This window comes from Chenopodium album, chromosome 12, assembly GCF_948465745.1.
Source record: "Chenopodium album chromosome 12, dcCheAlbu1.1, whole genome shotgun sequence".
Taxonomy (NCBI): Eukaryota; Viridiplantae; Streptophyta; class Magnoliopsida; order Caryophyllales; family Amaranthaceae; genus Chenopodium; species Chenopodium album.
The window spans coordinates 28,116,356-28,260,534 of NC_137845.1; the positions used below are offsets into that span (position 1 = coordinate 28,116,356).

Below are 144,179 nucleotides of genomic sequence, written 5' to 3' on the forward strand. Positions count from 1 at the left end.
AGCATAATTTTGAAAGTCCTATGTTTAAATTTATATTTGTAAATATAACTTACATTATGTTTATTTGGGATACTTAACGATTATATTTTTATGTTTTGTTTACTGAATTTTTTTTCCATGCAGATCTAATTTAATCAGAGAATTAAATTCGAGGAGATGATTGGAATATCAAAGTATGTGTAACACCTCCAAATCTTCCTCTACAGAAATACCACTATAATACGTACAATTATACCATAAAGATAGACTTAGGTGTATTACCACCTTGTGATTACGCAAGGCTACTAATACTACTAACCAAAACCAATACTTTGCAGCAGAAACTTAAATACTTTCTTAATTAATAATACTATAAATAGACCCATTGTCATGAGTACTCAAGATAAAACAAAAACCGACATTCCTAATTCTAGGTGAAGAACATCATGGGACTCCCATATGCGCAATTATTAACTCCACCTGAAAATAGTTAACACTGCTTACCATTACGGTAAACAGGGCGAACCAAACAAATAAGAAATACGAATTAACAAAATATGCTAAGTACGATAAGTGTAAGATAAGTAAACTCAATTTATTTGCAAAAATGCTTAAAAATCAATTCCAATAATTAATCCAATAATTTTAAACTCTATATTCAAAAACTAATTCCCATGATCCAATATTTCAATAAAATAATTAATTAAACCAATTCCTCTTTTTAAATCCAATTCTCACCCCAAGTATGCACACCCCCCCAAGCTAGTCTCCTTCTGTATAAGGCTATTCTTGAGGAAAGACTTGTAATCCCCCATATTTTTAGCTTTATTATAATATATTTCATTATTATTTATACAAATATTTTATTTCAATTTCATAGTATAAGTTATTTTATGTAAATTTAATTGAATTCTATTAAACTAATAAGCATTTGTTTAATTTAAAATTCTCTTTTTAGTCACCAACATACTTTGTCAATAGCTTAGTAGCCCAATTCTAAGTAAAGAGAGCTTAAACTCTTACTCAAGTCCAAACTACAACTCTTATTTCTACTTGAATAAGGGAAACCAAGCCCATATCTTCATATAAAAAACTCAAAAACCCTCAAATTTTTCCCCTCGCTCGCGTAAGATTCATATTTGCCTTTTCCCTCACTTCTTTCTCCGATTTTACGAACCAAAAAAAATTCAAATTATTGTACATGTTGCCGCTGCTCAGCCACCGCCACCACCACCAGTGTCCCTGCTGCCGCGCCGCCCTCCACCACGGTACAGCACCAGTCTGCCATCTCTCTCTCCTCCTTCTTCTTTTTTCTCTTTTGTTATTTAATTCAAGTTTCAATCTTTATCAAATTCTGTTATTAAATTGTTATTATTATGGAATGATTATGTATATGAATTACAAAAGATTATAAATTTATGAGTTTTGTTATGTTTAAATTATGAAACAAAATTTCAGATTTAGTTAGTTAAGAAAATTAGGGCTTAAACCTTGATTTTTCATGATTTTAGGGCTTAAAACATATTAATCAAGTTACCTAATCATACTATGTTTAAAATTATGTTAAAATTTAATTATTTTGATGGTAAATAAAATTAATTTCAGATTTTTAAAGATTTTGATTTTAGGTTTTGATTTGTACTAGTTTCATATTTTCATGTTTCTAATTCCGTTAAATGATTATTATAAGTATGTTGTAACTATAAAATGTTGAACTTTGAAGTTTAGTTTCATAACTTAATTTTCAGATTTTTGTCTATTATTTTTGGAGTCTTTAATCACTTCAAACTAATGGATTTTCGCGTTTAAAGTCTACTAATATACTATATAGTAAATAAGAATTTCAATAACTTCAAAATACTTGTTTAAAATTAAATTTCAGATTTTTATAATATTTTTAACTTGCTGAAATTTCATAGATAAAGATGTATTTTAAGGATTTTTCTATGGAAATTCATACTAATACTTCTAAACTACTAACCTAGACTTTAAGGAGGCTTAAAGATGTTGTTTCAATGATTTTTGAACCTTTTAAAGTTAGTTAGTATTGCTGTAAATTTTATTGCTTGGGTATTGATTGAGTTTTTGTCACTTGGTTTAGGAGAGAACTTCATAGAAGGCGAGTTTTATTGGTAAAGTGGCCAACCAACTTGTTTACTCAAGGTACATACAAGGATACGAAAACCTTGACTTTAGGAGCATGTTTAAGGACTTGGAAAACTTAGAATCATATTAGGAACTTATGGATTGGTTGAAATTGTATGGTAGTATTGTGATTAATGCTTAGTGTGTTGGTTGGTTTTGATTCAAGTATGAGGATAGTGTATTAATTTACCTTGTAAGTATTATTTATGCGTTAATTTGCAAGACGAGCTTAGAGGCAAAGGTACGTGAATATGTGGAATGAATTATTTTATTATTCGTTCATGATTATTGAATAGGAATGAGTAAATGGGGAATTAAAGTCTTACAACACGAGGTTAAGGATTTGAGGTGCCTTATGCACTTAAGGTGTTATACACCGAGGTAGTTAAAGGATCCAATAATAAATATTGCTTGTCAATAATAAATCAAGAATTGAATTGGAAACTTGAATTGCTTGAATGGTTGATATTTGATTGATTGTATTGTGTTGCATATGTGTCACCACCAAGTCTAAACTTGTAAATCACGTAAAGTGCAAGACGGATGAGCAATAAAACTCTGGATTTGTGCACATCTAGAGTAATGACAATCAGGGTTGGGGTACACGGGGTATTAGCCGTGCACTTTTCTAGAGGTCGTCTGATCTACGAGTCTCTTGTTCAAATACTTTTTAAAAACTATAAGGAGTTAGATGAGATCTCATACTAGCTATGGCCACGGAGTCGCGCCCGTTGCCATTGGATGTTTATTGATGTTTCCGAAAGGAGGCATGGGGTTTTTTTTTATTGATGTTCCAAATTGGAGCATGGGAGGACAACTTTGTCTATTGCTTAATCCAATGAATAAAATGAAATGATAATCTATTATTAATTAGTGAAGTCTTATTAATGTAAACAGCTGAGCCATGTGTTTGAGTCTATAAATGAAATGATTATCTAATATTTTGTAGCTTCTATGTACTCAGCGTTGCTGATTGCGTGCTTTTGTGTGCATTTCTTTGGTCATAGCCTCCGCCTTTCAATGACCCTATAATGATCCAATATTTACAATTGTAATATTGGGGAGCAGATTAACCACAGGTTTTTACATATTCAGAACTTGCATCAAGGTGGTGGGATTTTGAGTGGAGTGTTGGCCACCATTCACAATTTACTTTATTTCTTACTTTTGAATTTATTTAAACTCTGTTTAATTTATCTACCACTTTTATTATATTAGGTTTTGAATAAGGGCCTTAATGGTTCCAAGTTGTAAGATTTAATTTGGTTTTATTTGTTGATTTTGAAACTTATTTATAACTGAATTAGTTTTTCCGCTGCTAAATTCTGAAATAGCCTTAACGTTTGAACACGTGGCAGTAGCACGTCAGTAATTCTCTTGGATTTTGTTCAGGGTGCTTACAGGTTTAAAGAGAGAATTATTGGAGTGTTACAAGACTAGGTCATACAAAATCCATAGTTTTATCAAACCAAATCTGCATAGTGGGATTACTATTAACATCCTTGTAAAGCTTTAATAATAACAATGCTATAAATCCTTTTTAATTCAATAATTCCAATACAATTCAACTCCTTTTATTAAAATTCAACATGCTTTCAAAATTAAACCTATAAAACTTGATAAATAATTTTAATCATTCAAAACATAAATAAAATCAATACTCCAATTTATTTATCAAAATAAATAATTAAAACATGCTTTTACTTCATAAAATATAATTCAAATCAATTTAATTTAATCATCATAAAATCATATAAAAACATGTTATTCAAACAAATAACTTTCAAAGGTATCTAGCCACCTAAACGCACCTTTGATCCTTGCTTAATACACACAAAAGAACTTCAAGAACTTTGATCAAACACTCCCTACAAATAAATATAACCTTAATCAATATAAGGTTAACAAATAATCACAACAATTAAATTAAAACCTCCAACTATATGTACATGAACCTCATAATTTATTTTTTATAAACATGAATAAAAATATGATTTTATTTAATTAAAAATACTCATAATAATTTTTATAAATCCCCCGTAATAATAATAATTAATTAAGAGAAGAGAAGAAGAAGAAGAAGAGGTAGCGGCAAGTAGGGGTGTCCAAACCGAAATTCAATCCAATCCAAATCGAATTATTAATTCGGATTGAATCCAAACTTTAGTTAGGATCGGATTGGATTGAACTTTTTTGAAAATTCGGATTTTCGAATCAGATCGGATTGACCTTGTTTTGATCCAAAAAAAACCGAATTAACCGAAATATGAAACCATTCTCTTACAAATAATGATTGTTTATATTAATCATGTAAAATTAGATTGCTAATTACGTTAATATAATTTATGAAAAACTATTTTTTTATATTCTTGTATCAATAATGTACAACTTTATAATGCATTTTTATTTTTATAATAACTTTAGGCCCTAAAAATTTGCAATGTATTTTAATTTGGATTTTCGGATTGGATTCAAATAACTGAATTGTAATTTGGATTGGATCGGATTGGATTGATGAGAAATTCGATCAGATTGGATTTGAAAATTAAAAACCGAAGTTTATTTCTAATTGGATTGGATTTGACCAAAATCCAAATCGAAAACTGAATAGACATCCCTAGGGGAAAGAGCGACTGCCGGTGGCTGTGGTCAGCAGTGGTCGAGGTGGTGATTTGTGGTGGTGGTGGCACAAGAACAAGAGAGATGAGAGAATTAGAGAGAGATTAAGAGAGAATTAGAGAATTTTGGTGTGAGTGTTTAGCCATGAATCAAGGGGTATTTATAGGCTAGCTCATGCAAGAATTATGGTAGGAGAATGTAGAAAGAATTATGGTAAAAAGAATTAAGGAAATTACTTGGAGAAGAGGGCTAAAGAATTATGGAAAGTTTAAGATTAAGATGACTTAGAATAATTAAATTAAGGAAACTATGTTGTCATGAAAAATAATATGGCAAAAGGGGTTTTCTTGGGGAATAATCAAGGATGAAATAAGGTAGCAAAATAAGATGATCAAATATTTAGGAGATGGGAAATAAGAATTAAGGAAAAATAATAGATTTAACGGAGGTAATTAAAAATACAATTTATCAAAATAAATCACCCAAAATCCTACCATGGTGGCTGAAATTTTTGAGCTCCATAGCTCAAAATCTCGGACACCCTATGTAGTATTTAGGGAATTATCTTAGATTTACGGGAGTAAAAATAATTGTGTAAATAATAAATATTGTATAAAATAATTAATTAATAGAATACCAATTATTCACTAAATAAATTAACTAAGAAAATCAAATTTTCCGAACCAGGAAAATCTGAAAAATCATAGCCAACCATTGTGAATTTTCGGACCGCCTAATTAAATAATAAAATATAATTTTTTTTTGCTTAATTAAAATATCCGGAATATATATTAATAATCCGGTTTTTAAAATAAATGGATAATAAATCTTATTCAAAATAAAAATAATAATTAAGTTTTAAAATACTTTTGGCACCAAAATTCAAATATTATTTTGGCTCCAAAATTCAAACAGTAAAAAAATTTACTAAAATACCCTTTTTAGAAGATAATTAATTAATTAATTAATTAATTAGAAAATACGATTCAAAAATACGCGGTATTATAGTATGAGTTTCTCGCTGCTTGTCTGACGTACTATACTTCCGCAAACAAGATAGTTTAACAAGTTTAGATGTGATCTTGTTGGAGGAGGAAATATTTTTATAACTTTTTTGCATTTATTATATTTTTTATAAATCTCTTTAGTTTTTTATTAATTAATTTTATGAAATAAAATAAAATTTGTAATTTAGGTGGCTTAATCAAGTTATTAAATTAACTTTATTTTTTATTTTTTTAAATATAGGGTGATTATATTACGTTCATGCCTCAATTAAAGCAGCTTTGTTCAACACTTGGTCCAATATTGATTGTAAAAAAATATTTTACTCCAATGGATACTTTTCAGTCGTTCTGAATAAGAAGCAATATCATCGTGTTGTTAGTGATAACAAAATAATGATTCAATTTTTTCAGAATATTGTTGTTCGGGCGATTAGGGACGATGAAAAATTTTCAATGCATAAATTTGACTTTATACATTTACAAATTTTAGATCAATTTCGCAACACTTTTTCACTTGGTAAATATATTGATTTATTTTATTATTATTTTTGTTTTTGCTAACATGTCACTATTCTATTACATGTATATCTTTTTTTTTATAAATTTTTTATTTTCTTTTTGTTGTAGTGAAAAATCAAGAAATAAGATTATTGGAAAACTTGAGATACAATGTACTTGTGTGGATTCATAAGAAATTATTATCTCTTAGAAAATTGATATCTCAACTCTTAACGAATGCAAAAAAAAACTAAAAAAATAAAAAATAAAATAAAAAAAATCGATGAATACTGGTTATTAGCTCCACATAAGCAAAATTATCGAATAAGATTTGCGAATTTGATTTTAAAGGTAAAAAACGATGAATATTAATTTAGAATTTAAATTATTTAAAACCAAAACAAATCTTTTCACATAAATGATAATTCTACGAATGACATAAAATATTTAAAATTAATTTATTTTTAATAAAAATCAATACGTACTTAACCCTAACGAATAAAGTCGCATCATAAATTACATTAAAATAAAATTAAAACTTAGAATTTTTTAGTAGTCAATTGCAATTTAATTATTATTTTTTTTCTAAAATTGTTAAATAATAAAATGAATCTAATAATTATAAAAAAAAATTTAGAGTCTAACAAGAAAATTTATGGATTTTTTTGTAAGTTTATGTATTAAAAATTTGTGCATTACACGGGCTTTTATTTACCAATCTAATACTTGTACTACATTATCACATACCTGTGCTTTTTTTATTCAAAACCTTTGGAACTACTATTTTCTTTAACCCAAATAAATGTGGTTGAACCCAGTTAAAATTTGGGATGAAATCCACAAACCCAAAACCATTTAAACCTCTTTCATATATTCCTAAATTAGTTCTGAAAGAAAATTTGCTTGTAAAGTAATTATCGAGTATTTTGCTCTCATTCATCAATAGTTTTATTAAAAAAAATAAAAAATTTAAGTAGAAATTTACAGTATTGATGTTTTTCAATTTATTTAGGATATATCAAGTGACTTATCTAATTTAAACAAGTTCAAGACAATGGAAAAACTATCTATATGTGTCAACTATCTTACTATCAATGTGTCAGTTATTTAACAACATATTTTCGACTATTGAAATATCTATATGTGTCAATTATTTAACAACAACTTTTAATTTAATATAATTTGTTAATTTATGAATAATTTCTATATACTACATCCATTTTATATTATTTGCAACGATTAGACATTTTTCCTCTCGTTGCAAATAATATGAAACGAAGGTAGTAATTTGTTAATGTTAGTTGAACCTACTTATGAAAAAATGCTATGAGTACAACATGACTTACTACCTAGCTAATGGTATTTATCCGAATTGGGGTATTTTTGTGCAAGGATTTACCAATGCATATGCTTTTTGCTAAACGGCAAGCTGCTGCACGTAAAGATGTTGAACATACTTTCAATGTCCTCCAAGCGATATTTGCAATTGTACGACAACTAGCTGACATTATGAATGCTTGTATAATTATTATTATCATGATAATAGAAGATGAACGAGATACTTATAAGAATGCTAAAGTAATAAGAAGATATTACGAGACAAATCACCTAATTTCGTGTCTGCGTTGTAAAGGTAAAGAGAATACAAGTGATACCATAAATAAGGACGAGACTTTTTCTATTTCAAACAGGACATCCTATTGACATTAACAAATATTTGAAGAGAAGGGACGCTATGCGTAATAGACGAACTCACCGATTCTTGAAAGATGACTTGATTTAGCACATTTAACAAAAGTTTGGTGACAATAATCCTTAAAATCTATTGGCATTTCTACATGATTGGAAATGAAATTAAATTTATTTACAGTTGTTTTACTTTCATTATTTTTTAAATGAAACTTTTATCTTCATGTACAGTAATCTTATTAATAAAATCTATACACTATATATTGGAAGGAGTTTCTAAAGAAGTTTAGGTGCCACGTGGCACCTTCCTTGATCAATCGAGTATTTCATTCACGTGTTTAAAATATAACTTGGTACAAGATTTGAACAACACCCTTAAGTTTTACAAACATAGTATTAGCTAGTAAGCTATTGCCATAATATATATCATTCTATTAAACTTAAATATAAATAAAGATTTCAATAATGGAATTAATGTAGTAACTCGAGGCATCGTCCGAACCTAAAGTTAGTGAAAATCGAAAATAGGTAAGAGAGACAATATAGTAGGTTATGGTAAAAAGTAAAAAAGAGAGTGGTGAGAGAATTTTTGGGTTTGTTGTTAGTGGGATGAAAAATATTCTTTGTTTAAAAATCTGATGTGGAGGAGAGGGAAATGTAGAGAGCAAGTGAATTTTTTTTTCTTCTTTGGTGAGAGTGTTCAGAGTATAATGAGGAGGTGTCAAATATTTATTATAATGGTAATTTATTACAACAAGTTAGGTGTACCGTTATAATCAATTATTGTTAGACACGTTATAATGGTAATTGATTATAACGTGCCATATATAATGGTAATTGATTATAACGAGTTAGGGTATAACGAGGAGGTGACAAATATTATATCGATTTAGGCTCCATTAATATGCTTATTGATTTATAACACTTTTAGTAACATATCGCAAGAATGAAAATTTTTAGTAGATAAAAAAGAAATATCTTCAGTTAATATCAATCAAGCAACAAGATATTTTCACAATATTTAAGCATAAGAAAAAAAAAAGAAAATTTTAATTTTATGTTCCTCCACAAATTGATAGGCTCCATAGCAAGAAATGATCTATTTTGTTAGGTAGTTTTCCTCTTCACAACTTTGCATACTACATCCAGTGCATTGCTGTGGATACATTCTAGACTAATCTAGTTTAGATCCCGAGCCATGCACGGTTATTGTGAAAGTTATTACTCCATTAATTAGATAGTGTGACAACATTAAACAAAACATCTTATATCACTAATTACGATTTTATGAAAATTATTATTTACACACACCATGGAGCAAAGTACACCCAAAAGTGTTTGCTCAATTGATAATTAAATGAACAATGTTATCAAAATGAGTAAAAAGTAATCTCGGTACACATTGTAAATTTGTACCCAAGTAAATGTAAGAATTTTTGTCTTTGCACAATTTACATACACCGCATTGACCAATAATGTTTGTGATTTTTATATGAACTTTTTTTAGGGAAATTTATACATGAACTTAAATATAGTCATATACTCATATGGATACTTGTTAGAAGCGTCTCACTGTATGTGTAGTTTTCATTCGATTACAAAAAAAAAGGGAATAATCTTTCATACTTCAAATCTTATTTTACACAATAAATAAAAAAAATTTAGAATATGTAGGGAAAAAGAATTGGTACAATTGTGTCTCCCCAAAAAACCAAACCCAGTGATGAATATCTTTCACGTCATTAATTATCGAATGAGGTGAAATGTGAAAGAGTCTTGTGATGCACTTGTTTTTAATAAAAATACTTATTTCTGTTTTCGAAAATATTTCTTTTCGTACCCTGTTTATGAAAAACGTCCAATCCAATTTAATTTGGTCCATGATATAGGTCTAATAATTGTGTAATTGGATGGGGTTTGAAAAGAGTTTTCTAATGATATATTATAAGCCCAATTCCGATGAATAATGAGGAAGTTATGACCAAAATACTAAACTGGGCCTAAAATGATTTTATATACGGCCTAATTATCAAGTGGAGGGTCCATTAATTATTATTCCTAAAGTTATTAGGATTGACTTTAATCTTCTAGAATAATCTAAAATGTCATTTTAAGTTCTAATGGAATTTAGGATTAATAATTATACTTTTATTTTATTTAGAAAAGATAATGAATTTAATTTGGAATATAACAAATATTTTAATAATAAACTGATCTTAAATTACTGATAACACGAAGTCTAATTGTCTAATTATATTAGGGAAAGGACTTCGTACAGCTTTTTTATCATAGCGCCATCGAGCTGCGAAGAGTCTGTCGCGTCGCGATAGGCTTATCGCATCGTAATAGGAGCAGTTTTACTCCGAGTCGAATTCTGACTCTTTCTATCGTTCCGGATATTTTTTTCCTATAAATAGGGGCGTTATTTCCCCGTTTTCAATCATCAACAATCATCTATTTTCTCTCTCTTTAAGCTAGAATCTTATTCTTTCTCTCTCTTGACTTTCTAAGTCTAGCCTTTTCTAAACACAATATCGCATTCACGAGACTTAGACACACCTAGCCAAGCTCGAAGTTACCTTCGCTCTCGACGTGCAAGGTTGATAATTTCTGAGAGTTTGGTCCCAAATCTCTATTTCAATTATTTAAATTAATTGTTTGATTTATTATTTTATTGAAGTTACTAACGTGTATATTCTTTTAATAGAAAGAGATACGAGGCATCAAAGTAAGTAATTAGATTATTTCTTAACTATTCTTTTGATATAGAAAGCATGCTTAGATTTAATTAATATTCCCAGTATCATGTTAGGATGTTTTTATTGCTTTCTAGTATCATGTTTAGGTTGCTTCCTATTTCTTCTATCATGGTAGTATCATGTTAGCGATAAAGCTTTGATCTTTAATGTTTAGTGACATGCTAGGAGTTGTTATTAATCATGTTAGTATCATGCCTAGGATCTTGCTAATATTATTATGCTTTACTGAGATGATGATGATGATTTGTTGTGTCATTATTATGTTGCTTGATATATTATTGTTATTGCTTGATCACGCCTAATCTGCAGGTTTAAAGGGAATTTGTACTTGAAATTATGCTTAATAAGATAATTAATAATTTTATTTAGGCTAATATGATTTTAATTCAAGTGATCGCCAATAATAGTTTTGTTTGTGCATTAATAATCAACCAACATAGATTAAACATGTTTAGGATTAATATATTGATTGTATGTTAGTTAGAAAGCGCATATGAATATGAGAAGAATAAAGTAGAGGCGTATTTAGGTTAGGTTCAATCTCTTTTAGGTTGGATTTGTACTTTTATCCCCGAATATCTAGTCATGGTTCAGGACCACTATGGAGTTAGCGATCTTATGGATTGTGAAGGGGTGTAACCTTCACCCCGTGAACGGTTTACAAGTTCCTAAAACTTGTTGGCGACTCTTTTGTTCTAGCTTCCTTCCCTTTAGATGCCACCACGTTTAAGTGCATGATCACAGTGGGGTTCAAGTTTGGGATGCTTGAAATATTCCCTACAGTATGCTAAATGGAAATCGCACTATAAAGTCACACTTGAGTTAACCAATTTAAATATTGGTTCTTGTCAGATTTGTCAAAATTAACAATTTATTAGAGTTTCCATAATTATAACAAGAAATAAATGAGAAGGGAAAAAAAATTGAAATAAACAGCGCGTTTCTGGTGTAGCCAGCCGCACGGTGCGGCAGGGTGTCACATTAGTAACCCCTCTAGTAACTCCACTTAAGTAACCTTTCAAGTAACCCCGTAACCCCTCATGTAACTCATCTAGTAATCCTTTAAGTAACCCCCGACCTAGTAACCCTTGATCAGATCTAGTAACCCCTGACCCACGACCAACGGAAAACTACCACTCACCCAGAACCACCACTAACGAACCACTACCAACCTAGACCTAGTAACCCCTAACCGGACCTAGTAACCCCATACTTAACCACCAATTCCACCGCTAAAGTAGCCACCAAACACAACACCACCAGCCACCAACGAAAGAACAACCAAACCACCACTACCCATCCACGAAACCACTACTACCCACCGACGAAACCACCAAGAAACCCCTGATCGACCTAGTAACCACCAAACCACCACTACCAACCCACGAAATTACCACTACCCACCCACAAAACCACCACTACCCACCGAACCACTTCTACCCAGAAACAAAACCACCACCAAACCCACCCCACGAACCTAGATCTAGAACCCAAAACCACCAAACCATCACTACCAACCCACGAAACCACCAAAAACCACCACCGACGAACCACTTATGGTTAGAGAGAAGACGACGAACACGACGACGACGAAAACGAGGAGATCTGGGTTGGAGCTTTGAGAAGATCTGACGAAGTGTTGCCATTGATGGTTAGAGAGAGAAAGTTAGAAAGAGAAAATGGAGGAGAGGAGAAGAGAGGAGAGAGAAATTTTTTTTTTAAAAATACAAAATTGCGACTGGCCTTACAGTGCGGCCAGCCGTATATAAAACTTAGTGTATTTCTTGTAGTACAACCTATCACAAAATATGTTAAATCTGATTGCGGCTACCTTTTTTCTAATTTTTTATTTATAATTGTCAATCTTGTAGACTATAAATCGTTAAATCATCTCTCTAAAAAGACTATATATATTCCAGCAATGTGTGCGGAAATTGTACCACACTACAAGCCCAGTTTCGAGCCCACTGTGACATCATATGCTTCGCATCTCTCTCTTCATTAACAAAACCAAAGCGCGTCGTTTAAACCATAACTCAATAGTTGAACCCTAGTCATAGTCTCTTCTCCCGCTCTTCGAGTTCGACTCCATTTTCACCTTAAACCCTAATTCTTCCTCTCCTCTCTCTCACCAACACCATGAAGCTCGTCAGGTAATTTCTTCTTCTTTCTTTTTGTTGATTTTTCAATGTATTTGAATAATTTTTTAGGTATTGATGGTTGGAATTTGTTGTTGTGTAATTTGAAAATGGAACAGGTTTTTGATGAAATTGAACAATGAAACGGTTTCCATTGAGCTCAAGAATGGCACTGTAGTTCATGGAACTATCACAGGTTTTTCTCCCTTTTTTCCTCTCTTTCTCTTAAATCGATGAATTAGGGTTTTCGTTTATTGTTTCAAGTGATTTTTTGCTTGCATTGGTTATAATTTACTTCTAGAAAATGATGCTTCTGTGCTCAATTTGATAGATTAAGTGAATTCATCTTGCTTAGCAAAAAATAATGATCTCTATTTTTTCGTGTTGTTTGTGTGGCATTGATGCTCAGTTGCTCACGACTATTCGAGTCGGTTGTTTGATAGCATTGGATGATGTTATCTTTAGGTTGCTCAATTTCAATGCGAATGGTTTATGTTCTTTGTGATTTTCAATTGAGAATGATTTGCCTTTTGATCTTGATTGAGTTGGTATTATGCTTCCAAGTTGATTTAGGTATTGAAATTAGAGCCTTGTAAATCAAGCTTCAAGGGCTGTGTTGTTGTGTAGTAATTTGAAATGCGGGGTAAATTGATGGTTTGTAGCAGTATAGTATTACATGTTTCTTAAGAATAAGTGCGCTATCAATGTGTGGTGTAGTTTGAAATAAAATGCATGGGGGTGTAAATTGATGGTTAGTAGCAAGTGTGGTTGAATTTCTCTAGAATAAGTAAGCTATTATTTATTTATTTGTCAATATATCAATGGGATGGATCTGTTTGTACATTGCTGAATTAATATGATATGGAAAACATATTTTCAGTGTTTGAAAAAACATTTACTAGCTTGATTTGTGAAATCATTTGATTTTTGTCAATTTAGGTGTCCAAGTGCAAGTAATGGTTTTCCCATTTGTAGTTGGATGAACCAAAGCACTCGCTTTGTTTACTAGTTTGAGTGAGTGTTTGTTTAGTGACTTTAACAAGTGTAGCATTCTGTGATTGGAATTTGGAAGGCAATTATTTGTTTTGTAAGAAAGGGTATAAACAAAGGATTTCCACAAGGATGGAAGTGAAAGGAAGTAGGGTAATAGTCTCTTTGAATAGTTTGAATATTAATGGGCAGTTGATTAGTACTTTATATACTAATCTATGATCAATGATTACTACATGAAAAGCAAGAGAGAGTTAATAAATGAGTTCTAGTCACCAATTGCTTTCCCATTCTTACTCCCCAAGCTCCAAAGTTTTAAGTAGCCTGATTAAGTATTGGAATCGGTTCTCTTTTCTAATCCAGAGTGGAAAGGCAAACTTGTTGCTTCAAATTAAGTTTTTACCTGTTCTTTAAGTGTTCATATTTATGGCTACTTTCAGGCTGTGGATAGTCTGCCTCCAACTGTTTCCTGTTATTGTATCATATTTTAGTAAATCTGGAAATTTTTTAAGTTAATTTAGGAGTTTGAGCTGTGGTTAAAGCTCTGTTTTCACCTTTGTGTTGTCTTTTTTTTTTTTTTAAAAAAATTATTTGGGGAGGGGGTGTGTGGTTAGGGGAGATATACTATTGTTGCCAGAGTGATATCCCTTCCTGTTCCTCCAAATGAAAGGTGTGCAACATATTAGCTTTTTCCAAAGTCACTCTAGTACACTAGAAACTAAAACGAGTTGATAACTCTTCATCCATAAAAAATGAACCATCTTGTAATACACGGAAGTATTGAAATCTGTTGACTCCAACTTCGATTTCATATTCAGAACTAGCTACTTAACAAAGAATTGTATATGTGGCTTGCAAATTATTTTCCATAGTTTAAACAGTTAATTTAACGCTTCATCCCACTTTACTTGTAAGGTAGTGTTCTAATTAGATTTTGGTATGCTTTTCTGCTAGGCAGACTTTCACTGGGGTGTACTATCTGTTCCAGTTTGTTTCTTGTACATATACAGAACTATAGTCACCTAGTAAGAATTTGTTCTACAATAATCTTATTTAGAAGAAAAGCTATTTACAGAAACACAAGAGGTTAAAATAAAGTATCAAAATTAGGAATACTTCAACGCTCAAGCCTTTTTTGGTGGGAGCGGGGGTGGTTTATGAAGTAGGTGTCTGGAAAACCACAGGATGCTTAATTTGAACTTAGAGAGAGGTAAGGGTAGCTGTTGGAAATGATAATGGTTTGGATTTAGCATGTGACACAGTTGCTGGCATGAGCTCAAGCATTATATGAGCAGATGAAAGTGGGTAACTGAAAAATGAGGGACATGTGTGCGGAATAATGTATGAATGCTATTGTATGATTAAAAAGGTATTTGTGTATCCTTTTTGGTGTAAAGTTGTGCTATTAAAATTAATCTATCTAATATTTAATCTTAATGTAGTCCATTATACTACTATAGTTATCAATATTGGCCATTGACATAGGGCTTTGATATTCCTGACAGTTCTACAATTGGTATATGAAGAAAAGGAGAGAAAGACTAGTTTGAATTTTTCCGTATGAGTGTCACAGTATGTCTCTTATATTATTGTTTGATTTTTACACTTATTAGCAACCAAAAGTTCATAAAGATTGGTGCCTGGTTGCCTTATGCCCACGTTTTTGAATATCATGCCGAAAACTGTGTCAAACTATTTTATTGATTATTGAATATCACAATCCTTTTTGAGTGAAATAATTAATCAATTAAAAACCCACCCATGTGCCTGTGTTCAAATTTCTTTGCTTTTGAATATTATTATATAAGATCCTTGGCTTTTTGGGTCAGTTATGAGGGACTGGGTAGTTTCCTTAGAGAGCCCTAGAGCCTGATATTGAATCATTATCTTCAAAAGTTCCTTGCTCTACCCTTGTATATTTTTCACGTATTCTCATTAGAGCTTCTCTTTGCCTCTAAATTCATGCATACTCTGCTTTCCCTTCAGTGCGCGGTTTAATAATTTTACCTTGATCCTTCTACTGAGGGTGCTTATTCATGAAGTATTATATTCTCATTTTACTTAGACAATACTTTATCTTATGCCTTACAGTATCTGTTTGTTGCTCAATCCTTGGGGCATAATTTTCTTTAGCCTTTGTAAAGACAATGTAAAATGCAAGCCCTCATAGCTTTATTAAATGATCAACTATGGGGTATATGAAATATTCAATCAGTATATCACATGCTCTGATCATTATCTCAAAGGTAAGGTCTCCTAATTACTAATAAGTGTCCTTTTACTGTCTTACCTGAACCATACATGAACTTTCCCAACGATACACGGAACGCGGGACGGCAGCGCGTTCCGCGCTCCGGATCGTGTGTCCCGAAACACGGAATGGACTCGTTCCGGTTCGTGGTGGTTTGCGATCTGGAACATCATTGATGGAGTACCCATTTATGGGTGTAACAACCTTCTATTTTCTTGAGTAGCAACTGTATTTTGTTTGAAATTTCAAGTTTATTGGAAGTTTTTAATAGTTACATTAATGGAGGGAGATGAAGAATTGATAAAGGGAAGAAGATGACGGCTGACAAGTCACATGCAAACCTAACCTAATGAAAGAAAGAAGTTGTGGACCCTTCCTTTTTATTTTAAAATTTTTTTATAATGTTTAGTACGGAGTATAATACTGTACAGTGTACAGTAATAGGCATTTATTAGTGTGTACAGCTGTAATGTTACTTTTTTAAAATTTGGCTGTCTCATTGAGTCATTGGGAAGGATGACATGGATAATTGTGTAGTCATAATACATATTAATACTTTTTTTTAGGAAATTACAAATTAATACTGGTTTTAGTAAACGTTACTCTTATAAAATTTACTAATTTATAATATTAAAAGTCAACCCAAAAAATAACCTAACGTTCCGGGAACTTTAGACCCTACGTACCGCGTTCCCTTTCCAGTACCACGTTCCGTGTAACGTTGAACTTTCCAATGCTTAGGAATCCTGTAAAGTTTTATTTGGCACCTTTATTGATGTGTCAGAACTTAGAAGTGCAGATAACACACCTGCATGTAGAAGTATTGATGGTTTTTTTGTCCAATGCCTCAAATCTATGTTTACCAATTCATCTTTACCTCTTTCTTGAGAATGTTGTTTGAGGCTGCTTGTTCGGGATCTTACCTCTGAACCAAGTTACATATATTCATTATCTAGTACTCTTATAGGGGGAAATTGGCAAGTGACTAGACTGATTGAAGAGAGACATGCAGTGATTTATAAGAAGCAAGTTATGTTGCCTGGATTCTGACCATCACCTTTATATAACTTGATCATGTCCTAGAAGAATATGGTATTACCTTTGCAATTAGATATTACGTTGGAAGTAAGCACAGTGGTTGTGGCAATGGCTAACCTCTCTTCTACCTGGTTGCTATCCATATCTTGTGTATATTTTTCATTTTAAGGAAGTAGGGATGGATTTGAGGCTGGGTCTCTCTCTAATCTTTATTGTTTGACAGTTGAGTAAATAGGGTCATTTTCAAAACAATTCATATGTTTAGTCAAATCAAATTATTCTTATGTGCTCTTTATGATATGAAGTGAATAATATAGTGGGCACACAGGCTTTATTTTTGTTGGCTATTGTTTATATAATGTGCTAAAGTGGCTAAGTGAGTAATGATAGATACTTTCCTTTCTATTTTCAGTTAGTCAATTTTTTTCTTTCTTTTGAAAAAATGTGCAAGAATATAATTAGTTTCATGTATTTACAGAGTAAAAGAGAGAACTAGTGATATGTAATTACGCATACAGAATTCATGTGAAGCAAATTGCGTATGATATTTTATTTGCAATCTGAACGTATTCCAATGCTACATACATTCCCCTATATGGTCAATGAAGACCATGGAAACCCAAGTCCGTTACCTACTTTTTTTTTTTACGAGAATACTTCTTTTACCTGTTGCATGTTTGAGCTTCTTTTACTATAAATATATACCTCGAGGATCATCGTTGATGTGTATATGAGATAAAATCTCGGTTCATGTAGCTGACCCCATCTTTGGGATTAAGGCTTTGATTATTGTTGCTTTTTGGGTATGCCTAGAGCTTATCCAGAATAGCAAGTGAAAGGGGGCGTTCTCTTTTATTAGCCTAGAGCTTTTGTTCTTGTCACCGTAGACAGTAGCTCTGTATCAACTGTGTGCAGCATCATTTATTTTCAACAAATATGTGAATTGAGATATCAAGGCTGAAATCATAATTTTCTTTTGTATACTGAGCTGAGCTGAGAGAAAATGGTTGGTAGCCAAGTTATTGGTGGTTTTTATTTTTTTTCAATTGTAGATAGCTATAGAAAATATGGAAACTTTTGTCTAACAGCTTCGCTGATCACTGGTCCATGTTTGCACATTTTTCTCTGTAATTGCTTGGTAATCTACTTTAATTATTGAGTCTGTCTCGTCTTTCTCCCTGCACCATGTGCTGACCTTTTTTGCCACTGCTGATTTGTAGGTGTTGATATTAGCATGAACACACATTTAAAGACTGTCAAACTCACACCCAAGGGGAAAAACCCAGTAACTATGGATCACTTGAGTGTTCGTGGGAACAACATTCGATATTACATTCTTCCTGACAGTTTGAACCTTGAAACCCTACTTGTGGAGGAGGCTCCAAGAGTCAAGCCTAAGAAGGCAGCTGCTGGTATGTCTTTTTTTCGCTTTTATATGGTGGGAAGGGGGGTGGGGGGTGTTGTCATATATTAGTAGTATTGACTGAACCTGTGAAAATTCTGTTCTGTTGTATTAATTTTCCTTTTGACAAAATTTAGGGAGACCTGTGGGGCGCGGAAGAGGCAGAGGCCGTGGTCGTGGAAGGGGCCGTGGTCGTTAGGGTTGTGGCAGGCTGGTCAGACCTTTGTTCTTTTGGTCCTTGTAAACAGATCTTATGTGACCGAGAAAGTTCATCAGTCACAAAGTGCAACCGCAGATTATGTTTTGACTTTGTTGGCTGAGCTATGAATTTCATCTCAACTTAAGCACCTTAGTATCAATAGATGTTGCAAAGAGTGTACTTGTTAAGAAGTAAACGGCAGTAGCTAATTCTGTAGAAATTAAACAATTGTTCTATTGGTATGATATTATTACTAGACCTGTTATTTCGTTTTTCCTAAGTTTCTCCGCGACGTATACAATTACGTATTTACATTATCAATTAAGTGAGCTAGCACATTGTTAATGGCGTAAATTTTGGGATTATCCAGTTAATCAGCACGTGCACATCATTAGAGCACTCTTAAATCTGCATTAAATATCAAAAGTCAACACTATTAATATAGTCTTAAAAACTTGTAATTTTACTGGTTTTTAAACGGTGCTACATTTATTAGTCTAGTACTACAACTATTTAAGGAGCATATTGTAACACCTATTTATATTCCCACCATTTGGGTCGTCTTCAAGATCATTTCTTCTTGAATATGCCTCAAATACTTCACCTAGTCGGTCTTTTGTTTGCTCTTACAGTTCGTGTTCATGGAGCTCAATCCTTTAAAGCATTAGTCGCTCCCATAACCCAAGTAAACTCTTCCACTTTTCTCTACACTATTACTCTCAACCAAAAAGAGAAACTTGTGATAGATCTTGAGTCGCCATTCTCATGGCGCCATTGTCTGAAAGCATCCCCCCGGGTTCCATGCCATGCAAAGCAATGCACTAGTGCACGGCCAATCCAACCACCGTGTCCTTTGTACACGTCTACAACTTCATGTTTGACCTCACCTTCAAACCCAATTAGCAATTCAAATGCCTCATCTCACCTAACCTACACTAATGTTTCAAATCGCGCTCACTGATGGCCACAATCCCTTGCTAAAGCAAACTACACGAAGTTCTTCTTGTCTTGCGCCCCCCAAGTCTCTCATTAGGTCTATTCCTAAAGGCTCTTCTGGCTTTGCTAGCCTTTCTAATGGATTTCTCTCTCTTGCATCACAGTTTTCTAATTCGAAAGTGCCCAAAAAGTTCGGGATGTGTCTTGGGGATCAAGGAGTTATCTTCTTTGGAGAAGGTCCCTTTTACTTGCTACCCCCTCCTGGAAGGGATGTCACCCAACTATTGAGTTATACTCCACTTTTAAAGCACCCAAGAGACGCTTTGGGTCACTACATTGGGTTCAAGGGTATTTCGATCAATGGACAAGCAGTCAAATTCATCGAGAGAATGCTTCCATCTGACAAACTTGTGAAGCTTAGTACGATCACACCTTACACTACGCTCAAAAGCTATATTTATAAGGCTTTACTGAGACAATTCGCAAAGGCTACTCGTGGGATTCCTCGTGTTCCAAAGGTTGCTCCTTTTGATCTGTGCTTGAATACTAGTAATTTGGGGTCTACGCGAGTTGGATTGCCTGTCCCTCAGGTGGATCTGCAACTAACCAAAGGAGGTAACTGGACCATATTTGGAGCGAACTCGATGGCACAAATATCCAACGATGTGGCCTGCCTAGCATTTGTAAATGGTGGGAAGAAGGCTCAAAATGCGATTGTGATAGGGTCTTATCAAATGCAACATAATTTCTTACTCTTTGATTTGGTTCAATCTAGGCTCGGGTTTAGTTCTTTGTTGTTTTTCTTTCAAACTACATGTATCAATTTTAATTTCACATCTGTAGTTTAAGTTAGGCCATTGAGGTTACACCAAACATTCTCAACAATGATTTAATAGATGTTTATTTACGAATGGAAGCCGTTTGATTTACTAACTCTCATTTCCATTATTTTTAATGTGGTGTGACAGTTTTCATATGCACTATTTGGGTAAACTGATGGGTGGATAAACCTTTTTTTTTGAGAGCAAATTTCAAATATAATTCCTGAACAGTTGACTTGAAATGATCAAAGTGGATATTAGGTAGCTTAGTTTAGGGATAATATCCAGAATTTAGAATCAAATCTTGTCTACATCAATATACTTTTGGTTGTCCACCACTCACTACACCAAAAAAATAAGCAAATCATGAAACCATCAGAGCCATAGGATAGAGCAAGACCCAAAGTTTGCGCAATTCAACTTTATTTTAATAATAATCAAAGAAAATAAAACATTTCCAATACAAATGCCATCAAATAGCTCATTCATTCAAAATCCAGTTCAACTAACAGACACCTTCAAGTTTACACTACAATAGAGCCTTCCATCACAGTAACAACTTTTCCCCCGAGTTTAACTCTATTCTTCTGCTCATCTATCTGCAGCTTCAATACTCCACTCCGAGATGATGCCTGTTACAGATACTAAGTCAGAGAAAGATGCAGAATATGGCGATTACTGTTAAGGCAAGCGAAAAGAGGGGGGGGGGGGGGGGGGGGGGGGGAGTTGTGGGCTGTAGGAGGTATACCCGTATGCAGTATAATCAGACTTCCCTGTCTTCTTGGACCAATAGTATGCTAAAGCACAATGCGCACTACCAGTAACTGGATCCTGGATTACAAGCGAATTCTGTTAGCTGCAGAAATTATTCTTAGATTACCTTATACTTTATGAACTACGAGTCTACGACTACCACTTATTCAGATATTGGAAAACTCAAACACCTATCACAGCGGAGACAGGAAATACCAATTAACTGATATTCGAAAACTGAAACACATAAGCTAACACAACGCATTAAAAAATTCAGAAGCATGAACTCTTTCTGAAAGAAAACACACTAACTTGAAAGCATAATACCTCATTGATGCCATTCTTTGGGTAGAAGCATCGACTAACAAAATCGAACCCAGATTCAGATGGTGCAACTGCACATATGACCAAACCCCGACCAGGCCATTTTTTAAGTTCCTTAAAGTCTTGTGTATCTGTAACAGCTTTTGCAGATGGCAAGACAACCTAAACAATAGTTAGAAGTTAATCATTTTTCTTTCTAATATTCGAAATCCAAACACTGCAAAAAATTCTTTCTAATAAGAGAAATACAAACACTGCAAAAAATTAACAGAATTGGACATACAAAGAGATCTTCTAAAGCAGTCTTCTTCATGTCGATCACAGAAGCAAAACTTAATACTTTTGATATAGACAAAGTCTCATCTAAACTGCATTCAGATGTTGCAATAGCTGGAAAATCTAATTCAATCAAGAAAGGTTGTTCTGCTTCACCTTTATCAGACACAAATGAGGCAGACTCCTTTGGTTCAATTACTTTCTGGGCTGTCAAGATGCCAGACAGTGTTGAAAATTCTACTGTGTTCTCCTTTACCAAACCGGATGTGAAACAAAAGTGCGCGGCTGGTAAGGTTGCATGGCCACAGAGTTCTACCTTCAAAGTTCAGCAAATAACTATTGTAGATCAGTTCTGTTAGCAGACATTGGACCAGCCCACCACAATTTTGTTTACAAGTGCTTCCAGCTCTTAAATCACCTTTTTTTTCAATGTAGAACATCATAGTGAAAAACATTCATGAACCAGGTTATCCTTTACAATGACACTATTTCTTCAGAATCTTCACAATAGTTTTTGTGTTGGAGTTAGATATTAAATAATCTTCATATTCGAATTACTTTTGTCCTGCCTGTCTCACTAGAATACACACTTGTAGGGAATATTTCAAGCATCCCACACTTGAGCCCCACTGTGATCATACACTTAAGTATGGCAGCGTCCAAAGGGAAGAAAGTTAGAGCAAAAGAGTCGCCAACAAGTTTAGGAACTTGTAAACCGTTCACAGGATGAAGGTTACACCCCTTCACGATCCATGAGATCGCTAACTCCATAGTGGTCTGGCACCATGACTGGGGGGATGAAGGTACAAATCCAACCTAAAAGAGATTGAACCTGCCCTAAAAATAGGCCTCTACTTCATTCTTCTCATATTCATGTGCACTTTCTGACTAACATACAATCAATATATTAATCGTAAACCTGTTTAATCTATGTTGGTTGAATATTAATGTACAAATAAAACTATTATTGACGATCACTTGAATTAAAATCACATTAGCCTAAATAAAATTATTAATTATCTTATTAAGCGTGATTACAAGTACAAATTCCCTTTAAACTTGCAAGAGAGGGCGTGATCAAGCAATAACAATAATATATCAAGCAACATAATAATATTGACACAACAAATCACCATCATCATAATCTCAATCTCAACAAAGCATAATAATATTATTAGTATGATCTAGGCATGATACTAACAAGATTAATAACAAATCTTAGTATGTCACTAAACAATAAAGATCAAATCTTTAATCCTAACATGATACTAACATGATAGAAGAAATAGAAAGCAACCTAAGCATGATACTAGAAAACAATAAATAACATCCTAGCATGATACAAGGAATTAAAATAATAATCTAAGCATGCTTTCTACAAAATAGAGCAATAAAATAACTTACTTTGTTGCCTCGTATCTCTTTCTATCAAAACAATACACACGTTAGGAACTTCAGGGAAAATATTAAATCAAACAATTAACTTAAATAATTGAAATAGGGATTTAGGACCAAATGCTTAGAAATTATCAACCTTTAACGTCTAGGGCGAAGGCAACTTCGAACTTGGCTAGATGTGTCTAGAACTCGTGAATGCGGTATTGGGTTTGTAAAAAGGCTAGGCTTAGAAAGGGGGGAGAAAGAACAAGCTATTAGCTTAAGAGAGAGAAGAGAATTAGAAAGATGATTGTTGATGATTAAAACAGGGAATAAGGACCCTATTTATAAAGAAAATAGTCCCGAAACGATCAGAAAAAGATCGAATTCGATTCGGAGTAAAACTACTTCTATCGCGGCACGACAGTGTCCATCGCGGTGCGATGGAGCTGTCGTTTCGCGATGGTGAACGCGTTAACTTAAAACCGTACGGAGTCTTTAATCTAATTAAATTAGACTTATTAACGTCCGTACTTATCTTTTAAAATACTTGTTTTATTCCAAATATAATTCTTTATTTTCTCTAAAAGATATAATTATTAATCCTAATCCCACTAGAATTTAAAAGAACCTTCTAGATTATTCTAGAAGATTAAAATCAATCCTAATGACTTAAGGAATAATAATTAATGGGCCTTCCACTTGATCATTGGGCCGTATATAAAACTCATTTCAGGCCCAATTTAGTATTTTGGCCATAACTTCCTCATCATTCATCGGAATTGGGCTTATAATATATCGTTGGAAAGCTCTTTTCGAGCCCAATCCAACTACACTATTATTGGACCCTTATCACGGATCAAACTAAATCGGACTGGACATCTTCCATAAAATAGAGTAAGAAAAGAAATTTTTTCAAAAACAGGAAGAAGTATTTTATTAAAAACGACCGCACCACAAGACTTTTCACATTTCACCTTGTTCGATAATCAAATGACGTTAAAGGTATTCATCACTGGGTTTGGTTTTGGGGAGACACAATCAGGTGTCTACAGAATCCCCCACTTTGACTGAGTTTGGAGAAATGTAAGTTTCGAAAACAAAAGTCAAAGTAGCGATAGGGACGGAAAATGATTCAGAACGTTCTGCGATTCTAAATCATCGTTGTAACGCCGATACCTGCAAACTAGCGTTAGTTAAACAGATAAAAGAGTTAGAAATGCGTATCTTACACCGTCGAGCACACGTCTCTAGAGTAACCGAATTTGTTGTTGCATGCTGTTGTGACGAGCTCCACAGTGCCTCGTGAACGCCATCTGAAGGTAACAGTGCCTCGCTATCTTCATTTGTTTGTGACAATCCTCCACAGTGCCTCGGGAACATCGTCGAAGGTGACTGTACCTCGTCATCTCCAGTGTTGTGGCAGTTCTCTCCACGGCAGTACCTTGCCGCTATAGACAACCTCCCCTATACTTCGGGACATCGCCGAAGACCTGCTGCTTGTAGCCATCTTCAGTTTTATTGTGACAATCTTCCTAGGGAAGATTATCGAAGACCATCGCTTGTTGATCCTCAGTTTGCTAGTGCTTCGCTTGAACACTTGCTGATATTATGCTGTGATTGCTTGTTGTGCCAGTACCTTGGCGCATTCTGTAATGAGCTGGTGCTTTGGCGCTTGTGCTTTCTTGGAGAACCAATACCTCGGTGTTTGTAATGAGCCAATACTTAGGCACTTAAGCTAAGTGAGATGATCGTTGTCTGGCCGATCACTTATTGCAATTGTAATCGAGTCGACTACTAATCATGTCAATTTGCTTATAGGGGCTAACTGGCGTACCAAGGAACCCAATTTGCTAAATAAGGTCCAGATAACTATTTATGGGGCCCAGGAATCGCATCGCTGAAGAAAGGAGAGCCAGCGCATGCTGCCACGTGTCATCGCGGCGTGCCATGCTTGCCACGATGTGACAGCTCTGTCACGGCATGATGGAGTCGCGTTTTCCGGAATAAAACCCCTTCTTCTTCCTCATTTCGGCTGTTGCTCATTTCTTGTTCGGTTTTCGCCCGAAACTTCAAATCGTTCATTCTTGCTCGTTTTTAACCAAATTCGCTCAAATTTGTTACAAATCAAAGCTCTCGATCTCTAGTTTGCCGATCTATGTAAGTTTTGCTCAAAATCCTCTCAATTTGGAAGAATTTCGTGCATGTTTATTTGTGGATTTTTGAAAAAATCCGAAAATGTTCTTGCTTATTTTGCTTTGTTTATCAAATTTCTTGCCATGAAATTGCTTGTTTATGCTTGTATATCACCTTAGGAGTATTTTGAGACTTGTTTGACTCAATTTGGTGAAGAAACAAACGTTTTGCTATTGTTGGGCACCTTGAGTTTGTGAGAACAATGTGACTCGTTCTTCACGTTTCTACTAGCTATTCATGCTTAATTTGTCATAATATTTCAAGAAATTGTTTGTTCACTTGAGAATACTATTTTTGCTTGAATAAAAAACATGCTCTGTTTTAATACTACGTACTCTGTTTTTGACAAACATAGTATCATGCGGCTAGGCGAACCTTAGATACTATAGAGCCTTTTATTTACTGTTTGCTTGCATAATTAGCATGTCTCGACGACGTGGCTCTGGCTCACGCTCTCGTGGGGCTCACCGAGAGGACGAGCCCGTCGACGCTGGCGAGAGGACTTCCTTTAACCTCGGGGTGTTCCCTGAGTGGGATGGGCATACCTTGTACTTCGAGCCCCAGTTTCATATATCAGAGTGTGTTCCGCTCGGGATGATTGACGAGCGAATTTTTTGCCACGGTTCGGGCAACGATACTATTGGGCAGCTATACGATTCTTACTTTTGCAACAACGAGGGGTTGCTTGCGCTGTGGGTGTTGTAATACCTCGTATTTTTATACATATTTTATTTAAAATAAGTATTTTAAGAAAGTATTTAATTGAATTGAAATGTTTTATTTAAAGTATTTTAATTATTTATTTTAATAAGTTTGGAAATATTTTATAAAAGGAAAGTTTATTTAATTAATTATTTTAATTAAGTTGGGGTTTAATTTAGGAATGTTTTATTTTAAGTAAAGTTTTATTAGGGAAGGGATTAGGAAAATTAAAAGAGGAAAGTTTTGGGAGAAGGGTTTCTAGAGAAGGGGTATAAATATCCCACATATGAGGCAAATCAACTTTGCCCAGAGTGGAGAAAACCCAAGGTAAACTTCTCTCCCTTTTCTCTTTATTTTTCTTTTCTTTTTCTTTCTCTTTTTCCCCTTTCCCTTTTTCGGCTCCCCCTTACCGCTGGCCACCACCACCACCGGTGGGCCGCCGGCGCCAGCCACCAGCAGCACCAGCCGGTGGCTGGCGGCAACCGGCAGTGGTGGCCGGCCAGCCACCTTTTCCTAAAAAAAAAATTAAAACTTTATTTTTTTAAAAAAACCTATTTAATCCTAGATCTAAATATTAATTATGGGTTTTGTGATTTAATTTTTGATGTTTGATTATGAGTATTATGTTAATTAATTTTCAGATTATGTTTTTAATTAAAAGCCCCAATTTTTGAAACCCTAGGTTCTTGATTTGTAAATTATTGAAGGATTATGATATATAATGGTGTAAAAAAAACTTTGATTAAAGTGTTTTAAGGCTAAATTACAACAAGTTTTCATTAAAATATAGTGCTGGAATTTTGGTTGTGTATGAAAAATCAAGTTTCTTTAAGGAATTTTAATTACCCATTAATTGGGATTAAAGTATGATGTTTTAAATATAATTTCAGCTTATTTTAAATAAATTATGAGGGGTTTTATAATAGTATATATTGCTGGAAATTTGTGTAGAGTGGATTTTAATATCTTTTATGATTTTAAATTGTAGGAAACTTTGAAGTGAGCGATTTTTATTAATTGTGGCGATATTAAGATCGTATACAAGGTACGTTCGCGTACTTAGCATAATTATATTGATGTAGTAGCATGCTAAATGTGTTTGATTGATTATAAGTAGTATCATGCTAGGTTTGGAATGGAATTTATGATATGGATGTTATTGGTGAATGGATTATGAGGCAAGATTTATTTGTGATGGATTATTGATTGGAAAATAATAGTTTGGAGTATTATTTATGAACCTCATATTTATTTGTGGCATGTTGGAGAGCATGTTTAATTAAACTAAATGTTTAATTTGGTTTGGAATATTGAAAAGGAATTTTATTATGGTTCATATAATTTTTATTGATGCTATAAACATGAGAAAGGAGCTATTTAAGTGTCTTTGTACATGAGGAATAAATTGTATGTTGGTGCCTTAGTGCACCTAAGGTGTTTTTAACACCGAGGGATAGGATTTGTGGCGCTTTATGCGTTAAAGGTGTCATTGGCACCAAGGTAGAATTAAAAAGGGTTCAACATTATATATTTTGTGGTCACTAGTTATTCAAGAATTAAATTGGTATATTGAATTGTTTGATTAATTATTGTTGATTGAATGATTATGGTTTGAGAGTCATCACCGAGTTTAATAATCTGTAAATAACGTAAAGTGAAAGAGATTACGCACCAAAACTCTTGGAACGTATATACCTTGAGTATGAACTTATGGGGGGAGTTATGGGGTTTTATATTTAACCATAACTTCTACTGGAGTACAAGACGCTGTACATTCCTTTTATTTTTATTATGCGCAGGAATACTGCCACTTATGAGTGGTTTTGATGCTGGCACGGTTAGCTCCCATGTCAGTAACCTCAATTTATTGGGGGAGGTTAGTGGGAAACCCCTTCGATGCATAATCAACGCTAAATAAATTATTTAGTGTCTAGTGAGAACTTTTATTGATTGTTGTAAGTTTGAAAAACAGGTGCAACGAGGTAAGTTGTGTATTGATAGGGAATTGTATGCTAGTGTGCTAATTACGCTTATGTACTCAGCTTTGTTGATTGTGTGTTTGTTGGACTTGTCTTTATCTTGGCCCTATGATGACCCATTTTTAATGGAGAGTAGTGGGAATAGGTAGAGATAAGCTTTTCAGGTGATGAAGCATTTTCATGAATGGGCATGAGTGAAGAGCGAATCATGCTAGTTTCTATAAGTATATGATGTGTTTATTGCTTTATTTATTTATGACTTGATTATTATGCGTGACTAATGAAAAGAGTTTTGAGTTCAGTTTTGGTTTTAATAAGGGCCTATAATGGTTCCAAATTGTAGGTTGATTTTATTTTACTTCGTTTGACTTTGGTTTGACTTTACTTTCGTTGATTGACTTTTCAAGTTGACTTGTTTTGAATGGTTTTGAAATTAGTCTTCCGCTGTGTGTCTGTAATAGTTTCCTTAGCCATTTTCACGGTGGCGGTAATGTCTTAGATATTCCTATTTAAAGTTTTAAACAGGGCAAAACAGATATTTTAAAAGAAAGGAATTTCTGGGGTGTTACAAAGTCTTGTGATTTGACTTCTTTGCTGAAGACTATTCGGGCTCTCTATTCTTTGAAGTCGAGCCATTTCTTGGTTCGTTCTTTGGTGGAATTCTTTTGGGATACCACCAACACGTTCCACTTTCCTTGGGGCGAGATGACTGTCACTCCCCTCGACTTCTTTATCATCACCGGATTAGAGTTCTGGTCAGCTGCAGTCCCCTTCGGTAGCGATATTACCCTTTTCTCTCCTGAGGTAGAGGAGCTACTAGGTCCCATTGTTATTCGGGCCCGCGGCGAGTCTTGGCCGTTACAGATGAGTAGCCGATCCATTCGCCGGACTTTGCTAGTAGAGGCTTTTCGAGATGATGCGACCACCTCAGAGCAGTGGGTGCGCATCTTCGTTTTAATTCTTCTGTCAGGGTCCTTCTCTCCTGACAAGGGTAGCCGAGTGCTACTCTATTATTTGCCTGCTCTTCGAGCGGTCAGGACTTTTGATTGGCCAGCTTGGCCTATGCTGACTTCCTGCTGGGATTGCGACTCGCCTGTCGTCATCGCAGCTTTGATGAGGAGGTCACACTTTCGAGGTTTTGGAGGATCGTAGAGGTATACTCTATTCCCCTCGACAAAAGTTTTCTTTTGACGTTTAGCTTTTGCCGACGTTTTTGTGTTGTTAGAGGTGTGGTTCTACGAGTATATGCCATCTTTGGTGCCAGCCAGGCCTTCGCCTCGAGGGCTCCCTATCGCTGCTAGTTGGGGCGGCTGTTATGCCGACCAGACTGCTATTGCCCTTGTTTGAGAGTTGCTTATCTCGGTATGCATTGCTTGTCATCTTTGTTCACTCTTTTGAGTAGGATTCCGACTCATGCGTTTTCGTTTTGCAGGGACCTGAGGTCAAGTTCCGTCCGTGGGCTGATTTTGACGTGCCCGCGCGGGCCGTCCAATTCACATCTCAGCAGCGCTACTTTCAGGGGACCTATGATGCTGTTGTGTGATTGGGCGAGAGAGTTGCGATTCAGCACTCTTCGGAGTCTTTTGTTGTTCTTACTAGTTTTCCGCGGCATATGATGGACCAGGCAGACCTGAGAGTTTATATGGGTAGGTCGCCAGCTGGTACGGAGTGGCAGCGTCATAGCCATCTGAACCGGAGTTATGGTGAGAGACTTTTGCCACGGTTGGGTCCACCACCTTGCCCGTTAGAGGATGCGGTGGTATATTTTACATCTTTTGATCGGTTCTTTTGGTAGCCCCCAGCAAATTCTAATCGTTTAGGCTTTATTCTTGCAGGCTACGGCGGCGGCTACGGAGTTTGTACCTCCACCAGTGTCCATTACTTAATAGGGGTCTTTTGGCCCGGTTGAGGAGATGATTCCTCTAAGGAGTGGCGCTTTGTAGAGAGGTCGATACCTCGTCACCAGACCTGGGTGAGCCATCTATCATTATTTTGTTTGCATGCATGTTCTTTGATTGTTTCTGACTCTTTTTGTTTGGCAGTTTTCCCGTGAGGTGATGACGAGGATGGCGAGAGGCATGGACGCCTTTCGTTATCAGCTCGTGAGGTTAAGTCACCGATCTACCTGTCGTCGTGGGAGTGATGGCATGGAGGTATTTTTCTTTGACCTTTATTTTATTTGCTTCACTTATTTTTCTTGTATTTTATTCGGCTTGTTTTTCTATTTCAGCCTGTTCCTCCGTCACGTACTCGTATGAGACCCGAGGATAGGAGAGAGAGATTCGGGTCTGACTCGAGACGTCGTCGTACTTCGGCCGGGAACCAGGGTGGTCGAGCGGAGTCGAATCGGACTGCGGCACTAGAGGGTTCCGGGTCTTCTTCCGAGGGTGCGTCAAGGAGGCCAACTGGCCAAGGATACGTGACATCGGCTCCTCTTATGGGTGGTGGGACGTACGAGGTCGGCTCGTCATCCTAGCAGCCATAGCATCCCCAGCAGCCGGAACCTCAGCAGGGTGAACCAGGATGGGCTGGCCCTACTCTTTCGCTCCCATCTACTAATGATCTTGAGGCTGGTGAGGGATTGACTCCATGGACTGTGCAGTTCTTGGATACATTTGGGGTTCCTCCGCAGTTGCGTCCTCCAGCGCAGTAGTTGTGTCTGTGCTTTTTTATTTGACTTTGTAGGACTTTGCTTTATATTATTTGACACTTATGTTAGACATGTTGTATATACATCCTATGATTACTATGCATATTTTATTTTGAGCATTTTTATTTTTCATTTTATGTGCATGTGAGTGTGTGAAAAAGTAATGACTAATTTTTGCGCAAAAAATTTCCGTCATTTTTATTACTAATGGAGGGTATCCGACTTTCTCCCCCAAAAAGAAAAAATGAAAAATAAAATTGAGTTTGACTAAAATAAGCTTAAAAATTAAACTTAAAATAATCAATAGGGGGTAGGTCTTTGAAAGAAAATTGCCAAAAATAAGGTTAGATAAGGCTTTGAAAAGAATTTAAACCATAAAGTCAAAGTACAAATTCGAGTCAAAGTTGGATAAAACACGGTAGGCTTAGCACGTTGCTCTAACACGGTAAAAACCGAGCCATCGCGGTGCGATGGCTTTATTTTTCCGGATCCTACTAGGATACGACTTGTGTCGATTTTTTGTTATAAATAGCCCCCAAATCTGTTGATTACAACATAATTCGAGTAGATTAAAAATATTTAGCTTATTAATTTTCCCTCAAATAGCCATGTCTAAAACTTTTAGCGATTTTACTCGTGAGTGGTGCCGGTCTTTGACTGGCAAAGAGAGAAAAGAGCTTGACTTTTTTCACTTGGGGGGTTTATATGGTATTAAGGGGGTAGATCTTGACATAGATTTTATTCATACCGCCTTAGAATATTGGGATCCAAATACCCATTGCTTTAAATTTGGTTATGATGAAATTTGCCCTTTACCGGAAGAATTTGGTGCCATTCTTGGCTTTCCCTCTTTAGATCTTGCGGTAATTCCTAAGGTGAGCGAATATTATTATAAGGATTTTGAGCGTTTCCTTAACCTTAGGGATAGGGACTTAAAAGACATAGTGCATGGGAATGTAGTAAATTTGAAGGAATTTGCATGTTTTCATTTTGATAGACTATGCTCTGAGTCTTTTCATGTTTATTGGTAGAGGGCTTTCTTCTTTTGTATGTTTAGTCAATATCTTCTCACTAGTGAAAACATTCATGAGGGTCAAGCAATTTTAGCATCTGTCATGGAGCAAATTGAATCAGGGAGAAATCCAATGCCATTAATTGTTGGAAAAACTATGCTTAGTTTAGATGAACTAAAAAGAGATCCAAAAGCATCTCTTAAAGGTTCTCCAATTTTATTACAGGTAAAAAATTAATACTTTCAATTACAGAAATCGAAAATTTTTAATTTTGTATAGTAATACTAATTATTTGCATTGAATTTTTTTTTTTTTTTTTTTTTTGCAGATTTGGCTAATGGAAAGGCTTAAATTAATTAGCCCTTCTGACAATGTTGAAAAGTATACACCAAATTGCCTTGTGAGAAGGAAGAAGCGTTTCTCCATAAGGATGGGCCGCCGGGAGTGGAGTAGAATCTTTGAAACTTGCAACTTTGCCATCAAATGGGTTGTTCCTTGGTGGAAGATTGAGAAGATGGTTGGTGTCAATAAACAACCTTTTTGCCGTATTCCAAGTTTGTCCAAGTTAACCTTTTACTACCCTCCTAGAGTCAAGAGACAATATGGCCTTGTTCAAACCATTCCTTCCGAGGATCTGCGTTGCCCTTATGAATTTGCCGTTTCACAAGATGTAGAAAGATTTGATGACTATTGGTGTGCTAGAACTTTGTGAGAAATTGTTACCCAAAAAGTTCCTCCTTCTTTGTCTAGAGATGTGAAGCAATGGTTACTTGGTAGATCTCAAAAACAAAGTCCAAAACATGTACAAGACCAATGTTAAGGATCGCCTTGGAGATAAGAAAATTCCTCCCAAAGATCGTGTAGGTGCCAGAGTTGAATTCAAGACTCCTCTTATGCCTAAGAAGAAAATTACTACTAAGGGCAAAGAGAAGAGAAAAGCTGACTCCACAGAAAAGAAAGTATGGGTTGAAAAGAAACATGGCGTGAGGCTAAAGGAGAAACAATTGATACTATGACTGTGTGCAGATCTTCTAAAGGATCCTTATTGGTGAAAGAGATGGATGATGAAGAAGAGGCAGATAAGAATTGGAAAAGAGCTAGAAAAGAGAAAACAGATTAGAGCATTGCTTTTACTTTCAATTTATTAGTCATTTTATATTTTCAAGTCAATTTAATTTTTAAGCCTTTATTTTAATTCCATTAATAATGTAATTTTACTTTTATTAATGCAATTTTCAGCATTTAAATGAAATCAACTTTTTACATTGAATATTGTATTAAAGCAATGAAAACGACTTGAATTAATTTCGAAAATTGTTCGAGTACGGAAGTCAAAAATTTCCCGAAATACACCGAAATTTGCCCAGATTGACGAAAACGAACTGGCGCTGGTAATTTGAATTCATCGCGGCGCGATACCCTTGTCGCTATGCGACAAATCATGTCGCGGCGCGCTGGACTTGAATTATGCGGGACGTACGCTCTGTGTTGGCGTGCTGATGCAGAAGTGCGAGATTTGTAAAAATTAAAGTGGCCGCGCCCCGTAAAGGGTTGCCTACGTATCCTTTCCTTAGGAATCAGGCCAAATGTAACTCTTTTGAGTATAGTACTCAAGTTATCTTGGGTAAAATTTCTTAAGTTGGTCAAGATTCGTCATGTTTGCGAATTCATTACCATCCATATCAGTTAGTTTTGCGGCACCTCCTGATAAGATAGTTTTGACGATGTATGGTCCGGACCAATTAGGCCTAAATTTACCTCTTGGGTCTAGAATATTTTTCATTAATGCTTTTAACACCAAGTCTCCTACTTTGATGTTTCTTGTCTTGACCTTCTTATTAAAGTATCTAGCTATGCGAGTTTGGTAGCATTGAGTATGATGTAGAGCTTCTAGTCGCTTCTCATCGAGCAGACTTAGCTCATCTTGCTCTAATCCATTCGACCTCATCGAGTTTACTTTCCAACGCGATGCGTAGAGAAGGTATTTCCAATTCCACAGGTTGTACGGCATCCATTCCATACACTAAAGAAAATTGTGTATTCCCAATAGATGAGCAAATTGGCGTGCAATAACCCCAAATAACGAAATGGAGTTTGTCAAGCCAATCCTTGTAGTTTTCTATCATTTTTTCGATGATATTCTTTAAATTCTTATTGGCCGCCTCTACCGCACCATTTGCTTGAGGTCTGTATGGGGAAGAGTGATGATGTTGAATACCATACTTTTGAAGCAATTCTTCACATTCTGCTTGGAAGTGAGTTCCATTGTCACTTATCATTTCATGTGGGACTCCATATCGACATATAATGTTCCTTTCGATAAATAGTGCTACATGTTTTGTGGTGAGTTTTGCATATGATGCTGCTTCAACCCATTTTGTGAAGTAGTCAATTGCTATTAAGATGTATTCATGGCCTCCTGTCCCAGGAGGAGTGATTTTTCAAATAATGTCTATTCCCCATGTTGAGAATGGCCATGGTGATGTATAGGTGTAAAGGAGAGAGGGAGGGACATGTTGCAAGTTAGCATATATCTGGCATTTAGGGCATCTTTTTACATATTGATGGAAATCCCTATTCATGGTAGTCCAATAATATCTTTGGCGCATTACTTTTTGGGCTAGCATTTTGCCATTCATGTGAATTCCACATACTCCTTCGTGGATTATTCTCATTGCTCTTTGAGCTTCCTTTTTGCCTATACATAGGAGAGTGAACGCGGGGAAATTAGGTCGTTGACTAACCTCCTCACAGCCAAATAAAATTTATTATAATCCTAAACTAACCCCTAAACAAGTCTAGTGGTAAGTTCGGAGTCGAACCACAAGGAATGGTAATGTTAAATTGTTCTTGATCTAATGCTTAAGCTACGCCGAAGTCAGTTTATGGATAGTGGACACTACAAATACACTAACACACATATAAAGAACAAAATATTATAAAGTCTACTAGGGCTAAAGATCCACTTTGAACAATTAACAAGTTAATGAGAATCCATTTGATAATCAATCATGCAAAGAAAGAATTAAAATGGGAATTAATTACACTCAAGAGCAATCTCTCAAATTCCTAGCTTAGATCCCTCATTGACTAGGTGCATAGAAGAAATTTACCCAAAATGCAATCAAATATAACAATTCTAATTCACAATCCCTTGTCAAACTAGAAATAATATGCAATTAAGTTTGCTATCATGGAAGATCAATCCAATCTAAAACAAACAACATGCCATCATCAACTTAATCAATTTAATCACACAATTATCAGCAAAATTAACTCAAATAACTCAATTAACCATTACAAAGCTTCACTCAACACCTAGTAGAAGGAAATATAATCAAACATGATTAACAAAGCAATGAAAGAAAGCATAAAGAGAAAAGAGAGTAAGAATGCTCATTGATATAAGATGGAGATCTTCAAATCATCAAATTCCTCCTTTGATTATCCAAAATCCATGAAAACCATTGTGTTTCTCACTTTCTCTCTACAAAATTTGAGAGTTTCTCTCTCTAAAAACCTAAAACTTATCTAAAAGTTACCGAAGAAATGAATTCCTCTCTCTAAAATGAGTAAAAAATCTATTTATACTCCTTACTAAATTGCTTAGGAAGCTCCGCAAAAAGTCGAGCATCACGTATAGGTGGGCGCTCCAAAGGTTGTGCACAGGCGCTCCTAGCTGCAGCAAAAAGAGGCAGAATCGTCCCAGAAAGTTTGGAGCGGGCGCTCCTCTTAGACTGCACTCTTGCTCCTACGCGCTAGACAAAACTACTCAGCTTCAAACAAACATAACTCCCTCGTTTTACATCAGAATTGAGCATATGACCTGTCATTAGAAATATCTCGAGATAAGCTTTCATCTCCAATTAGAATCACTCCAAAATGTTTTGTAGATCAAAAGATATAATTATTTGAAGTTCAACCTTTGCAAATCAAGTGCACATTTCTTCATTACTTGTTCTTTTATGTATTATATTTCTTCAATCTTGAACAATGAACTTATCCAAGTGTTCCTAAACATAAGAAAAAATTAATAAAGTTTAATCTAATGAAATAAGCAACCAAAATATGCAAGAAAATCCAAAGTTGAGCAATAACGACATTTCACATGCAAACAGGACAAATGTAATAAAACGTTATTAAATCCAAGTAATAAGACATCAAAACTATGAAAAACTGACTAGAAACTCCTAAAAAATAGTGACATATTTGGCACTTATCAAATTCCCCCAAGCTTACCTATTGTTCATCCTCGAGCAAAACATAATGAATACAAGGGAAAATGGTGCATTTTATTCAAACAAAGAAAACTAGAAGAGAAAGAATGTACACTAAATCACTTTCGTAGGAATCACGAATACATTTAGCGTATGCATCAAGCAATTTAAACCCTTTAGATCGCTTTACAGGACGAGTATGCTCTTGTAAGGGTATCCTAAGAGTTTAACCCATGACTCTTGATAAAAATCAAGGCAAAGCAATAAATAAATAAAATAAAATAAATCGAAGTAAAAAAGAGGTTACAAGCATTCTAGAGTGGACTTTTATGATGGAACAAGCACTAATGAATGTCAATCTTTCTAAAATAATAAAGGTATGCACGTTTTAAGATGTCCAAGGTTGATTGAAACATAACATATGCTAAGCATAGAGAAACTAACGGAAACACATTCCACCTTTTGTTCCAACCAATCAAACCACGTCCTCTCTACAAGTTTCAAATCCACTTTCAAGTTATCTTCTCTAATTCCACGAAGGAATCAGAAAATAAGTAAGAAATTCAAAACATGAGAAGGTTACCCGACATCTTGGCTATGCAAACTCGCTCTATAGACTTGATTCATATTTCCCGCCACCATTAAATGACTCAACCCTTTAGAGTCAAAAGGACTTTCAAGGTTGTAGCATATAGGCTAGGAGAGTAAAGGTGTGGAAGACTTTTGAACTTGGTGATAAACCTACATGTGAAGCTCAGGTGGAACTTTCCCACAAGATCCAATCCAATCTAAAACAAAAGCACCAACTATGCTCATAAAATAAATTTCCCCCAAGCTTATTTAACAAAAAATAACAAAAATACGGAAAAACAACTATAACAAAATCTTTTTGTGCTTTTCGTTCTTCTTTTACTTTTTTTTTTCGAATTTTTTTTTTCAAGCTTTTGTTTTATTTTTCATTTAATGTCCTTGTCTCTTTTAACTTTGGACGACTTTTTCTCAAAATACATTTGCTTTTATGCACAAACTTATATACAACACATACTTTCTTTGCAAATGAACTCATAATTCTAAACTTGCACCATAAACAATAAAAACAAGCCCCAAAACAAAATTGCTTCATAAAACTAAAGGTAGAAAGTGAAACCAAGACTTGAAGGCTTGTATTATGGCTAGAGAAAAGAAGGTATATGGCTCAAAAGGACTAGCAAGAGGGGCAAATGAAAACCAAAACCAAAAATAGAAAATCTATATCCTATATAAAGAAATATAAGAAACCCGAAGAAATGCCTTTGTCATCTCCTAAAGTGGCTTGGTCATGATCTTGGGAGCTAAAAGTCAAGTTCTAGATATGAGAATGCAATAGCAAAGGATCCAAATATGCCGCTCAACAAAGTATGGTGAAGGCTTGAACAATTATACCTCACTAGGGATAACAATACATAACTCTTGATTTCATATCCACTATAGAGAGCAACTCCATCTTACCACAAGCAAGTGAACTAGGGATTCATGGTCTGAAAGTTCTTAATAAACTACCTTAACATACCATATCCTAGAGTCAACCTAACACATTCTCAAATCGTGCAAACCTCTAAAATTTAGGGAGAAAGACATTTAAAAATACAAGTCCAAAAGTATTATGTCCATACCAAGAACGAAAGAAAACACTTTACAAATTTGCCTTGATAGAAACAAAAATCTTTTTGATATTTTCAAAATATAGAAAATGGAAATGCATATACAAATGTGCATGGAATATATATGAATCAAAATTCCACCAAACGTGATTAAATACCCTCCCTCAAGCTTAAATGAGACAACATGTTCAAACTTAAACCAAAGAATCCATGGGAAGAGAAAAGAAAGAAAATCATCCAACCAACCAACATATGTCCAACAAGTCACAAATCATTAGAGGAAGAGCAAGGAAGGATATTATCGGATATTAGATAGGTGTAAATAGCCGCAAACGACCCAATTAAACCTTCTTGAAGTCGACTACCTCTAATATTGAATCTTGTTTTCCATGTGTTAGTAAAAGTGGAGTCAAATTTCCTTGATTCTTGATCCAAACCAATGCATACGAGTATATCAAGTTATGTACCTAGCACAAAGCACATAAACATTTCCATAAGTCAAAAACTATTCTAAAAATAAAAGAGAATGAAAGCAATAAAACACGGGTTACTTCTCGAAAAAGGCTTGTTTAAAGTCCAAGCTTGACCGCTCTAGTAAACAATATTACAACGATCGCAAGATCTTGTCAAATGCACTACTACACATTTCATAAGAAAGAAGGTAGGCAAATGACGGGAAAAGAATGTGCAACAAGGATAAGGCACGCAATTGAGGAGAGAGGTGCCAAGAAAAAGAAGAAGAATCAAAAGAAAATTCAACAAAATAAAAAAAAAGAAGAAGAAAAAGAAGGCAAACTCTCCTCAAAATGTTTTTGGGTGGTAAAATCACCCTTTTCCTCAATAATAAATGAGTGGGGAGCTTGAATATCACAAATAGAAGGAGGGTCCCCAATAGGCTTGTTGACGAAAAAAGGGAGGGACATAGGATAGTAGGGGACATTGTTAATTTTTCTTGAAAAAAGGACATGAGAAGAGGGAATAGAAGCAACAGTCTCACAAATGAACTCTTCTTCACCACCATTCCTCACATCACCAATAAGAGCATGGAAATCAATCATTGAATCTTCAAAAGATAGACACTCATGAACTTCATATCCCTCAAAAATTCAATCCCCAAGAGAAACTATATCATCCTCCCCATCACAACAATGAACAACATTCCCCTTAGAAATCCCAAAGCCCAAACTCCCAAAACCATGCATGAATGGATACAAATACATTTCAAACTTATCTCTTTCCCATAAAGCATTCTCAATGAACTCACTCAAAAGGCTATGGTTTTTCATTTGAACCTCACAAAATATGTAGGACATAACCTCAAATAAGTTCAAATACTCATGGATAGAAGAATCATAAACATGCACTTGAGATTCATCAAAATAAGAAGGGTGGTTGTGATTCACAAAATCATCATTTAATTCATTCTCAACTCTTTTTCCTTCACTCAAAAGCTCACTAATGTCTTTCTCACACTCTTTTGATTGCACAAAAACATCATCATCATCATCATCCTCAACACACACATGAAATTTGAAAGATTCAAGATCGTGCAACAGAGATGACAAATGGCTTTCTAGCTCTTCCTTTCTCCTTATTATCTCCTCAATACGCTCCTCACTCCTTTTCATCATCTCCAATTGACTTCTCATAGATTTTAAAAACAACTCCTTACTTGGCCCAAAATTAGAATCAAGCTCAACACGTCTAATAAGGGATTATAAATAATCAATAGGAGACTCACAAGATGAAGAAAATTGAGGGTAAACAAAGGGAGAAGGATCACAACCAAGATTGTAAGCATAAACATTAGAAGGATGAGTATAATCATCACCATGGTGAGAGGGGGCACAATCAAGCATATAAGATTCATTATTAGGAGAAAAAGGTACATCACAAGAAGGCATGCTAAATAATGAAGAATATTGAAACACATCATGCTCATCAACGTTGGAATGCACCTCATCATCATGAATAATAGGGGAAATAGAGTTGAAATCATTTGTTCTAGGTTCACTAATGGGATCATATGACAATTCATGGGAATTCATGCTAAAATTAGAAAAATAGATACATTGCACATCAATATTAGAAACATGATTACCCTTATTATAAACATCCCTAGCAAACCAAACATAAAAATCCCAAGCATTATTAATTGATAATGCTCTAAATTAACCATTATATATACTTTCAACAATATCCATAGTTTTCTCATTTAAACCAAAATAACAAATCTCATAACCCTCCCAAAGACTACAACAATTATGATCTACAAATCCCTCAAGTCTGTTGAAATAGTCACAAAAAGGCTCATTATCATATTGAGGAAATCAAAAACATGCCAATCAAGCAAAAGTATACGCAAATACCTAGACTCAAGCAATCAAAAACAATCAAGCGTTGACACCGTTCCCCGGCAACGGCGCCATTTTGAACGCGGGGAAATTAGGTCGTTGAATAACCTCCTAATGGCCAAACAAAATTTATTATAATCCTAAACTAACCCCTAAACAAGTCTAGTGGTAAGTTCGGAGTCAAACCACAAGGAACAGTAATGTTAGATTGTTCTCGATCTAATGCTTAAGCTACGCCGAAATCGGTTTATGGATAGTGGACACTACAAATACACTAACACACATATAAAGAACAAAATATTATAAAGTCTACTAGGGCTAAAGATCCACTTTGAACAATTAACAAGTTAATGAGAATCCATTTGATAATCAATCATGTAAAGAAAGAATTAAAATGGGAATTAATTACACTCAAGAGCAATCTCTCAAATTCCTAGCCTAGATCCCTCATTGACTAGGTGCATAGAAGAAATTTACCCAAAATGCAATCAAATATAACAATTCTAATTCACAATCCCTTGTCAAACTAGAACTAATATGCAATTAAGTTTGCTATCATGGGAGATCAATCCAATCTAAAACAAACAACATGCCATCATCAATTCAATCAATTTAATCACACAATTATCATCAAATTTATCTCAAATAACTCAATTAACCATTACAAAGCTTCACTCAACACCTAGTAGAAGGAAATCTACTCAAACATGATTAAAAAAGCAATTAAAAGAAAGCATAAAGAGAAAAGAGAGTAAGAATGCTCATTGATATAAGATGGAGATCTTTCAAATCATCAAATTCCTCTTTTGGTTATCCAAAATCCATGAAATCCATTGTGTTTCTCACTTTTTGTCTCTAAAATTTGAGAGTTTCTCTCTCTAAATACCTAAAACTAATCTAAAAACTACTAAAGAAATGAATTCCTCTCTCTAAAATGAGCAAAAAATCTATTTATACTCCTTACTAAATTACCTAGGAAGCTCCGCAAAAAGTCAAGCAGCACGTATAGGAGCGGGCGCTCTAAAGGTTGTGCACGGGCGCTCCTAGCTGAAGCAAAAAGAGGCAGAATCGTTCCAGAAAGTTTGGAGTGGGCGCTCCTCTTAGACTGCACGCCCGCTCCTACGCGGTAGACAAAACTGTTCAGCTTCAAACAGACATAACTCCCTCGTTTTACATCGGAATTGAGCATATGACCTGTCGTTGGAAAGCTCTCGAGATAAGATTTTATCTCCAATTAGAATCACTCCAAAATGTTTTATAGATCAAAAGATATAGGAATTTGAAGTTCAACCTTTGCAAATCAAGTGCACATTTCTTCATTACGTGTTCTTTTATGTATTATATTTCTTTAATCTTGAACAATGAACTTATCCAAGTGTTCCAAAACATAAGAACAAATTAATAAAGTTTAATCTAATGCAATAAGCAACCAAAATATGCAAGAAAAGCCAAAATTGAGCAATAACGACATTTCATATGTAAACATGACAAATGTAATAAAACGTTATTAAATCCAAGTAATAAGACATCAAAACTATGAAAAACTGACTAGAAACTCCTAAAAAATAGTGACATATTTGGCACTTATCAGAGAGCTCTACCTTTAGGTACACTTTAATGTAGCCCGTCGTTTATGAGCACATAATGGGAAGCCAAAAGTCTCAAAGCTCGCTTCGCTCTCTTGTCAGCGTGAAGTAGATATTCTCCTTTGGTGACATAGTTGAGAATGTCGGTGTACCAAGGTTCCTCTTCTTCTTCTTCTTCTCCTTGAATTACCTTATCATCTTTTATAGCTTGGATATAAGCTGGTTTATGCCTTTTCTCTATTGTTAGAGGCATTTGCTCAATTTCCTTAGGAATTCTAACCATCGAGGCTAGTCTTGTCAAGGCATCAGCAAATTGATTTTCTTCTCTTGCTAGGTATGTATATTCTACCTTTTCTAATTGATTAGTAAGAGTTTATGGAGATTGGGACGTGCCACATCCTTTTTGGTTTGAGGCTCCGTCGAAGTATAGCGTTCAAGTATCATCTTCCGTAACCATTAAGTCTTCGTCTGGAAAATCATTCTCATGAATGGGTGTCGAATCTTTTATTGCGAAATCTGCTAAGAAGTCCGAGACCACTGATCCTTTAATAGCTTTTTGAGGCATGAATCTTACATCAAATTGGGTAAAGTTGACTATCCATCTTGATATTCGCCTGTTATGTGTAGATTTCTTAAATAGGTATTTAAGTGGGTCTATTTGAGATACTACATAGACTGTATGAACGAGCATGTAATGTCTTAGCTTGGTTGTGGCCCACACTAGTGCGAGGCACAATTTCTCAAGTGGTGTGTAGCGTACTTCATACTCGAGCATCTTTTTACTTAAATAGTAGATGGCGTTCTCTTTTCCTTCATTTCCTCTTTAGTGACTGTTAGGTACAATCGAAGAGGGATTCCTAGAAGCGCTGGTGCTAATACAGGAGGGTTAGCGAGATAGGCTTTGATCTTTTCAAAGGATTTTTGACACTTATCGTCCCATATTGCTAGCACATTCTTTTTAAGTTTCTTGAATATTTGTTCATATATTGTGGTTAGCTTGGATATGAACCTACTTATGTATTGCAACCGGCCAATGAACCCTCGAATCTACTTCTCGATCTTGGGCGGCGGCATTGACATGATTGCTTTGATCTAGGTTGGATCCATCTCTATTCCTCTAGATTTAATGACATAGCCTAAGAGTTTTCCTAAGGTGACTCCAAAAGCGCACTTGGTTGGATTTAGCCTCATGTTGTATTTTCTTATCCTTTCGAAGAATTTTCTCAAGGCTATTTGGTGTCCTGGATGGTATTTTGATTTCACAATCATATCGTCCACATAGACTTCAACCTCTTTATGCATCATATCATGGAGTAAGGCAGTCGCTGCTCTTTGGTAAGTGGTACCCGCGTTTTTCAACCTGAATGGCATTACCATGTAATAGTTAGTGCCCCAAGGTGTTATGAATGTGGTTTTCTCCATGTCTTCTTCAGCATGAGAATTTGGTTGTACCCTGCGTACCCATCCATAAACGAGAGAAGTGCGTGATTTGCGGTGTTATCTACTAAAATGTCGATGTGTGGTAAAGGGAAGTCGTCCTTTGGACTTACCTTATTTAGATCTCTATAGTCGACACACATTTTTACCTTCCATCTTTCTTAGGAACTGGCACCACATTTGCGACCCATTCGGGGTATTTGGATACCCTGATAAAACATGCAGTTATTTGTTTTTGAACTTCTTCTTTTATTTTAAGACCTACGTCGGGTTTCATTCGACGCAACTTTTGTTTTACAGGTTTCATTCTTGGAATTAGTGGTATTGTGTGTTGAGCTATTTCCCTATTTATTCCTGGCATATCTTCATATGACCAAGCAAAAACATCAATAAATTCTTTTAGTAGATCAATTAAATCGGTTCTTTCTTCTTTACTAAGAGTTAGACCAATTTTAACTTCTCTTTTAATGGTTGGATCTTTTGAGATATCAACCGTTTCGGTGTCTTCAATTACTGGTGTTTTGTTTTCATGTGTTTCCATTGCCTTAATTATTTCGTTGTCACTTTCATTGTTAGTTAAGCAATGCTCGTCATCTTGAGTAAGGGAATGACACGAGGAGTAAGCGAATGAAGACATGTTATTGAATTTAGAAACCATTACATCAAATAAAGAGATGTCCGTTGGGACTTGACTACTAACTATCCTAGGAGTAGATTTTGAAGTGGAGGGGAGAGAAGGAGATGCTACTATAGAGGGTTTAGAGGACTCGACTACAGAAGCCTTGAATTCAGACTCGGACTCAGACCCAGACTTAGACGATTCAGACTTATCGAACATTGGTCCTTGTCCTGTTGTTATAGAGATCTTTCTTCCACTTGGCGTAGTCACCTAAACAGTCTTTCGCAATCCTTGAACTAATCCCTCTGCTGGAGAAATGAGATTTGTGGGATCAAAGTCTTCGCTTTGCAAGGCCGTTTGGATAAGCGCAGAATTATCGTCGATGCGTTTAGGCTCATTTTTCTCGTAACCAAAGAGTAGTCCTATGACATTAAAGTCAAAGCATGGGGGTGCTATCTCTTTGTGAATAGGGGTTGGAATCTCGTCTAGGAAATTGCAATCCAGAAAGATTTCAAATCCTTGTTATCTTACCCCATCTTTGACAAAGGGCTTAGGAAATTCGTAACATGGATAATCCTCACCCTCTTTTATGAATTGACCATTTAGAGTGAGAGGATATTGGTCCATTGGGATTGATTTATTTTGGGTACGAGCATTCCTCCGTGCATTAATTTTCTCCCAGGCTTGCTTATAGTCTATCGGAGTCAGTTCGAAATCAAGTCTAAAAGTATCTAATTTAGGAAGGCCAGGAGATCCCATTTGTGTTGCTATTCCTTTATTCTTTCCTAAAGTCATTCTAAGAAAGTGTCCTTGCTTTCGAAGAATGCAATAGACTATCATGCTTGAATGGAGGTCGTAGTGAAGAGTGGTCTTCTCATCTTCCTTGATGAAAGAGACCTCTTCAGCATTGAAGCCCCATAAATCTTCATCATTCTCGTCATGCTCCACATTTATGGGGGGTTTGTCTATTGCCTTGATCCTTATTGGGGAAGCATCGATTATGACGGGAATTCCTCCAACTATAGCCTTTACTTGTTGATGAAGGGATGAAGGGACGGCCTTAAGGTTGTGAAGCTAAGGGCATCCCAACAATAGGTTGAAGGAGGCTTTGATATCTAGCACTTGAAAAGTAGTAGCATGCTCAATAACCCCTGTTGTAACATTCATGGTAATAGTTCCAAGAGCTTGGCAACGAGTGTTGTCATAAGCTCTTATGCCTTGCGTAGATGGAGACAAGTCTTCATCCCTTATTCCTAGCATCCTCGCAGTCCTAAGTGAACAAACATTGATTACCAACCCATTATCTACAAGGGTCATTGGGACATTCATTCTCTTGCAGATTACTGTGAGGTTTAAGGCTTTATTGTGCTTATCACCTTCTACAAGTAAATCCTTGTCAGCAAAGGTGATTAGATTATTGGGGCTAGGGAGATCACTCGTGAGGAAGTTAGCTAACCCCTCAGGAGTGGTTTTTGAATTTATTCCTACTTTAGCCAAGGAATCCATTACCGCGACTCTATGCTCACGGAATGTGGCTAGTAGTTTCCATACATTCATCTCGACCTTAGTATTCTTAAGTTGTTTAAAATCCTCATCATCACTGTCCTACACTCCATCAACCAATTCTGAAAATACCTCTTTGTTTGGTCAAATTTAAACCAATTGCTTACTGTCAATTAATCCTTGGACTAGGTCCTTGAATTTAAAAAAAGTGCTCTATGGTATGTCCTCCTGATTGATGATAGGGACAATAGAACCTATCTGTTCTTTTCAACGATTCAAATGGTCTTGGCTCGAGAGGTTTGACTTCCCATTCTCGAAGAGCATTTGAAATATGTTCGCATAAGAGGTCCCAATAGGTGTATATGTCTTATTACTCCTTTTTGGTGTTTCGACTACTTTGAGAGATAAGGGTTTTCTTTCGGTAGTCTTAATGGGTGTCATCTTTTCAGCCATGCGCCTTTTTTCCATCTCCTTTGCTTCTTGGAGGGCATAGTGAAGTTGGGTCATCGCCGCCCTCATTATGTTTATGAGCACTCATGTATCCTCCTTAGAAGTTGGTTCTTTATTTGGAGGAAAATCACTCATGGCATCGAAGAAAATGTCCTCCTCTTCTTCACTGACATGAGTTTCTTTAATTGGTTTGATGAGGAGTGATGGGTCAACGTGACCTTCCTCATCAGAAATGGCCAAGGAATCCGAAAGTGGAGCATTATTGATACTTGGCTTCTTGATTGTAGGAGGTAATGGAAGTTTATTGCTATCAATTAGATCCTGAATTGCTTCCTTTAACTTCCAGCAGTTTTCAGTAGGATGACCCCTGCCTTGATGGTATTTGCAATGTGCATTAGGATTCAATTAGCCATCCTCCTTTCGACTGGTGGATCTCCAAATGGTCCAATAGGAGTTATGAGACCTTTTGCATGAAGACGATCAAATGCTGTGCCATAACTCATGTCAATAGGTGTGAAGTTTCTCCTAAATGGCTCCTTTTGTCCTTGATTATTCATAGCTAGGACCTCATTCAGATTAAAGGTGCTAACGTTGTTTGAGTGGGTAGTTTTGGAAGAAGAAGGGTTATCATTCTTCTTTCCTTTCCAGCCACTGTTGGAAGTGTTAGCAACTTTTTGTTTTGCAAGGTCGTCTTCAATATTGATTCCTATGTCATAGACGGCCTTGAAAGTACTCAAATTGCTTTAGTATTTGAGATGCTTAGAGTACTTTTCTTAGAGGTTCTTGATGAACATCCTTACAGATTCCTTTTCAGTAGGAACCTCAACCATTTTGGCAGAAGTTTCCCTCCACTTGTTAAAAAAGGAAGTGAATCCTTCATTCTCTTTTTGTTTCAACATGTCAAGTTCCCTATGGTCGGTTTCAACTTGAATGTTGCATTTGTATCTATCTATGAAAGCGTTTGTTATTGAATCCACAGAAGAGATCTTCTCTTTATCAAGGGAAAAGAACCATTGTTGACAAACAGTTTCTAAAGATAGTGAAAACAACGAATGGAAAGTCTTTCTATAAATCCCCTTAATGTTCATTATTGTTTCAAAAGCTCTTAAGTGGAAGTAGAGATTATCAGTTGGCTTGAATCTTGGGATGTCATTGGCATTGAATTTCTGTGGAAGAAATTCCTTGTCCACCGAGACCCCTTGTGAGCTAATTACCTGGAACTTATAGTCATTGGAGAGCTTGCTCAAGCTTTACTCCATTAGCTCCATCTGTTGTTGTTTCGAAGGGTCATTGACTTGAACAACAATAGTCTTCATCATCTCAGTTAAACTAGCAAGGTTTTGCCTAAGCTCATTGACTTCTTCCTAAGTTGCCATTTTCTTCTTAGATTTTCTCTTTTATCGAATCGGTTTATCAAAGAGAAAAATTTGGACGAAAGTGTTGTCCTTGATTAGTGCCCTTCCTTTCTTGCCCAAGAGCTGTAAATTAAACCATATTTAACTTAATGACTTGACTCAAGTTGACTTTGACTTTATTGGTTTTATAGGCAAAAAAGCAAAAATAGGGTGTATATTTTTGGGAATCAAGTGTATAGGGTTCAAACAACATGGTTATATTGGAGGATTAATATCCGACTTACCCCCCTAAAAAAATGACGGAAAACACGCGCACACAAGACTCTCTAGACATGGTCATGGCGTATATATTTACAAAGTGTGTGCTTAATAAAATGAGTGACAGTGGCATGCTTTGACACTTGTGTAAGACCATGAGATTATGTTCCTAGACTCAAACAAGGACTAAATACAGCTTATGCCGTTAATAAATTGGTTAAGTAGACTCAGCGTAAAGACTCAAGGAAAAAACTGGACCGTCGCCGAAGCAAAGGAACTATCGCGAAACGCCAGGGACCATCGCAGTGCGATAGGGTTATCGCGTCGTGATGGACACTTTCGTGTCGTGCCACAGGTCAAACCTTTGCGTCATTACTGATGCGTCGGTCTGGGCCTATTTCCAGTGTTCTACTTTAAAAGGACAAACCTAAAGTCGTTCTAAGTCAGTTTAGTCAATTTATTAGACTTTAATTAATCGTATTAATTAAGCAAAGTCCTATATAGTCATTAATTGGTTTATTTAAACTCTTACACAAGTCAAACAAATGATTAATGTAAATACATATAGATTATGCACAAGCAAGAATGCACAAATAGTCAAGTAAGCACAATATGATGCAATGAGTTTGCAACCTAACCATGGCTCTAGTTTTCTAAGGTTCAAGGATAAAGGTTAGTCAAAGAGGGTCCATGGTTATGAGTTAAGATGCAGGCCTTACCTTTAGAAGAGTTGGCGCCTATGGATGGGACCCCGCAAGTTAAACTTGCTTCCATGGTTTGGTGAATCCACAAACCCGGATGTGCCCTTCGTTGTAATGAGCGTTCAATTGGGTAGATGGAGCGTGAATTCCCAGAGGGTTATGGCCATGTGTAGAACACATATGAGTTCAGAAAAGTGAGAAAAAACTCAATTAGGAAGTAGAACCGAGCAAACAGTACTAGAACCGGTCAAAGCAAGAAGGCAGATTTCTGGCTCGGTATTGGAAGAACGTAGCGCGAGACAATAGGGACCATCGCGAGGTGATAGCCCTGTCGCGCCACGACAAAGCCATCGCACTATGATGGGCAATGTTTTCTCAATGCCAGTTCCTACATGCCTCATCAGCTCTCTGTGTTCTTAGAATTTTCCAGTTTTCGCAGCGTTTTTTCGATTCTAGTTGTGAAAAATATTTCCCAAATTTCCCACATGTAAAAAAAATCCTATGTTTTTGACGCATTACGGATGGTTTACCCAATGCGGACCTTTTTATGCTTATGCCAATAATATCAATCAAAATTACGCACATTAATACTTAGAACTTTTCGAGTCTCATCCACTCATTCTAAATTATTGCCAAAATAAATTTTATGAATCAAAATAGAAATCCTCCCCAGTGGAGTCGCCAAAAACTGTAGGGAGTATTTCAAGCATCCCACACTTGAGCTCCACTGTGATCATACACTTAAGTATGGTGGCGTCCAAAGGGAAGAAAGCTAGAGCGAAAGAGTCGCCAATAAGTTTTAGGAACTTGTAAACCGTTCACAGGGTGAAGGTTACACCCCTTCACGATCCATGAGATCGCTAACTCCATAGTGGTCTGGAACCATGACTGGATATTCGGGGATGAAGGTACAAATCCAACCTAAAAGAGATTGAACCTGCCCTAAAAAAAGGCCTCTACTTTATTCTTCTCATATTCATGTGCGCTTTCTAACTAACATACAATCAACGTATTAATTCTAAACCTGTTTAGTCTATGTTGGTTGAATATTAATGTACAAACAAAACTATTATTGGCGATCACTTGAATTAAAATCACATTAGCCTAAATAAAATTATTAATTATCTTATTAAGCGTGATTACAAGTACAAATTCCCTTTACACTTGCAAGAAAGGGTGTTATTGACACAACAAATCACCATCATCATAGTCTCAATCTCAACAAAGCATAATAATATTATTAGCAAGATCCTAGACATGATACTAACAAGATTAATAACAAATCCTAGTATGTCACTAAACAATAAAGATCAAATCTTTAACCCTAACATGATACTAACATGATAGAAGAAATAGGAAGCAACCAAAGCATGATACTAGAAAACAATAAAAAAATCATCCTAGCATGATACTAGGAATTAAAATAATAATCTAAGCATGCTTTCTACAAAATAGAGCAATAAAATAACTTACTTTGCTACCTCGTATCTCTTTCTATCAAAACAATACACATGTTAGTAATTTCAAGGAAAATATTAAATCAAACAATTAACTTAAATAATTGAAATAAGGATTTGGGACCAAACCCTCGGAAATTATCAACCTTTCACGTCTAGGGCGAAGGCAACTTCGAACTTGGCTAGGTGTGTCTAGAACTCGCGAATGCGGTATTGTTGACAGGCTAAATTCGTATCACCTAATCAAAAGTAATTCCTAAAACCACTAACTAATAATAGATAGGGAAGTAGGGTCGAATCCACAGGGAAACAAGTCTTTCTATTCCTAATTTATTATAATAGTCTAAATTATTAAGTAATTAATTTATAGATATGACAAATTAAACTAAGGGAGATAAAAGTAGGAAGAAATCCATAAATAAAAGCCTAGGGTATAGGTTCACCAATAAATAATATTCCAGGGTAAAACACGATAATCAATCATCAATGCATCAATCAATCAGATCATAAAGGGCTTTCGCTACGTATTATAATCACAATATTAATTTATCGGTATTAAATCGTATCTCTCGAATCTTGACTTAACCATTTATAAATTAACATTAATTCTCATCTCTCGAATCTCGAATCAATATTGCATAACTCATACAAATTAAACCGGCCCAATCTAATTGTATAACATTGAATCAATCAATAGGAAATTAATCAAGTATTGACAATCAACATTAATAAATTACCCCCTTCATATTATTTATGGATCCCCACAACCCTAGAAATAAAACTACTCACACATAATTAAATCTAAAATAATCAAAGCAATTAAATAAAGCATAGTAAAAAGCAAGAATTAAGATAAAGAGAATAATAGTATTAAAGTAGTAGGAAAACAAAATAATAAATCTTGAATGAAAGATAGAAAAGAAAAGCAAACTAAACTAAAAGAAAAGAAAACTAAAAACTACCTAATGAAAGCTTCCATACGTAACTACTACTACCTCCTTTTATAAGAAAAAAAGGAAGTTTATTTAATGTCAACTTCTATTCCCACATAAACTCCTCAAACAAAACAAAACTCCATTAAATAAAAACTAAGTCCACCGACTTACTTTCTAACCCAAAACAAAATCTCAAACAAAAATATCAGCAGCCCAAAAACATCAATCTCTCGCCCGATCAGGCTTTGATCCATTCGATCGGGCCCGCCAGCTTCACGCCCCACAATCTCATGTAAGCTTGTATTTGTATGCTTGGGCTGATTAATTCTTTTGCCCAATCTCCTTCTTCTTGATATACAATTATTGGACTTGTGATAAAATTAGTATTCCGAACGAACCGAACCCGTATTCACCAAACTAAATTTAATTAGCTTGACCTGTGGCTTCAAATATACGGTCATAAAATACGATTAAACTCCAATATCTTTGTAGTGGCTCAATAAGCTCTGGAAGTATCATAAATCTGCAAATTCCTACAAAATAATACCAACTCTACAAAAACACTAGAAAACGTATTTTAGTAATAAAAATATCTCCGTAGAGCTCAAATAAACACATATATGACCGTGGGACGGAGAATAAAAATATATATAAAATAGACTCATCAAACTCCCCCAATATAACCCTTTGCTTGTTCCTAAGCAAAGCAATGAATAAATAAACCAAAACTTCACCCCAAAAATAATTTAAATCAATAAATATAATTCAAGGTAAACCCGATAAATATGTATCAAAGTCAATTAATCGAATTCATTCAATTACCATCTTTCCTGATAATTGTCAAATAGAGCAAACCACAAGAGCATGTAGAATTCAATACTAGTGCTCACACACTCAACTCTCATTTATGTGGCGAGTAAAGATACACTCGATCGCTCTCCTACCACCCCTTTAAATGTGAACAATGCCCTCCCAATTCACGACTCTCGTGTGTTTAAAAGACATATACTCAACCTAATAGTCGACTCGGAATATATCAAATCATTCTTCGCATTGATAAACAACTAATTTCACATTCACACAACTCTATGCACAAAGGTCGGAAGGTCTTCAAAGCTTGTAATGTAAGGCTTAGGTAAAGGATAGGAAATATTTGGGAAAATATGAGAGCAAAGCTATGCTTAAGGGAGCCAAATCCTAATAAAAACCAAGGTCAAAAATAAATAATGACCAAATCATCTCCATCATAACTCAACTCTACAAAAATTCACCGAACAAACAATCCAATATTTTATAAATTTTTCAACATTTACAACCTCACTCATACAAATATGATATTATAGAACTTGAGTGAAACAACCAAACTTTGAATTTTTTTTTTTTTTTTTTTTGAACTTGAATATTTTTTTCTTTTGATTTTTTTTTTTTTATCTATTTTGAAACTCTTTTTTTAATTTTTTTTTTCCTCTTGAGCAACCTTTAATTAGAACACTTGAACATTGAAACGATTTTTTTCTTTTGCTCTTTTTTTTTTCTTTTTATCTCACATTGGAATTTTTTCAACTTTTGAACACCTAATTTAATTTTTTTTCCAATCATAACATAAGAACAAATAAATAACTTCTCAAATTCACCCAAACTGTGCAAATTATATGCACACTACAAACTCCCTCACCTCACTAACTATTAGCTCCCCCATGTCAAGCTTGGGACTAGTAACCAATTGGGCTTAAAAAGGCTTGTAATGTGGCTAAATAAACAAAAAAAAGTCAAGGTAACAACATGGGTAGCAAGAAGGGAACAACCGTATCTAAGTTCATCTGAAGGCTACCTAAAAGAACAAATGCCTTTGTCCTCCTCAATGTGCATAATAATAAGTAATACAAACATTACTCAAAGTTGCAAACCAATACTCAAATTCATTGACATACCAGGAACTAACACACATTCCTTACCAAATCAACTAGTCAAGCACTATATTCACAAGTAGTTAGACAAAATTGACGCATGTTAGGGCATCCAAGTAATCAAATATCAAATCATGGCTAACCTATCCACAATGTTCATCATCATATACCATAATCAAACAATTTTTAAGTATGGGGCACAGGGAAACATGATTTATAATTCATTTAAATGTATTTTTGCTTTTATTTATTTATTTATTTTTTTCAATTTTTTTATATTTTTATTATTTTTTCAAAGCAATAAAACTACACTAGAAAGCAATAAATCTATACTAAAACACACCTAAAATAAGAGAAAGAGAAGAAGAAAGATATCAACATCCAAAAATCTCCCCAAGCCAAGATTAGACAATGTCCTCATTGGTTCGGAAACTAGCCCAGCATGGCTAATCCTCAGCATCATCATCCATAAAGCCAGATCCTCCACCGCTAACACCTGCACCCCTAGATGAACTACCATCAAAATAGTTAGGGTTATAAGTCCCCCCCCCCCCCCCGGAGGCCCCCCAAAAGGAATGTCTTGGCCATATCCATGAAAGGCCGAGTAGTTTGTGTAAATACCATGGGAGGTGGGATCACGTATCCCTGAGGTGGTGCCTGAAACCAGTCAGGGTAGAGAGCATCGTCGGGAATAGCACCCCGGCGAGCATAGTCATCAAACATGGGGTATAAAGCCCTACCCTGGTTCCTCTCAATGTAGCCCAATTGTTGGTCTAGAACAAAGGTTTGTCTAATATCTCCATAAGACCCCTCAATACGGCCTAAGGCCTGTCCTATACTCCATAGATCCCAAACGGTCTCTGAGTCTTGCCTAAGAGGAGGTGGATGCATGTGAGGTGGTGATGGCACCACCATGGGCTCAAGCTGGGGTGGTGGTGCTCGCCCCTAGGCATGGGAAATTAAAGCATCATAGATATAAGATTCTTGCCCAAGGGGAAAGGCAGTTAAATCGGGGTTAGGCAGGGGAAAGACAGGCAATGGTTACTCTGTCCCTACCCTAACACACCAATGGGGGATTTTTTTGCTATCCAACCTTAACCAACCTAAGTCCTCAAGATACCTAGTGGTCATGTAGGTATCCCCCCCACAGTTAGTGAAACCTTGGGCCCCACTCTCACTAAATTCGGCTTTCTTAACCGCTATCCTAATAATTAGGCATCCTAATCGGATAGGGGTACTAGCCGTGGTGCTAGCCGTGGCATGTCTACTCAAATGGTGGATAATGTATCTACCTATATTTAATTTACCATACCCAAACACATAATGTCCAATGACTGCTAGTTCATTAGTTTGTGCATTATGTGGTTCATTCCTACCTAAAAAACAAACACCCAAAAATCTTTGCCAGATTTTAGGGACAGGATGATGAATAGGTCGAGCACTAGCATGTTGGGCGTTTGGGACCGACAAACCAGTTAAAACACGATAGATATCTTCCATTTTACATTGTTCATGCCAATGGTGGGAGTGTTCATATTCCAAATCAAACAATTTACAAAATTCGATATAAGTTAAACTAATATTTCTGTTATTCAACCTAAAATACAAATTTAGCCCATTTTTACTATTAATAACATTCAAAGAGGAAAGAAATTCACAAGTTAATTCACGAAATGTAGGATAATGCATATCAACAAATTTTCTCATTCCTATATCATTCATGAATTTCCTAACATAGTCATATAATCCCAAAGATTCAAGGGTAGGGCGATGTAACCACCGAGAAGGTATTACCTCACGCTCGTAGAGCTTGATAAGCCGTTCCCGTTGTGTTTCTGTGGTAATTTGAATGCTTGGCCATTGAGGAAGCTGCAAATCCGGATCATATCCTTGGCTTGAACTTGAACCACGCCCCCCTGTGATCTTGGCCTCTTTGATGCCATTTTTTGTAAATAGGTTTGTAAAAAGTTTGTTTGAAATTGAGTAAAATTGGTGTAGAAATGTAGAGGATGAAGAAAGGAGAAAGATTATGTAAAAAATTTTGGATTTGGGTGAGAATTGGAGAGGAGATCTTAAAGAGAAGGTAGAGGTTTTAAGGTTTTAAAGAGAGAAACAATTGAGGAAAGGAAATAAGGAGGAAAGAAAGAAAAAGGAAGAAGAAAGAGGAAGGTAAAAGAAGAGGGGAGGCCCGGCTGATTATGTCGCGCCCGATTTTTTTCTCTTTTCTTTTCTTCAAATTTGACTAACTTTTTTCCTCCAAACCTGTACAAAACCTCATAAAACTCATTAAATTCCCTCCTCTCTCCTCACACTAAGAAAAAAAAAAAGAAAACTAAACTAATATGCAAGAAAATACGGGTTGCCTCCTGCAAAGCGCTGGTTTATCTAGGTCCTGCACGACTTTCTCACCACATGTCACTCAAAATGAACTGGAATCGATTAGGTGAAATAATTCAACCACACCAATCGTAGCCCCTTGATGGTATATTTTAAGTCTCTGGCCATTTACCTTGAACTCACAACCATGTTCATCGATTAGATCTATAGAACCAAACTTATTCGCCCTTTTAACGATAAAAGAACCCGACCACCTTGACTTTAACTTTCCTGGAAAAAGTTTAAGTCTGGTGTTGAACAATAACACCTTGTCACCTGCTTTGAATTCTCTTGGAAGGATCATCTTGTCGTGCCATCTCTTGGTTTTCTCCTTGTAGACACGTGCACTATCATAGGTTGTCAACCTAAACTCATCTAGTTGATTAAGTTGAAGTAGCCTCTTTTCTCCCGCTAGCTTAGTATCCAAGTTGAGCTCTTTAATATCCCAATATGCCTTGTATTCCAATTTCACCGGGAGGTGACATGCTTTACCATACACAAGTCTATAGGGAGTAGTACCAATCGGGGTCTTAAATGCAGTTCTGTACGCCCAAAGGGTGTCATCCAACTTATCACTCCAATCTTTCCTTGATTTTGCTACCACCTTCTCTAGAATGGCCTTAATCTCATGGTTCGAAACTTTAAGTTGGCCACTTGTTTGGGGATGATAGGCTAAAACATTCTTTTGGTATACACCATACTTTTTGAGGAGGGTATCTAACTTCCTCTCATGAAAGTGAGATCCTCCATCACTGATTATAGCTCTAGGCACTCCAAATCTTGAAAAGATTGTTTTCTTAAAAAGCCTATGGACCACTTTGGCATCATTAGTAGGAGTGGAATTGGCTTCAACCCACTTAGATACATAATCATCGGCGACACATATATAGCGATTCCCTCTTGAAGAAGAGAACGATCCCATGTAATCAACACCCCAAACATAAAAAATTTCAACTTCTAATATTCTAGTTTAAGGCATCTCATGCCGCCGAGAAATATTGCCAGTCCTCTGGCAAGAGTCACAAGCCTACACAAAAGTGTTAGCATCCTTAAACATAGAAGGCCAATAAAAACCCGACTCATTAATCTTGGCCACTGTTTTGGTGGGGCCATGATGTCCTCCATATGGTGAGTTGTGGCAACTAGTGAGAACGCCGTGAACTTCCCATTCGGGAACACACCTGCGAAATAATTCATCTGCACACTAACGAAACAAAAAAGGATCATCCCAAAAATAATGTTTAACATCGTAAAGGAACTTCTTTTTTTGTTGGTAGGACAAGTTAGGAGGTAGAGTACCACCCACCAAATAATTAGCATAATCTGCATACCAAGGGTGTTGCTCTACAACTGCATACAAGTGGTCATCAGGGAAAGAATCATCTATAGGAAGAGAATCCTTACCCTCATCATACCTGATACGTGACAAGTGATCTGCCACAACGTTTTTTGCACCTTTCTAATCCTTAATCTCCACATCAAAATCTTGGAGCAAGAGAACCCGACGGAGGAGCCTAGGCTTTGATTCTTCCTTGGTTATTAAGTAGTTCAAAGCTGCATGGTCATGAAAACAATAACTTTATAACCAACTAGATATGATCTAAATTTTTCTAAAGCATAAATAACAGCAAGAAACTCCTTCTCCGTAGTGGCATAATTGACTTGGGTTTCATCCAAAGTTTTACTTGCATAATAAATAGCATGCAAAACTTTGTTCTTTCTTTGTCCTAGCACGGCTCCTAATGCAAAATCACTTGCATCACACATAATCTCGAAAGGAAGATTCCAATCGGGTGCATATATGATGGGTGCCGATATCAATGCCTGTGAAAAGCATGTGAAAAGCCTCAAGACACTCGTCAGTAAAATCAAATGGGCATCCTTGAGTAAAAGCTGAGTTAGCGGTTTAGCAATTTTAGAAAAATCTTTGATAAAGCGACGATAAAACCCCGCATGACCTAAGAAACTTCTAACCCCCTTAACATTGACTGGAGGAGGCAATTGCTCAATCACAGAAATCTTAGCCTTATCTACCCGCATACCCTTATCAGATACAATATGACCAAGGACTACTCCCTCTGTCACCATAAAGTGACACTTCTCCCAATTTAAAACCAAGTTGCACTCTTCACATCTTTTCAAAATTTTAGCGAGATTTACAAGGCATGCATCAAATGAAGACCCATACACACTAAAATCATCCATAAATACTTCCATGATAGACTCTATGAAGTCAGAAAAAAAAATACTCAACATGCAACGTTGAAAAGTAGTAGGGGCATCACATAAACCAAAAGGCATTCTACGATATGAAAAAGTACCATAAGGGCATGTAAATGTAGTCTTTTCTTGATCTTCAGGGTGAATTGGAATTTGGAAAAATCCCGAATACCCATCCAAATAACAAAAGAACTTATGATTAGCTAACCTCTCAAGCATTTGATCAATAAAAGGGAGAGGGAAGTGGTCCTTTTAGTGGCGATATTTAATCTACGATAATCAATGCACATACGCCACCCTATAACAGTTCTAGTGGGAATCAATTCATTTTTATCATTTTTAATCACAGTCATCCCACTCTTTTTGGGAACCACCTGAACAGGACTTACCCACTTTGAGTCAGAATTAGGATAGATAATGCCTGGATCAAGTAATTTCATCACCTCTTTCTTAACTACTTCTTGCATATTAGGATTCAACCTTCTCTGGGGTTGAATACATGGCTTGTAATTTTCCTCTAAATGTATCCTGTGCATACAAAAATCAAGGCTAATACCCTTGAGATCATCAATACTGTACCCCATTTCCCTTTTGTGGGTTCGAAGAACCTCTAGAAGTTGGGAAGTTTGTGGGTCATCGAGTGCAGTACTAATGATCACAGGGTATAGTTCCTGCTCATCAAGAAAAACATATTTTAAATGAGAAGGGAGAGGTTTTAGTTCAGGTTTCTTAACCTCTGTGGGTTTTGATTCCTGAACTAATTTTACTACCTTCATAGTCTTTTTAGGTTCAAACTCTTCTATGGCAAGAGCTTTTTCTAAAGCATCCACCTCATTGCTCCAAATGCTTGCATCACCTGCAGTTAAATTTCCACAAAGAAGTTCCTCTTAGGGATCCCTTGCAAGAACCTGTGGTAAGCTTTCTTCACAAATATCATCCATTATATCTATGACATCAATTAAACAACAATTTCTTTTAACATAGGTCCTTTTAAAACCTTCCCTAAATTAAAAGTGATATTATCATCTCCAACAGAAAGGGTTAGTTTTCCATTTTTAACATCAATAATGGAACCTGCAGTATGGAGAAAAGGCCTACCTAATATAATGGGAATTTGTGTATCCTCAGCCATGTCTAAAACAACAAAATCTACAAGGATAAAAAATTTACCAACTCTGACAGGAACATCCTTTAGAATACCTAAGGGGTATTTAACAAAACGGCCTGCCATCTGTAAAGTAATGTTAGTAACTTTCAAATCACCCATATTAAGTTTAGAATACACAGACGATGGCATAACACTGACACTAGCATCCAAATCACATAATGCTTTATCTATGAAGACATTACCAATATGACAGGGGATAGAAAAACTACCATGATCTTTTAATTTAGGAGGGGATTTATTTTGCAATAAAGCACTACATTCCTCTGTAAAAGCTACAGTTTCTACTTCATCAAAGGCTCTTATCCTAGTCAAGATATCTTTCATAAATTTAGCATATGCAGGAACCTGAGTGATTAAATTAGTGAAAGGAACTGTTACTTGTAAATTTTTCACAACCTTCAAAAACTTACCAAATTGCTTATCAAACTTACCCTTTAAATGTCTATTTGGGAATGGAAGTTTGATAACCGGGCTCTGCACATCTCCAACCTTGTCCTGAGATTTATCCTGCAAAGAAACATTAGAAGGGTTAGTTTCCTCTTGTAGCCCTGCAGGGTTAGTAAGATTAGCAATTGGTACAAGGGAATCAAGATTAGCAATAGGTTCATCATCCTTGGGCATAGGAGGTCCATCATAGTGTGAACCACTCCGTAGAGTAATTGCATTAGCATGATCCGTAGAGTGGATCGGTTGCGATGGTAGAGCTCCCTGCTGACGGGTTTGTAGGGTAGATGAAATCTGCGCAATTTGATTGTCCATAATTTTATTATGAGCTATAATCGAATCAATTTGTGCATCCCTACTCTTCATGTGCTTTTGCATGCTTGATAGCATTGCTCTAATTTCTAACATAGCAGGGTCAGACGATGAGGAGGGTTGTGATTGGGTTTTCTGGCCAGAATTAGGATGGTAATATTTTTGTTGTGGTGGTGGTTGATGTTGTGTTTGTTGTGGACGTGGAGGATTTTGTACATTGGTACTCCGGTAGGAAAGATATGGATGGTTCCGGAGGCCAAGATTATAAGTGTTGGAGTATGGGTTATTTTGCCTATAGGTTTGGAAGGCATTAGCTTGCTCCATGGAACTCCTACAATCTTGCTCCCAATGTCCTACAATTCCACAATTTTCACAAAAGGCCTCATTAGTATTATTAACAGCAGAAACATTAGCTACAGAGTTAGGAATAGCAATAAGATTATCTAGTTTTTGGCAAATAGATGTTAACTGAGCCTGCAAAAAGGATACAGAATCAACATTATGTTTTCCTTTGTTAGCAAACCCTCTCGGATTCCCATATTGGGAATTATGAATTGCCATATCTTCGATAACTTGACCTGCATTTTCAACATTAAGATTCATGAACCTCCCACTAGCTGCAGAATCTAGAATGGTTCTAGATGTGTTTCCAAGCCCGTTGTAAAAAGCTTGAATCAACTGCCATTGTGCTAACTTATGATAGGGGCATTCTCTCTGTAGATCCTTTTCCCAAGCCTCATATAGAGTTTCATCTGGCTCTTGGGCAAAGTTTTGAATTGCACTCCTTGGTAAAGCTGTTCTCTCTACAGGGTAATATTTATTATAAAAATTTAAAGCAAGAGTTTCCCAGTCAGTAATACCAAGTGCAGTTTTATTCAAACCATTAAACCACAGTTTAGCTTTTCCACGTAAAGAAATGGAAAAAGATTCTCTTTGATTTGGTCTTGCGTGACCCCAGCTTGCCTAATTGTATTGCAATATTGACAGAAATCTGCAATGTGAAGATTAGGATCTTCACCGTTAGCTCCATTGAATTGCTTTCTTTCTATCATCATGATAAACTGGGGCTTAATCTCGAATTGCACTCCATCAAGAGTCGGAGTAGGAGTGATATGTGAAAAAACTGTCAGTGACGACTACGAATAATCGCTGAGCTTGCGAGGTGGCTGTGGAGGAGGATTCTCCGTCATCTCTGATTCAGAGTCTGAATAAACTTCCGAATCGCTAGAATCAAATGGAGGTTCCAAAGGTGGATTACCTTCAGAAGTGTCTCGTATCTGCCTATAAAAGTTCTTCTGTCTATAAAAAGATCGTTCGATTTCAGGATCGAATGGAATGTAACCTGATCTAGAACACCTAGGCATAAACACAGAACTAAACAAACAAATATGAGAAAATTGTCTCAAAGAACTTGCGTTCTCTGAGACGGGAGAAAATAATTTAGACTACAAAAAACAATCAGAAATAAAAATAAAACCGTCTCCCCGGCAACAGCACCAATTTTGACAGGCTAAAGTTGTATCACCTAATCAAAAGTAATTCCTAAAACCACTAACTAATAATAGATAGGAAAGTAGGGTCGAATCCACAGGGAAACAAGTCTTTCTATTCCTAATTTATTATAATAGTCTAAATTATTAAGTAATTAATTTATAGATATGACAAATTAAACTAAGGGAGATAAAAGTAGGAAGAAATCAATAAATAAAAGCTTAGGGTATAGAATCACCAATAAATAATATTCCAGGGTAAAACATGATAATCAATCATCAATGCATCAATTAATCAGATCATAAAGGGCTTTCGCTACGTATTATAATCATAGTATTAATTTATCAGTATTAAATCGTATCTCTCGAATCTTGACTTAACCATTTATAACTTAACCTGCCTATTGAAACTAAGCCTAAACATCAATTCTCATCTCTCGAATCTCGAATCAATATTGCATAACTCATACAAATTAAACCAGGCCTAATCTAATTGCATAGCATTAAATCAATCAATAGGAAATTAATCAAGCATTGACAATCAGCATTAATAAATTATCCCTTCATATTATTTATGGATCCCCATAACCCTAGAAATAAAACTACTCACACATAATAAAATCTAAACTAATCAAATCAATTAAATAAAGCATAGTAAAAAGCAAGAATTAAGATAAAGAGAATAATAGTATTAAAGTAGTAGGAAAACAAAATAATAAATCTTGAATGAAAGGTAGAAAAGAAAAGAAAACTAAACTAAAAGAAATGAAAACTAAAAACTACCTAATGAAAGCTTCCCTACGTAACTACTACTACCTCCTTTTATAAAGAAAGATGATTGTTGATGATTAAAACAGGGAATAACGACCCTATTTATAAAGAAAATAGTCCCGAAACGATCAGAAAAAGATCGAATTTGATTCGGAGTAAAACTACTTCCATTGCGGCGCGACAGTGTCCATCGCGATGGTGAACGCGTTAACTTAAAACCGTACGGAGTCCTTAATCTAATTAAATTAGACTAATTAACGTCCGTACTTATCTTTTAAAATTAGATTTAATTTTTTAAAACACTTGTTTTATTCCAAATATAATTCTTTATTTTTTCTAAAAGATATAATTATTAATCCTAATCCCACTAAGATTTAAAAGAACCTTCTAGATTATTCTAGAAGATTAAAATCAATCCTATTGACTTTAGGAATAATAATAATTAATGGGCGCTCCACTTGATCATTGGGCCGTATATAAAACTCATTTCGGGCCCAATTTAGTATTTTGGCCATAACTTCCTCATCATTCATCGGAATTGGGCTTATAATATATCGTTGGAAAACTCTTTTCGAGCCCAATCCAACTACACTATTATTGGACCCTTATCACGGACCAAACTAAATCGGACTGGACATCTTCCATAAAATAGAGTAAGAAAAGAAATATTTTCAAAAACAAGAAGAAATATTTTATCAAAAACGACCGCACCACAAGACTTTTCACATTTCACCTTGTTCGATAATCAAATGACATGAAAGGTATTCATCACTGGATTTGATTTTTGGAGAGACACAATCAGGTGTCTACAACACTACAAAAACATAATAAATTCAGATCTAAAGAGCAAAAAATGCATTTGCCCCCTAATATTAAAAGAAGCTAATTATAACAAGTTCATAGTTTCAAGGACACAAAATATATGCACCATCACAAAATTTTGACTAAGCCACTAGGAAAAAAAAAAATCAAAAAGCAGTTTCCACAATCTCATCTTATAGAGACAAATATCCTACCATTTTTCCTTAACTATTACTCCCTCCATTTCAATTGATAGTCCCAATTTTACTTTGTACGGTCTATAATATATATTCCTTTGACCATCAATATATTTAATTATATATTAACAAAAATTATAAAAATTTGATATTTCGTATATAAAAGCATATGTTGAGACAAATCTAACAATATATATTACTTGTATGTATTTATGAGTTTTTGGTCAAATTTGATATTTGTATACTAGTATGTATACTAGTCAAGGTGTTGCAACAAATAAAACGGAGAAACTATCAATTTGTATACAGAAAATGATGCGAGAAAGACAAAAAGTCAAACCTCAGTATTTGGAGTAAATCAACGGAGATGAAATCTGGGATGTGGGGAATCAGTAACAGGAAGACGAATAAGATAACTAGTTTCAGAAATGTTGAACTCGGCAGCAATTGATTGAAGCCACTCACTTTCTCTTTCCTCTTCTAGTAAACAAACAGCAGCAGGATTACCCTTGAACTCTGATTCAGTAAATGCATCAATCTGAAAAACCCAATTCAACATCAAAATTCAGTTGATAATCACATCAAAAAAGCAAGAATGTACAACAGTCTGCTTCATTTTGCTTACCACAGCATATTTGACTGGCTTTTTGGTTCTCCCCATTTTGGAAGTGAGATCAGGAATTTAAAGATTGAAGAAAAATTCAGTGTATATAAACAAATATGCTCACTAAAGAGTAAAGACTGATGAAAAGTCTACAATAACAATCGAATGAATTTTGGCTTCTTTTTATCTCGTTCAACACCTGAATAGTTAGTTGAGAAAACAATACAAAATCAAATTTATTACTCTTGAGAAACTGTTTTTAAAAACAAAAGTCTTGAGAAACTGTTTTAATCTTACCAACAATTTCAAATAGTAGAAGAGAAAAGAGAAAACAATCGATTAAAATGGAGAAATTGTTGGGTTAGTCATGTTTGATATTGAGTCAATTTTAGCTTGAATCAGACTTCGTATTATCATATTGGTTAAATTCAAAGGTCTAATCTTGTTTAGTAATGGATCTTATTCCCATGAATCATTACGGTTTAAGTTACATTTAAAATCCGATCATTTTCACTATCGAGTTAAATTCAAATTGAGTCACTTTAACTTTCGTATATACTTTCATTTATGTTTAAGGATGAGGTAGTCTAGATCATTTTGAATTCTAGTCATTATCAGGTTATTCTTTATATTATCGATTACTTTGAGAAGTATGACTAACGAAAAGTGGGTAACTGAACAATGAGGGGCTGAGGGCATGTGTGCAAGAATAATGTATGTATGTATGCTGTTGTATGATTAAAAAGGTATGTGTATCCTTTTGGTGTAAAGTTGTGCAATCAAAATTAGTCCATTGTAGTTATCAATAGTGGCCCTTGAATCTTATTGCTTTAAAAAATAAAACATTTCCAAATGCCATCAAATAGCTTATTCATTCATAATCCGGTTCAACTGACAGACACCTTCAAGTTTACACTACAACAGAGCCTTCCATCACAGTAACAGCGTTTCCCCTGAGTTTAACTCTATTCTTCTGCTCATCTATGTGCAGCTTCACAACCCTGCTCCGAGATGATGCCTGTTATAGATAGTAAGACAGATGCAGATAGTAAGATGAAGAATATGGCGATCACAGTTAAGGGGTGGGGATAAAAAAAATTAAAAAAAAAAAAAAAAAAAAAAAAAAGGTGGGGATAGTGGTGTGGTAGAGCTAGGATTGTAGGATGTATACCGCGTATGCAGTAAAATCAGACTTCCCCGTCTTCTTGGACCAATAGTATGCTAAAGCACAATGTGCATTACCACAAACTGGATCCTGGATTACAAGTGAATTCTGTTAGTTTCAGTAATTATTCTTAGATTACATTTTTCTTGATGAACTACGGATACCACTTATTCTGTACAATTCTACAGAAAATTATATCATGAAGGACTCCAGCCCCAAAATTACAGAAGATACAGGATATACAAAGCAACTGATATTGAAAAAATCGAACACATAAGCTAACACAACACATTAAAAAATTCAGAAACATGAACTCTTTCTGAAAGAAAATACACAAACTTGAAAGCATAATACCTCATCGATGCCATACTTTGGGCAGAAGAATCGACTAACAAAATCAAACCCAGATTCAGATGGCGCAGCTGCACATATGATCAAACCCCGACCAGGGAATTTTTTGATTTCCTCAAAGTCAACTTGTGTATCTGTAACAGCTTTTGCAGATGGCAAGACGACCTAAGAAACACTAAGAAATTAATCATTTTCCTTTCCAATAAGAAAAATCCAAACATTGCAAAAGTATCACTGCAGCCACCTTAACGAGCAGGGTATGCAATGTTTTGACGTACTGATAAAAATAAGACTACCCAGCCCCTTTATTATAATTATATTGGAATATGAACAGAATTTGAAATTTTGACATACAAAGAGATCATCTGAAGCAGTCTTCTTCATGTCAATCACAGAAGCAGGGCTTAATACTTTTGATATAGACGAGGTCTCATTCAAATTGCATTCAGATGTTGCAATAGCGGGGAAATTTAATTCAATCAAGAATGGTTGTTCCACTTCACCTTTATCAGACATAAGTGAGGCAGACTCTTTTGGTTCAATAACTTTCTGGGCTGTCAAGATTCCAGCAGACAGTGTTGAAAATTCTACTGTATTCTCCTTTACCAAACCGGATGTCAAACAAAAGTGCGCGGCTGCTAAGGTTGCGTGGCCACAGAGTTCCACCTGCAAAGTTCAGCAAACAGTTACTATATGATCAGTTCCGTTAGCCCACGTTGGACCAGCAGACCACAATTTTGTTTACAAGTGCTTCCAGCTCTCAAATGATCCTTCTCTTTTTTTCAATTCTGTAGAACATCATAGTGAAAAACCATTCAAAAAGCAAGTTATCCCCATAATACTTTTTCTTCAGAGTCTTGACATTAGTTATTTTATTTAGACATTAAAGAATCTTTATATTATACGGAGTAATTATTTTTGTCCTACCTTTATCTCACTAAATACACACAACAAAGATTTAAGGAACCAAAAATGCATTTGCCCACTAATTTCAAAAGAAGCTAACAAGTTCATAGTTTCTAGGACCCAAAACATATTCCACCATCACAAACTTTTGACTGAGCCACTAAGAAAAAAAAATCAACAAGCATTTTCCATAATCTCATCTTATAGAGAAATTCAGATCAAAGTCAACCTCCTTCTTCTTCTTCCGCTTGAATACCTCAATTCCATAAGTGGAGTCGGCTACTTGAACTAACAAGAGTACTTCTTAGGAGGTCACTCATGCTAGTACTACTCTCAATCATTGTGACTCATGTTAAGCGATGTGACAAAGTTTTACACTGGCTGGCCTACCGTAACCCTCATCCTTTATCCTAGTTTGGGACTGGGGCGGAGTTATAAAAGTCAATTAATCAACCAAGCAAAGTCTTAATCTCATAAATGGGGTTAGCTACATGGGCCAAAAGTGATTATTCTGTATAGTCATTCAAATTTTCTAATATCCTACCAAATTTTTCTTTTTTTTAATCTCTCTTATTTTCAAATTAAGTTGCAAATGACTGAAACTCTTACTAAGAAATTAACAAAACATTATGGTTCATAACAATTATGAACATTCCCACGGGCAAACGACAATAGAATTTCTACTGTACAAACAGTTATACCATATACATGGTGGTTTGGGTGTTTTTAGTCCCTCGGGAGAGTTACAGCTCGAAGGCTGGTCCGGTGCGGCCTGTACCTACAAAACAACGGAGACTCCGGGTGGTTGGAACTCCGCCTCCGACAATCAAGTTAGAAAGGGTTCGGAGAATGTAAGAGTGCGGAAAAGTAAAGTGAGATCTTCTCGAATTCCGAGATCATGTGTTTTCTCTGATAAGAGAGAATGTAGGGTAATGTAATAAATGAACGTGTCCCCAAAATGGGAGAAATCTCCCTATTTATAGGATCATGGGAATACGTGCTTATTAAGTCATTCTGACCTAATGGGTTGCGCCGTTTTGCGGCTTTCTCAGGAATTGGGCCTTGAAGGCCGTAATTCTAGCTGATATCTGAGGCTGACACGTGTCAACTGGTGAGTGGTCCATGTTGGATCTGTCCAGGCTTGACAGGTGTCCCTCTCTGATTAAACCACGTGTCTAGGGTATTTTTACCCTAAACATTTGCCCTTCACAGGGGTGACGAGGCAGGCCACGGGGCGCTTGTAACACGCGTCTCCCTGCGGGTGGTGAACAGTAAAAAGACTGTTCACCTTCTGAGGTGTGACGGGGATACCCCCGTTTTCACCCTTCTATAAATAGGGTTTTTACCCCCCTCCTTCACCCCCATCTTTGACCCTTTTTTTAAGTCTAGAGAGAGGAAGAGAGAACTTTTCTATAGAGAGAGGCTCTGATTCCACCTGCAGTGATTTTTCAAGCTTCCGCCTGCTTTTTCAGTGCATACAATCGGTCACCGTCTGAGGCTGTTTTCAGAGTTTCAGAGCTTAAGTAAAAGGTAACCACCTCTCCTCTCTTCTAGCTTTTTACGTTTTTCCGTTTGTATGCATACATTTTCAAATAAAATGGACTCTCCATCGACACACACGGCACTGCCTAGGTCATTCAGCCCGTCTCCTGGTACGGCTGAGTCTAGAACCGAGGGTGCCTTTTCTGGACATTTGGACCGACTTTGCTCATCCCCGAATCCCTCCGTCTCTGTGTCTATGCAGGACACAATGGCTAGAACAAAGCAAACGGCTACCAAGCTAAGGAGACGGCGTGCTCTGGAAGTGCCCGCCGACGAAGTTACCCTGGATGGGGAGTATGAGGGGTCAGATGAGCAAGTAGGTTCTTCCCCGGGTGGCACCCCGAACACTCCTAATGATGGGATCTTGAGGGAGTCAGGCGGCAAAGAGTCCGCCTGCGTCCATAATTCAAACGAAGAGTCAGGCGGCGAAGAGGTCGCCGATAGATCCGGCTCAGAGGCTTCCAGCTCTGACCAAGAAGATGTTGCTGTTGATTATCAGCAGCCGGTCAGCGGTCAGGGGGCCATCTGTGACAAACCCTACACAGGCGGGCATGTCCCTTAAGGACATTGCTACCTTGGAGGGTAACTTCAAAGTTTTAAAGATAAACACCCAATAGGGGACGGCTTGGACATAGTGGTACCGCCTGCGGAGGCAACGGTGGACTGGGAAGATGATATTGCGAACGCCGATAACTATTTCGGCTGCTACGAGGCTGTGATTAGAGCCGGCCTCCGCTTCCCTCTTCACAGGGGAATAAAAAGAATTTTGAAGGGGTATGAGTTAGGCGTCTGGCAATTCACCCCTAATTCGTGGATTAATATCTTAAGTTATATAGCCACCTATGAGTTCCAAAACCTTGAGCCTAGCTTTGAGGCCTTTGCTAACATGCATTACATGAGCTGGGCTCCAGGCGGATTTAGGGCATGGTACACTTTGACAACACATCCGCAATATATGATGACATTGGACAAGCCTTCGAAGTGGACCGGCTGGAAGGAGAAGTTCTACTTGATCTCCTCGCCCACTTTGGGCCACAACCGGTTACTTCGCCGGTACAATAAGGACCCGGCTTTGCTGGGTAAAAAGTGTGCCCTTCCTCGCATTCCTTCCAGGGCTTGGGAGCAAATAATAGAGTCGGGGTTTTTTAAGAATACCACCGAACCTTTGGATGATGGGACTCACATAATTGTACTCAAAAATTGGGTATCTCATCCGGATTTTTTGAAAGATGAGGCGTTTCTCCCCGCCTGTGGTCTTAGCACCATATTTAAGAGACGTATGTAATTTGTTCCGACTGCTATTTTTCTTAATGTTTGTTTTTAACTAACTTGTTGTAAAGTAACTAACCAGCCGGTTTTTGTCTGCAGAAGAAGCTTTGGAAATGGTGGATGCTAAAAAGACACCTGCCAAGCCGGCTGCTCAACTGAGGAAGGAGCAGTTGGAAAGGAGAAACGTGACTTTGGACGCCAAGCAAGACGGGGTAAGGCCCGCCTGCCATGCTTTCTTGTAATTGTCATATATTATTTTCATATGCCGTCTGTAACCCCTTTGCTTGGTTTTACAGAGTGGCAGCAAGCCCATCCCCCGATCCATCAACAAGATGTTCAAGCGGCCTGGGGACGAGTTAAAGAACACCCCGGCTAAGGTGAGACAAAACCCACCCCGACCAACTTCTTCTGCTCAGCCGAACCTTACACACCCCACAACCGGTGGAAAGGGCCCGGCTGTACTTAAGGCCTAGAGCAAAAGCTCAGGCTGTCTGCGAAATTGTCGGACGCCTCTACGGCGTCGAAGAGTGGCGAGTCACTCGAAGCTGCAACCGGTAATGCAGCGGACAAGGAGAACCTCCAGCTAAAGGAAGAGAACAGTCGGCTCAAAGTGGAGATGGTTGAAATGAGGAACAATCATCAAGAGGAGCTGTCAAAAGAGAAAAACCGGCTGTTCGTTGAGAATGAGAAAGACACTGAGACCCGCCTGAGGCTGGCTTGGGATCTTGCTCACCCAGGGTCTGACTTTGAATATCTCCGGCTGAGGTATGAATACGCCATAGCGGTGTATGATGTTGAGGTTTTGAAGGAGCAAGCACCGCCTCCGTTCAAAGAATGTTCCTAAGTCAATCAATCACAGTAGTGATTGCCCCAAACCAAATACACAGCCGTCCACAGAATCAATAATTAACCGTTTTACCGAACCATGAAGTAGGCTGGATCAAAGCCTTATTTTCCCCTTTTGTTGCATTCGCATCATTTATTTGTGAGCCAGATGGGAACTTTTCGCCTGGCAGTTAATAGAATAGGGAACATATTGTTCGCCTGCTTGATGGTCCTCAGACGGCTTAAAGGCCGTCAGGGGTGCCTGTAATCCATTGCACCTGGTTCGTCTGCCCCATTGGGGTGACGTGTACAACTTCGTTGAATAGTCTAACAGAGAAATTCAGTAATTAACCGGCTGATGTCACTTGACATCCGGTTTTAAGCTTAATCATTCTTTTAGACTATTTTGGTCAGACAACTATGAGTTAACCAATTAGGTCGTTCAATCTTTGCCGTCTGCATATGCTGGTAGAGCAAACGATAGAATGCCCTCTGCGACGATAACACCCAGAGGGGCGTCGCCGGACGCCATACTCATATTGGAGCAGACGAACTTATAAAATAAATTTGCATCCGGCCATTGGCCTCAGTTTCAGGTTAGCCACTAGGTATTTATCCTAGCTTATTTATTCAATAGACCATCTGTGATTTCCACAATCGGTAGTAGATTGTTGCGGATGTATATATAAAGCAATTGGAAACAAAAAGCAACTTTTTCATTGATAGGTTTTTCATTTACAAAAATTTACAAGTTTCAGAAGTAGTACTTTTTTAAGTTGTCTACATTCCAAGTTCTAGGCAGCCGCCTGCCGTCTGGAGTTTCCAGGCAGTAGGTGCCGTCTCTTACTTCTTCATAGATCCAGTAGGGGCCTTCCCAATTAGGAGTTAGCTTTCCATACTCATTGGCCCTACCGGTTGCCTCCATTTTCCGTAACACAAAGTCCCCAACTTTCAAGGGTCGTTTGTATATTCTTTTGTTATAGGCACGAATCATTCTCAGACGGTAAATCTCATGACGCAAGGCGGGATTGCTCCTGCGTTCCAGGAGTGAGTCTAATGTTAGCCGCATGGCCTTCCAGTTTGCCTCTTTATCATACAGCATGACTCGTAGAGTGGGCTCATAATGTTCGATGGGCAAGACGGCTTCAGCACCATATACCATGAGAAATGGGGTTCCACCGATTGCCCCTTTTTCAGTTGTCTGCATGGCCCATAGGATGTGAATTAATTCTTCATCCCATAAACCACCGGCTCTTTCAATTTTCTTTTTGATGCCATCTGAGATGAGTTTGTCGAAGGCTTCATCCCTTAAACCGAGGGCCATTATCAAACACCATGGGCATAGGTACCCCAAATCGGGTAATGATGTTCTTCCAAATGAAAGAGATGGCATCCTTTGTCTTGATGCTCTTAACCGCCTCTGCCTCCACCCACTTGGTGAAGTAATCCACAGCCACCAGGATATATCGCTTTTCACCTGGTGCAGGCGTATAAGGACCCAGAATGTCTATGCCCCATTTAGCAAACGGGACTGGGTTGTGGATTGATGTCAAATCAGTTGCCGGCCAATGGATGAGCTTGCCAAATCTTTGGCACTTGTCACATTTTTTTTACCATCTCCATGGCATCTGACTCAAGAGTGGGCCAAAAATAACCCTGTCGTCTGGTCCTGACAGCCAAGGGATTTGCCGCCTATGTGAGAGGCACAGTATCCCACATGCAGTTCTTCGAGAACTTCTTACCCCTTTTCTGGGGTAACACACTTCAACAACGGCTTTAAGAAACCCGCCTTAAAGAGTTCTCCGTTCCTTATCTCGAAGTTTGCAGCTCGCTTCTTCAGGACAACCGCTTCTTGTGGTGAGTCAGGCAGCGTGCCGTCTTGAAGATATGCCCGGATGCCATCCATCCAGGTAGAGCTTTGGTCTAGAACTTTAATGGGCTCTTCTTCAGTTATACTTCGTTTTTTCATAACTTCCCAGAAGACTGACAGAGGCGTATCACATGAGGCGGAGGATGCCAACTTTGACAGTGCATCCACCTGATTATTTTTAGACCTGGGCACTTGACTCAGATGGAATTCTTCAAGTGTCCCAGCTTCAGCTTTGACCGCCTGAAGGTATTTGATCATTGCCGGATGGGTGGCTTCATAGTCACCATGGTATTGGCTTACGACCAACTGTGTATCAGAGCAGGTGTCAATTTTTGTTACCCCTGCCACCTTACACATGCGGATACCGGCTAGCAGGGCTTCATATTCTGTCTCGTTGTTTGAGGCCTGAAACTTGAACCGTAGTGCGTACTCATACTTGTCCCCCTCAGAAGACTGACAGATTACGCCTGCACCACAACCGTTCATGGTAGAGCTCTCGTCTACATACACTTTCTAAAGCTGGTCAGGATTGTCCGGAGCAACCGGCCTTGTCATTTCGACAATGAAATCGGCAAACGCCTGACCCTTCACTGCCTTTCTTGGTTCGAAAGTGATTTCAAGGCTTTGCATTTCAATAGCCCATTTGAGCATCCTACCGGATGACTCCAAGGTTGTAATTGGCCGCTTAAGAGGTTGGTCTGTGTAGATCACAACCAGATGTGCCAGGAAGTAAGGTTTTAACTTCTTGACAGCCATGTAAAGAGAAAGGCCAAAATTTTCAACCATGAGGTACCGTAGTTCAGCATTTCTAAATACATGGCTAATGAAATAGACAGGGAGCTAAATGTCGTCTCTCTCAGCAAAGAGAACGGCACTAAGGGCATGATTTGAGACAGCTAAGTACATGTAAAGCGTCTCTTTGGGCAGGGGGCTAACAAGCCTTGGCAAAGAGTGTAAATGTTCTTTCAATTTTTGAAAGACCGCCTCAACATTGTCCCCCATTCAAACCTTGTCTTCTTCCTGATCGCCTGGAAAAAATAGAGGCACTTGTCACCTGACCAACTAAGAAATCTTCCCAACACCGCCAGTCAACCGGTGAGCTTCTGAACTTCCTTGACAGTACGGGGTGACTTCATGTCAATCACCGCCTGTATCTTTTCGGGGTTAGCCTCTATCCCCCTTTGATCAATCACGAATCCAAGAAAGTTCCTACACTCAACACCAAAGACACACTTCTTGGGATTGAGCATGACCTTGTGCCGCCTAAGCGTGGTAAAGGTTTCTCGGAGGTCAGCAAGATGATTCGTCTGTTACTTGGATTTGACTATCATGCCATCAATGTACGCCTCTACATTCCTCCCAATCTGATTAATGAAGACAGTATTAATCATTCGTTGGAAAGTAGCAGGCGCATTCTTCAAGCAAAACGGCATCACAGTAAAGCAGAATAACCCCTGATCAGTGACGAAAACCGTCTTCTCTTGATCTTTTTTCCACAGGGATCTGGTGAAAGCCTGAGTAGGCTCCATAAAACTCATCAAGGCATGCCCGGCTGTAGAGTCGACCAAGCTGTCGATCTTTGGAAGGGGGTAACTGTCCTTTTGACATGCCTTATTCAAGTCAATGTAATCTACACATATGCGCCAGGTACCATTCGGCTTCTTCACAAGTACGACATTTACAACCCGGTCAGGGAGGTTACATGGCCGAATGAACCCAGCGTCTAATAGCTTTTTGACCTCGGCAGCTGCAGCCTGACTTCTCTCCTCGCCGTGATTTCTTTTCTTTTGCCGGATGGGCTTCTTTTTAGGATCCATGGCGAGTTTGTGGATAGTGAGATACGGGCTGATGCCTGGCATCTCTTCTACTTCAAAGGCAAAGATTTCTTTGAATATCTTCAACAGAAGGTGCAAGTCTGCACCCAACCTTTCAAAGACAATCGTCCCCACATTAACAGTTCGCTCTGGACGGCTTTCATCTAGAGGAATATCAGTGTGATCGCCAGCCGGCTGGGGACGGAGTTCATCTGACCATTCCCCGGTCAGTGATTGATATTTCTTCTCATTCTTCACCTCCACCAGTTGAATCAACTTTTCTTTTCTTTCTGGCTGCTGGTGGGGCTGAGTCAGAGTCCTTGACATCGTCAAGGTCTATTGGCTCCTTCACATGACCAACGGCAGCAGCTGTTGGTTTGACGTCTGAGAGGTAACACTCCCTTGCTGTCTTCTGATCCCCGTTCAGGGACCCAACATAGCCATCATCCTTTTCATATTTTAACAACATGAAAGCTAGGATGATGACGGCCTTGCACTCATTCAGAGTGGGTCGGCCCAGAATAATGTTATAGGCGGTGAGCTCTTCAACCACCAATTTGTCCTAGCTCCCCCAGTCGCATGGGTAGATCAATTTGTCCGACTGGGTGCATGACCCTTCCCCCGAAACCTATAAGAGGATGGGAGACGTCACGCATGTTGTCCAGCTTATACTTCAGCTTGGACAGACACTTGTAGCTAATGAGGTCACAGGAGCTACCCGTTTCTATAAGGATCCGACCAACCAGTTGGTTGGCGACCTTACATTCAATGACAACCGGGTCGTCATGCGGCCGACGCACTTTGCCAAGATCCTTCTCAGTGATGAGGATGTTTGGGAAAGTACCACTAGCAGACGCCTGGCCATCATCGATAGAGTGGATCATCTTCTTCAGATGATCCTTGGTGCCCCGAATGGTCGGGCCACCACTGGCGAATCCGCCTGCTATGGTGTAGATCGGGTCCTTGTCGGTGTCCGAACTACTAGTAGGTTGGGCAATCTTGGACGACTGTTCCGGATTCGTTTTGACAGTCGCTTTGGACTTCAAGACATAAGATTTCAACACCCCCTTCTCAGCCAAACGGTCCAACGTCCGCTTGAGACTATAGCAATCGTTGGTGTAATGGCTGACTTCCTCATGAAAGTGACAATATTTATTCTTGTTCCGTGACTGGACAAAACTCTTCATTGGATTCGGCTTCTCAATGGTCAGCCGGTCCTTTATCTCCATGAAGATGGAGTGGCAGTCTTTATTGAATTCGTACCGAGAGACGTACGGCTTGAATTCTTTCTTTTTTTTTGGAAGGCTGATCAGATTCATCAACCGTTCAGACTTCTTCTCTTTTTGCTCTCTTCAGCTTCCTGAGCCGACTGAGCATACCGACTCTCTTTTTGTTTGTTAGACTTTTTGGAGTTTGACTAATGGCTGGACGAGCAGAGGTCGGTTGCTTAGATAAAGCTCTCCGCCTCTATCAACGCCTCTTGGAGGGTGAAGACCCTCTTCCGAACGAGGTCAAACTTAAAGGTTGACCCATCCTTCAGACTCTTGAAAAGTCTGTATAAGCTACCTCGTCAAACAGCCCTTGTATCTGGATTCTCACCAGATTGAACCGTCTGACGTAGGAGCGAAGTCCTTCTCTCTATCCCTGCCGTATGGTGCTCAAGTTGAGACTAGTTTTCTTGGAAGGGGTGTTCATCGAGAAGTTGGAGGCAAATAGGAAGGCAAGCCTCCTGAAGCTATCAATGCATCTGGCTGGTAGGTTACCAAACCATTGTTGGACTATGCCCTTTACGGTAGCCGGGAAGCATCGGCACCACATAACATCCTCCAACCCCTGCATGTGCATAAGGTTGGTGTACACCATGAGGTGATCCCTATGGTACCATCGTAGGCACCAACCAAAACATTCTTAACCTTGGCCGGTTGTGCCGCATCAGTTATTTCCTTGGTGAACGCAGAGGTTTGTTCACCAAGTATGAACAGACGGAGCTTCCAGTCTAGGGGCTGGACATTGTGTGTCGTCTGTCCTCCGAAGAGGACCGCTGCATGAATGGTGGGACATATTGCCCGTATGGCGTCTGTTTTGGGTGTTTTTGTCCCTCGAGAGAGTTACAGCTCGAAGAGTGGTCCGACTACACCTGTACTTGCAAAACAACGGAGACTCCGGTTGGTTAGAGCTCCGCCTCCGACGATCAAGTTAGAACGTATTTGGAGAAGGCAAAAGGTGCGGAAAGTAAAGTGGGATCCTCTCGGATTCCAAGATTAGATGTTTTCTCTAATGTGAGAGAATGTAGGGTAGGTGTAATAAATGATTGAATGTCCCCCAAAAAATGGGGAGATATCTCCTTATTTATAGGGTCATTGGGAAAGGTGCCCTCTCTTAGGTCATTCTGACCTAGATTTGGTGGGATGCGCCGTTTTACGGCGTTCTAGGGAATTGGGCCTTGAAGGCCGCAGTTCCAGAAGGTATTTGAGGCTGACACGTGTCAGCTGGTAATTGGCCCAAGTGGACCTGTTCAGACTTGACATGTGGCCTTCTCTGATTGGTCCACATAGATAGGGTATTTTTACCCAAAACATTTGCCCCTCAAAGGTAGCGCCACGTGGTGCCTGTGACACGCTGCATTCCGGGAGTGGTGAACAGTAAAAAGATTGTTCACCTTTTGAGGTGTGACAGGGATGCCCCTATTTTACCCCTCTATAAATAGGATTTTACCCCCCTCTTTTCCCCTCACTTTACTCAAATCACTTTTACTTCTTAGAGAGAGAGAGAGAATTCTAGAGAGAGAGACTCTGCCCCCACCTATAGCGAGTTTCAAGTTTCCGTCTGCGTTTTTGAGGAACACATTCGGTCACTGTTAGTAGCAGTTTTCAGATTTTCCAGAGTTAAGCTAAAGGTAACCGCCTCTACTCTCTTCAAGCCTTTATAATTTCCCGTTTGTGTACTTAGACTTCCAAAATAAAAATGGACTCTCTATCGACGCACACGACACCTCCTATGTCTTTCAGCCGGTCTCCTAGTATAGTTGAATCTAGAATCGGGGGTGCCTTTTCTGGACATTCGGACCTGCTTTGCTCATCCCCGAATCCCTCCGTGTCTGTGTCTATGCAGGAGTTTGGCTCTTCCCAAGGCTCTGATGAAGAGGAGTTTGGCGGAGAGGAAGCCACTGAACGATCCGAATCAGAAGCATCGGGCTCTGATCAAGAGATATTGCGGCTGACTACCAGTAGCCGGTTAGAGGGCCAGTCCTGCCAAATCCCTTAGAGACTAGGATGCTTCCTAGAGATCTTGCTACCATGAGGGGTAGCTTTCGAGCATTTGCGGATGCTCATCCGGTTGGGAAAGGATGGAGAATAGAAGTTCCGCCTACTGAGGCGACGATTGCCTGGGAAGATAACATTGAAAACGCCGACAACTGCTTTGGCTGTTATGAAGCCGTGATTAGAGCCGGCCTTCGTTTTCCCCTCCACAGGGGTATTAAGAAAATTTTAAAGGGGTATGATTTAGGAGTCTGGCAAATTACCCCAAATTCATGGATTAATATACTTAGTTACATCGCCGCCTGCAAATTTCAAGATATAGAGCCAAGTTTTGCAGCCTTTGCTCATATGCACTACATGAGCCGGGCACCAGGTGGGTATGAGGCATGGTACACACTAACCACCCATCCACAATACCTGATATCCTTGGACAAACCGTCCAAGTTGACCGGCTGGAAGGAGAACTTTTACATGATCTCCTCGCCCAAATTAGGAAACAACCGGTTCCTACGCCGGTACAATAAGGATCCGGCTTTACTTGGGAAGAAATGCGCCCTCCCCCACATTCCGTCTAGGGCTTACGAATAAATAATGGAGCCCGAGTTCTTTGAGACTACGACTGAGCCCCTAGAGGATGGAACCCATATAATTGTTCCAAAGAAATGGATACCCCATCCAGATTTTTTGAAGGGTGAGGCCTTTCTTTCCACCTGGGGGCTTAGCACCATGTTCCCACAGGGTAGATTTGTCGTCTATATTAATGTCTTTACTGTTTTATTGATCTATTTATCCAACTGTTTCCTTTCTTTTTTTGCAGAAGACGCACGGAACATGGTTGACCCAAACAAAACGCTTGCAAAGTCGGCTGCTCAGCTGAGGAAAGAGCAGCTACTAGAGAAGAGAGCCGCCTTGGAGGCCAAGGAGGCTAAGAAGAATGGGGTAAGACCACCTGCCATGCTTTCTAGCTTTTTTGCATTAACTTATTTATTTACCGGTTGTACCCCTTTCTCTTAATTTGGGAATTTGCCGGCTGTAACTCTTGCTTTTCACTTACAGAGTGGGAACAAATCAATTACCCGCTCCATTACAAAGCTGTTCAAGCGGCCGGGGGATGAGCTAAACAAAACTCTGGCTAAGACGGCAAAGAAGAATCCTCCTCACTCCACCTTTTCAGCCAACCCAGATCGACCCACAACCGGGGGCAAAGGCCCGGCTATGTTAAAAGCTCTGAGCGAAAGCTCTGAGCAAGCTGCTGGGAAACAGCCGGATGCCTCTACGGCATCGAAGAGTGGCGAGCCACTCAATGTTGCAGCGGCACTACAATGGCTGAAGGGGTAGAGTCCTCCCAGCTTCACACTCAAGGTAAGACACGAATCGAACTCCCTTGGCCGCTTGACTTTATGCGAGTCAAGACTCGGGTCAGCCCGTCTGGAGGTTCGATGAGCAGTCGGCATGAGTCGGGTACCGCCTGTGCTGCTTTCTCACCAAGTATTTCTTTTGGTGCAGATGCTCCCTCATGGCCGCCTGACGTCCAAGCGTTTGCCAAGAGGATGGTCAGGTCTCTGAGGTCAGCGAAGAATTATGTGACTGATGTGCAGGCGGTGGATTTCGACATAATCCAGGGCCTGTTGGCTGAGGTAACTTAGTATTTACTTAGTACTTCCTTCTTTTTCCTTTAATATTTTCAAGTGTTTTGCTAACCGTTTGACCCCTTTTCAGACAATGCTGAGGGTAGACGGGCTGAGGGTCCCCTTCAGGCGGAAGCAGGAAGAGGTAAATGATGCTAAACAGAGGGCCACCCAAGCTCTCAACTCTGCTGAATATAGTAAAATAATGTGTGACGTTGAAATTAAAGCAGTAGAGTTGCAACAGGAGGAGATGATTAAAAACTTGACGTCTACTAATGACGCCGCCAACAACCGGGTATCCAAGCTTGAGCTGGAGCTTAAAAATTCCCAATCAAACCTCAAGGCATTGGAGGGGGCTCATCAGGAAATTACCAAGTTAAGGGAAGATGTCAGCCGGCTGGGATTTAGCTGAGGAACCAGCACCAAGAAGAGATTGCCAAGGACCAAAGTCGGTTGGTTGCTGAGAATGAGCGGGACACTGAAGCCCGTATGAGGATTGCCTGGAGACTGCTCCACCCAACCATTAAGTTTGAGGTCTTCAAGCTGAGATATGATTACGCCACTGCGGTGTGTGATGCTCAAGTGTTGAATGAGCAGGCTCCGCCTCCTTTTAAGGCATGGGCCTTAGAGCAAGGCTTTGAGGTTTCATATGATGAGGAGGAGTCGGCTGCGGATCAGGCTGATCAAGTCCAGACTGATCAAGTCCAGGGTGAGCAAGTCCCAGCTGGGCAAAACGAAGCGAACCTCTCAGCCGGCCAGGACCAGCCGGAGCAGACTCCCTTGTATTTTCTGCGGCAATATGCCATCTTATTCTCTCCGGCCTGTGAGCCGAGTATGTTTGTTTTTTACCGACTAAGGAGTCGGGTAACAATTTTTATTTCTTTTCTTCCGGATGTCTATCCGGTTAACAATATTACCCGGCCTTGACCGGTTTTGAATGAAATTTGGCAACTGAGTCGGTTTGATGAATTTGTTTCAATTTTTGCACTTAAATTTTGCAATTTTTGCCTATCTTTTTTCAAGCATGCGACAGTCAGTATACCGGCTACTCTTGCCCCTGGCGGCTGTGTGGTTGGTTTCAATACTTATTTGATTGATTGACTTGGGAACTTTTGATGCTTTAAGGAGTATGAGATGTTCTTATGACAATCAATCAGAGTGGTGATTGCCCCAAACCAAGTACACAGCCGTCCACAAAACCAGTTTGTAGCCGTTTACCCAACGGGAGAGTTAGCTGTACCATAGCCCTTCACCTCCGTCTGGGTTATTCGTAATCCAGTTAAACTGTCTTTTGACAAGGCAAGGGGCCAATTGCCGCCAGGCACTTGAGAAGGCAGGAGACAAATGGTCCGCCTGACAAATGGCCCCCAGACAGCTTGGGGTACCTGCAATCCATTGCACTTTATCCGTTTGCCCCATTGGGTGGACTAGTACAATTTCGTTGAAAAATCTAAATTAGAACTTCAGTTATCAACTGGCTGATGTCATTGGACATCCGGCTTTTAAGCTTAATCATTCTTTAGACTATTTTGGTCAGACAGCTATGAGTTGACCAATTAGGTCGTTCAATCTTTGCCGTCTGCATGGATACGTAGAGCACTTGGTTACCCTATTGGGAGATACTCTCTGCGACGATTCCACTTGAATGGGCGTTGCCGGACGCCTTACTCATGTTGGATCAAACGAATTTATAAAATAAGATAGCATCCGGCAATTGGCCTCATAGTTTGAACATTAGTTTAGCCACTAAGTTTTTAACTTAGTTTAATTCATTAGTTGTCCGTCTGTGCATTGCGCAAGCGGTAACTCATCATTACGCATGTATGTATACGAGGTAATTAACAAGTTTGAAAACAAAAGGCAACTTTTTTCATTGATAGGCTTTTCATTTACAAAAATTTACAAATCTCAGAAGTAGTACTTTTTCAAGTTGTCTCATTTCAAGTTCTGGGCAGCCGCCTGCCGTCTGGAGTTTCCAGGCAGTAGGTGCCGTTTCTCACTTCCTCATAGATCCGGTAGGGGCCTTTCCAATTAGGAGTTAGCTTTCCCTGCTCATTGGCCCTATCGGTTGCCTCCATCTTTCGTAACACAAAGTCCCCAACTTTCAAGGGTCGTTTGTGCACTCTTTTGTTGTAGGCACGGGTCATTCTTAGACGGTAAATATCATGGCACAAGGCGGCATTGCCCCTGCGCTCCGGGAGTGAGTCCAATGCTAGCCGCATGGCCTCCCAGTTTGCTTCTTCATCATATAGCATGATTCGTAGAGTCGGCTCATAATGCTCGATGGGCAAGACGGCTTCAGCACCGTAAACCATGAGAAATGGGGTTTCACCGGTTGCCCCTTTTTCAGTTGTCCGGATGGCCCATAGGACATGAATTAACTCTTCAGCCCATAAACCACCGGCTCTTTCAATTTTCTTTTTGATGCCGTCTGAGATGAGTTTGTTGAAGGCTTCATCCTGGCCGTTTGCTTGGGGTCGGCCGATTTATGCAAAACAATGTGAGATCTCTTGGTCTCCCAACCAAGTCTTGAACTAAGGCGTCTCAAACTGAGGGCCATTATCAAACACCATAAACATAGGTACCCCATACCGAGTGATGATGTTCTTCCAAATGAAAGAGATGACATCCTTTGTCTTGATGTCTTTCACCACTTCTGCCTCAACCTACTTGGTGAAATAATCCACAGCTACCAGAATATAGGCTTTCCGCCTGGCGCAAGCGTATAAGGACCTAGAATGTCCATGCCCCATTTAGCAACTGGGAGCGGGCTAATGGATGAGCTTGCCAAACCTTTGGCACTTATCACATTTTCTGACCATCTCCATGGCGTCTGCCTCAAGAGTGGGCCAAAAGTAACCTTGTCGCCTGGTCCTAACAGCCAGGGATCTGCCGCCTTGTGAGAGGCGTAATATCCCGAGTGCAACTCTTCGAGTACTTCTTTCCCCTTTTCTGGGGTAACGCACTTCAACAAAGGTTTTAGGAAACCCGCCTTGAAAAGCTCTTCGTCTTTCATCTCGAAGTTTTCAGCACGCTTCTTTAATACGGCCACCTTATGGGGTGAATCAGGAAGCGTGCCGTCTATAAGGTATGCCCGGATGCCATCCATCCAGGTAGAGATTCGGTCAAGCACTCCAACGGGCTCATCGTCAGATTTACTCCGTTTTTCCATAACTTCCCAGAAGACTGACCGAGGCGTATCATAGGAGACGGAGGATGCCAACTTTGACAAAGCATCCGCCTGGTTGTTTTCAGACCTGGGCATTTGACTTAGATGAAATTCTTCAAGTGTCCCGACCTTGACCGCCTGCAAGTATTTGATCATTGCCGGATGGGTAGCTTCATAATCACCATGGTATTGGCTAACGACCAGCTGAGAATCTGAGCAGGCATCAATTTTTGTTACCCCTGCCGCCTTACACATGCGGATACCGACTAGCAGGGCTTCATATTCCGCCTCATTATTTGAGGTCTGGAACTTGAATCGTAGTGCGTATTCATATTTATCTCCTTCCGGAGACTGACAGATTATGCCTGCACCACAGCCGTTCATAGTAGAGCTCCCGTCTACATACACTTTCTAAACCCGAGCAAGGTTGTCCGAAGCAACCGGCCTTGTCATTTCGACAATGAAGTCGGCAAACACCTGACCCTTCACTGCCTTTCTTGGTTCGTAGATGATTTCAAGACTTTACATTTCAATAGCCCATTTGAGCATTCTGTCGGATGACTCCAAGGTTGTCATTGGCCGCTTGAGGGGTTGATCTGTATAGATTACAACCGGATGTGCCAAGAAGTAAGGCTTTAACTTCTTAACAGCCATGTAGAGAGCAAGACCAAATTTTTCAACCATGGGGTACCGGAGTTCAGCATTTCTGAGAACATGGCTAATGAAATAGAACAGGAGCTGAATTTCGTCTCGCTCAGCAAGGAGAAAGGCAACTGAGGGCATGATCTGAGACGGTTAGGTACATGTAAAGCATCTCCTTTGGTAAAGGGCTAGCAAGCCTTGGCAAGGAGTGCAGATGTTCTTTCAACTTCTGAAAGGCCGCCTCAGTATTATCTCCCCATTCAAATCTAGTGTTCTTCCTGATTGCTTGGAAGAAGTAAAGACATTTGTCGCCTGACCGGCTAAGGAATCTCCCAAGCGCAGCCAGGCAACCGGTAAGCCTCTAGGCTTCCTTAACAATGCGGGGTGACTTCATGTCAACCACCGCCTATATCTTCTCGGGGTTAGCCTCTATCCCCCTTTGATCAATCAGGAATCCAAGAAACTTCCCAGACTCAACACCAAAAACACACTTTTTGGGATTTAATGTGACCTTATGCCGCCTGAGTATGGTGAAGGTTTCTCGGAGATCAGCAAGATGATCCGTCCGTAACTTAGATTTGACTATCATGTCATCAATATATGCCTCTACATTCCTCCCAATCTGATTAATGAAGACTGTATTAATCATCCGTTGAAAAGTAGCCGGCGCATTCTTCAAGCCAAACGGCATCACTGTATAACATAATAACCCCTGATCAGTGACGAAGGCCGTGTTCTCTTGATCTTTTTTCCACAAGGATATCTGGTGGAAGCCGGAGTAGGAATCCGTGAAACACATCAAGGCATGCCCGGCTGTAAAGTCGACTAGACTGTCAATCTTTGGAAGTGGGTAACTGTCCTTTGGACATGTCTTGTTCAAGTCAGTGTAATCTACACACATGCGCCAAGTACCATTCGGCTTCTTTACAAGCACCACGTTTGTAACCCAATCAGGGAAGTTACATGGCCGAATGAACCCGGCGTGTAACAGCTTTTTTACCTTAGCAGCTGCCGCCTGACTTCTTTCTTCGCCATGATTTCTTTTCTTTTGCCGGATAGGCTTCTTTTTAGGGTCCACGACGAGTTTGTGGACAACAAGATCCAGGCTGATGTCTGGCATCTCTTCCATTTCAAAGGCAAAAATGTCTTTGAATTCTTTCAACAGGAGGTGCAAGTCTGCACCCAACCTTTCAAAAACAGTCGTCCCCACCTTAACAGTTCGCTCTAGACGGCTGTCGTCCAGAGGAGATTATCTGACCGTTCCCCGGTCAGTGATTGCTATTTCTTCTCCTTCTTCACCTCCATCAGCTGATCAATTTTTCTTTTCTTTGCGGTTGCTGGAGGGGGTGAATCAGGGTCCTTGACATCGTCAAGGTCTATTGGCTCCTTCGGCTGACCGGTTACAGCAGTCGTTGGTTTGACGTCTAAGAGATAACACTCCCTTGCCGTCTTCTGATCCCCGTTGAGGGAGCCAACAGAGCCATCATCCTTTTCATACTTGAGCAGCATGAGAGCTGGGATGATAACGGCCTTACACTCGTTTAGAGTGGGTCGGCTAAGAATGATGTTATAGGCAGTCAGCTCCTTAACCACCAAGAACCGGACGATCATATATCGCCCTTTTCCCTTCTGCTCCAACCGGATGGGTAGATCAATTTGTCCGACTGGGTGCACGACCCCTCCACCAAAGCCAACTAGTGGATGGGAGACGTCGCGTAGGTTGTCCAACTTATAGCTCAGGTTAGACAGACACTTGTAGCTGATGAGATCAGAGGAGCTACCCGTGTGTATAAGGATCCGACCAACTTGGCGACCTTACATTCAATGACGACTAAGTTGACATGCAGCCAGCGGACTTTGCCCCGAACCTTCTCAGTGATGAGGACGTCTGGAAATGTTCCACTGGTAGACGCATGTCCATCATCAATCGAGTAGATCATCTTCTTCAGATGATCCTTGGTGCCCCGAATGGTCTGGCCACCACTGGTCGGTATCCGAGCTACTAGTAGACTAGACAGTCTTAGACGACTGCCCCGGATTCGTCTTGGAAGCCGCTTTGGAATTCAAGACATAGGACTTCAGCAAGCCCTTGTCAGCCAGAAGGTCCAACGTCCGCTTGAGGCTATAGCAGTCGTTGGTGTCATGGCCTACTTCCTCATGGAAGTGACAGTATTTATTCTTGTTCCGCGACTGAACAGAACTCTTCATCGGATTCGGCTTCTCAATGGTCAACCGGTCCTTTATCTCCATGAAGATGGAGTGGCAGTCTTTATTGAATTCGTACCGAGAGACGTACGGCTTGAATTCTTTCTTTTTTTTTGGATGGCTGATTAGGCTCATCAACCGCCCAAACTTTTTTTCTCTTTTTTCTCTCTTCAACTTTCTGAGCTGGCTGAGAAGACCGATTCTCTTTTTGCTTGTCAGACTTCTTAGAGTCCGACTGATGGCTAGACAAGCAAAGGTCGGTAGCTTGAATAAAGCTCTCCGCCTCTATCAATGCCTCTTAAAGGGTGAAAACCCTCTTTCGGACAAGGTCGAACTTAAAGGTCGACCCATCCTTCAGACCCTTGAAGAAGTCTGTATAGGCTACTTTGTCAGACAGTCCTTGAATTTGAATTCTCACCAGATTGAATCGTCTGACATTGGAGCGAAGCCCTTCTCTCTCTCCCTGCCGTATGGTGCTCAAGTCAAGACTTGTTTTCTTGGCAGGAATGTTCATTGAGAAGTTGGAGGCAAACATGAAAGCAAGCTTCCTGAAGCTGTCAATACACCCGGCTGGCAGGTTGCCGAACCATTGATGGGCTATGCCATTCAAGGTAGCCGGGAAACAACGACACCACATAGCATCCTCCAGCCCCTGCATGTGCATAAGGTTGGAGTAGGCCATGAGGTGGTACTCCGGAGGTACCATCATAGGCACCTACCAACACATTTTTAACCTTGGCCGGCTGTGCGCCTCGGTTATTTCCTTGGTGAACGCAGAAGTTTGTTCACCAAGTTCGAGCAGACGGAGCTGCCAGTCCAAAGGTTGGACATTATATGCTGCCTGCCCCCCAAATAGGGCCGGCTGCATGAAATGAAGAGAATACGGACCGTATACCATAGGGGGTACGTACGGGGCATTCCCAATCATCTAAGGGCCAGAGCGGACGGAGTTGCCGCCTGTCTGGCTCTCTTAAAAGGATTGAGTATTCCTCACAAATGTATTCTTGAAGTTGTCTTGAAAGCTCGAGATAGAGGCTGACTCAAACAGCTGCTGATTCCGATTTCGCTCAATAACACGTCGAGCATCGGTATAAGTCTTCTTGCTTCCATCCGGCTGAACAACACGAATGACCTTCCTTGTGCCCGTCTGGGGCAGAAGGATCTTTGTCCAGTCAATGGCAGGCGTAGTCTTCTCCTTGGGATGTGGAGTAGGCTGCCTGTCCCTGACTGACTTCTTCCTCGCAACTCGAGGAGATTTTTTGGCTGACTGACCCTTGCTAGAGCCAACCGTCTTATTTTCGATCAGGTCCTTGATCTCACCCTTGAAACTTTCATGAATTTCATGAGCTCGTCTCTGGTGACTGGAGCCTGACCTCTTGCCGTCTGGGTTTCCTCTTCCAGCTGCCCAGGGGGCCTGCTTGTACCCGCCTTGATGTAACCTCGTTCCAAGTTATCTCTGGAACAGATGCGCCTTGAAATGAGTGACTCATCTTTGGCCACATATGTTTCGACCTGAGGATCATCATCCTCCTGGTCTGTAAAGACCTCCGGTTGATGATCCTTGGGGTTAGGAGGTGGTACAGACTCTTGAACCATCTTTAAGATACTCTCCCCACAGACGGCGCCAAATGTTTTGGGTGTTTTTGTCTCTAGGGAGAGTTACAGCTCGAAGAGTGGTCCGACTTCGCCTGTACCTGCAAAACAACGGAGACTCCGGTTGGTTGGAGCTCGCCTCCGACGATCAAGTTAGAACGTGTTTGAAGAAGGTAAAAGGTACGGAAAGTAAAGTGGGATCCTCTCGGATTCCGAGATCAAGTGTTTTTTCTATATGAGAGAATGTAGGGTAGGTGTAATAAATGATTGAATGTCCCCCAAAAAATAGGGAGATATCTCCCTATTTATAGGGTCATTGGGAAAGGTGCCCTCTCTTAGGTCATTCTGACCTTGATCTGAGGCTGACACGTGTCAGCTGGTAATTGGCCCAAGTGGACTTGTCCAGGCTTGACACATGGCCCTCTCTGATTGGTCCACATAGATAGGTATTTTTACCCAAAATAGCGTCTGAGGCACATACGAGACTGTCCCAATCATCTGAGGGCCAGTATGGACGGACTTGCCGCATGTATGGCTCCCATGCAAGGATTGAGAATTCCTTGTAGATGTATTTTTGAAGCTGTCTGGAAAGCTTGATGCAGAGGCTGACTTAGACGGCTGCAGGCTACGGTTGTGCTCGATGATGTGTCGAGCATCGGAGAAGGTTTTCTTGCTGCCATCCGACTGAACAGCTCAGATGACCTTCCTTTTACCCGTCAAGGGCAGAAAGATTTTGGACCAGTCAATGGCAAGCGTAGTCTTCTCCTTTGGATGTGGAGTAGGCTTCCTGTCTCTGACTGACTTTCTCCTCTCAACTTGAGGAGTCTTTTTGGTCAACTGACCCTTGCTAGAGCCAACCGTCCTCTTGTTGATCAGGTCCTTGATTTCACCCTTGAAACTTATCATGAACTGCATGAACTCGTCTCGGATGATTGGAGCCTGACCACGCGCCGCCTGGGTGTTCCCAGGCGGTGGTCCAGCAGTCTTGTTGGTACCAACTTCAGTGTTGCCTCGTTCCAGCTTATCTCTGGAACGTATGTGCTTAGAGAGCAGTGACCCATCAAGGCCCACTCGGGTTTCGACTTCACAGTTGTTGTCCTTATCTTGGTCTGAATAGACCACCCCATCGGTTCCAAGCCGGTTGGGTTCAGGTGGTGGTACAGACACTTGAACCATCTTAGAGGTACTCTCCTCACAGATGGCGCCAAATGTTTTTGGTGTTTTTAGTCCCTCGGGGGAGTTACAGCTCGAAGACTGGTCCGGTGCGGCCTATACCTGCAAAACAACAGAGACTCCGGGTGGTTGGAGCTCCGCCTTTGACGATCAAGTTAGAAAGGGTTCGGAGAATGTAAGAGTGTGGAAAAGTAAAGTGAGATTTTCTCGGATTCCGAGATCATGTGTTTTCTCTAATAAGAGAGAATGTAGGGTAGTGTAATAAATGAACGTGTCCCTAAAATGGGGGAAATCTCCCTATTTGTAGGGTCATGGGAATACGTGCTTATTAGGTCATTCTGACCTAATAGGTTGCGTCGTTTTGCGACTTTCTCGGGAATTGGGCCTTTAAGGCCGTAATTCTAGCTGATATCTAAGGCTGACACGTGTCAGCTGGTGAGTGGTTCATGTTGGATCTGTCCATGACATGTGTCCCTCACTGATTAGGCCGCGTGTCTAGGGTATTTTTACCCTACACACATGGTGCAACCAATTCAAGACTATGTTTTAACTTATTGGCTCATTTAAGGAGCTCCAACTCTCCAAGTCACCAAATGAACCAATATAAAAATAATATGAGTGTGGTTGGTACTTGGTAGTTGGTACATACCATGCTCTAATAACACACTTTTTTTTCCGTACTTGCAAGTTGCAACACTTCTCATTTAACACTTGTCAAAATATTATTTCAATCAATACATTACTATACAGTATCTTTCCTTAATCATTAATCATCAAAATTAGTCGGCGAATTAAAAAAGATGACACGTGACAATATATGTCCTTTACCTATCGATCATCAAAGTCAGTCAAAGTGAAGTATATAAATAGTGAATAAGTAACAAAATGGAGAAACTATCAATTCGTATAGCAGTATAGTAGTCAAAGTGAAAGTATGTGCATAGCATCAAAGATAAACCGAAGAACTAAAATGATACAAAAGCAATAGATTAAAACCCAACAAACAATACAGAAAATGAGGTGTGGACTGTGAAGGACGAAAAGTCAAACCTCAGTAACAGGAGTAAACCAACGGAGATGAAATCTGGGATGTGGGGAATGAGAAACAGGAAGAGGAATAAGATAACTAGTTTCAGAAATATTGAATTCAGCAGCAATTGATTGAAGCCATTCACTTTCTCTTTCCTCTTCTAGTAAACAAACAGCAGCAGGATTACCCTTAAACTCTGAATCAGTAAATGCATCTATCTGATAAACCCAATTCAATATAAAATACCAGTTAGTTAACTCGATAATCACATGAAAAAACAAAGAATGTACAACAGTTTGCTTCATTTTGCTTACCACAGCATATTTGACTGGCTTTTTGGATATCCCCATTTTTGGGTTTGCTTTGTTTCGTTAGAGCAGTTTGGAATTGAGATCAGGAATTTAAAGATTGAAGAAAATTCAGTCAATACCAACAAACATGCCACGAAAGACTTAAAAGAGTGATGGAAAGTCTACAATAACAACTGAATTTTTGAAAATAATTCAAATTCTATATTTTTTATTTGAAAATACGAGACTGTTATGGTCTTACCAACGATTTCTCCTGTTATCCATTCAAATTCATTGTTGGCTTGTTGCCAAAATAACCGGTTAGTTGTCAATTCGGGTCACAGGGTGGGTTCAAGTTGACCGATTACAAGTCGGTTTATTTCCAAATTGAGTTAATCCAACTTGAGCGGGATTGAGATAATTTGAGTTGAAGTTAAAGTTGTATCCTGGTCTAATCAATTCAGTTTTGTAATCAATTAAGTTATATTTGGATTAGGCTATATCTAAGCTCGTTGAACTTGAGTCGTATTCTAAATAGGCTCATTTAGGTAAAATATTGAGTTGGGTGGACTTCGGGTCATTAAGTTTATTATTAAATCAATTTTGGCTCAGAATATTTCGATTAAATTTAAAGGAGAGATTACATTCAGTAATGGATCTAATTCACATAAATCTTTACAATTTGATTATTTGAAATTTGATCAATTCGAGGATATAGATGAACTCAATTTGAGGATCCAGATCCTTTATATTTAAGGCCGAGTTATGTTCAACATTAGATTAATTAGTGTGAGTAACTATAAGGTGACTACAAGTATAATATACAATTCTTGTAAATTTAAATAACCAATAATTATTGAAAAGTGTGAACTGTTTATCATTGTAATATTGTATAAGATATTAGCCGAGTTGTTAGAGTACCAGCATTCAAGAGGAAGCTACAATCCTTTCCCAATTTCTCTCTCCTTTCCTCCACTTGACACATTACACTCTCTTTCTTCCACATCACTTTCCACTATTTCCATCATTTTACTTATCCTCTTTCTTAAATATTTCAAACATCAATGAGTATTCTTTCCCATTTTCTCTCTCCTACTTACATATACCCCACCATATATTCTCTCTCCTATTTACACACTTAATTATTATTAAAGTTTGTAAAATATGTTTATTATTATTATTATTAATCGAACAAAAATACGTCAACTAATACATTTTCACATTAATATAAAAAATTAGTGAAATACGAAATACATGAATTAAAAGACATAAATTAAAAATATGAAATACACGGATGAAAATAAGCAACGAAAATCACACACATAATGTAAAATTATAAAAATGTTAATTTTCAACCGAGCTCCTTGACCTTGCCCATAAATGCTCAACCAAGTCATTCTTTAATGCCTCGTGAACTTGTCTATCACGAATCTCCCCTCTTGAAGCTATCAATCTACTAAAATTATCAGGATCATACTGCCCAGGAATTACGGTAAATGTTGTTGCATCCCGTAAATGCTCGACCCGTTGGTGCTTTTGATTTTCTGAAATAAGTTACCGTTAACAAATTATAGCCGTTTTAGAGATTTAAGTCACAAAAATTATGTGACCTCTAAAGTTGTGACAAGTGTCACTTTTTAACTTGTGCTTGCTTTTAAGTTGTGACAATTTACCGTGCTCTTGGTCGTTGCTTTGGCATTTTGCTCCAAACGGTCATTTTTCTTTTTTTTTTTCTTTTTCTTTTGTTTTCTTGTTTACATTTTGGCACGTGGGTCGAGGCTTGGTTTCCTTTCCACAAAAAAGAAATGCTGGTTTCCTAATGAAGATAGGATCCTTTTAGCAAACCCAACATTCATGAGGAAGATAAAAAGTAAATGAAAGGAGAGCTAAAAGGATAGATATCCTCTTAAATGTTGGTGCTCTTAGAAGATGATTGATTATAAGATATTTGGTGATGCTAATATATAAAGTATTTTTTTTTTTAAGTAAAAGCAAAGTTCACACTTTTAGAACCCTATTTACATCACCTTATTTTTACTGAAATGAAAATATTTGTTGAACTTCATTATTTTTACTGAAGTAAAATTATTCTTATTAATTTCTATTATATTTCCTCTTTACAGTTGCTATTTTTTACTATACTAATTTTTTTGAAAAAAATATATATATTATTTTAATGAGAAGTAAACAAGGCCTTACACAAGAGGATACCAAAAAGTTTAAACACACTCGTGCTAATGGGCAAGATAAAAAGAATTCTATTTTGCTTTCCCTTAGGTGTAAATGTATAGAAACGATGCATGTAAGAAAAAAATGAAGTCAAAAAACTTGATGATAAGTGTAAGAAATAGGTGGATAAAATAAGTGTGTAAGGAATGTACAACTATTTTGTGCGGAGAAGGTGGGGGGTGGGGAAGGGATGGGTCAAATGACTCGGAGGGCAAGTCATTAAGGGTGTGTTTCACCTGATTTTTACTAAGGTAGTAAAGGAGGTTTTAAAAATGAGATTATAAAAGGGGTTGTTCACATTTACTGAACTGAACTGAACTGAACCGATTGGAGTTGAGCTGAACTGAACTGAATTGATTTGAGCTGAACTGAACTGAACTAAACTGAATAGAGTTGAAATGAATATTTTATGAAAGAAGGAAATTAGGAGCTGAACTGAACTGAAATTAAGCTGAAGTGAACAGGCCTTGAGTCAAATGTTTTGAAACAATTTAAAATGAAAATTGAGTAGAACTTTCTAAAAAAAAGGTAATATATAGGATAAAGGAGAAATTTCAAAAATAGTACTCTCTCTATTTCACAGTGTTAGTCTCATATATTATTTTGGGTGTTTCAAAAAAATCTACCCATGTTGAATATGTTCTATTTTTAACTTAATTTTTTTTGGAATTAATTGGTTGTGGATTGATGACATGAATTTAAGTAAGAAAATCTCTACCTTGAATTATGCATTATGATTTATGCTTTACCCAAAAAAAAAAAAATAACAAAAGAACTTAAATAAAGAAAACTAATTATGAATTATTTTGTATTTTAATGTTAGATTACAAATATTTTTCTTTTCTTATTTTATGTGATTGATTCCATATGGGACAAACATTATGAGACAAACGAAGTATCAAATTTTGGATGTTAGTGCATCAACAAAGTTTTGGTGTAACACGGCAACTTCCCCTTAAGGAGTTTTATTTCTTGTCATTCACATACAATTAAAAATTAGAACACGCTTTGTACAAATTTTGATCTTGTGACTTTGATGTTTACAAGTCTTAAAACTCTTAACCACTAAAGATGTTATTTTTTAAAAGTAAATTATTAATGATTGAAAATTAATTGACACTAATTATTTACAGATACAGCCATTCCCTAACATCCTTGAAATAAATTGACAGTCAGAAATATAAGAGAGTTTCCGACTAAGCAACAGAGTTCACATATCCGGAAATTGCAACCAGTTCTGCAACTTACAACAAATTTCGCCTCCCACAGGGTCACCAAATCCCTTCTTTGGACATTTTCAGGAAATGGGACAGTGTAAGGCTAGGTATCTCCAATGAACCTGATTTTTTCTTCTTTATCTTTGTAGTCTTCACCGCTTTTGAGCCTCTACTTTGTGTCTCTGTAACTGATATCAAATCATAGAACTGTTCCACAACAAAATTACAAAGGCGAGGTTACTATTTTACTCAAAAGCTTAATATTAGCATCTTACAGAAAAAGGAAGAGGCAATACAAGGGAATAAGAAGCTACTCGACATTTACTACGTATCTGAAGTCTCTTTGATCTACCAAAGATATACATTCAAAAACATGGTGGTGCGGGTGCCCTACAGAAAATCCTCTTTTTCCCTCTTCTGTTCATAACTATAAAAGTACAATTTAGCTGCCAATTTTTGATGGGGTCTGGGCCTCTGTACACCTATCTCAGGTATTTAAGCATGTCATGAGTAAGCTCAATTTGTAAGGAGGGACGGAGAGGCAAGCTTCCCACATGAACCTGTGGTGGGATGAGAACTTTGGGACTTTCAATTCACCAAGTGCATCTCTCATCACTTAAACAAACCTTCAGTGATTGTGCACATTCTCATTTACTTCATGACTTGCATATATCAGTTATCTCAGATTCTCAGATTTTATATAACGTCCCTCAAATTTAGATCATATTTTTAGTTTGCCCACAAAAACTATACAACCCCAATCCAGTTTACAGATAATAAAAATATCATCCTGCAACGATCACAAATGCACCAGCCGATGATCAGCCACCACGTGGGCTAATCACATATACCAGACGAGCAAAGGGAGCCTTGAAGGGCAAGGGTAGTGGAGCAGCACAAGTAACAGGGAAGCTGTCCTATGCAGCCATACAGCAGCCAAATGGTGCATATCAGACAAATGGTTAGGTGGGATCCTTTTTTGATGGCTGAGTGTACATATAAAAAGGGGAAGAGAGGGGTAGAGCTAGGTAGCTGATTATTGTGTAAGGAAATCCTAGAGACTCGTGGCCTCAAGTCACCCTTAGGAGAGTAGCAGCCTCAAGCTGCCCTAGTAAGAAACTTGCTTGAATGAATGAAAAATCCCACCTTTCTTCCCTCAAATTTATTTCTTCCTTTCCTAGCTGATTAATAGTAGCTGTTATTGCTAGTGGTTCGTTACACATCCTCACTTCCCAACTCCTGCTTAAACCTCTATACCTTTTAGAAACCCAAGAAGTACTACAAACAAGCTCCAAACTGCCGGAAAAAAAAGAGGGAAGCTATTACCTCACACACACCATGAAGCAACAACCTGTGGAACGGATCTTGGACTTGAAGCAACAGATCTTCTGAACCATTGTCATTCCCAATAAATGAGCGTATGCGATTCTGCAAGGGAAGAGATGATAGCATCAGAAATTTGCAAGACAAGGAGCACGAATTGACTTATGTGGGGGCTGCAAAAGGTTGGGGAAGCATAGCAACAATAACAAATGTTCAAATAAAATGCTCATGGCTTTCTAATTTAAATTTAGGAAAGCTGCGAGATGAAGGAACTAAAAGAAGCACAGAATTTTACTGCTATACCAAGCTTCAGAAACAACTATAAGCCGATATGGAATCAATATAGAAGTTCTAAATCTTCCAATTAGGAATAAGGAGAATCAAAATTCAATAAATAAAAAAATAAAATAAAGTAATATAAAATAAAATAAAATAAAATATAACAAAACAAAAAAGAAGAAAAAAAATTGACTGCACTTGGTTAATTTCGCCAATATAAGGATTTTATCACTAATTCCCTGGCATAAAGAAACATTAACAAAACCAGAGGTCTAATGTTCTTGATGGCCTCCAGAGTTTACTTCCCAAAGCATATAACTTATGATTAACAGACTCCCTCAGAACATGTACCCAAAAGAGAAAATCGCAGAATTTGACTTTATACGAATGATTATAATCAGTATGATCCATAAAGTAGAAGCAGATATAATGGAACAGATTCTATGTCGATTAAGATGCTACAAAAATGTTCACCACATACCACACTCTAAAAATATGCACCAAAAATGATAGAACACTTGAGCAAAAAGAACAAGCAGAGTCGGTTCATTGCTAATCAGACACTTTTACATGTAATATCATGTTCCTAAGGAAACCTTAGGTTTAAAGGCATGCCAAGTCACAGGCCTCATCACATCAGGAACAACAGGGTGCAGCAAAGTATAAACGGCCCATATGCTTAGGAAGTGAGGAGAGCCTCCACCAAAGCACGTTGGCAGAAAAGAAATAATAAAAAAAGACACTAGATAGCTAATTCTAAAAAAATTGAGTGAGCTCAACCCAATCAACTGCACTTTACCACTCAATTTTTATTCATAGGGTAGGTTATGTAGTTAAAACGAAGTTCAAGCTTTAATCTCATCAATGAATGGGCTAAACCATAAAAATATAGGGAATACATAAGCACAAAACATCCCTAGAGAAACATAAAAAAATAAAATAAAATAAAAATAAACATAAAAATAAACATAAATTGTATGGCATACACAGATACCTCATAGCCCTCAACGAGTTCTGGTAGGTAGCTACGTCGAAAAGCTTCCCTAGTTCGACAATCAATTCTATGCCATGCATTCATGACTGCCATTTTATCAGCGTCGATAGGGCTGTTACGCTTCTGAGAAATTGGTATTATGGCCTTCAACATGTTAGCCTATAAAGCAAAAAAAGTTGTTGAAATTGCTAAATTTATTTGAGGTTGCAAAGTTTGGAAACAAGTGCTGCTCAAAAATGATATAAACAATAATTTAGCATTTACCCACAGTACAAATCAGGCATCAGTTCTAATTTCATATACAAATTGGCTAAAACAATGACTATTACTGACTTCTAACTGTAACTGATCCTCCAAATTTAAAAGCTTGTGATGTTGAGAATGCATCACAGAGATTTCGCAATATTCAATGACTTCATTATATCTTGCTTTGGTCTTGGACAACAGTGTCTTCCCTTAAGAGACCATTCCACAGGAAAGAGGGCATTTCCCCATAAGTTGAAGATTTTTGCCTACTAAAACTAGCCTGTCCCCTTGCCAATTATTTAGAAAATAATAGCTTACTTTTTACCAAAAAAAACTATACATTGTTTCAAAATTTGCTAATCAATTGAAAATAATTTGTACTAATATTCAGTAATATATAATATATAGATACAATTCAATTTTTACTCTTATAAATTGTATTAAACCTGGAAGAGAAATCAACTTTTGTAACCCAAAAAATCTTACAGGGAATTAATACTTCAATTTTAAACAAGAATAATAAAATAAGCGGGAAACACGTCTAAGAACGCCTAGAAGAATATTTAATCGTTCACAAGTTCTCAATGATCCACAAAGCAAAACTTATTGTTAGCAATATATATATGCTATTATAGTAGGCATTAAATGCCCATGGAACAATAAAGAAAAAAAAATGTAAAATAAATGAAGTGATGCTCCAGTCCATGCTATTATCAATTACAATTTTCATTTTCATGAATACAATGTTGGTTGATAACTTGATAACAATAAGTTTCAAAACATTGTCTGTTTAAAACTAGTTCAGTTCTGCTTTTGAGTTTCCAGCTTTTCTCGTTTAGAAAACGAAATATTTTTGCGAACAATGCTTTTTTGAGAAATCTAGTCCTGATTATTCATAATTACGAGGACTCACAAGATTAACAATATAATGGGCAATTGATGCAAGTAATCACATACTACTGTCAATATCTGGAAACCAAAACCAGAGTATTCACACAAAAGGATCCTCAAATTTTCTGAAACTTCAAAGTTAAGGCACAAATCTAATTACCTTAGATGTTTTTTTTATAAAAGAAGCGAGAAAGGGTGGTGATGAGAAAGAAAGCAAATGACCTCTTTATCCATGTCTGTATTCCTAACTTTGTCCCAATCCCCCACATTTGCCATGCAAAATGATGATAATGGAACCTCCTCACCTGCAACGAACTTTACATCAATAACAAGAAATAAAACCATCAATGGGGGAAATGTTACTTTAAAGCTGATCAACTAATGTTTACATACAAGTGCTACATAATATCAAAAACCATAAATAACCACAATATTATGAGTTAAAACACCCTAACGAAGTTCTTTGGCAGAAATTTGTAGTTCTTAAGAGTAACCAGACTTCAGACAACCACATAAAGTTAACATTTTTTAGGATTTGTCTCAAAATGGAATCCTAGAATACCTCAAGGGCTTTAGAGGTAGTTTGTGAATTCCAAATTTGTCAAGGGTACCCTAATGAATTTTACTAAAATACCAAGGGCACTTGGTGAAACTGTCTATATTAAAACAAATTTCTCAATATGAAGCAACTTACCCCAGGGTGGTGGAGCAAATAATCCCCTAATTTCTTCAGCATTGAGACGAGGGACGAGCTCCATTAGAAGTCGGTCATTCAATAATCTTCGTGACCGTCGATTGCCAACCTGCATCATATTAGAAAGGAAAAACCAAGAGGGCAAGAAGAGAATTAAGAATGATAGCACTAAGCATATAGTCCATACAAAGGGGCACTTAAATGGCCTAGGTGTGACAGTAACACAGTACATTCAGTAAGTTTAGTAACTATGTTCAAATAAAACATCTTAAAAGTTTAAAAAAAGCAATATGCTATTCAAGAATACAACATACTGAAGATCATAATCCCTATGAAATACAAACCAATAAAAGACATATCTCACATGATTCTTACACCAAGATCATAATCCCTCTTCCTCGGCTCTTAATCTATACCTCCCCTTTTACTTTGTAATTTGATATTCAGTACATTGGAAAGAAATTATAGGGGCATACATCATGTACCAGACAATCAGATTAGATATAGCGATATACATATGTCTATATAAAATACATACGTAAAAAATTAAAGTAATCAACCAGATAAGGATTGATAAAAGGATGACTATAGTAAATGCATAGCCCAACCACCCAATTCAGATACTATTAATCTATTATGAGTCAAAACCCTAGTCAAAGCAATTGAGACTATGGTAATTCATAAAATTTCATTTTCAAGAGCGTAAAGTACCTTGTGGGTATTTGAATAAGTGGGGCAACTAATTTCTAGTGTTGGCAAGAAAACCATTTGTTTAAATAATTGTCCCCAATATACAAAATTTTTATTTCCTAAACACAACTAAGACAAATAGCCCCAGTCATTATATTGGATAAAAGGATCGGACAAATCCTCTAAAGGCTCTGATTTTACAAATATCACCAACACCCTTTGCATTATCCGTAAAACAACAATTCAATAGCTTGTCTACCTCATCCTCAATAGAAGAAAAGGCACTAGCAATTCCTACATTACCCTGTCATCATTTGGCACATCTCAGATATAAACATCATTTGGCACATCCACACAAACATTGCAATATGGAGTACCCATGGAAGCAATTTTATCGTATGGATTACCCATAAAGGCGACGATATTGCTTGGAGAAGCCACAACAAAAGGCTCAGAAGAGGGAGAGGACCGAATAGGTCAAGTACAAATATAAATGGGATGATAAACTACTTGCTAATAAAGGCAAGCTTTAGAATTCTTTGAAATAGAGAATTAGGCCGAAGAATGGAGAAAACTACAGGGCTCATTTCGTGGAAAATGAGCGAGATAGCGCGTGCCAGATATAGATTATGGACTTGTGTAGCATGATACAGGTTATACTTGTGTTGATGATAGTTCTGACGGTTTAGTTTCAGTCATAACTTTGTACATAGGTACACCAAGTGCTCTTCTCCACTGATAATCTCTTTGTGATGCTACCCATATCATGCTACACAAGTCTGAAATCTCTATTTAGCACACCCTATATCACTCTTCTTACACACAAAGAGCCCCATAGCCTTCTCCACTCTTCAGCCAAAATCACTCCTTTCAAAGAATTCTAAAGCACGCCTTCATCGGCAAGCATTTCACCATCCAATCTATATTGTTGCATGACCCAATCGATCCTCTCCCCCTCCGAAGTCTTTCCTATAAGAAATACCAAAGTCCGAAAGTCTTAATCTTTCCCACAAGCCATGAAGCATAAATCATAATCCTATCATCCTCAATCTACATCAAAATCCCGATTCAATATACCTAGACTCCCTAAACTCTACCTGTAGGGTATACCTTTGACCAAAGGCAAAAGAAATACCAATTTAGATCTCTTGTTTTAGATATACCATCGTAGAGATTTACCCCAAACCCTCCTCTTCGTCTATGGGTGATAACCCTAGCAATTTAGTTTCAATTATATCTTCATATGTGCAGGTTATGCTAGTGTTTATCCTACTACAAAGGAAGAGGTGGACAGGTTGTTGAAGTGTTTAAGTCATGATACAAAGGATGTTGGTGGTATTTACCATGGACCGATCCTTTTAGAATTTGGTTGATCCTTCTACCAAGTGAATGGGGTGATTTGTCTAATCCTTATGCTCATAGTATTAACAGTGATACACGATCTAATGTTAGTTGTTTATGCTTAAATTGATATTGTGCAACTCTTGTTTTTATATTGTGCATATAAGATATAGTGATGGATTGTTGTTGATTTATTTGAATGTTTTCTTCTTAACAAGTACGTCCTCTATTTTTTTTTTTTTTTTTCAGTTGCATCACTTAACAAATTGCAGATTCCTAGGGAATAATAAATGGACTCGTGTGATAGGAGAGAGATAGAGAGAGTTTATTAACTACAAAGATAGGTGTTGCAACTAATTTAAAACTTCCGTTTTAGGAAAGTGATGCAACTAAAAAGAAACATGAGGATGTACAATGAATGCTTTATCACTTGAGCACACCCGACTGAATTTTAGTACTAGTTGATACTCGGTTATTTTTCAATTCAAACTAAAAAAAAAAGGTACTACCTCTGTTTTTTTTAGATGACACGTTTTGCACTATTCGCATAACCTAGTGTGACTTTGTTTTGTGATTTAATGTTAGATAAAAAAAATAGTCATGTAGGGTCTTCTTAGCTTCGTCTCAACGTCTAGTTTCCGAATATCAAAATTTTATATTTTGCTAATACACAATTAAAGATATTTATATTTGAAAGTATGTGTTGGCAAATATACCTAAATGAAATGTGTCAACAAATAAAAAACAGAGTAAGTATTACATAAACTAACACAAACTAATCATTAACAAACAAAGTAGTCATTTACTTCACAATATTTACGTTAATTTATCAATCTTTTAATTGATAACGACAATCATTTCTTAATGAAAATTCACTGCACAACTTCCACCGTAAACATTAGCAACTGCTAAATTCTAATCACCAAACAAGAGCAATAAATTCATGGGGCAAAAGAACACAAACAATTATAGCTACACCTCTTATCAACAAATTCACAAGACATGGGATGGAGCAATTTGGGGACCTAAGGACATCTAGGCCCTTATCAAATGCCCAAGAACCTTCATTTATGGCATAAGTATGTCATCAAAAACTTTTTAGCTACAGCACATGCGGCCTGTCTGCATTTACTGATGAAAATCAAGAACAAAAGTTTATGAAATCTAGACTCCCACCCACATGAAGATAGAAGAATGGAAAGAAAAATTAGATAATCCTTTTTTGATACGAAAAATAGCAAAGATACACACTTGTTAGAATGAAGTTTTGCCACAATAAAACTATTTAAGAACAACTGGGAAGATGATAGATTACTTTAGGATACACACAACCATCAGAGTATCAGAGATATTAGTTATGAGCTAATTATACAACCATCAAGAACGGGAACCCAACCCGTCTACCTCATCCCGTTGCGGCTTTCTATACGCCGAATACATAAAATAGCCATCACGGAAAACATAATAACAGGCTTCGCTTCCATATCAACAGAAAATATTTAAGTGAAAAACAATAGTAACATTTGATATTTTAACTCGCATAAAATGCAGTTCATGAATAAACAGAAAATCATAGTACGAAAAACGAAAGGAAATTTACATTGGAAGCTAAGCCCTCGAGCATTTCGATCTTCTTCTCAATCAAAGCGCCCCGAGATTTAACTTTATCTCCTGTAACAACAACAAAAAAAATTAAAAAAATTTAAAAAAATGAAAACAAAATCATCACAAAATTAATCTTCAGCAAGTAACATCTGCGAATAGCAGATAATAATTAAGCGTAAAAATTATGAAAAAAAATTATGGAAATGGGTGTCAAACCTTCATCATCTCCGAAAATGGAGGTATAAAGAAGCAAATCTTTGTCTTTCTGGAAAATGTCAGAGGTAGCCATGATTAAAACGAAGAAATTGAGAAGAACTTGTCCCTGATTTTAGTTTATCATAAATTAGGGTTCGTGAATTTTGAGAAAGGGAGAAAATATGGTAGCTGAAGATGAAAGAAGAAATAGAGGTGTGAAGAAAAAATTGCACGAAATTTATGAGGTAGAAATTTAGAATGGTAGATGTTAGAATATGCTTTTCTGTGTTACACGAAAGTTGAAGTCGAATATTGATGGATAAGAATATACTTTGGTTTTACTTTTCCCACCACTCTACCATTTGTTCTTTGTAAGACAATGTCAATTTTGAGTTTTTAACTTACTATTAATTTTTACACCAACAAAAAAAAAATGCCGGGTATAATCGTTATCCTTATCCTTATCCTTATCCTTAACCTGTAAAAGCACCAAGACACTAAAAAATATAACTCCTTATGAAGTGTACTGACTATATTACCCTTAGATTTTGCCTTGTTTTTCCTTATCTACAGTGTAATCCCTGATTTGCCCTCCAAACATTTGCAAGTGCAGCACCATGTGTATGATGAGCTGGGTACGCCTCTTCACCATAGCCACGAATTCATCTCCTCTCTTACCTCCCTTTCTCTCTCCTCTAATTTCAGATTTCCAGTGTTGAATGTTGATGGATCGAGAAGCAAACCAGCTACAGCCTGTAAGGAATATTTCAAGCATCCCACACTTGAGCCCCACTGTGATCATATACTTAAGTATGGTGGCGTCCAAAGGGAAGAAGGTTAGAGCAAAAGAGTCGCCAACAAGTTTTAGGAACTTGTAAACCGTTCACAGGGTAAAGATTACACCCCTTCACGATCCATGAAATCGCTAACTCCATAGTGGTCTGAAACCATGATTGAATATTCGGGGATGAAGGTACAAATCCAACCTAAAAGAGATTGATCCTGCCCTAAAAATAGGCCTATACTTTATTCTTCTCATATTCATGTGCGCATTCTGACTAACATACAATCAATATATTAATCCTAAACCTGTTTAATCTATGTTGGTTGAATATTAATGCACAAACAAATCTATTATTGGCGATCACTTAAAATAAAATCACATTAACCTAAATAAAATTATTAATTATCTTATTAAGCGTGATTACAAGTACAAATTCCCTTTAAACCTACAAGAGAGGGCGTGATCAAGCAATAACAATAATATATCAAGCAACATAATAAATATTGATACAACAAATCATCATCATAAAAACAATATTCAATCTCAAAGCATAATAATATTAGCAAGATCCTAGGCATGATACTAACAAGATTAATAACAAATCCTAGCATGTCACTAAATAATAAAGATCAAAGCTTTATCCCTAACATGATACTAACATGATATAAGAAAATAGGAAGTAACCAAAGCATGATACTAGAAAGCAATAAAGACATCTTAACATGATACTAGGAATTAAAATAATCTAAGCATGATTTCAATAGATTTAGCAATAAAACTAATTACTTTGTTGCCTCATATCTCTTTCTATCAAAACAATACACACGTTAGTAACTTCAATGAAAATATTAAATCAAACAATTAATTTAAATAATTGAAATATGGTTTTGGAAACAAACTCTCAGAAATTATCAACCTTTCACGTCTAGGGCGAAGGCAACTTCGAACTTGGCTAGGTGTGTCTAAGTCTCGTGAAGGAGGATTATTGTATTTATAAAAAGGCTAGGCTTAGAAAAGAGAGAAAGAAAAGCTATTAGCTCAAGAGAGAAGAGAAAGATGATTGTTGATGATTAAAAACGGGGAAATACGACCCTATTTGTAGAGAAAATAACCCGGAAACGATCAGAAAAAGACCGAATCCTATTAGGAGTAAAACTGCCTCTGTCGCAGAACGACAGAGTCCAGCGCGATGCAACACACTTGTCGTATAGCGCCAACTTTGTCGTTACGCGCTGATTCACGCGTTTTCTAAAAACTTGTACAGAATCCTTAATCTAATTAAATTGATCAACAACGTCCGTACTTATCTTTGAAAATCGGATTTAATCTCTTTAAAAAAACTTGTTTTAATCCAAATGGAATTCTTTATTTTTATAAAAGATATAATTATTAATCCTAATCTCATTAGAACTCAAAACAACCTTCTAGATTATTCTAGAAGATTAAAATCAATCCTAATAACTTTAGAAATATTAATTAATGGGCTCTCCACTAGATCATTGGGCCATAAAACCATTTCAGGCCCAATTTAGTATTTTGGCTATAACTTCCTCATTATTCATCGGAATTGGGCTTCTAATATATCGTTGGAAAGCTCTTTTCGAGCCCAACCCAACTACACTATTAATGGACCTTTATCATGGATCAAACTAAATTGGACTGGACATTTTCATAAATAAAGTACATTTTCAAAAATAGAAAGAAGAGTTATTTTTATTAAAACAACCGCATCACAAGACTTTTCACACTTTCACTTCGTTCGATATTCAAGTGACGTGAAAGGTCCTCATCACTGGGTTTGGTTTATGGGGAGACACAATCAGGTGTCTACACAGACACAACTTCATCTCCCTCCTTCTCCTCTTCTCCTCCTCTTTCATCACCACCATTGAAAATTTAAGTTCTCCATGTTTAGCTCTTACTCCTCTGTTGAAGCCCGAGGTAAGTTTTTATTTTTCTTTAAAATGTCTGAATTTCACATTTAGGGGTTCAATTCCTTTGTTCATATTAGGGACTGTGATTTATTTTTTGTGGTTTAAGCATGTTAATTATGATGGGGTTTGCTAATAAACTTGGGATTTTGTTAAATTATACTCCGTATGATTTTCTTCGTGTATGATGTTTGGCAGTCCCGTTTTGACTTAACAATGGGGTAAAATTATAATGTTTGGGTTTTGCTAACTGATGTAGGTGAAATTTTAATGTTTGGGTTTTGAGCTTAATCCAAGTTACAAAGTTTACCAGTTGAGTTTAGTTACTCAAATTAGTAATTACAGCTTTAGATATTCTTTTACGAATTGGAAGTGACAGTATGTAGATTGTTGTTTTAGGCTACATGTAATGAAGAATAATATGAAATAAATTGCTTGCACATAACCTGATTTCATTTGAAAACAATTGTTTGAACCTGGGATTCTAAAAGCTTATTTTAGAATTTGATTTGTCAGCTAAAGAGTAGTAGTAATTTTCAGCTTTTGGGTTGTTATCTATGTTGCTGGAGTGGATTGAAAACAAAAGAAAGTAAATGAATTATCTTTATTCTTGTATAGTATGATTATGTTACTCAGACCTCACGTAACTATGTAGGACCCTCGATACTCGGATATGGGTATTGACACCCGGACACTTCACTTTTAGTTCTAAATCATGAAATTTTTTTCACATAGCCGAGTCGAACGCTGGACACATATCCATGTCGGACATAGGTACCCGAGTCCAAGTAACATAGGTTTGATGGTAATTAAGTGGTATCCCTCACTCAGTTAACTAATATGGAGTTTGAAAGAATTAGAATATGTTGCGTGTGTGGAAAACATTGATGAAGGGGAAGGGAGGAGTAGATTGGCCTAGTTTGGAAAAGTTGTTTTTCTTGAGCATTTCAGGGATATAGTATATTAATATTGGAAGGAAATTAATTGGAACTATTATATAGAAGCCTTTCTTGCCAATGTATTTATTTTCATAACCTTAAACCAAAACAAAGGAAAGCAAAAGGGAATTTATGCTATTGAAACAAGAATAAACTTTTTAGATACCTGGTTCATTTTATATATGACTTTTTCATTTACCACCTTTTCTCATGAGCTTTTGTTCTCTTAGAATTTTTCAAACTTATGAACGAGGTTGAGAATGAAGGCCTTGTATTCACTCTGGAGACTATTGTTGACAAGTTTTGGGGAAGAGATGACACCTTATGCTTTTTAGACTATACCAGAATTTGGTAATTATTTTCTAAATGTTCTTTGACACTTCATATTTAATAAGTGGTCAGTTTAATGAATAATTATCCCTTGGGCAGGCTGCTGCATTCTGAAAGTCTACGAGTACTGTTGAGGCTGATTAGGAGGGTGATGATCCAGGCAGTGCATTGGTGGCTATTGAATGTGTATCTACTCTATATATGATGAAGTTAATCAAGTACTTGACTGAATTTTTAGAAAGACATTGAATTACAAACATGATTATACTACATTACTACACCATTCTTTGTTTTTTCCTACACTATATTATTTTGCATGGTATTAGAGCAGCTATTTGTAAGAATGAATAATGTTGTATTATTTTCATTGACTTTACAAAAGCACAAAGGTACTTTTATATACTAAAAGTATTTCCTAAAGTTTAGCAGAGCTAACTAAGTAAATACTAAAATCATATCTTTGACTAAAGATATTCTGTACAATTAGGAAGATACATATACAATAATAGAAGATTATATAAGATAGGCATATATATGTACTTTACAATAAGGAAGATACATATACAATAATAGAAGATTATAGCTAACTAAGTAAATAATAAAATCATATCCCGCATGATCAGAGATTGATATCCTTTAGCATTTTAAAAAAATTAAAATCATAGCTTTTGACTACATTTAAAATTATCAATATAAAAAATTAATTCAAACAGATAATAAATCTATTAAAATGAACATGTTGCTAAGTTAGGCCCAATTCATGAATAACCCATAACAAAATATCTTTCCTAGCTTTGGTCCAAGTACACAAGTCAATCCATGTTACTTATTTTACTAACATATTTTCTTGCATAGAAAACAATAAAAAACAAACCTCTTAAAATGTTGCAAAAGCTATAAGTTTATTAAAATATTTGCACTCCTGTCTTTTGACTACATTTAAAATTATCCATATAAATAATTAATAAAAACAAATATTAAATTTGCTAAAATGAAGATGTTGCTAAATTAGGCCCAATTCATGGTTAACCTATAAGAAATTATCTTTGCTACCTTTGGTCCAAGTACAAAAGCCAATACATGTCAATTAGCTTACTAACCTATTTCCTTGCGTAGAAAACAATAAAAAACAAACCTCTTAAAATGTTGCAAAACCTATAGGCTTATAAAAAAAGATTAAAAGTCCTATTTTTTTACTACATTTAAATTATCCATATCAAATCAAAATGTAATAATAACAAATAGTAAATTTATTAAAATGAACATGTTACTAAATTAGGTCCAATTCATGAATAACCAATAAGAAATTATCTTACCTAGCTTTGGTCCAAATACAAAAGTCACACACTTCATTTTTTTTACCTTATTAAAAACATTATTATCAATTTTTATTATATTTACCCAATATACATTTCTTTTCAAACTCATTACCTATTTGAAACAAAAACCCCCACATTGCCACATCTCAAAACAAGAATGACACGTTAAAATTCATACTAGTACGCACGTGTAGCGCGCGCAAGAGACTCCCTAGTTAAGGAAAAATTGTCCAAGGTTAAGAGCTATAAACAATGGAGTAGCTTAGAAAACTCTAGAGAGAGAAAGTATGGGAGAAAGGCTCTCAAGTCACAAAGGCCTCCCTTTTCTATTCGTCCATTCTACTCCACCGACATTGCTACTTTGCCAAACTTCAATTCATCAAATCAATTTGCCTAATTTTTTTGTCTTTTTCCCTTCATCAACTTGCATCTTCTCAATTCCAATAGCAAGGAGTATTCAAAACTATATATGGCACCTTCAACCTCAATCCTACCGACACATCTCTGCTGAATTTCAGGTAAGTTATCTCTAACCTCTTCTAATTTTATTTTGGTTTTTAATTACCACTCTAATCTTTAATTATCGCCTATTAATAAGCTATGTGTCAAGCTTTCATAATTTTTTATGGGAGGAGTCATGTAGTTTTATCTGTGTCAATTGGAGATCTATTTGCATTTATACAATAATTATTTCATTGACTCATGTCTTCTGGGTTTTCTCTGGTTATGCTAATTCTTTATTGAGTAATTTATATATCTTAGATATGTATGTGTTCGTATCATCATCCTCTGCCCTTTTTGCATACCCAATTTTCAATTACCTAATGTCATCAATCCCTAGCTCTCAATCCACCTATGCCGATCGTGTCACGAGATTTCCGTCTTCCAGTCACTCTATTGGCTCCAAATTACTAGAGAGTGGAGTTCTTCCTATTCCTGGTGATGATTTTGGAATTAACCCCTATACCACTATCCCTTCATCCTCCTCTCTGGAATTTCCACGTAAGGATAATGCTACCATTACCCATTCTACAACTAATGATCCAACTATCGACGATCAACTTTTGTCTCCCATTAGAAAATCCCCTCCTGTAGTTAATTTGCAATCTTCTTTTCAAGCTCCTGATCCTCATGTGCTTCAATTATTAGAAGAGCGTTGTCTGGTGGGAAAACCTTTTGGTGATTCTATTCCCCTCCGTGTTATCATTTCCAAGCTTAAGAAAGATTGGAATTTTTTAAAAGAAGAGTACTCTGTGGCAGAAATGGGCCGTGGCTGGTTTCTTATAAAGTTTTACAATGCTCAAGATAAGGATGTTGTTTGGAATGGGAGGCCTTGGTTTGTGCAAGGTCTCAATTTTGTTCTCAACCCTTGGGTTTGAGGCTTCTGTCCTTATACTACTGATATTGACACCATTGATCAATGGGTTCATATCTATTTGCTTCCTCTTGAATTCTGGTCTTCTAATTGCTTACCTAACATCTTGAAACCTGTTGGTAATCTCATCAAGTTAGATGATTTTACACTTTTTCAAACTAAAGTGCATTTTGCTCGTGTTTGTGTCAACATCTCTATTAAAAAGCCCCTTCCAGGCTCTTTGTGGATTTCCTTGCCAGGGAAATCTATTGAAATTCATATTAACTATGAAGGTATGAATGAAGTCTGTCCACTCATACTCATTCCCTGGCTGCTTACCCAAGTCGTATTCAATTTGACCTTCATCTCATTGTTGAGCATCTTCACTCTAGTAACCTCAATTCCCCTGTTGCGGAGTCACCAGAAAATCCTTTGCCACATGATTATTGTGGGGATCAAGGTTACTCCTAAAAAACGCTTTAAAAATCCAACTACTACAACCCCTGATAAGAGGAATCTTTCCCAGCCACACATCATTGTTCCTCATACATAATCTACTATAGGTAAATCTCCTATCCCGATAGTTAATCCTACTTCTTTGGTTGATAATAACCCTTATGCTATTCTTAATGCCACCAAATCTATTGGAGATATTCTAGGGGAGAATTCTTCTCTTCCTCTCGAAGCTCATGAGAAGAGTCCTTTAGATGACTTTCAAAGCAAACAAGATGATCAAGGCTCTAGTTTTCAGGATTTGGATGATGATCTTCTTTCAAGTTTTACTACTCCTCCAATAATGGAGTATGGCTCCAACTTACTTGAAATTTCACGGAAGATTTTAGAAGATGATCAGCTTTTGATGGAAGATCTGAGCATTACCTCTCCCACGGAATCAATGAAGCGTAGAAGGGCTGATGATATAGTGGACTCTGTTGCCAAACGTGTTAGAATGACTTTGGTTGCTACTCTTTTTTGTTAATACCTTATCCTAATGTGCCATTTGAATATATTGCTTTTAATAAGGCTATGGGATTATCTGGGTATCTTCGTATGCATTACCTTTTGCTTGCAGGGAATTGTTTTTGTAGTTTATGGTCTCTTTGTAGTATGCTATGTACTTATGTCTCCTTTAGGGAAATCCATAAACATTAGATGCTATCTTATAATCTAGATAGTTTTTTGTGTAAACTTGTACATATTGATAATGGTTTATAAATATGACATACTGCATTATTAATTATCTTTTTGGCTATTTTATAATCTATGTTTCTTTTTTGTACTTTATACTAGTGTAAGGAGGGTGTGCCCACCGTAGGTGATCCTTCTTCTTTATGCCCACGACCCTTTAAAAGCCTAGGACTTTACACTTGTTAGGGTGCATTAGGATTTGAATTCCTGACTGTTTGGGGGACCTTGAATTAGAGTTGATTTTATCATTGTGCTTTATTGTATGAAACTAGTAAGGAGTCGCTAATGAATTTAGCAAAACTCATAAACCTCGTTCACGCCTTTCTCCTAAGTATAGTTCAAGGGATATTTAGCACGATTCATAAGTTTACCCATGCCCAAATTAGTCTACTTGTACCAGAAATGAGTTCAGGAGCAAGGGTACTAAAATAACATTCCCTTTAGGGGGGAATCGCTATTCTAGTCCTAGTGCGGCCTCTACTAGCTCTTCCTTTTTCACAATTTCATCACCAAACAATATATGCAACGTGATACCTAAAACTAAGTTAGTTGATTTTATTTACAAGCATTAATCACGTAGGAATTACATTGTAAAGTCGTTATTCTTTATTTAATTCAAATTCGTGAAAAGGAACAATAAACAAGATTCGCCTTAGCTTAGGTGATAAAACAACAATTAATTATTCTAATTCTCATCTTTGATTAACGCAAGAATACTATGCGAAATAAATTAATTAAAAGTTTATTTAGAATGATCAAACAACACTAATTAATTGATTTAAAGTTATTTAAATAATAAAAAGAAAGGTGATTTATCTAAGTGCTTGGGAATCTAACCACTTTTCTTTGCTAGATCTTCGTTTAGAACACTTATGAACTCCTTCTTGTTCAGGAACCTCCACCGTAAGGACAAGTAATAAGAGGGGTGAGTGTTTAGGACAAGAGGGTTGATAGTACACAAGTTCACAAAGTTTCTGCCAGTGTTTCGGGTTAATTTTTGTGTGTTTAAGCTTCGTATTAAGCCCCTATTTATACAGAATGGGTACGTTTAGGGTTTTGAGCATTCTGCCGCAACAGGTGGCACACGCAAGTGAATTAGGTATGCTGCTAAGGGAAGCACAACTGATTTTCATGCGTGCAGTATTATGGTAAGATTTGATTCAGTATTTTCATGAAATTCTGAATCTTCCGTGAGCAAATCACTGGAGGCTGCGTTGGGTGTTGATTTGGGTATTTATACCCCGCCAAGTAGCCCAATGAGAGTGCGACACGTGTCACAAAAAGAGGCGTCCCAATGGACTACCAGATGATGACACGTGTCATGCAGATATGGCCCCTGGGAGTGACGGCCTTCAAGGCCCAAATCCTAAGGAGCCGCAAAACAGCGCTGCCCTAAATCCTAGGTCACCAAGCCCTAGGACATGGCACACCTTTCTAAGACCCTATAAATAGGGAGATTCCCCCCATTTATTGGGGCACGCCTTAATCATTACATCATTTATTGCTCTCGAAAACAGAGAACACTTGATCTTGGAATCTAAGAAGATATTTACTTTCCGCACGTTTTACTCCGAATCCGTACTAACTTAACCTTCGGAGGCGGACCTCCGAACATTCGGAGCTCCGTTGTTTTGCAGGTACAGGCGGATTCGTTGGACCCAGTCTTCGAGTTGTAACTCTCCCAAGGGACACAAAAACACCCGAAACATTTGGCGCCGTCTGTGGGGAGAGTACCTCAAAGATGGTTTCACAAGAACCTGTACCGCCTCCAGAGACCAACCGGCCTACGGTTGATGTAGAGGTCCATTCGGACCATGACTCCGGTGAAGACTGTGAAGTCGAAACTTATGTGGCCCATGATGGGTCATTCATCTCAAGGCGCATCCGTCACAAAGAGAGACAGGAGCGGAACATTGACCAGGCGGGTACAAGCAAGGCCCCTGGGCAGCCGTCTAATCAGACTCAAGTGGTAGGATCAGCGCCAGTCACCCGAGACGAGCTCATGAAATTCATGACAAGTTTCAAGGGTGAAATCAAGGAATTAATCACCAATAGGACGGCTGCTCCTAGGAAGGAACAGTTGGCCAAAACACCAGCTTAGGCTGAGAAAGCCAAGTTAGTCAAGGACCGACAGCCTACTCCTCATCCTGCTATGAAGGAGAAGGCTCGGCCCCAGATTGATCTCTCCAAACTCCGTTTCCCAGAAACGATAAAAAGAAATGCCATCTGGCATGTGCAGCCGGACGGCAGCAAAAAGACCTTCTCTAATGCTCGACACTACATTGAGCAAAAGAAGAACCAGTAGTTGTCTAAGTCGGCATCCACGTCGACTTATCCAGATAGCTTCAAGAATACCTTAGTGAGGAATTCATAATCTGTACATGGAACTCTGTCAGGTGGCCCCTTCGTCCATGTAATCAACTCGGCACAGTATATGGCCCAGCCATTATACAGGCCGCCTGCTTTGCCTTACATCTAATTCGCCTTCTTTGGAGGACAGGCGACATACAATAACCAACATATAGACTGGCAGCTTCGGCTATAAAACCTTGGAGAACAACCCTCTGCGTTCTTCAGGGAGATAGCTAAGGCCGAACAGCCGATCAAGGTTAAAAATGAGTTGGTAGGGACCTATGATGGTACCTCCAACCCAGAAGATCACCTTCTGGCATACACCCACCTCATGTACCTACAGGGGTTGGATGATGCCGCATGGTGTCGCTGCTTCGCAGCTACCCTGAAGGGCATAGCCTAACAATGGTTCGGCAACCTGTCGGCTGGATGCATAAACAGCTTCAAGACATTTGAATTCTTGTTTGCTTCTAACTTTCTATGAACATCCCTGCAAAGAAAACAAGTCTTGACCTGAGCAATGTGCAGCAAGGAGATAGAGAAGGGCTGCGCTCCTACGTCAGACGGTTCAATCTGGTGAGAATCCAAATTCAGGGGCTATTTGACGAGGTAGCCTATACAGACTTCTTCAAAGCTCTGAAGGATGGGTCGACTTTCAAGTTCGATCTCGTCTACAAGAAAATCTTCACCCTCCAAGGAGCCCTGATGGAGGCGGAAGCCTATATACAGGCGACCGAACTCTGCTCCTCAAATAAGCAATCGGACTCTAAGAAGTCTGACAGACAGAAGGAGAGTCGGTCTGCTCAGCCGGCTCAAAAACCCGAAGAGAGCAAGAAGAAAAAAGAGATCTGGACGGTTGATAACTCCGATCAGCCGGCCTAGAAGAAGAAAAAAGAATGGAAACCGTTCGTTCCGAGGTAAGAGTTCCACAAGGACAGCTACTCCATCCTCATGGAGATAAAGGATCGTCTGACCTTAAAGAAGCCGACTCCAATGAAAGGTTCCACTGAAAATCGGAACAAGAACAAACATTGCCATACCATGAGGACGTCGGCCATGACACCAATGACTGTTTCAGCCTCAAGCGGACGCTTGACCATCTGGCCGACAAAGGAGTGTTGAAATCCTATGTGAAGTCCAAAGTGACTTCAAAAGCAAATCCGGGGCAGTCCTCCAAGAAGACTCCCCAGCCTACTGGTAGTTCCGAAATCGATGAGGAGCCGGTCTACACAATAGCAGGCGGATTCGCCGGAGGTGGCCCGACCATGCGGGGCACCAAGGACCATCTGAAAAAGATGGCCCATTCTGTTAAAGAGGGACAGGCGGTTGACACATCCACCTTCCCAGAAGTCGTCATCACGGATAAAGACCAGGGCGAAGTCCGCCGGTCGCATGATTACCCCGTGGTCATAGAATGCAAAGTGGCTAATCAAAATGTTGGCCACATTTTGATTGACACAAGAAGCTCCTCCGACATCATTAGCCAGAAATGCCTATCCAATCTCAAGTATAAGTCGAATAGCATGCATGATGTCTCCTATCCGCTTGTCGGATTTGGGGGAGGAGTGGTGCACCCAGTCGGACGGATAGATTTCCCTGTCCGGCTGGGAGAAAAGGGTAACGGACGGCACATGACCATCCGGTTTCTGGTGGTCGAAGAGCTGACCGCCTACAATTTCATTCTCGGCCGACCCACTTTGAACGAGTGCAAGGCCGTCATCATCCCTTCTCACATGCTGGTCAAGTATGAGAGGGATGATGGCACTGTTGGCTCCCTGAACGGGGATCGGAAGACGGCTAGAAAGTGCTATCTCTCAGACGTCAAGCATGCGGCTACTGCAGCTGAATGGGGGAAGAAGCCAATAATCCTTGATGATATCAAGGATGACCATCCGGCCCCACCATCCTCAAAGAAAAGAAAGACTAATCAGCTGGTGGTGGTAAAAAAGAGAAGCAATAGCAATCACTGACCGGGGAACGGTCAGATGACCTCCGTCCCCTGCCGGCTGGTGAGCACATTGATATTCCTCTAGACGACAGTCGTCCAGAGCGAATTGTTAAGGTAGGGACGGTTACTTTTGCAAAGATGGGTGCAGACTTGCACCATCTATTGAAAGAATTCAAAGACATTTTTGCCTTTGAAGTGGAAGAGATGCCATGCATCAGCCCGGATCTTGTTGTCCATAAACTCGCCGTGGATCCAAAAAAGAAGCCCATCCGGTAAAAGAAAAGAAATCACGACGAGGAGAAAAGTCAGGCGGCAGCCGCCGAAGTACAAAAGCTATTAGACACTGGGTTCATTCGGCCATGTAACTTCCCTGACTGGGTTGCGAAGGTTGTGCTCGTGAAGAAGCCGAATGATACCTGACGCATGTGGTTGACTACACTGACTTGAACAGAGCATGTCCGAAGGATAGTTATCCACTTCCAAAGATTGACAGTCTGGTCGACTCTACAGCCGGACATACCCTGATGAGCTCTATGGACGCCTACTCAAGCTTCCACCAGATTCCCTTGTGGAAAAAGGATCAAGAAAAGACGACATTCGTCACAGATCAGGGGTTATTTTGTTACACCGTGATGCCATTTGGCTTCAAGAATGCGCCTGCTACTTTCTAACGAATGATTAATACGGTCTTCATTAATCAGATTGGGAGGAATGTAGAGGCGTACATCGATGACATGATAGTCAAATCCAAGCAACAAGAGGATCAACTCGCTGACCTGCGAGAAACATTCGCCACACTCAGGCGGGGCACAAGGTCATGCTCAATCCCAAGAAGTGTGTCTTTGGTGTTGAGTCTGGGAAGTTTCTCGAATTCTTGATTAACCAAAGGGGGATAGAGGCCAACCCTAAAAAAATACAGGCGGTCATTGACATGCAGTCGCCCCGCACTGTCACAGAAGTACAAAAGTTAATAGGTTGTCTGGAGGCCCTGGGGAGATTCCTCATCCGGTTAGGTGACAAGTTCCTCTACTTCTTCCAGGCGATCAGGAAGAAGACTATGTTTGAATGGGGGGATGATGCTGAGGCGACCTTCCAAAAATTGAAGCAACATTTGCACTCTTTGCCAAGGCTAGTCAGCCTTCTGCCCAAAGAGACGCTCTACATGTACCTGGCTGTCTCAAATCATGCCCTCAGTGCCGTTCTCCTTGCTGAAAGAGATGGCACCCAGCTCCTAGTCTATTTCATTAGCCACGTTCTCAGAAACGTAGAGCTTCGGTACCCCATGGTTGAAAAATTTGGCCTCGCTCTTTACATGGCTGTCAAGAAGTTGAAACCTTACTTCTTAGCACATCCGGTAGTGGTCTACACTGACCAACCAATCAAGCGGCCAATGATGACCTTAGAATCATCAGGTCGAATGCTCAAATGGGCTATTGAATTACAGGGACTGGAAATCACTTACAAACCAAGGAAGGCAATAAAGGGGCAGGCATTTGCCGACTTTATTGTCGAAATGACAAGGCCGGCTGTGCCGGATAACACTGATCAGGTTTGGAAAGTGTATGTGGACGGGAGCTCCACTATGAACGGTTGTGGTGCAGGAGTTATATATTGGTCCCTTGAGGGGGATAAGTACGAGCATGCACTACGGTTCAAGTTCCAGGCCTCAAATAATGAGGCAGAATATGAAGCCCTGCTAGCCGAGATTCGCATGTGCAAGGCGGCAGGGGCAACCAAGATTGACGCCTGTTCTGACTCTCAGTTGGTCGTGAGCCAATACCATGGTGATTATGAAGCCACCCATCCGGATATGATAAAATACTTGCAGGCGGTCAAAGCTGAGACCGAGACACTTGAAGAATTCAATCTAAGTCAAGTGCCTTGGTCCGAAAACAATCAGGCGGATGCTCTGTCTAAGCTGGCATCATTCGCCTCATGTGATACACCTCGGTCAGTCTTCTGGGAAGTAATGGAAAAACGAAGCATTGAAGAAGATCCCATTGGAGTACTTGACTGAACTTCTACTTGGATGGATAGCATCCGGGCGTATATGCTAGATGGCACGCTGCCGAATTCAACTCCAGAAGCAGCCGCACTGAAAAAACGTGCGGCCAACTTCGAAATTTGTAAAGGAGAGCTTTTTAAGAAAGGGTTCCTTTAACCACTCTTAAAATGCATCACCCCCGAAAAGGGGCAAGAAATTCTGGAAGACCTACATGCGAGCTTTTGTGCTTCACATATAGGCGGCAGGTCTCTAGCAGAAAGGGCTAGGCGACAGGGTTACTTCTGGCCTACCTTGGAGAAAGACGCCATGACATTGGTGAAAAAGTGCGATAAATGCTAAAAATTTGGCAAACTTATACACCGTCCGGCCATAGATCTGACAGCCATTCATAGCCCAGTTTCATTCGCCAAGTGGGGCATGGACATCCTGGGGCCATATACTTCTACGTCAGGCAAACGGCGGTATATCTTTGTTACCGTAGATTATTTCACCAAATGGGTAGAGGCAGAGGCGGTAAAAAACATCAAGACTAAGGATGTCATCTCCTTCATCTAGAAGAATATCATTACCCAGTTTGAAGTGCCTATGTTTATGGTTTTTGACAACGGTCCTCAGTTTGAGACGCCTCAACTCAAGACTTTGTTGGGAGATCAAGGGATCTCACATTGCTTTGCATCAATCGGCCGACCCCAAGCAAATGGCCAGGTTGAAGCCTTTAACAAGTTAATCTCAGACGGTATAAAAAAGAAGATTGAAAGAGCTGGAGGCCTATAGGCGGATGAACTACCACACGTCCTATGGGCCATCAGAACAACAACAAAAGGGGCAACTAGAGAGACCCTATTCCTCATGGTGTATGGTGCAGAGGCCGTCTTGCCCATCGAACACTATGAGCCGACTTTTCGAATCATGTTGTATGACGAAGAGGCAAATTGGGAGGCCATGCGGCTAGCATTGGACTCGCTTCCAGAACGCAGGGGCAATGCCGCCTTGCGCCATGAGATCTACTGTCTGAGAATGACTAAAGCCTACAACAAGAGAGTGCACAAGCAGCCCCTTAAGGTTGGCGACTTTGTGCTACGGAAAATGGAGGCAGTCGGTAGGGCGCATAAACAAGGGAAGCTAACCCCAAATTGGGAAGGCCCCTACCGAATCTATGAAGAAGTAAGAGGCGGCACCTACCGTCTGGAGACACCAGACGGCAGGCAGCTACCCGGAACCTGGAATGTAGATAACTTGAAAAAGTACTACTTCTAAAATTTTGTAAATTTTTTATTCAAACTCACTAATGAAAAATTTGCCTTCTTTCCCAGACTATGTCTATTTATTTTCAAGAGCACCGCCTGCACAATGTGCAGACGGACCAAGCTCAAAATTTTATTACGTCATAGGGTGCCTCCTGCACAATGTGCAGACGGCCTAAACCCAACCACTCTACCATGATCGTGAGAACCGCCTGCACAATATGCAGGTGGCCCAACTCAGTTAGCATTTTGTAAAATGCATCAACAAGGACTGTCTGCACCATAAACAGTCGGCCCGAATACTTATAAGCACCGCCTGCACAATATGCAGACGACCTAAATCTACTTACCATTTGTAAGCTAAGTGCCAAAGACTTAGCGGCTAACTACTTTTCTAAAAGAGGCCGAAGGCCAGATATGTTTTATAAATAACGCCGTCTACTCCAACATGAGTACGACCGTCTGCTCCAATATGAGTCAGACAACCGGCGACGTCCATTCGGGCGAATTCGTCAAAGAGAGCATCTCCCGTTTGGGTGGTACATTGCTCTATAAATCGAAAACAAACGGCCCTACCGATTGTCTGGATTAAGATGACGCTCGCAGCCGTTTGACTTAATCTAATCTAAAATCTAAAAAGCGTTAAGTTTTTTAACTGTTTAATACAGACGGAAAGCGGCTACTATTTCATTTTAGAGGCTACGCTATTTACGTATCACTGCCTGTTATTGCTCCGGGGAAATGCAGGCGGACATACTATACTTATAATAATAAGCTAAGTTCAAGGACTTAGCGGCTTAATAGCGTCCAAACGCCCAATCGAGGCCTTTGGCCGGATACTCTCAAGTGCGCCTATCCGTCTGCTCAAAATGGTCGTCTGTCGCTTGGTTTGGGGCAATCACCATTGTGATTGATTGACTTTGAAACCAATCATACTCTTTAAAGTATCAATAATTTCCAAGTCAATCAACCCATCTTTGAAACCAATCGACATCTGGCCAGGGGCAAGGATATCCGGTACAACAAACAATCGCATAGTATACAGGAAGTTAAATACTTAGCCAAAATCTATGCATATCAAATAAAATTGAGAGCTTTAAAATTTTTTAAGCAAAACGCCAATATAATCAAAACTAGTCAGAATGGCCGGATGCTTCTCTCAAATTAAAAACAGCCGTCCCTATGGACGACTAGAGAAGTTAGCCGGTAAAACCGGAAGAAATTGTTAATTTACCCGACCCCCTGGTTGGTAAAGATACATAGTTACTCAGCACGCAGGCCGAAAATGAAAATACTTGGCCATCCGGCTGCAGAGAGATACCTAAAAAGCTTAAAAGGATTAGGGAAGGTCTTTAGCATTAACAGCCGCATCATCCTTATTGTCCCCTTGTGGCTGATCATCGTTGTTCCCATCCTCTCCCTGATCCTCATCATCCCCCGAGGACGACTCGTCCGAGGAGTCAGATTCCTCGATGCCCTTGGCCGCCTCCTCTTCCGCCTCTTTCATGAGCCGGTTGTTAAACTCATCATTGGCTACATCAAACTTGGCTTTCCAAATTTGGTAGTTAGAGCTTGGCTGCAATGATTCCAAAGCCATCCGCATGATGGATTCATAGTCCTCCATCATTTGTTTGACTAGGTCCTTTTTCTCCTCCTCAGCCAGGGACTTGTATTTAGACCTGAGCTGGGACTCTTGGTTTTGCAGCCGACCCTTGAGTTTATCAACCTGCCCCTGCAGGCGGCCCGCTTTCTTGTCCGCTTCCTCAAGGGGTTCCATCTTAGCCTTGAGGTCCTTGACCTCATTTTGGAGCTTGGTTATCCGCCCCTTCGCCGCATCCAAGTCCTTCTTGACCTGCAGATTTGCAGTCTCCTAGGAATACATCATATGAAGTGTCAGTAGTTCGTTTTGGGCAATCTCAAACTAAGTAGTGTCTAATGAGGAGGTGGCTCGAGATTTAGCAGCCATTACCTCTTTGGACTTGTCGAGGATTGGCTTTTTAAGCCCATTCACTCGCAGCATAGCCTGCGTTCGGCCAACAGTGAGAATGGTCAGTATCAAGCGGCTATACTCATTATTCAGGATAAAAATCACAAGTATCCTACCTCACAAAGAAGCGCCAAGATGGCGTCGTGGTTGAGGGAGCCGACTCCTCTAACAGACGCCTTGTATTCAGGCTCAAGCGCCCTCAACATATGTTTGGCCAGCTGTAGGACAATCGGCCTCTGTGGAACCTCTGCCAATCAAACAAACATGAATTAAAAAATATTAGCTTATGATCCAGTGCCCTTTTTGGCGACTGTTATTCCAACCATACTGAAGAATGGTTCAAGTGATTATACCTTCTGCCTCCTCCTTGCGGGCGGCTTTGCTTCCGCCTGTTACTGAGCCGACAGCAGCATTAAGTGGCTTGCCACTTTTTGATACCTCGGGGGTATCTGGCTTCAGGGTTGTCTTGTTGGGGGTGGAACCATCATGAGCCTTCCCAGGCTTATGGGCGATGTGCTTCCTAGGCTTCCCAGAAGTGCCAACATCACCACCCGATTGCTTTTGAAGCTTCGAGTCCTGCTGTTTGGAGGGAGAAGGTTTGGACGAACCACCCTGCATATATGCACAAGTTAGTAAACCTGTGATCTCAAGGAATCTCAATCCAAGTATAGTGGGAAAGTATCTCACCTTAGGAGTTCCGCCTATCGGCTGCTCCTCATTAGTCCGTTTGCCCAAGATGGACGAACGGTAATACGCTGCAGAATATGCAGCCGGCTTCTTGCTGGACGAGAGCTTCTCCATTGCTTTGTCTGCACAAAAAGTAAGAGTTAGAAACTAAAGAAAGAATCAAGATTAACAAAGTAAAATAAAGCCAAGTGGCCTACTACCTCTCGGCCTCTCAGTACTAAGACCGCAAGCGGCCAAATACGTCCCGTCAGATAGCCACTCATGACGGGGAATGTAGCTTTGCGGGGTTACCTCCTTCTCCCTCGTCTCTTCATTGGTTCCACCGATTGTATCTCTTACTGTGCAGGCGGTCGGAGGAGGAGACTATGAAGAATTTCGTCCTCCAGTCCTTCCATTTGTTCTCATTCCCCACCGTCATCATAAAACCCTTATGGATGGTAAGGGGAACCATCCGGCTCCGCTTGATTGGGGGTTTTGCTCAAATAATGCATATGAGCGAATGCCTCGAAGCTGGGATCCACCTCCAGCATTTCACAGGCGGCAAAGTAGCCCAAGATGTTGACCTAAGAGTTGGGGGCTAGTTGCCAGATACCTAGTTGGTATCCCTCTAGAATTCTCTCCACTGCCGGATGGAGAGGGAAGCGAAGACCAGCTAGAATGGCCGCCTCATAGCAGCCAAAACATTTGTCGTCATAGCTGTACTTCTCTGGCCAGACGGCTGTATCCTCAGCGGCCGGCACAGAAAGAAGAAATCCATGTCCCATGATATGGTCGGAAATGAACTTCCCAAAGTCCTACGTCATTTTCTTCCGCCTAGCTTTGGGAACGTGCAAATAATAAGGAGCACGTTCCTGCCGGAGCAAAGTAGACGGCTCCGCCCATCCTTCTCCCTTTTTCACCGACAAGGACTCTCTAGCAGCGTTTAATTTTGAGCGCACCTCCTCCGAGTCAATGGAGGCGATGTCAGAAGATGATGAACCAGAGTCATCATCAGAGCTATCGTCCAATTTGGGGGCCTGCTGGCTAGTGCCGGTAGTGTCCTCCCCCATTTCCTCATCCGGCACCGAATCACTCGGCCCGGGAATTTGTTGTTCATCATCCGACTTCTCTAGAATCGAGGAGCTTGAGGTGCTAATGGTGCTGGGTGGGTGATCATGAATCTCGGCAACAGGCGCCCTAACGGAGCCTTCCGAGTATACGGTTGAACTCTCCGAATGGTACCAAGAACCATCCGTCCTATACGTCCAACTGGTCTGCTTTGTTCTGGCCATGGTGTCTTGTAGAGGCACAGACACGATCGGATTTGGAGAAGTTCTCAAAGGGGAGTCCTCGAACGAGCATTCGACACTCCTAGTTCTAGATTCAGCCGTCCCCAGTGACCGGCTGATCGCTAACCTAGTTCGTGCCGGGTGCGTTTGGGAAACCACTTTTGAGAAAAGAAAGAAAAAAAAAACAAAAATAAGGAAAGATAAGATCAGACGGTTACCTTAGATGAAGGTACGAGAGTCGCTTGGTTTGGAAATCTGCTTACAGGCGGATAAGAGGCCGGGTGTCGGATGCTATCACAAAAGAAAACAAATTCTCAGAAGTCAAAGATTCAAGATTCTCTCTTAAGATTCACGCAAACGTGTGAACACAATGAAGAGGTCAACCCCTATTTATAGAAAGGGTGAAAAGTCTTAGGGTAAAAACCCTATATTCTCCCATGGTAAACAGTAAAAACCCGCTCCTATGAGAGGCGAACACCCGTCACAAGCGTCACGTGGCGAGCCACGTCACCCTTGTGAGGGGCAAATGATTTGGGTATTTATACCCCACCAAGTAGCCCAATGAGAGTGCGACACGTGTCACAAAAAAGAGGCGTCCAAATGGACTACCTAGATGATGACACGTGTTACGCAGATATGGCCCCTGGGAGTGACGGCCTTCAAGGCCCAAATCCCAAGGAGCCGCAAAACGGCGTTGCCCTAAATCCTAGGTCACCAAACCCTAGGACAGGGCACACCTTTCTAAGACCCTATAAATATGGAGATTCCCCCCATTTATTGGGGCACGTCTTAATCATTACATCATTTATTGCTCTCGAAAACAGAGAACACCTGATCTCGGAATCCAAGAAGATATTTACTTTCCGCACGTTTTACTCCGAATCCGTACTAACTTAACCTTCAGAGGCGGACCTCCGAACATTCGGAGCTCCGTTGTCTTGCAGGTACAGGCGGCTTCGTTGGACCCAGTCTTCGAGTTGTAACTCTCCCAAGGGACACAAAAACACCCGAAACAGGTGTCACGCGCAACCTTGTGAGATGAGCACGCCATACCAGCGCGACTCATTGAGATGCGCGTGGATTTTCTTGCGGCAACTTTAATTTTTAACCTAGGTGCCCCTAAGTTCGTCAAAATTAGGTTTTAACTTCGGGTTTAAGGCTAATTATTGATCGGGCTTAGTTAATCGGACTTTGGTTCATTTCATTTTGGGTCAGGCTAGTTATTTTTGTATTTTTGTGACTTAATTAGTAGTCCATAAGTATCCTTCACGTTGATCCAACACAAAGATGGTTTTATTTATCGTCATAGCACTTCCAGTCGGGATAGGAGGCCAAAATTAGATGTCTACAAATACTTAATTATATTTGTTCATTGTAACTAAGATGTCCATTCTTATGATTGTACCTATTTATCTTTAAAATGTGTTATTTTTGCTTTTTATTCAGAAATTAATTAACTTTCATACCAATTTTGTTTTAAGGTTATTTTTATACCTTTGTCAAATTTATTTTATGTTACTAATGTCATGACAAAAACTGAGTATTACTTAAGTCCAATTCGTCTGAGAATGGGAATGGCAATTTTCCTTGCTCACATCTTTCGATGCTTGCTCGGACACTTATTCTCCCTGAAAATCTTACTGAGTTTGATGTTCAATTGTTGGTCCAATATTATTCCAATGAGAATATTTTGCATACAAGCTACTGTAAAACTATTTTTTATGAAAAATTAGTCTGTCTACATGGCCTTCTTTTACAAAATAGATAATATGAAAATTATAAGTTGGAATATAAGGGGTGCTAAAAGGTCCCAAGCCATCAGTGAGTTGATTTATTTGCTGAAAAAACAAAATCTCGACATTTTATTTGTAATTAAAATAATGGTCTCTCCTTCTATAGTAATCGACTGTCTAGAATTTTAGGCTATGAAAATGTCAAATTTGTAGATCCTATGGGCCATTGTGAGGTATGTGGATATGTTGAAATCAATCTCACATCGATGTTCAGGTTGTATCTCTTCAACACAAGATTGCACATTTGTTTGTAACAGATAAAAAGACAAATGCATGCTTTTCTCTTTTTGGTCTTTAGGCCCCTGCTCAAGAAGGGGAAAAAATGGAATTTTGGAACAATTTTAGCTCATTAGTTCATAGTTGCTTTTCCCCTTGGTGTATTATCGGACATTTAAATGAATTATTATGTATGGCTGATAAAAGAGGAGGTACCCTTCCTACCTTAAATCGTTGTTTGAAATTACAACGTTTTGCTCACTTACATAAAGCAATTATATTCCTCCTAGAGGAACATTATTCTCATGGAAAAAACAAACAAATAATCATTTTGTCTACGAATGATTAGATAGATGTTTAGTTAGTACTTCATGGTTACAAAATTTCCCGTATGCAATTTTATCTTCCGAATATTTCTCTTGCTCAGATCATAACCCTATTTGCCTATATTTGGACAATTCTAGTACACATCATCTATCTTCTTTTCGTTTCCAAAATGTTTGGACGTTGGACCCCAAGAATAAGAATTTGATTATAAAGAGCTGGAAACAGAAATATACAGGCTCTCGCTTTTAATGTATTGTGCAAAAATTATCATGACTAAAAATTGATTTAAAACATTGGAATTTCCATAAGTATGGGAACATTCAAAAATAAATTGTCTATTAACCAAGATAAATTACAAAATAAGGAACTACAGCTTCAACAATTTTCCGAAAATCATCATATCAAAAAACATCTAAATCGTCTAATTAAATAACGTGAGAAACCACTCCTTTTTGACCAAAAATACTGAGGTAAATATGCCAAAAAAAATGGTTAACGCTGGGTGATTGAAATACTAAATTTTTTCATAAAACGATGAAAATAAGAAAAAGAAAAAAAAAATCAAATTTTTAGGCTATGTAATGAACTTGATCAATGGGTTGAGAACTCGACAAATATTACTCGTCTAATTTTTTTACAGAATTTTCAAATAGATTCAAGTCAGATCACCCAAGCTCTCGTAATATTTCCATTCCTTGGATACAACCACGTATTACTTGGGAAGACAATTTAACCTTTGCACAACCTTTTTTAGATGAAGAAATCAAACAAGTCTTCTTTGATATGTCTCATACAAAGCTCCAGGTTTGGACAGTTTTGGGCCTAAATTTTTTCAATACTATTGGCCTATTATTAGAATGGATATTTGTAAAGCAATAAAAGGTTTTTTTCATTATGGTATTTTATTAAGACAACTTAATCATACGATTACTACACTAATTCCAAAAATTGACGATCCAAATAAGGAACATCAATTCTGCCCCATTAGTCTTTGTACTACAATTTATAAAGCGATAGCTAAACTCCTAGTAAATAGAATTAAACATTTGTTAAAGAAAGTTATAGGATCATATCAAAATGCTTTTGCCCCCAAAAAGCAATACAAGATAACATCCTGTTAGTTCAAGAAATCTTGAATATGTTTAATAAGTCAAAAAATAAATCAGGATGGTTTGCCTTGAAATTAGATATGGAAAAAGCCTATGATCAGGTTGAATGGGATTTCCTATGGGCTACTTTAAAGGCGTTTGGATTTAATGAGACTTTGAATACATGGATCAAGACTTGTGTCACTACGGTTTCTTACTCAATATATGTAAATAAAAATTCCACAGAATTAATTACTCCCACTCAATGTCTTCGTCGGGGGGATCCCTTATCCTCATTCTCTTTGTTATTTGTATGGAAGTCATTGCTCGAAAATTACTTCATCAATCTTTAGATAAAACATCTGGCATTGGTCTTAAAGTTACCCCATTTGCTCCAGTCATCCCTTGCTTGTTTACTGTTTGCAGACGATAGTTTATTATTTTGTCAGGCTAAATCTAGACCTTGTGCTAATCTTAGGGACATCTTTAATGAATTTTCTTCTATGTCTGGGCAACTGATCAATTTTCATAAGTCCTATATAGTCTTTTAAAAGCTAGTAAATAATTCTAGAAAAGTAAATTTGGCAAGTTACTTCAATATGAATCCTATATCATTCCTTGGCCGTTAATTAGGTATTCTATTTAACTCCTCGCCTTTTACTAAGCAGAATTTCCATCACCTTAAAAGCAAAGAATAAATTGAATAATTGGTCCTTAAACTCAGTTTCAAAGGCAGGTAAAACTGTTTTAATTCAAAATCATTTGGAAGCCCTCCCCTCTTATGCTATGAGCACTGCGCATCTTTCTAAAATAATTACTAATTCTTTGGATCGAATTAACCGTAATTTTTTTTAGAAACAATCTCCACATAAGAATGGCCTCCCTATGATTTCTTGAGACAAAATTTGTCAACCCAAAAGTCAAGGGGGATTAGGTTTAAGGAAAATGGAAGCAGTCAACTCTGCTCTCCTTGCTAAGTTAGGTGGAAAATAATTTCAGATTATAATAATTTGTGGGTTCGTACTATTCGGGCTAAATATTTAAAACATAACTTGTTTTTTGAATGTAAACCTCACGTTAAGGACTCTTGGATTTGGAAAAAAAATTTACAAGTTCGCCCTCTCCTTCTTAAGGGGCTGAGATGGAAAGTTGGATTAGGTTCAAATATTCTTTTTTGGCTAGATAATTGGTGTTCTCTACAAATTTGGTTAATTTATTAGATTTAAATACTTCTGATATTCAAAATCTAGACCTTATGGTTGATCAATTTATTACTGAAGATCGTTCTTGGGATAATGCTTGCTAATCTTTCTTTAGTGGTACCTCCTCACATAGTTCAGTCCATTAAATATATTCCTTTGTCGGTTAATGATATATTAGATGAACCCTATTGGGGTTTTTCTAGTAATAGAGAGTTTACGGTAAAGTCAGCAACTTGGTTAGCTCATAATTTTAATTCTCCTGCAAAATGGGAATTTTCTTGGATTTGGAAACTTGATATTGCTCCAAAACTAAAGATATTTATTTGACAATTACTACATTATGGTCTTCCAGGTTGAAATAATTTGGTTCACCGTAATATTAATGTCCATCATATATGTCCCCTTTGTAATTCACATGCTGAAACACAGGATCATCTTTTTCTAAATTGTCCATTTATTAGACATTATTAGGATGCATATATCGTAATTCGTTGGATGGGAACTCATGTTAATGCCCCGAATATCCTTACTCTTTTTCGAGACATTTATCATAATGTTAACCTTCCAATCAAAAAAATTATTTCTTCTTTATGAAGTATATGGAAAGCTCGTAATGCTCTCATTTTTAAACTTGCCCTCCATTACTATTACGGGTATTTAATCTAGAGCTTTCAAAATATTTACAGAATGGGATATTCGTTCTCATCTTGATTCTTTTAATGTCATTGTTCCTAAGATCCATTCTCCTCGATCTTTACCATAAAACCATCCAAGTAGCTTGGTCCCTTCCTACCCCTGGTATTTTCAAAATTAATTTTGATGGTTCTGTTCGTAATAACTCTAGGTTAGCCGGAGTTGTTATTAGAGATTATACAAGAAATAATGTAGTTAGTCGTGCTTATAACCTTGGTACCTCAACTCCTATTATTGCAGAAGCTAAAGCTCCCTGTAATAGTTTTCTCTTAGCTATTGAACATAATATATGACAACTTTTATTGAAGGTGATAACCTTTTAATTATAAATATTTTGCAGGATAAAGCACAATGTCCTTGGAAAATTCAATTACTAATGAATGACGTCAAGAAGTTGTTGGCTCACTTTGAGGTTGTTTTTTCTTGTCATGCGTATCGAGAAGCTAGTCCTGCAGCAGATTATGTTGCAGCTATACACACACACACACACACATATATATATATAAATATATATTAGCTTAATTAGTCAATGTAATGTAAATTTTGTTATTGTTACTGTATTATTGTTTAGTTACCCTTCTTGTCACCTCCTAATGTAGTGTGAATTGCACTATATAAACCCTGGCAAATTCATCTAGTATGATGTACGAGTATACATTATAAAAAGTATTAACCATGCGTGGGCAAAGATACAGGGGGGCTAGTGGAGGCCTGACCTCCTCGACCCATCATGGCAGCCCAGTTTTTTTAATTGTTGGCACCCATAACATAACATTTATGAATAAATGTGAATGTTAACTTAAAACTAATAGTCAAGTTGGGTGTCTTAGTTGGTTTGAAAAGGAAATTATAGTGCTTTTTTGAATTGTTGGCATGTTAAAGGTCACGGGATCAATACAATATATGCTTTTTTGCCGTCCCTCTATTTTCAAAATCAGTTTTCTCAATCCTTTTTCCAATTAATATCATTTTAAATGTATATTTTGATTAATTTTTTTCCCTAATATATACATATGAAAATAATGTGGTATCTTCTACTTACTTCTCAAAGTCATCCCTTCCCTATTTTTCCAACAACTTTTAATTATAATTGCATTTTTTGATCAGATTTTTTTTTTTAAAAAAAAAATTATATACATGTGGGATGAACAAATTTGACAATGGTATTTAAAATCTCTAGTAATTGCATTTTTTTCCCTAAAAACTCCTAAAAAAATTTTCCTCAAAAAAAAAAAAAAATAAATAAAAAATTCTATACAAGTCACCCTCCCGCTCCTTAATTCCTGGCTTCGCCCCTAGTAATAACTCATACTACCTCCGTTTCATGTTATGTGCAATAAAGACCTTGACACAACTCTTAGACAAAATTTGTTTGTGAGGGTTAAATGAGGAGAAAAAGTATACAAATACATGTGATGAGGAGGGCAATAGAGAAACGTGACAACTTAAAAACGAAATAAAACATTTTTTGTACAAATGTGTAATATCCATTTTTAGTAAATGTTGCATATAATATAAAACAGGGTGATAAGTTGTATATTTACATCTTCTCTAATGTTAATCTTACCTCTTCTATATGTATTTTATAACACGCTATTAGTGTTTTGGGTAAAAATTACCCATGCCACGTGGACCAGCCAGTAGACGATACATGTCAGCCTAAGATAAGGCCAAAGTGGACCTATCCCTATTTGACACGTGGTGCATCCAGAATTCAAGAGAAAAGATGGCCTTTAGGGCCTAAATCCCGGGAAAGCCACAATGCGGCGCAGCCCATCAGGATTAGGTTAGAGTCACCTAATCAGGGGCACATTTACCAATGACTCTATAAATAGGGAGATTCCCCCATTTTGGGGACACTTACAATTCATTTTATTATAACAACCCTATATTCTCTTACATCAGTGATAGACTAAAGTTGTATCACCTAATCAAAAGTATTACCTAAATCCTCTAACTAATGTAGATAGGGAAGTAGGGTCGAATCCTCGGGGAAACAAGTCTTTCTATTCCTAATTAATTAATAGGGAAATTCTCAATGGCACTCTTAAGGTTTCTTTTTTTCTCAATGGTAAATACTAAAAAAAACAAATTATCAATGGTAATCTTCAATTAGTAAAACTAATTCAGTGGTAACATTAATGACGTTAATTCATGATTATTAGCCTAACCCTAGTAGGCTAAAGGCAAAATGACTAATGTAACCCTATTAATTAAATATAAAAAATTAAAAAAAAAACCCTTGCCACCTCAACCACAATCCACTGCCAGCACCCCACCTTCCCCTGCTAATGGCGAGGCCGCGAGCGGCGACCCCCCTTCCTCCCTTCTCCTGGCGCCGGCGCGGCGAGTCTCTCCTTCCCCGATTCCCTCTCCACCCTCGATTCCCAGCCCAGCCAGCATCTCTTTCCCCTGATTCCCACTTCCCTCGATTTCCAATTCACCCAAATCAAACTACACCACCCACAAATTGCCAACAAACTCCATCAACCACCAACAAACCTGTGACAAAACATGCGACGAAAATCTAGGAGCAAATTCCATCAGACGAAAATCCCGACATGGAAACCCACCTCCCCCCTTCCTCGATTCGCTTGATTTCCCACCTTGATTTTTGGTTGAAATTTCTAGGGTTTTTGGGGGCGAAATTTTCAGCTTTTGATTTAAATTTAGTCGTTATTTGCTCGATTCAAGGTACTTTAGGGGGGTTTTCATTGATTTTTGCTCGAAAATGGGGTTAGCTCGAAAATGGGGGTTTTGGCTTAGTAATTCTGGGATTTTCGGTGAAATGCAGGTGGGGTTGAGGAGGTGGAAGGAGGCCGAGTTTTGAAAATGGCGGTGGTAAAGAAGGGGGATTGGGTGGTTTAGGGGTTGCAAGCTTGCAACAACAAAGGGAGGGAGTTCAGCCCGGCGCCGAGGAGGGGATTTGGGTGGTCGCGGCTGGCGCCGGTCGGGATAAGGGGTTGGGGCTGGGCGGACATAGGGTGGCGGGGAAGAAGTGGGTGTTGTCCTTTTTTTCAAAAAGGGTATTTTAGGCTTTTTTCTTTTAAAACATTAACCATGGTTAATATTTCCTTAAAATGTTTAACTAATATTACTACTGAATAGTTTTACTAATTAAAGATTACCATTGATAATTTATTTTTATAGTGTTTACCATTGTGAAAAATAGAAACCTTAAGAGTACCATTGAGAATTTCCCTAATTAATATAATCTAAACTATTAAGTAACCAAAATTGTTGTTATTAAAAGGGAATTAAACTACGGAGATTAAGAATAGATAAAAATCAATAATAAAGAAGCCTAGGGTCATAGGTTTACCAATAATTAATATTTCGGGATAAAACATGGCAATTAGTAATCAACATTGCACATATAACATGATTAATAGGCTCTCGCAATTTATTAATCAACCAATAATTAATATTCCGGGATAAAACATGACAATCAATAATCAACATTGCACATATAACATGATTAACAGGCTCTCGTAATTTATTAATCAACATAGATCTAACAGGCTCTCGCAATTTACTAGATCTAAGTTCCTATTGAAAATAACCTTTAATATCAAATTAACATCTGCTCGATTCATCAATTCAATACTGCTATACTTTTACAATCAAATCATATCTGCTCGATTCATAATCCAATTGTAAAGAATTAAAACAATCCAAAAAGAAATTATCTTGCAATATCAATAATCAATAATAACAAATTATCCCTTCATATTAATTATGGATCCCTAAGAACCCTAGAATTAAACTACTCACACATAATTAAATCTAAACTAACCAAAGCATATGAAAAAGACATGATTAAGATTAAAGCAGAAAATAAATAATAAAGGAAAGAAGAAGAAATACCGAAAGAAGGAAAGTATGAAATTGCACTAAGAGGGGAAAACTTGAGTTAACAATAATCACCAACTAAAATCTCTCTAAAGTTTGGAGTATGAAAGAGAATAATGAAAAACGTGACTAAGAAAGATTACAAAAGAGTATTAATTCTAAGCTTGAAAATTAGCCAAAACGAAACTTCTAAACCGCCTGAAATTACGCGCGCCCGATCGGGCCCGCCTTTTTCCGCGAATGCTCGTTTCTGGGCGCCGCTCGATCGAGCCAATGGCCGCTCGATCGGGCCCAGTTTTCTTTGGCCGAAACCTTGAGCTTCTCTTCTAAATCTTTTGGGCTTCAAATGTAATGCCCAACTCCTTCTTCTCGGTCCATTACTCGGACCAATTCCACGAACCAAGCCCTTAGTCACCGATACGATCAATCTTGGGCTACGATCAACGGTTATAATGTGCTACAAGCTCCAATATCCCGTAGTGGCCGGAAAACCATAGGAAAAACCGAAAAATCTAGGAAATTCCTACAAAACAAATGCCAACTCTATAAAAACACTAGAAACCACACATTAGTGCTAAAAGTAGCTCCAAAGAGCTCAAATAAGCATATAAATGAACGTGGGACGGGGAATAAAATAACATATAAAACACAAATATTAATCAGAGAAAACACCTGATCTTCTCGGAATCCGAGAAGATCTCACCTTTACCTTTTCCGCACCTTTTCATCTTCTATGACCAATACTAACTTGATGTCGGAGGCGGAGCTCCCACCAACCGGAGTCTCCGTGTTTTGCAGGTACAGACAGCGCCGGACCAGTCTTAGTGACGTAACTCTCCCGAGGGACCAAAAAACACCCAAAACACTTAGCACCAACTATCCAATTAAAAAAGTTATATTTATACCGGCTATCCAATTAAAAAAGTTTAAGTATTTTATAGAAAAGACTCACGGTGAGTCCGTCCAAATAAACATAAAAAACACGATAACTCCTACACGCGCCTCCTATTGTTGAAATCTCTCCCAATTCAAACTAACACAAACACCTCTAGCATGCGTGTATCCATCATAGACGGAGGCGGAAAGACCGGTACCACAAACGATCAGTGTAATACCCCGTATTTTCATACGTATTTTCGTAATTAATTAGTTATTATTTCATAAAAAGGGTATTTTAGTAAATTAACTTACTATTTGAATTTTGGAACCAAAATGATATTGAATTTTGGCGCCAAAAATATTTTGAAACCTAATTATTATTTTTAGATTTTGGATAAGATTTATTATCCATTTATTTTATTTTAAAAACCGAATTATTTATATATTTCGGATATTTTAATTAAAGCAAAAACTATATTTTATTAATTAATTAAAGAGGTCCGAAAATTCCCAAACAGTAGCTAGGAATTTCGGATTTTCTATGTATAGAAAATCTGATTTTCTATGTATAGAAAATCTGATTTTCTAAGTTATTTTATTGGTGAATAACTGATATTTGATTAATTAATTAATTAATTATTTTATACAATAAATATTATTTACACAATTATTTTTAAAGCCTAAAATCTAGCAAAAACTTTCCCTAAATATAATTAGGTGGTCCGAAATTTGGAGCTATGGATGCTCAAAATTTTCGGCCATCCTAGTTGGATTTTTGGGGATTTATTTTTGAAAATTATACTTTTTATTTATCTCCCTAAAATCTCTCACTTTCCTTAATTCTATTTTTCCATCTTCTTAATATTTGATCATCATATTTTCCTACTTTTTATTTCCCTTGATTATTCCCCAAGTAATCTCCCTTACCATATTATTTTTCATGACAACACACCTTCCATATTTTTATTATGCATAATCATCTTAATATCAAAACTTTCCATAATTATTTATCCACTTCTCCAAGTATTTCCATAACTCTTCTTGCCTCAATTCTTCCTACATTTTCCTACCATATTTCATGCCCATACTAGCATATAAATACCCCTTTATTTCATGACCAAACACTCACACCAATTCTCATAATTTTCTCTTAATTCTCTCTCAAATTCTCTTCTCCTTTCTTTTCTTTTCTCCTCCTTGTGCGCAGCACCACCACCACCACCTCTAGCGCCACCTGCCACCGCCAGTCGCAGACCAGCACCAGCCGTGGCAGCCACCAGTTGCCGCCACCTCCTCCTCCTCTTTCTCCCTGATTTTCTATCTTTTCTTCTCTTATTTAATTAATTATAATTATTATGGGGGATTTATAAAAATTATTATTACTAGTTTTAATTAAATAAAATCAGATTTTTAATGATGTTTATGAGAAAATAATTTAAAAGGTTCATGTACATATAGTTGGGGGTTTTTAATTTAATTGTTGTGATTATTTGTTAACCTTATATTAACTAAGGTTATATTTAATTGTAGGGTGTGTTCAATCAAGGTTCTTGAGTTCTTTTGTGTGGTTTGCTAAGCAAGGATCGAGGTACGTTTAGGTGGCTAGATACCGTTGAAGTGATTGGTTTGAATAACATGTTTTATATGATTTTATTGGTGATTGAATTAAATTGACTTGAATTATGATTTATGAAATAAAGTATGATTTTAATGTGTGTTTTAATAAATTGATCTTGATATTATTGAGCTAGGGTTTATGAAATAAAAAGTATGATTAAAAGAGTGTTTTTAATAATAAATTAAGGGTTGATTTTATATCATGTCTTGATTAATTAAATTATTAATTATGTTTTAAAGGTTTGATTTTGAAATCATGTGGAATTTAATAAAAATGAGTTTGAATTATGTTGAAATTATTAAAAAGGATATATGGAATTATTGAATAATTATTATTAAAGCTTTATAAGCATGTTAGCAATCCCACTATGCGGATTTGGTTTATTTGATAAGACTTTGGACTTTGTATGACCGAGTCTTTCCTCAAGAATAGCCTTGCAATATAAGGAAACTAGCTTGGGGGGTGTGCGCACTTGGGTGAGGAATTTGGATATTTAAAGGAATTGGTTTTATTGATTATTATTGAAATATTGGAATTGGTTTTTAAATTGGAATGATTGGTTAATTATTGGAATTGGTTTTAAAAGCATTTGCTACTAAATTGAATTTAATTACCTTGCACTTATCATACTTAGCATATTTGGCTAATTCGTATTTCCTATTTGTTTTAATTCGCCTTGTTTACCGTAATGGTAAGCAGTGTTGACTAATTTCAGGTGAAGTCAATATGTGAGCATTTGGAGTCCCAAGAATGTCTTCATCTAGATTAGGAATGTCGGTTCTTGTTATTATTTATGAGTACTCATGACAATGGTTACTATTTATGGTTTATTTAATAAAGAGTATTGAAGTTTCCGCTGCAAAGTATTGGTTTTATTTAGTAAGTTTGGTAGCTTTGCGTAATCACGCAGCGGTAATAGCCTAAGTCTATCTCTACGGTATTATTATATGTATTTTTCTAGTATTTTCGAAGAGGGAGATTTGGAGGTGTTACAATCAGTGTTGTGCTAACGGGTCACTCTTTCCCCTAAGTACCAATTGGGCCACCTAGAGTACCAGGTAGCCCGTAGAAGACATCACGGTATGTCAAGAGCTCCGAAGCATCCTCCAAACTAGCAAAATCGACCCAGAGATGGTATTATACCTCAATCAGGATCTGCTAGCTAGTAGCCAGCCATGCAAGGGCTTGGCCGGCTAGCCATGGTGCTGCCACAAGCCCAGCAAGTCGCCCGTGTGCACTGGCTGGGCGTGTTGGTCGAGCCCACATGTTGGGGCTAGCAAAACCATGACTTAGGCGAATTACAGTCGTGTAATACCCCCAAATCTCCCTCTACGAAAATACCAATATAATACGTATAATTATATCATAGAGATAGACTTAGGCGTGACTGTTACCGCCGCATGATTATGCAAGGCTACTCAAACTACTAAATCAAACCATGACTTCGTAGCAGAAATTCAAACTCTTCGTTATTATTACTTAAATAAAAATAGTAACCATTGTCATGAGTACTCAACATCCCTAAACTAAGTGAAACATATCTTAGAACTCCCAAAGTGCTCATTTATTGGCTCCACCTGAAATTAGTGACACTGCTTACCATTAAGGTAAATAGAGCAAACCAAAACAAATAGGAAATACTGGTTATCAAAATATGCTAAGTAGGATAAGTGCAAGATAAGTAAACTCAATTTATTAGCAAACATGCTTTTAAAACCAATTCCAATAATAACTCCAAACTCATAATTCAAAACCAATTCTAAAATTCTAAAAAATAATTCCAATAACTCAATACTCAAAATTCAATAAATATCAATATAGTTTTCAAAGCATTGAAAATCTATTCCTTTAATTTATTTCAATTTCCTCTCCTAAGTGTGAACACCCCCAAGCTAGTATCTTTATATTGAAAGGCTGTTCTTGAGGAAAGATTTGGTCATATAAAGTCCATAGTCTTTTCAACCAAATCCGCATAGTGGGATTATGTAATACCCCGAAAATTCCCTTATTTTAAAATACTCTTTTTACTCCAATTAAAATTATTTTAAGGAAATATCCAAAATATTATCGCCACCGTGATAACGGCTAAGACTATTTTCAAAGTCACACAGCGGTAGTCTAAAATAAAAACCAACTTTTAAAATAAAACTCGAGTTCACAAAATTGAGTTCAATTTACTTTTAGAGAAATTAAGTTTACTTTTACGCAATATTAGTTGACTTCAGAACAAAAAAAAAAATGATGATGATTTCCTTTTTTTGGCTTATGGAGCAACTGTTTCCATGTATAAGAGTTTCGAAAGGCAATAGCTGGATAAAAAGTATACAGTAACCATTACATGTCATATAACTTCTTTAGCCTAATAATATAACCAAACCATCAACACTACCTAGTCTCAAATCAATTCCACCCTACAAGTATAACTACAAGTAACGAGTACTCTGCTGATTCATTGTTACACACATATGGGAAAAACAATTTATAATTTCTTATAACCGGCAATCAAAACAATACTACATACTCGTAGCAATGCAAAAAAAAAAAAAAAAGAAAAAAAAAGGCATCATTTTAGCACATAAAATAATTAATCAACCATATTTGGAAGATATTAGTGTATAATTGAAATTCACTCATCATTCCCACATATTGCAATTAAGAATGAAATAAAGCCAAATAATTTGACAATTCCAAATATTAAGGACTCAGTTCAGAAATCTTAAAATAGAAGAAGAAGAACAAGCCATTCCTGGAAATCGTCTCTTCTTTCTTCTTCTTCTAACCGTATTTTATTTGTAGTTTTTTGTTTGATTTGTTGCAGCGTTGAGAAATTTTCTTTGATCAGCAAATCCCCAAGATAAATTCAAGTATGAAGATGTCACAAGTACTCCCTCATAATTCATATAATTACACAAAAATCAGCAGCAATGATTAAATAATCATAACTAATTTAATGTAAACAACATAATTTATAGCATATAAAAGGATCATCAAATACCTCAAAAGATCTCAAGAACAATAATGAAATTAATGCACAAAAGACAGAAAAATTTGAGATGAAACTCTGATTAATACTTGATTTTGAGCTCGAATTTTGGGAATTGATCGTTGCCGAAGAATTTTTTTAGCAAACCCCCAAGTTTACAAAGTATCCTTTGAATTTCCAATAACATAGCTCGAAATCCGAAAATAAAGCAAAAATAATTGTAAATTGTCAGGAATTTAGATTTTTCCAAGAGTTCAAGTGTAATTGCAGCCATATATTGAAAAATTATACCTAATTTAAGGACAAAATTATTGAATTTCGAAGTTTATTGAAGAATTTAGGGTTCGTTGTCGTTGTTTTTTTTGGAAAATAGAGAAAGAAATCTATAATATTATTAAAACTTAATGGGATAACATGGTATTGCCATGTGTCATCCTTCATTTAATAAATTTGGCACCACATGAGTAATGACATGTCAAGACTTATTCTTCTACACTAAATTATCAAAATTCAATGCAAAATTATGATTGAAATATAATTTGAACCACTAAACATAAGAAAGACGTTTACTATCAAATTATCAATGTCTCTTAATACTTATTGTTCTCAATAGAATGATTTAAACTACGCGATGTAACTTTTAAATTTGACTGTAATGCTCCTTATTTCGCAACTTTGTATTAACTACTCAATACTATATTATTGTTTTATCATTTATTATTCAATTAATAAGCATATATAAATTCCTTTTTTAATTTCAACTTCAATTTAATATTGAAACTTTGTAACCGTTGATGGAATCAAATATTTCCACCATATATTTTTTAGTTTACTCCTTTAATGTGTAATCAAAGTAACTAATTAAACAACTAGTATTGATTTTTTTTTTTTAAAAAAATAACTACAATATTATAAAATATAAGCAATAACCCGGGACATCTTTCGGGCCAAAAACTAGTTGTCAATTATTTTTGGAAATAGATAGAGAGATGTATTGTACGGGAGATTAAATCTGATCCACACATTTTTGTCTTAATCCAACGAATCCTATGAGTTCTCAGTTCCTATTATTCATATATAGGGTCAAATGAGAAGGACCTTATAATGAGAAGAATGAGAAACTATCTTGTCAATTATTTTTACCTCGATTTCTGCGTAAGCAAGGTTCTTTCTCCCACGGGGAAAGGCGAATCTCATTCGTTCAAATAAAATGATCTAATGGCTCTAATAACATATTTCATTAACAGAAAAACTGTAAATAATGAAAAATATAATTTCCCCCTTTCATTCTCTCCTCCCATGTTCTTCTTCCTCTTTTTTCCTTCAGGTTCATCTCTCTATTCTCTACCCCAGGCCATTTTTTTCTCAAAGATAATTATCCCCATTTCTCTCTATCTCCACCCAATTCCTCCCCCTCTCTCTCCTCCTTATTCATCTTTTTTCCTGCCCTTTTTCTCTCAAATTTCAAAAACATTTTTATGAATACAGTTTAGGTATCATGGATATAGCAGGTAATAAAACAAGTAGTGAAAATCAAATATTCATAATATCTAAGCTAAATATGCATATTTTAAAATTGTCATGTGCATGCATATTTATAAACAGAATTGTGCAAATTTTCTGAACTAAAGATGCATGTTCTTTTAATTAAATGTGCATAATGTTAGATATTCTATAAATAAGGAAAGTATGTCTATTTTGAACACATGTCAATCAATTGATGATTTGCACAATCCATTTGTGGTAAGTTACAATATAGATCCATTCTAGCTATGACATTGTGTTACATTGTGAACAGTAATCCTAGAATAATTTACGTTACGATGAGTTCGAGGTAGCAATTTGACAAATAAATTCACATGGTAACGAAGCACAAAAATACTCATTATTGGTTTCCAAATTGCTCCTTACAACAATTCCATTCTCATCTCTAAAAAAATTTTAAACTTTAAATAAGTTTTATTAGGAGGATAGAGAGAGTTGCAATGTAGATAGAAAATGAAAGTAAAAAAAAAAATTGTATGTGCATAAAACTTGAATTAAACGTGCATAAATTTTGTTGTAAATGTGCATATTTTTTATGTTAAATAGTGTGTGACCCGGGCGTTGCACCGGGTTGCCACTTTGATTAAATTGCTGTTTAATTTTAAAATATATTATATAATCGATTATGTATGTTATACATCAATGTTAAACATAATGTTACTAATTAACAAAGAGTATAAAAAAGACAATTTTTAACACTCCATTGTTTGAGGAATGCTGATTTGATTCCACTTATTATTATTTTTTTTTTCAAATTGCTTATTTCGTTTTTCCTTTTTAATTAGTGTGTGTCATTTATAGTTATATTTATTTGCATAGATGACATGAATTATTATTGGTCAAGATGGTAAAGAATTAGATCTTGTTTCCTTGAGGTCTAGTGTTCGAAACCCATCAAATGCTTTTTAATATTAATATCAATAATAGGTTGAATGACTTGTAAATTGGTAATGATCTAATGATGTGGAATTATGTGATGATGTGGCACAATGGTAGTTGAGTGATAGATGACATCGCACAATGCTATAAGAGGGGAATGACGTGGCACACATACAATTTTAGGAACACTTTTTAATATATAAATATAGATGTGCGTAATTTTTGTGTTAAACGTGCATTTTGTGCATTTCCTTCTCATTTTATGATCATTTTCATTGGATTCCAACCCTATATATATAATAAATCTTATCCAAAAATAATAATTAAGTTTTAAAATGCTTTTGACCCAAAATTCATATATCATTTTGGCTCTAAAATTCAAATAGTATAATAAATTACTAAAAATACCCTTTTTAGAAAATATGAATTAATTTAGAAAATACGTTTTAAAAATACGAGGTATTACACTAGTATTGTTAGGACATATATATCTTTTCTACTACCTCTGTCTCATGTTTTTTATACTTTAAATACAATATTTGTGAGATATAAAATATTCCAAAGTTGCAAAAAACATGAAACGGAGGTAGTAGTTTTTCTAATTTAAATACACATGGCCTATCCATTTCATCTAGAGGTTATCACTTTTTGAGCCATATTACAGGTAACTTGCCTATATTTTATAATTATTATATGCTTAGTGTAGACACCAAATTGTGTCTCCCCAAAACCAAACCCAGTGTTGAGTACTTTTCACGTCATTTGATTATCGAACGAAGTGAAATGTGAAAAAGTCTCGTGATTCCCTTGTTTTTAATAAAAATACTTCTTTATGTTTTCAAAAATCTTTCTTTTCGTACCTTAATTATGAAAAATGTCCAATCCAATTTAATTTGGTCCAAGATATGGGTCCAATAAAAGTGTAGTTGGATGGAGCTTGAAAAAAGCTTTCCAACGATATATTATAAGCCCAATTCCGATGAATAATGAGGAAGTTATGACCCAAATACTAAATTGGATCTTAAATAAGTTTTATGGCGACCCAATGATCAAGTGGAGGATCCATTAATTATCATTCCTAAAGTCACTAGGAATTACTTTAATTTTCTAGAATAGTCTAGAAGGTTATTTTAAGTTCTAAAGAGATTAGGATTAATAATTATATTTTTATATACTTTTAGAAAAGATAATGAGTTTCAGTTGAAATAAAGCAAGTGTTTTAATCTAATTTTTAATGATAAAGTACAGACTCTAATTAACTAGTTATATTGGAAAAAGGACTCCGTACGACAAAATATTATCCCGTACCACCATCGCGCTGCGATTGGTCCATCGCGCCGCGACAAAGCCATCGCGTCGCGATAGCCTTGTCGCGTCGCGATGGGAGTAGTTTTATTTTGATTGGAATTCGGTCTTCTCTGATCGTTTTCAAATGTTTTTCTCTATAAATAGGGTCGTATTTCCCCGTTTTCAATCATCACCATCATCTTTCTATTCTCTCTTTCTCAAAGCTAGAAGCTTATTCTTTCTCCCTCTTTCTAAGCCTTCCTTATTTCAAAAACACCATACGTCCATCACGAGACTTAGACACACCTAGCCAAGCTCGATGTTGCCTTCTCCCTAAATGTGAAAGGTTGATAATTTTTGAGGGTTTGGTCCCAAATCCCTATTTTAATTATTTAAATTAATTGTTTGATTTAATATTTTATTGAACTTACTAATGTGTGTATTGTTTTGATAGAAAGAGATACGAGGCAACAAAGTGAGTAATTTAAATTGCTCTATTTCTTTAGGAATCATGCTTAGATTATTTTGATTCCTAGTATAATGTTAGGATGTCTTTATGATTCCTAGTATCATGTTTTTACTAATATTTATGATATCATGTATGTTTCTAGTATTATGTTTAGGTTACTTCCTATTTTTCTTCTATCATGTTAGTATCATGTTAGGGCTAAAGCTTTGATTTTTATTGTTTAGCGAAATGCTAGGATTTTTTATTAATCTTATTTGTATTATGCCTAGGATCTTGCTATCATTATGCTTTGATGAGATTATTATTATGATGATGATTTGTTGTATCAATATTATTATGTTGCTTGATATTATTATTGTTATTGCTTGATCACGCCATCTCTTGCAGGTTTAAAGGGAATTTGTACTTGAAATCACGCTTAATAAGATAATTAATAATTTTATTTAAGCTAATATTATTTTAATTCAAGTGATCGCCAATAATAGATTTATTTGTGCATTAATATTCAATCAACGTAGATTAAACCGTTTAGGATTAATATATTGATTGTGTGTTGATCGAAAAGCGCACATGAATATGAGAAGAACAAAGTAGAGGCCTATTTAGGACAGGTTCAATCTCTTTTAGGTTGGATTTGTACCTTCATCCCCGAATATCCAGTCATGGTTCAGGACCACTATGGAGTTAGCGATCTCATGGATCATGAAGGGGTGTAACCTTCACCATGTGAATGGTTTATAAGTTCCTAAAACTTGTTGGCGACTCTTTTGCTCTAGCTTCCTTCCCTTTAGACGCCACCATGCTTAAGTGTATGATTACAGTGGGGCTCAAGTTTGGGATGCTTGAAATATTCCCTACAGTTTGGTGACTCTACTAGGGAGGATTTCTATTTTAATTCCTAAAATTTATTTTGGCAATAATTTAGAATGAGTGGATGAGACTCGAAACGTTCTAAGTATTCATGTGCATAATTTCGATTGACATTATTGGCATAAGCATAAAAAAGGTCCTCTTGGAAAGACCATCCGTAATGCGTAAAAAACATAGGCTTTCTATACGTAGGAAATTGGGGAAATATCATTCACAACTAGAATCGAAAAAACGCTGCGAAAATCGGAAAATTCTAAGAACACAGAAAACTACTGAGGCATGTAGGAACTGTCACCGAGAGAACGGAGCCCATCGTAGTGTGATGGCTCTGTCGCACCGCGATGGTGCCATCGCGTCGCGACAAGGCCATCTCCTCGCGATGGTCCCTGTTTTCTCACGCCATGTTCTTCCAATATCGAGTTAGACGTCTGCCTTCTTGCTTTGACCGGTTCTAGTACTGTTTGGTCGATTTTACTTTCTTGATTGAGTTTTTCCCTCTTTTTTGAAACCCATATGTGTTCTACGTATGGCCATAACCCTCTGGGAATTCACGCTCCATCTACCCAATTGAACGCTCATTGCAACGAAGGGTACATTCGAGTTTGTGAATTCACCAAACCATGGAAACAAGTTTAACTTGTGGGGTCCTATCCATACGTGCCAACCCTTCCAAAGGTAAGGCTTCCGCACGATGCATCTGGACTCATAACCATGGACCCTCTTTTGACTACCCTTATCCTTGAAATTTAGAGAACTAGAGCCATGGTTAGGTTGCAAACTCATTGCATCATATCGTGCTTATTTGACTACTTGTGCATCTCTTGCTTGTGCATATCTTGTATGTGTTTACACTAACCATTTTTTTGACTTGTGTTTGAGTCTAAATAAACTAAGTAATGACTATATAGGACTTTGCTTAATTAATTAATAATTGAAGTTTAATAAAAATGAATAAACACGACTAAGCATGACCATAGGCTTGTCCCTTTTAAAGTAGAACAATGGAAACAGGTTCGGACTAACGTTTTAGTAATGACGCGGAGGTCTGGCTTGTGGCGCGACACGCGATTGTTCATCGCGACGCGATAGCAATATCGCACCGCGATGGCTCTGGCGCGATGCGACAGTGCCATTATTTACACGATGGTCCAGTTTTTTGCTTGTGTCTTTGCGCCAAGTCTATTTAATCAATTTATTAATAATCGAAGTCTCATTCAGTCCTTAATCAAGTCTAGACACATAGTCCCATGGTCTTACACAAGTTTCAAGCATGCCACTTTCACTCACTATTTTAAAGCACACACTTCATGTATATTTCACTATGACCATGTATAGAGAGTCTCGTGTGCGCGTGTTTTCTGTCTTTTTTTTAGGGGGATAAGTCGGATATTAATCCTCCCAAAATAACCATGTTGTTTAAACCATTAAACTTGATTCCCAAAATTGCACCCCATTTTTTTGCTTTTTTGCCTTTTAAAACAAATAAAAGTCAAAGCCAATTTGAGTCGAGTCATTAAAAATCAATGGTTTATTATTACAACGCTTAGTCAAGAAGAGAAGGACGGTTAATCAAAGACAACACCTTCGTTCAAGTTCTACTCTTTGATAAACCCATCAGACACAGGAAAAAGTTCGTACTAATGGCTACCCAACAGGAAGTCAATGAGCTAAGGCAAAATATGAACAACTTGACTGAGATGTTGAAGACTATTGATCTTCAAGTCAACAATCCTGTCAAGCAAAAACAACTTGAGCGTATGGAGGAAAGCCTCAGCAAAATCTCCAACAACTACAAGTTTCAGGGAATTAGCTCCCAAGGGGTCTTAGTGGACAAAGAACTTCTTCCGCAGAAATTCAACGCCAATGACATCCCTAAGTTCAAGCCTACCGACAATCCTTACTTTCATTTAAGAGCTTTGGAGACTATAATGAGCATTAAGGCTATTGACAGGAAGGTCTTCCCTTCAGTATTCTCACTATAAACCGTTTGTCAACAATGGTTTTTCTCCCTAGAAAAGGAGAAGACCTCCTCATGGGAATCTATCACAAACGCTTTCATTGATAGATACAAGTGCAACATCCAAGTTGAGACTGACCATAGGGAGCTTGAGATGTTGAAGCGAAATGAAAATGAGGGATTCACTTCCTTCTTCAACAAGTGGAGAGAAACTTCTGCTAAGATGGTAGAAGTTCCTATTGAAAAGGAATCTGTGAGGATGTTCGTCAAGAACCTTCAAGAAAAGTATTCAAAACATTTAAAATACCAAATCAATTTGAATACTTTCAAGGCCGTCTATGACATAGCTATTGACATTGAAGATGACCTTGCAAAATAAAAAGCTGCTAACAACAGCAACAGTGGCTGGAAAGGCAAGAAGAACGACAATCCTTCTTCTTCCAAAACCACCCACTCAAATAATGTTAGCACCTTTAACTTGAATGAGGTCCTTGCTATAAACAATCAAGGACAAAAGAAGCCATTTAGGAGAAATTTCACACCTATTAGCATGAGTTATGATACAACGTTCGACAGAATTCACGCTAAAGGACTCATAACTCCTATTAGACCGTTTGGAGATCCACCAGTCGAAAGGAGGACGGCTAGTTAGAACCCCAACTCACATTGCAAGTACCACCAAGGCAGGGGCCATCTCATTGAGAATTGTTGGAAGTTGAAAGAAGCCATTCAAGACTTAATTGATAGCAATAAACTTCCATTGCCTCCTGCTAGAAAGAAGCCAAGTATAAATAGTGCTCCACTTTCAGACTCCTTGGCAATTTCTGGTGAGGAAAATCATGTTGATCCATCACTCCTCATCAAACCAATTGAAGAAACTCATACTCGCGAAGAAGAGGAGGAAACCTTTTTCGATGCCGTGAGTGATTTCCCTCCAATTGAAGAACCTACCTCTAAATAAGATGTATGGGTTCTCATAAACATAATGAGGGCGGAAATGACCCAACTTCATTATTCCATCCAGGAAGCAAAGAAGATGGAGGAAAAACGCATTGCTGAAAAGATGACGCCCAATAAGACTACTGAAAGAAAACCTTTCTCTCTCAAAGTAGTCGAACCACCAAAGAAGAATAATAAGGCATATACACCTATTGGGACTTCTTATGGAAACATTTTCAAAATACTCTTCGAGAATGGGAAGATCGACCTCTCGAGCCAAGACCAATTGAATCGCTAAAAAGAACAGATAGGTTCTACTGTCCATACCATCAATCTTGAGGACATACCATAGAACACTGTTTCAAATTAAAGGACCTAGTCTAAGGATTGACTGACAATAAAAAGTTGGATCAAATTCGGCTAGAAAAGGATGTTAGCATCAATGGAGTTTGGGAAAGCGATGATGAGGACGTCTACCTCAAAGACGTAGAAGAAACTCCACTATCCATGATTTATCCAGTTGATGATATTAGGGATGAAGAAGATTTCTCTATCGACGTCCTCACAAGATCAGGGAGAATACAACCTCCCATTGCGAATCAACCAATTCCTACCACTAAACAAGTCCCTATTCCAATTATAGAAGTGTAGGGAATATTTCAAGCATCCCAATCTTGAGCCCCATTGTGATCATGCATTTAAGTATGGTGGCGTCCAAAGGGAAGGAAGCTAGAGCAAAAGAGTCGCCAACAAGTTTTAGGAACTTGTAAACCGTTAACAGAGTGAAGGTTACACCCCTTCACGATCCATGAGATTGCTAACTCCATAGTGGTCTTGAACCATGACTGGATATTCGGGGATGAAGGTACACATCCAACCTAAAAGAGATTGGACCTGTCCTAAATAGGCCTCTACTTTATTCTTCTCATATTCATGTGCGCTTTCCGATCAACATACTAACAATAAGTTATTCCTAAACCTGTTTAATCTATGTTGGTTGAATATTAATGCACAAATAAATCTATTATTGGCGATCACTTGAATTAAAGACACATTAGCCTAAACAAAATTATTAATTATCTTATTAACCGCGATTTCAAGTATAAATTCCCTTTAATCCGGCAAGAGAGGGCATGATCAAGCAATAACAATAATATCAAGCAACATATAAATTATTGATACAACAAATATCATCATCATAATCTCGATCTCATCAAAGCATAATAATAATATTAGCAAGATCCTAGGCATGATACTAACAAGATTAATAACAAATCCTAGCATGTCGCTAAACATTAAAGATCAAAGCTTTACCCCTAACATGATACTAGCATGATAGAAGAAATAGGAAGCAACCTAAACATGATACTAGAAAGCAATAGATAACATCCTAACATGATACTAGGAATTAAAATAATCTAAGCATGCTTTCTAAAGATATATAACAATAAAACTACTTACTTTGTTGCCTTGTATCTCTTTCTATCAAAACAATACACACGTTAGTAACTTTAATAAAAATACTAAACAGTAAATCTAATCAAAGAATTGAAATAAGATTTGGACCAAATCCTCAGAAATCATCAACCTTTCATGTCTAGGGCAAAGGCAACTTCGATCTTGGCAAGGTGTGTTCGAATCTCGTGATATGATGGATGTATGGTGCTTGAAAAGGGCAAGGTGTAGAAAGAGGTAGAAAGAATAAGCTTCTAGCTTTAAGAGAGAAAATATAAAGATGATTGTTGATTGTTTGTTGGTGAATTAAAACAGAGGAATATCGACCCTATTTATAGTGAAATACGACTGAAAACAATTAGAAAAGATTTAGAATTCAAATCGGAGTAAAATTCTTTTTGACGCGGCAAGATAAAAAGTATCGCGGCGAGATAGGACCATCGCAGCACGATAAAAACTGTTTTTTTGCGGATTTTGTTTTTATCATATCTTTTGATCTAGAAGTCAAAATAAGGCATATAATATGTCGTTGGAAAGATCTTGAAGTATAATTTCCAAACCATTTAAAATTAGATTAAAATCGTTCGTATAATAAAAGATATGGTAGAAATAGTGGAAGGGTGTCCGTTTTGGATAGAGTTTTGTATTTCTTTCATATCTTTTTCGTTATAGCTCAGAATTAATATTATAATATATCATTGGAAAGATAATTTCAAGGGATATCCAACCATTTAAGATTTGGATAAAAGTTCTGAGGCACGAAAATAATATCTGATCATCTTTGAACGTCTTTCATTTCGAATAGAATTAGGACTTTCAAAAAGAGGAGTTTTATCTAATATCAAATTCTTTAATCTTATATTTTCAAAAAGGATAATTAAGATCTTTTAGAAACTCATATAAGCTTCTAATCAATCCTAATTGATTTTGAAATATAATTAAGATTAGTGGACCCTCCACATGATCATTGGGTTGCACATGAAACTCGTTTAGACCCAGTTTAGTTTGACCATAACTTTCTCATTATTCATCGGAATTGGGCTTATAATATATCGTCGGAAAGGTCTTTTCAAGCCCCATCCAACTGCACAATTATTGGACCCATATTATGGACTAAACTAAATTGGATTGGACGTTTTTCATAAATAGGATACTAAATGAGTGATTTTCAAAAATAGAAATGAATTATTTTTTATTAAAAACATTTTAGAAAACACAAGAATTCACGAGACTCTTCAACATTTCACCTTACTCGATATCAATGACATGAAAAGTACTCATCACTGGGTTTGGTTTTTAGGGAGACATAATCAGGTGTCTACAAGAAGACAACGATGTTGTCAAACAATTGAAAAAGTCTAAGGTAGAGATGAACGTATGGAAACTCCTAGCCACATCCCACGAGCATAGGCTCGTAGTAATGGATGCCTTGGCTAAAGTAGGGATAAATTCAGAAACCTCACCTGAAGGTTTAGCTAACTTCCTTACCAGTGATTTTCCCAGTCCCATCAAACTGAACACCTTTTCTGACAACGACTTACCTCTTGAAGGTGATAAGCACAATAAGGCCTTGAACCTCAGAGCTGTTAGTAAAAGGATGAACGTTCCAATGACCCTCGTAGATAACGGGTCGGCAATTAATGTTTGCCCACTCTGAACCGCGAGAATGTTAGGAATAAGAGATGAGGATTTCTCCCCATCAACACAAGGCATAAGAGCTTATGATAACACTCGTCGTCAAGCTCTTGGGACCATTACTATGAATGTCACGACAGAAGTCATTGAGCATGCTACTACTTTTCAAGTGGTGGAT

The 144,179-nt window shown here is 37.7% G+C and overlaps 3 protein-coding genes and 2 pseudogenes across 3 annotated transcripts; 2 read left to right on the plus strand and 3 right to left on the minus strand.

The window, feature by feature from the left end:
- Positions 1-12,718: 12,718 nt before the first annotated feature.
- On the plus strand, positions 12,719-18,989 carry LOC145572257 (small nuclear ribonucleoprotein SmD1a-like). Its single transcript, XM_081631251.1, has 4 exons — positions 12,719-12,849; positions 12,954-13,030; positions 18,334-18,525; positions 18,653-18,989. Exons 1-4 carry the CDS (start codon positions 12,836-12,838, stop codon positions 18,712-18,714), a joined length of 345 nt encoding a protein of 114 aa, XP_081487377.1. The 5' UTR covers positions 12,719-12,835; the 3' UTR covers positions 18,715-18,989.
- A 311-nt stretch (positions 18,990-19,300) lies between these two features.
- Positions 19,301-20,498, plus strand: LOC145571086 (chitinase CLP-like; annotated as a pseudogene).
- Positions 20,499-20,963: 465 nt separating this feature from the next.
- On the minus strand, positions 20,964-62,672 carry LOC145572259 (uncharacterized; annotated as a pseudogene).
- Positions 62,673-63,345: 673 nt separating this feature from the next.
- On the minus strand, positions 63,346-87,429 carry LOC145572258 (uncharacterized). The gene is made up of 6 exons (XM_081631252.1): positions 87,300-87,429; positions 87,006-87,203; positions 64,414-64,725; positions 64,063-64,224; positions 63,715-63,798; positions 63,346-63,561 (listed from the first exon to the last, which is right to left on the minus strand). The coding sequence occupies exons 1-6, from the start codon at positions 87,333-87,335 to the stop codon at positions 63,454-63,456; spliced, it is 900 nt and encodes a 299-aa protein (XP_081487378.1). The 5' UTR covers positions 87,336-87,429; the 3' UTR covers positions 63,346-63,453.
- Positions 87,430-90,433: 3,004 nt separating this feature from the next.
- LOC145572260 (uncharacterized) lies at positions 90,434-99,235 on the minus strand. The gene is made up of 7 exons (XM_081631253.1): positions 99,001-99,235; positions 98,780-98,850; positions 95,149-95,257; positions 94,677-94,759; positions 93,318-93,476; positions 92,048-92,149; positions 90,434-90,928 (listed from the first exon to the last, which is right to left on the minus strand). The coding sequence occupies exons 1-7, from the start codon at positions 99,071-99,073 to the stop codon at positions 90,776-90,778; spliced, it is 750 nt and encodes a 249-aa protein (XP_081487379.1). The 5' UTR covers positions 99,074-99,235; the 3' UTR covers positions 90,434-90,775.
- Between the last annotated feature and the right edge of the window lie 44,944 nt (positions 99,236-144,179).

Coding starts and splice junctions, on each gene's coding strand:
- LOC145572257 (XM_081631251.1), top strand. Junction 13,031..18,333: donor AGTTCATGGAACTATCACAG/GTTTTTCTCCCT, acceptor GCTGATTTGTAG/GTGTTGATATTAGCATGAAC. Junction 18,526..18,652: donor GCCTAAGAAGGCAGCTGCTG/GTATGTCTTTTT, acceptor GACAAAATTTAG/GGAGACCTGTGGGGCGCGGA.
- LOC145572258 (XM_081631252.1), bottom strand. CDS start 87,335: ATGGGGATATCCAAAAAGCCAGTCAAATATGCTGTG. Junction 87,204..87,299: donor AGCCAGTCAAATATGCTGTG/GTAAGCAAAATG, acceptor TGGGTTTATCAG/ATAGATGCATTTACTGATTC. Junction 63,562..63,714: donor CTGATTTTACTGCATACGCG/GTATACATCCTA, acceptor TATCTATAACAG/GCATCATCTCGGAGCAGGGT.
- LOC145572260 (XM_081631253.1), bottom strand. CDS start 99,073: ATGGCTACCTCTGACATTTTCCAGAAAGACAAAGATTTGCTTCTTTAT. Junction 98,851..99,000: donor CATTTTCGGAGATGATGAAG/GTTTGACACCCA, acceptor TTGTTGTTACAG/GAGATAAAGTTAAATCTCGG. Junction 94,760..95,148: donor ATTTGCTCCACCACCCTGGG/GTAAGTTGCTTC, acceptor AGTTCGTTGCAG/GTGAGGAGGTTCCATTATCA.